A 144,179-nucleotide genomic window follows, 5' to 3' on the forward strand; every position below is an offset into this window, starting at 1 on the left:
AATTGTTCTCTTGTGTCTACAAGACTGGGGAGTTCCACCACTCCTCTTGGGCTATCTGCACAAAAGCTGTTCTACCCTGTATGCACACATGGATTTTTCCTCTCTGAACCCTGTTCACACAGGTTATATACAGATGATCAGGTTTTTAAATACATCAGATAGGGATTGCATACATTAGTTAGGACTGCTCTGATAAGGGTATACCGTGAAGATTGGTAGAGCAGCTTAGTATACATTTTTTGCAAAAAACGTATCAACCAAATACCCTGTTTTTTACATCTTTTACTAGCACTTGCGGATTACTGCAACATTTTTTCAAACTGAGTGTTTTTGGTTTTACTATTCTCTTTTGTGTCTTCAGGTTTCTTGGTGGTGTGTGAACATGATCATACAGACTTGTTCGCTGTGCAAGTAGCCCATGTGTTCCTGTTTCCATAATTGTTCTCTTGTGTCTACAAGACTGGGGAGTTCCACCACTCCTCTTGGGCTATCTGCACAAAAGCTGTTCTACCCTGTATGCACACATGGATTTTTCCTCTCTGAACCCTGTTCACACAGGTTATATACAGATGATCAGGTTTTTAAATACATCAGATAGGGATTGCATACATTAGTTAGGACTGCTCTGATAAGGGTATACCGTGAAGATTGGTAGAGCAGCTTAGTATACATTTTTTGCAAAAAACGTATCAACCAAATACCCTGTTTTTTACATCTTTTACTAGCACTTGCGGATTACTGCAACATTTTTTCAAACTGAGTGTTTTTGGTTTTACTATTCTCTTTTGTGTCTTCAGGTTTCTTGGTGGTGTGTGAACATGATCATACAGACTTGTTCACTGTGCAAGTAGCCCATGTGTTCCTGTTTCCATAATTGTTCTCTTGTGTCTACAAGACTGGGGAGTTCCACCACTCCTCTTGGGCTATCTGCACAAAAGCTGTTCTACCCTGTATGCACACATGGATTTTTCCTCTCTGAACCCTGTTCACACAGGTTATATACAGATGATCAGGTTTTTTAATACATCAGATAGGGATTGCATACATTAGTTAGGACTGCTCTGATAAGGGTATACCGTGAAGATTGGTGGAGCAGCTTAGTATACATTTTTTGCAAAAAACGTATCAACCAAATACCCTGTTTTTTACATCTTTTACTAGCACTTGCGGATTACTGCAACATTTTTTCAAACTGAGTGTTTTTGGTTTTACTATTCTCTTTTGTGTCTTCAGGTTTCTTGGTGGTGTGTGAACATGATCATACAGACTTGTTCACTGTGCAAGTAGCCCATGTGTTCCTGTTTCCATAATTGTTCTCTTGTGTCTACAAGACTGGGGAGTTCCACCACTCCTCTTGGGCTATCTGCACAAAAGCTGTTCTACCCTGTATGCACACATGGATTTTTCCTCTCTGAACCCTGTTCACACAGGTTATATACAGATGATCAGGTTTTTAAATACATCAGATAGGGATTGCATACATTAGTTAGGACTGCTCTGATAAGGGTATACCGTGAAGATTGGTAGAGCAGCTTAGTATACATTTTTTGCAAAAAACGTATCAACCAAATACCCTGTTTTTTACATCTTTTACTAGCACTTGCGGATTACTGCAACATTTTTTCAAACTGAGTGTTTTTGGTTTTACTATTCTCTTTTGTGTCTTCAGGTTTCTTGGTGGTGTGTGAACATGATCATACAGACTTGTTCGCTGTGCAAGTAGCCCATGTGTTCCTGTTTCCATAATTGTTCTCTTGTGTCTACAAGACTGGGGAGTTCCACCACTCCTCTTGGGCTATCTGCACAAAAGCTGTTCTACCCTGTATGCACACATGGATTTTTCCTCTCTGAACCCTGTTCACACAGGTTATATACAGATGATCAGGTTTTTAAATACATCAGATAGGGATTGCATACATTAGTTAGGACTGCTCTGATAAGGGTATACCGTGAAGATTGGTAGAGCAGCTTAGTATACATTTTTTGCAAAAAACGTATCAACCAAATACCCTGTTTTTTACATCTTTTACTAGCACTTGCGGATTACTGCAACATTTTTTCAAACTGAGTGTTTTTGGTTTTACTATTCTCTTTTGTGTCTTCATATTGCTGCATATGCAGCATCAATAGTATAGGCGGAAACCCGCAGCGGAAAACGCGGAACAAACCGCGATAAATCTGCAGGGAGAACCGCAGTTGTTTTGCCCTGCAGATTTATCAAATCCGCTGCGGGAGAACCCGCAGGGACCCGACGCAAGGTGTGAACATAGCCTAAATCACAGTGCAGTTCTGCAGCGTTTCTGCAGCAGAAAAATCTGCTGCAGTTCTGCACCAATTCTGCACTAAATCTGCATCGTGTGCACATACCCTATGTTCACACGTTCCTGATTTCCATCCTTTTTTTTTCAGGACTGTTTTTTAAAAAACTGCAGCTCTTGGCAGAAAACGAAGGTCCTTTTTTTGGTCCTTTTTTGATGCGTTTTTTGATCCTTTTTTTGATCCTTTTTTTGATCCTTTTTTTTATGCAGTTTTCTATGCAGTTAAAATGGCTGAAAATACCCTAACCCTACCCCTAACTGTACCCCTACCCCTAACCCTACCCCTAACCCTACCCCTAACCCTAACCCTACCCCTAACCCTACCCCTAACCCTACCCCTAACCCAACCCCTACCCCTAACCCTACCCCTAACCTTACCCCTAACCCTAACCCTACCCCTAACCCTAACCCTATTCTAACCTTAGTGGAAAAAAAAAATTCTTAATTTTTTTTTATTGTCCCTACCTATGGGGGTGACAAAGGGGGGGGTGCCATTTACTATTTTTTTTTAATTTGATCACTGAGATAGGTTATATCTCAGTGATCAAAATGCACTTTGGAACGAATCTGCCGGCCGGCAGATTCGGCGGGCGCACTGCGCATGCGCCCGCCATTTTGCAAGATGGCGGCGCCCAGGGAGAAGACGGCCGGACGGACACCGGGACGCCGGGTAAGTATAAGGGGGGGAGATTAGGGCACAGGGGGGGCATCGGAGCACTGGGGGGGGCATCGGAGCACGGGGAGGTGGGATTGGAGCACGGGGGGGCGGGATCGGAGCACGGGGGGGCAGCCACACTCCGCCCACGCACTTCCGCCCGCTTCCTAGCACTTCCTGCTGCAGCGGTTCGGCACCACAAACCGCAGTAAAACCCGCAGATATTTTTTTCATCTGCGGGTTTTACTGCGGGTTTGACCTCACAATGGAGGTCAATGGGTGCAGAACCGCTGCGGCTCCGAAAAAAGAAGTGACATGGTACTTCTTTTTTACCGCGGCTATTCAGCGTGGCTTTTTTTCACGATTCCCGCATCATGTGCACAGTGGTTCCTGTTTTCCATAGGGTACAGTACACTGTACCCTGCATGGAAAACAGCTGCGGAACCGCAGCGGCAAAAACGCTGCGGTTCCGCAGAAAAAAACGCACTGTGTGAACATGGCCTAAGTGTATTTCATCCTGGTATACATATCCCTCATCCTGGTATACTGTATATGTCCCTCATCCTGGCCCCATCCTGGTATATACAGTTAGGGCCAGAAATATTTGGACAGTGACACAATTTTCGCGAGTTGGGCTCTGCATGCCACCACATTGGATTTGAAATGAAACCTCTACAACAGAATTCAAGTGCAGATTGTAACGTTTAATTTGAAGGGTTGAACAAAAGTATCTGATAAAAAATGTAGGAATTGTACACATTTCTTTACAAACACTCCACATTTTAGGAGGTCAAAAGTAATTGGACAAATAAACATAACCCAAACAAAATATTTTTATTTTCAATATTTTGTTGCAAATCCTTTGGAGGCAATCACTGCCTTAAGTTTGGAACCCATGGACATCACCAAACGCTGGGTTTCCTCCTTCTTAATGCTTTGCCAGGCCTTTACAGCCGCAGCCTTCAGGTCTTGCTTGTTTGTGGGTCTTTCCATCTTAAGTCTGGATTTGAGCAAGTGAAATGCATGCTCAATTGGGTTTAGATCTGGAGATTGACTTGGCCATTGCAGAATGTTCCACTTTTTGGCACTCATGAACTCCTGGGTAGCTTTGGCTGTATGCTTGGGGTCATTGTCCATCTGTACTATGAAGCGCCGTCCAATCAACTTTGCAGCATTTGGCTGAATCTGGGCTGAAAGTATATCCCGGTACACTTCAGAATTCATCCGGCTACTCTTGTCTGCTCTTATGTCATCAATAAACACAAGTGACCCAGTGCCATTGAAAGCCATGCATGCCCATGCCATCACGTTGCCTCCACCATGTTTTACAGAAGATGTGGTGTGCCTTGGATCATGTGCCATTCCCTTTCTTCTCCAAACTTTTTTCTTCCCATCATTCTGGTACAGGTTGATCTTTGTCTCATCTGTCCATAGAATACTTTTCCAGAACTGAGCTGGCTTCTTGAGGTGTTTTTCTGCAAATTTAACTCTGGCCTGTCTATTTTTGGTATTGATGAATGGTTTGCATCTAGATGTGAACCCTTTGTATTTACTGTCATGGAGTCTTCTCTTTACTGTTGACTTAGAGACAGATACACCTACTTCACTGAGAGTGTTCTGGACTTCAGTTGATGTTGTGAACGGGTTCTTCTTCACCAAATTAAGTATGCGGCGATCATCCACCACTGTTGTCATCCGTGGACGCCCAGGCCTTTTTGAGTTCCCAAGCTCACCAGTCAATTCCTTTTTTCTCAGAATGTACCCAACTGTTGATTTTGCTACTCCAAGCATGTCTGCTATCTCTCTGGTGGATTTTTTCTTTTTTTTCAGCCTCAGGATGTTCTGCTTCACCTCAATTGAGAGTTCCTTTGACCGCATGTTGTCTGCTCACAGCAACAGCTTCCAAATGCAAAACCACACACCTGGAATCCACCCCTGACCTTTTAACTACTTCATTGATTACAGGTTAACAAGGGAGACGCCTTCAGAGTTAATTGCAGCCCTTAGAGTCCATTGTCCAATTACTTTTGGTCCCTTGAAAAAGAGGACGCTATGCATTACAGATTCCTAAACCCTTTCTCCGATTTGGATGTGGAAACTATCATATTGCAGCTGGGAGTGTGCACTTTCAGCCCATATTATATATATAATTGTATTTCTGAACATGTTTTTGTAAACAGCTAAAATAACAAAACTTGTGTCACTGTCCAAATATTTCTGGCCCTAACTGTATGTCCCTTATTTTAAGCCCCATTCCTGGTATATATATCCCCCATCTTTGTTTATGTCCCCTCGTTCTATCTGTTCTTTTATGTATAGAAGAAAATAAACCATTATACTAACCAGGGGCGTACATAGAAGTCATGGGGCTCCAAGGAAGATGTATAATGCATCACCATAGTTCTCAATGATGTATAATGCACCCAATAGTCATCCATAATGTATAATACAACCCATAGCCATCTATAAAGTAAAATGCACACCATAGTCATCCATAAAGTATATTGTGCCTCTATTGTCATCTACATTAGTATAATTCACAGCCCTTATCCTTCGTCATCCATAAAGGAAAATGCATTCCCATAGTCGTCCATAAAGTATAATGCACCTCATAGACATCTAAAAAGTATAGTTATCTATAAAGTATAATGTGCCCCATAGTCACCCATAAGGTATAATACACCTCCATAGTTATCCATAAAGTATAATGTACCCCACAGTCATCTATAAAGTATAATGCCTCCATAGTCACATAGTCATCCATAAAGTATAATGCACTCCTATAGCCATCCATAAAGTATAATGCACCCCATAGTCATCCATATTAGTAAAATGCACAGCCCTTATCTAATATATAAAGCTGAATGTGTGTGTGTATGTCCAGGATTGTCATCTGCACCGTCGCAGCTACAGCCACAAAATTTTGCACAGTCACACGTCTGGACCTCGAGAGCGTCATAGGCTATGTTGTGAGGTGAAATTTTAACCCCGCGCTTTCCAATTCACCAAACAATTTTGCCCCTATCTTCATAATGGAGAAAAAGTGAAAGGAAAAGTGTTGGAGGCAAATTGACAGCTGCCAGATGTAAACAAGGGGGACTTAAAGAATGAGAGCGATTGGGCCAAAGAGTATATACCATACAGTTGCTAAGGTGGGGCCCTGATATGGGATACTCACCACACATGGGGATATGAACACACACACAAAATGCGCCACACACTACCACGTGCTTGAAGAAATATACCACGCTCAGCACACATTTCACCACACATACACCAACTTCGCCACATAAAAGTCGAAACACAAAAGTCGCCACTCAAAACTCGCCACTCGCAAAATTCGCAACATGCAAAGCTAGGCTCACCTAAAATTCGCCACACGTGCAAAGCTCACCTCATGGAAAACTCGCCACACGCAAAACCTGCACACGCGAAAAAATTGCCACATGCACAAAAGTTGCAACACATGCAAAAGTTGCCTCACACAAAACTTGCACACACTCAAAACGCACCACACTTAAAACTCGCCACACACAAAACTCGCCATGCGCAAAACTTGCTGCACACAACTTGCTACACTACCCTGTCACATGCAACTCAACACACAAAAAGTTGCTACACGCATGTCGCCACACAAAACTCATCTTACAAAAGTCGCTACATGCATGTCGCCACACGCAACTCAACACACACAACTTGACACATGAAACTCACCCTAAAACACACACAAGTCTGGTATTATCCTTCAAAAACAAAAATCTGATTAATAAGCAGACAAACTACAAGAGCAACAAATGTACCATATAGAAAATACGGCAGCTGTCATTCACATGGCCTGTCTATTATGTGTATGTGTGAGCTAATATATACTGCCAGGGGGAGGGCTTCCTGTTGCCTGGGGATTTATCAGGCTGCCAATTTAGCTTACAAATACTGAGGTAAAAATACTGACCAAATAACGTGTGAACGAAGTCTAATACAGGAGGAGATGACATACAGGTACATACTATATACAGGGGAGATGACACACAGGTATATACAATATATAGGAGCAGATGACACACAGGTATATACTATATACAGAAGGCGATGACTTACAGGTATATACTATATACAGGAGGAGATGGCATACAGGTATTTACTATATACAGGAGGAGATGACACATGTATATACTATATACAGGAGGAGACACACAGGTATATACTATATAAAAGAGGAGATTACACATAGGTATATAGAGGAGGAGATGACATACAGCAAATATATACTATATACAGGGGAGATGACATACAGGTATATACTATATGCAGGAGATGACATACAGGTATATACTATATATAGGAGGAGATGACATACAGGTATATACTATATACAGAAGAGATTACATACAGGTATATACTATAAACAGGAGGAGATGACACATAGGTATATACAATATACAGGATGAGATGACATACAGCAGGTATATACTATTTACAGGGGAGATGACATACAAGTATATACTATATACAGGGGAGATTACATACAGGTATATACTATATACAGGAGATGACATACAGATGTATAATATATGTAAGGGAGATGACAAACTTGTATATACTGAGGGGAAAATGAGAGGTGTGAGGTGAAAATGAGAGGTGTGTGGTGAAAATGAGAGGTGTGAGGTGAAAATGAAAAGGTGTGAGTGCAAAATGAGAGGAGTGAGGGAAAATAGTGGAGTGATTGGAAAATGACAGATGTGAGGTCGAAATGACAAGTATTAGGGGGGAATGAGAGGAGTGAGGGGAGAATGAGAGGAGTGAGGGGGAAAATAAGAGGAGTGAGAGGGAAAATGAGAGATGTGAGGGGGGAAATTAAAGATGTGAGGGGGAAAATGAGAGGCATGATGGGAAAATAAGAGAAGTGAGGTGCTATAACTAACCACAGATATTTACTATGCTCAGGCAACGCCGGGCTCTTCAGCTAGTCCTTCATATAATGTAATGCACAGCTCATAGTCATCCGTAAATTATAATACACCTCATAGATATCCCTAAAGTATAATACACCCCATAGTCATCCATAAAGTATAATGGACCTCATAGTCATCTATAAAGTATAATGCCCCCGATAGTCATCCATAAAGTATAATGCACCCCATAGCCATCCATAAATTATAACGCACCCCATAGTCATCTATATTAGTAAAATGCACAGCCCGTATCCTTCATATAATGTAATGCACAGCTTAGAGTCATCCATAAAGTATAATACAACCCATAGTCATTCATAAAGTATAATGTACCCCATAGTCACCCATAAAGTATAATGCACCCCATTGTCATCCATAGTAATATTACGCACCACCATAATCATCCTATAAAGTATAATGCACCTCATAGTCATCCGTAAAGTATAATGCATCCCCATAGTCATCCATGTAAATATGACACACAGTTAGAAGTAGCATAGTCAATTCAGAGTTGTATAAATGTGATTGAAAATTAAGCCATATCCATAATGCTACTAATTAGTGAGTGAATCATCATAGAAATGAATCTAAGAGGAGGGGAGGAGCACGATGATCAAAAAGTCCAATCAAATATTAGAAATGTAACAAAACTTTATTGGTTAAAAAAAATGTGTGAGCAAGCAGGGGAAACAAAAGACACACGTATACATGCACCAAGTGTATATGGGGAGCACAGGTTGGGAGCAATATCTATATATATGAAAAGAGTGTGTGTGTGTCAAGTGTGACAGTTGTGGTAACTGAGACCTATTATTCTTAAGATTTCTATGGTGTTATCCTCCTTCTGTAAAGCTGAAAATAACATAATTTATTACTGTGCCGACACAGACCAGCCTTTGACACAGACTGCAGGGGGAGCCCAGTATCACATAAGATAGGATTAGATACATAGCTCAGCAGACTGTATCACACAGGATAGGATAAGATACACAGCCCAGTATCAGACAGGATAGGATTAGATACCCAGCTCAGCAGACAGTATCACACAGGATAGGATTAGAGACACAGCTCAGCAGACAGTATCACACATGATAGGAATAGATACACGGCTCAGCAGACTGTATCACACAGGATAGGATTAGATACACAGTTCAATATCACACAGGATAGGATTAGATACATGGCTCAGCAGACAGTATCACACAGGATAGCATTAGATACATGGCTCAACAGACAGTATCACACAGGATAGGATTAGATACACAGGTCAGCAGAAAGTAACACACAGGGTAGGATTTGATACACAGTTCAGCCTGTTTAAGAGTTGGAACTGCCAAAAATCTGTTCATCTTTGCACCGGAAGGAAAAAACAAAAATATTGTTTATTCAAAAGGCTCTTGAATGAGTTGAAAATAAAATACTTTCAATACTTTGGTAATCATTTAGTTAGTTTGTGTTGCAAATCTGTAGTGTTGAGTATATGATGTGAAATGTTTTTATGTGCAATATTATAATTGTAATTTGTTTTAACTAACCACAGTTAGTTACTGTGCCCGGGCAATGCCAGGCTCTCCAGCTAGTAATATATAAAACCATAAATCATAACAAATACATATGATGGCGATATATATTGAACCATTACAGTTATACCCAGCAATGAGCACCAAATGGTAGGCATCAAACATTTACTGTATGTGGACACAAGCAAAGGTCAATAACCCTAATCAACTATTAGCCAATATGTTACCTGGAATGAATGCAATGCAGCAGCTCCACAGTAGCTGCAAAAGTCCCTGACAGTGGGGAGGAGGCAGCAGTTGGGTCAAGAGTTGAAGACGGGGATAATAAATGAAGACAAAGAGATTTCCTGTTTCTACATACAGGAGAGAAAAGAGAAGAATTATCTGGTAGAAAGGCAAAATGAGCAATTGTAAGTACACATTGCTATATAATATGATGATTTCAATATATTAAGAGGATAGAAACTTTGATGGGAGGAGTGCTTCTTTAACCCTTTCACAACATGCGCCGTACTAGTACAACGCATGTCGTATCTCCCTCTTTGATGTGGGCTCCGGCGCTGAGCCTACATCAAAGCCGCAACATGTCAGCTGTTTTGTACAGCTGACATGTGCGTGCAATAGCGGCGAATGGAATCGCAATCCACCTGCCGCTAGTAACTAGTGAAATGCTGCTGTCAAACACTGAAAGAGGCATTTAACTAGCTCTTCTGGCCACCTGGCTGGAAATGCAAGCATCGCTGACCCCCATCACATCATAGGAGGTCAGCGATGTGTCAGCATGACAACCAGAGGTCTCCATGAGACCTCTATGGTTGTTGATGCCGGATTGCTCTGAACGCCACCCTGTGGTCGGCGCTCATAACAATGCAGGAGTTCAGCTACATAGGAGCGATCTGAGCTTTGCTCTTATGTAGCAGAGCCGAAAGAGTTGTTCCAGCTTCTAGCCTCCCATGGAGACTCTTGAAGCATGGCACAAGTAAAAAAAATGGTTTAAAAAATATGAAAAAAATATATAGAAGTTTAAATTGTGAAGGAACAAATTATGAAAGATTCTCCATTTTGTGCTTTGACTCCATTTTGTTTTTGGTTAAAGATAAATTCTGTTATTTACTTAGGTAGAAGATTACAGCTGCTATGAAATAACTGTCCTGTTTCTCACGAAGATAATATTTTGTTATTCAGCTAGTCTATGGTTCATAATTGGTATAAAGACCTTGAGTATTCTAACTCGAGTGAGCCAGATAAGAGACTCGTGGGGGTATCGCTATACAAGACTGAGGCATCTGTTAATATGTTTTTCTATGCCAAAAAGACATGACCATATCTGTAGTTCCCATTTTTCCTGTATCCTCATGGGTTAAGTTTTTCCTGTATTCTTATAGGTTAAGAACTGTGAACGTGTTCTTATGCTGATTGGTTGAAGTATAATTTCTATGACTATGAAAACTCACACAATAAACGGGGCCCAGAGATCTGCTCGATCCCCCACACAGAGGCAAGAGTCTCCGTCTGGTCATTTTCAGTTGCCGGCAACGCCCTGTAGATTAATCTGGAAATCACTGAGTCAACCGTGAAGGATCACTTTAGATCCTCCCTCAACAGCTTGGCGCCCAACGTGGGGCCCCAACCAGGAACGCCTCTGCCCCCCGGAGGACAACCAGACAAAGGACCCTCGGAGCGGACACAGGCACTGGAAAATTGGGACTGATCATCCCCCACAACAACCACGGTAAGTTGGCAGTTATACTGTCCAGACTGACCGTTTGTTGTGGTTTTTCTGTGTTTGTTGCTGCAAAGAGGATCTGAGGTTTGTCCCCGATGGTGGGTGATTTTTGGGTGGAATCATATAGAGGTGTAGTTCCGTTGGGAGCCCAGTGCTCGAACCGTACCTCATAAGGGACGGACACCCCGGATTGATCAGTGATGTAATTCTCTTTATAGTCAAAATATCCTGAATTCCTGATCATTGTTAGAATCAGGCGCGGTGAGGTGATCGAAGATTGGGTAGGATACGTAACTCAGGAATATATAGAAGTATACAGTATATATATCCAGAGGTATTCGGAGGGAAGTTTAAGACTCCCTCCTCCTTTCACTGAGTACCGCGTTTTTGGGTTGTCCCAGTGGGGGACAGGTAAACCTAGTGGAATAGACTATGTACGGCCGCTCTGGTACTATGCACGACAAACTAAGGATATTTAGCTCTAAAGGAGAATCATGTTTCCATGGAAGTAAGAGAAGACTTTGAATTTGTGTGTTGAATCTGATATTGTTAGCCCAAAGATGGGGAAAATATTCTCAATCATTGGTTTTTCTAAGGTGTTCTGGCATATGAATTGTGTGAAGGTTTGGTAGAAATTAATTAAGTCTGAAAACTGCTGTATTCTGTTTCTGTGTAGATATCCGATGGGAGGGGGTCAAACAGCTGCGCTATTGCTTTCTTTTGTGTTGAGGAATGCTGTGATGTTCTTATCAGTTCTGTGTTTCTGGTATGGAGGGGGCGAGTCGCTGCATCCTCTCCTTGTGTTGTAAGAATTATTGTAAGTCTAAAGTAAAATATGGTGTCTTGTTTTAGAAGGAACTTGTATGATAGTTTGGTTATCAGTGTAATTAAAAGATTGGTAAAAGATTTATCTGCTTCAAGTTGAGTGGTTGATATATAGCAAATTAAGGATTAACAGAGAAAGTGAATTCGGATTTGTTTTTGTTACGTTGAAAAAGGGAAGCTGTCTACTACTATGACAAAGACTGAGAAAGTGGCTGAATGTTTTGTGGTGCAGGAAGGAACTGAGAAAGTGACTGAGATTAATGTGTTGGGAAAGCAAACAATAATAATCTGAAACAGGGGGGTCCCCTGTTAGGTAATATGGTCCCTCCCCAGGAAATTAAGCCTTTTCTCCCGACTGTAAGCCCTATGCCCCTCAACCCCAAAGCTCCAATATATCCTGGGTTGCCAAAACTATGATCCTGCCGGGTGGATTCGTGATGTGTGCAGAGTTACTAATTCTCAGTGGAGAGATGTCTGTTACAATTGTGAAGCAAGAAGACCCGGAGTTGTAGCCCCCACCTTTCCCTTGCTAAACACTGACGGCACTTATTATCAGCCACCGCCAGCACCAGTCCCTGGTATGCTTAGTATTGCTAGTGGTTATGAGTATCCACCCCCTCCTACTTTAGTTACCCGATTCAGAAATATCCCCCATGGTTTTCTATAGACAAATAGCAGCGAATCGAGAGATTTATTCCACTCCCTGGAGAGATCTGTTACACTTACTCCATGTGAAGGCTGGAGAGGGGTATTTTCCAATTATTGAGAGTGGCATAATGTATAATGTGAATGGGGAACCTATGAGAGTGATGTTGATTTCTGTAATGCTTTAAAGGTTTGGGCACAAGATAGATTAGCGGACCAAGCTACCTCCCTCATAGATGTCACACAGGACAAGGGGGAGACTGCCGAGAAGTTCTATGGGCGTCTTATGGTAGTACTTAAAGATTTGGGGTTTTCACTGTATGATAAAGCCCATTCACACCTTTTTGTGGCAACTTTGATGTCCGGCCTTAAATCTGAATTGAAAGAGGCAATAATGTCAGTTAGACCTGACATCGAGAATTCCACTCCGGACGATGCACTAAAAGTAATTAAAAGTTTTCAGAAGAACTTAACCCGCTCTGTATCAGCAGTAAAATTAGAGGTTAAATCAAGCAGCTGCGCTCTCTAGCCCCCAGCTCAGTACAAGGACGCAGCTGGTTCCTTATCAGTGGCCCAAGCAAAAGGCTCCAGCTCCAGCCCCCCTCCCTTACACAAATCCAGTCTCATACTTCAATATCTATTTTAACCCTGTGTCTGGAAATCTCCCTCGCTATGTTAATTCTCATAACCAGAGCTTGTTTTAATTAGAGTAGATGGCAGACCCAATAAATATACCCTCACAAAACCCATCCCTGTGGGACCTTTCCCTGAAGTTACTGCTCAGTTCGTAATCTCTCCCTCATGTCCGGTAAATTTACTGGGGACAGATTTTATTATCACAGTTCCGCACCAGAATATAATTCCAAGATGATGGTCAAATGGTATTTACGTTATATAACCCCTATGCAGATGAACATAATGAGATGTATATCTTACATGCCCTTCCCACGGTTATGATGGCCCTGATAGGCCCAGATCCACCCCCAATAATGCCTGTAAAACCAGTAAAAGTGTTTCTCAAACCTGGTGCCCCTTTTCCCAAAGTCCATCAGTACCCTTTGAAACATGATCAGGAGCGGGGCCTCAAGGGGCAAATACAAACGTTACTCGATAATGGTGCCCTGGTACCCTGTGTTTCCCCATGTAACACGCCCTTGTTTCCCGTTAAGAAAAAGACCCCACACGGCCAACCCCCTGTGTATCGGCTGGTACAAGACCTACGGGCAGTTAATGCAGCTACTGTTCTAGAAACTCCAGTGGTGCCTAATCCACATACTCTTGTCCCAGATATCTCAGGATGCTGCTTGGTTCAGTTATCGACCTCGCCAATGCCTTCTTCAGCATTCCATTACACTCAGATTGCCAGTTTCTGTTTGCATTAACTTATGAGGGACGACAATTGATGTGGACAGTTATGCCACAAGGGGCCCAAAACAGTCCCAATCAGTTTGCAAAAAATATATGGGCGAGTGTCTTTAACCCTGTCAGTTAGAATATCCCTATGTCATGTTGCTTCAGTATGTGGGTAATTTTTTTGTTTTTTTGTTGTGTGCACAGACAGAGCAGGAAGCCATTGTTGCCACTGTTAGTTTTCACAAGTATCTGGCAGATCTGAACTGTCGGGTTTCGGCCTAGAAACTTCGGTTCTGCCTTGGTCAAGTGATATTTTTGGGTCACTGTCTCCTTCAGGGTGCCAGACACCTCACAGAAGAAAGAAAAATAGCCATCAGCTACAAAGGATGAGACTGAGCTCCAGCGTTTCCTTGGACTATGTATTTATTGTTGTCAGTGGGTACCGGACGCATCCTGCATAATGCTACCTCTCTACAAGGCCCTGAAAGACTGTTCAAGATATGGTGATGATTTTGGCAGATTCCACACAGGATACGCTGTTACTACGGAAGATACTGTAGTGTACGGAGCTGCACTCCCTCCCTCACTGTCAGCACAAGAAGCAGAACTTCAGGATCTGTCTACTGCATGTGTTCTGGCCAAAGACAGGCGGGCTAATAAATACACGGACTCACAGTATGCATTTGGTATTGCTCATGATTTCGGAGCCCTATGGGCCAATCGAGGATTTGTTACTACCGCCGGGACTCCAGTGAAGAATGCTGAAGCTGTTAAAACCCTCATGGACTCAATCAAATTACCTACCCAGGTGGCCATTATCAAAGTTAAGGCACACGGTCCTAGGAACAGTCCACTGACTGTCGGTAACGCCTGTGCGGATATGCAAGCAAAAGCTGCTGCTCTCCTACCCGTTGAACAGCCCATACCAGCTATGGTGACCACACGCTCTCAGCGTAAACAGTTACAAGAAACACTGACTCTACAGGAACCTGATGATCTATGCCAGACTGAGGTTTTCTGCCGGACCCCGCGAGACCGCTTAATGACGATGCAGAGAATGTCCCCAAAGGAAGAAATGAAACAGTGGAAGCTGATGGAGCATGTATGGACAATGGTCTCTGGAAAAAGGACCAACTTGTGTGTCTCCCTAAGCGGATCTACCCTGCTATTGCCACGTGGGCGCATGGGCCCACACATAGAGGTATCTGTCAGACCTGCAATCCCGGTCAACTTCAACGTGTACCCCCAAAGCATCTTGCTAAGCCCGACTATCCTTTCCAAAGGCTCCAGGTGGACCACATCACGTTGCCTAAGTCTGAAGGTATGAATATTGTCTGGTGGTTGTCAATATGTTCTCCAATTGGCCAGAAGCATTCCCCGTTACCAACGTGACTGCAAAGACCACAGCAAAGAAACCGGTGATGGAAGTTATATGCAGATATGGTGTTCCAGAAGTTGTTGAAAGTGACCAAGACCCGGACTTTCCTTCTCATGTGTATCAGGAGGTTCTGACAATGCTTGGATCCACTGTAGCCCTCCATACTCCGTACCATCCACAATCTAGTGGGAAAGTTAAGAGGCTGAACGGCACACTGAAGGGACAATTGAACAAAATGATGCAGGAGACTACGGCTCCATGGCCAGGGCTCTTATATATTCATACTACCCCTATTGCAAAACATGGCCTGTCCCCATATGAGATATTGTTTGGTGCTAGGTTCTCAGTTGTAAATTTTCAGTCTCAGTAGTTGTCAGAAGAAACTGACCATGCTGTTCAATATGTTATTCAGTTTAGTAGAAATGTTGCTAACACCCATGTTTTAGTTTCTTCTTCCCTTCCAGATTCAGCAGAAACCGATATTGGTCACAATTTGAAGCCTGGTGGTTTTATGGTCGTGAAAAGCTATGTCAGAAAACACGGACTAGAACCCTTGTATGACGGTCCCTACCAAGTCCTCCTCATTATTCCTATGTCAGTAAAGCTGGAAGGAAGGCCGACGTGGATCCACGTATCGCACTGCAAGCTGGTCAAACAGACTAGTGGCAAATAAGGGGACATGATGTTTTGGTTTTTCGTATTTCCATATAATAATATTGATAACCGAATGGGACAGCCTAAATTCCACAACACCCTTGAATAATAAGTTTGTACAATATCATGAAAGATTAGTAGTACAGATGGGTATAGCCAATAAAATTGTCAGTTCTATTTTCATTTACCCTATGATTACACAAATGTGGGATAAATTGCTTAGGGCCACAGATTATCCAGATGATCAAATTTGGGGATATATTGGATATACTTAATACCACTGCCTGTGTTATGAATCTGTTGAAGGGTTTAAAGCCCACTGATTGCTCAGATTATGTCCCACTAATTCATGAAGCACCTAAACTAAAGGTCCCAGGAGGGATAACCGTATTAGCTGATAATTATACCTGCTATAATACCCACGACACTACAGGTACACCAGTAGGGGTCTTCGAGACAGGTTTCTGCAAAGAGAACAGTTCCCTAGATACTGATTTGCTAGCTAATCATACACAGTATATGTACGACATTTATTGGTTATGTGGAGATGGTAAGCTCTGTCCTAGGTTGCCTAATGCCTGGACAGGTCAATGCACCCTTGTTAAACTAGCTATGCAGTTCAAGATTTTACCTTGGGATCCAGAGACACCTGATGAATATACCCGAAGGAGGAGAAGTCTCGATCAGCTCCACATGAGTTATGAAGAAAATCCATTGATATATGTCGATGGCATTGGAGTGCCAAGGGGGGTGCCTGACCAACTTAAAGCCCAGAACCAGATCTATGCTAGCTTTGCTTCTATAATCCCACAGGTGCAGATTAATAAAAATGTTGATTGGATCAATTACATATATTACAGTGAACAAAGGTTTGTCAATTTTACCTGTGATGCTTTCCAGGGTATAGTTGGGGAGTTGAGCCCTAATACTAGAATGACCCTCCAAAACCGACTCGCCCTTGATATGATCTTAGCTGAGAAAGGAGGAGTCTGTGGGATGGTGGGAGAGGAATGTTGTACCTATATCCCTCAGAACTCTGGGGTAAATGGAAAGACCATGATAGCCCTTAAAAAGATAAATGGGTTAGCAGCAGAATTAAAATCTAATGTTGGAGTAGACACATCTTTCTTTTCCGGCTGGTTGGGTGGGCTCAAAGGATTCTTTCAACAAGCTTGTCTGGTACTGATTGCCCTTCTTGTAGTTAGATCGATAATCCTCTGTTGTGTTATTCCCCTGTATAAAAAGGTTATCACTGAGGCAACTCCGACTGGCACCTTCCTCAACCAAGAAGTAGACCCACTAGAGTACAATGGCACTGATCCAGGGGAGATTCCCAAGTACGTCCCCCTCAAGAAGTTAGTCAATACCCTTTATTCTCAGATGATGCTAAGAGATTTAGTTTAGGGACAGCGGGAGAACTTCATGTGAAGCTAGTGAAGGGTTCAGCTGCCTGGAGGCCTCTCACAAGGGGAGAGCTTCTGAGGTGTCTGGATGAAGAAATCCACCTCCCCTTTCCCCATCACATGGACAGTCTCGAAGGAACTTTCTTTTTAGGGAAAAACTTAGTGTTTAGGGGGGATTGTCAAGGTGAAAATATATATCTTTATACTCTTTTGTACTTTTATATATTCTTATGCTGTGAAACAATAAGTTTTTCCCCTTATGTTTGCTAATGCAAATTTACCTGTATTTAAGATGGCTGCCAGTATTCACATAAGTTAGAAGATATTCAAAGACTCAGAGATTAATATGATAAAGACAATGACCGTAATAAGGACAGTTGGTGGGTAGACACCTTCTCCTTTCTTAATCCAGCCAATTGGTTTGAGGGACTTGCGGCTGGATAGCTGGATTCTTGCAAAGTTTGTTACATATCGCTGCCTTTATCCTTGTCATATATGTAATACTAAAACTTGTTCTTTGGTGTATTTCTGTATGTATTAGGAAATTCTGCACTAAGACAACTAATGATGAAACCAAAAGCGTTGCCACCCCTGCTCTTCTCTACACCGATTTTACAAAGTTATCTGATGAAGATGTTGAAGCCAAGCGCATGGTTATCTCCAAAAGATCCCCATCACTGTTATCAATAATTGTTATTCATAAATTCTAGTATACAGGGGGACAGGTACGCCGCAACAGCCATGGCTGGTAACATGGCACCAGTCATGTGAAGACCAGTACCCCTCGAGCTTATAGCTTGGGATAGTACCTCTGATGCTGGACATTAATTAACAAAATTTATCTAGGGGGGAATGTGAAGGAACAAATTATGAAAGATTCTCCATTTTGTGCTTTGACTCCATTTTGTTTTTGGTTAAAGATAAATTCTGTTATTTACTTAGGTAGAAGTTACAGCTGCTATGAAATAACTGTCCTGTTTCTCACGAAGATAATATTTTGTTATTCAGCTAGTCTATGGTTCATAATTGGTATAAAGACCTTGAGTATTCTAACTCGAGTGAGCCAGATAAGAGACTCGTGGGGGTATCGCTATACAAGACTGAGGCATCTGTTAATATGTTTTTCTATGCCAAAAAGACATGACCATATCTGTAGTTCCCATTTTTCCTGTATCCTCATGGGTTAAGTTTTTCCTGTATTCTTATAGGTTAAGAACTGTGAACGTGTTCTTATGCTGATTGGTTGAAGTATAATTTCTATGACTATGAAAACTCACACAATAAACGGGGCCCAGAGATCTGCTCGATCCCCCACACAGAGGCAAGAGTCTCCGTCTGGTCATTTTCAGTTGCCGGCAACGCCCTGTAGATTAATCTGGAAATCACTGAGTCAACCGTGAAGGATCACTTTAGATCCTCCCTCAACAAAATCACCCCCCTTTCGCCCCATTCAAAATAAAACAAACAAAAAAAGATTAACCTGATCGCTAAACAGCGTAGCGAGAAAAAAATTAAAAATGCCTGAATTACGTTTTTTTGGTCGCTGCGACATTGCATTAAAATGCAATAATGGACGATCAAAAGAACGTATCTGCACTATAATGGTATCATTAAGAGCGTCAGCTCGGCGTGCAAAAAATAAGCCCGAACCAAGTTCCCGAAAAATGGAAACACTACAGGTATCTGCAAATTGCAAATTTTTTTTTTTTAAACAAAGTTTGGAATTTTGTTTCACCGCTTAGATAAAAAAAATAACCTAGACATGTTTGGTGTCTATGAACTTGTAATTTCAAAAAACTGACCGTCACATCCAAACATAGAATAAATGTGAACAGGTGCTGAACCTAGAGTCACCAACTCGTATACAGTCAAATAAATAAATAAATAAGGCAGCACACTGCGGCACTAAAAGATGCAAACATGAAACATGAAAATTGAGCTGCGTTACTGCATTAGAAATATGAAAAAATGAGAACGTTTAGCGCATAAATTGACCAATTCATATGTACCTGGTAGCACACTGCGGTGCTAAAACATGCAAACATGAAACATGAAAACTGAGCATTACTGCCTTAACCCCTTACTGACCTCGGACGGGACAGTACGTCCGAGGTCAGCTCCCCTGCTTTGATGCAGGGCTCCGGCGGTGAGCCCGCATCAAAGCCGGGACATGTCAGCTGTTTTGAACAGCTGACATGTGCCCGCAATAGCGGCGGGTGAAATCACGATTCATCCGCCGCTATTAACTAGTTATATGCCGCTGTCAAACGCAGACAGCGGCATTTAACTACCGCATCCGGCCGGATATGAGCGCATCGCCGACCCCGCTCACATGATCGGAGGTCGGCGATGCTTCTCCATTGTAACCATAGAGGTCCTTGAGACCACTATGGTTACTGATCGCCGGTAGCTGTGAGCGCCACTCTGTGGTCGGCGCACATAGCACACCTGATTTTCTACTACATAGCAGCGAACAGCAAATCGCTGCTATGTAGCAGAGGCGATCGTGCTGTGCCTGCTTCTAGCCTCCCATGGAGGCTATTGAAGCATGGCAAAAGTAAAAAAAAAAAGTAAAAAAAAAATAAAAAAAAAATATAAAAGTTTAAATCACCCCCCTTTCGCCCCAATCAAAATAAATCAATAAAAAAAAAATCAAACCTACACATATTTGGTATCGCCGCGTTCAGAATCGTCCGATCTATCAAAAAAAAAAGCATTAACCTGATCGCTAAACGGTGTAACGAGAAAAAAAATCAAAACGCCAGAATTACGTTTTTTTGGTCGCCGCGACATCGCATTAAAATGCAATAATGGGCGATCAAATGAACGTATCTGCACCGAATTGGAATCATTAAAAACGTCAGCTCGGCACGCAAAAAATAAGCCCTCAACCGACCCCATATCACGAAAAATGAAGATGCTACGAGTATCGGAAAATGGCGCATTTTTTTTTTTTTTAGCAAAGTTTGGAATTTTTTTCACCACTCAGGTAAAAAATAACCTAGACATGTTAGGTGTCTATGAACTCGTAGTGACCTGGAGAATCATAATGGCAGGTCAGTTTTAGCATTTAGTAAACCTAGCAAAAAAGCGAAACAAAAAACCAGTGTGGGACTGCACTTTTTTTGCAATTTCACTGCACTTGGAATTTTTTTCCCATTTTCTAGTGCACGACATGGTAAAACCAATGATGTCGTTCAAAAGTAAAACTCATCCTGCAAAAAATAAGCCCTCACATGGCCAAATTGACAGAAAAATAAAAAAGTAATGGCTCTGGGAAGGAGGGGAGCAAAAAACGAACACGGAAAAATGGAAAATCCCATGGTCATGAAGGGGTTAATGTGGCTACCAGGGACACATGAATTGGCCAATTTATGCGCTAAATGCTCTCATTTGTTCATATTTCTAATGCAGTAATGCAGTTCATGTTTCATGCTTGCATGTTTTGGCGCCGCAGTGTGCTGCCTTATTAATTTGACTGTATATGAGTTGGTGACTCTAGGTTCAGCACCTGTTCACACTTATTCTATCTTTGGATGTGACGGTCAGTTTTTTGAAATGTGTATTCATTAGCCTTCTGACTGAGCACTCCTCCACCTTTTATCCACAGGTGATTTAATCTCAGCCGTACCATTACCCCTCCACAGAGAGAGAGAGAAAGATTATAGTCTAAGAAGTGGATTCACAGTAGGTTCCCATTCAGATGAAGACGTATATTCTCAGTGAGGAAAGGAAAGTTTAGGACCTGGCATATGAGAGATGCCTTAACGTGGCTACCAGGTACACATGAATTGGCCAATTTATGCGGTAAACGTTCTCATTTTTCATATTTCTAATGCAGTAATGCAGTTCAATTTTCATGTTTCATGTTTGCATGTCTTAGCGCCGCAGTGTGGTGCCTTATTTATTTGTTTGTTTGTATGAGCTCGTAATGACCTGGAGAATCATATTGGTCAGTCAGTTTTAGCATTTAGTGAGCCTAGCAATAAAGCCAAACAAAAAACAAGTGTGGGATTGCACTTTTTTTGCAATTTCACCACACTTGGAATTTTTTCCCGCTTTCTAGTACAAGACATGGTAAAATCAAAGGTGTCGTTCAAAAGTACAACTCGTCCCGCAAAAAAACAAGCCCTCACATGGTCATATTGATGGAAAATAAAAAAGTTATGGCTCTGGGAAGGAAGGGAGCGAAAAACGAAAATGCAAAAACGAAAAAGGGCTCTGTCATGAAGGGGTTAATCTAAGTTCCCTGCTACTAGTCTTATACCTACCAGCTGCTGTCTTCATCAGTTCTTGGTGCCACTCCAGTAGATCTCCTGCACTTTGTGACTTGCCTGATTACTCCAGTGCTTTCAGGGTGATCTGGAAGTCACAACTCAATGTAAGTCTATGAGAGCCAAAGCAAGGCCAGAACAAGTCTCACATAGACTTACATTAAGAGCTAACAACCATTACCTCTAACTTCCAGTCAGTTAGAAGTTGTGGTCACAAGATAATGGAGTGGGACCGCAGCGGCGCTATGAATAACTGAAGATGGCTGCTGCTAAGTATAATATTTGGGTCAGGGACCTTACGTTGGTGCCACTTCTCCAGAGCTGAAATTAGATATAAGCTGACAACACATTCATAAACCTAAATCTAAAAACAGATGTACGCATACTTATTTACACACTGTAGGGATTGTACTCGCTCAGGTGCATAGGAGGAAACAGGAGGCACATTCTCTTCAGCGTTCATGTAGGTTTATTCACTCCATAAACCACATAGCAACAGGAACAACAGGGAAACAGTCTTACATCAGACCGTTGAATCCTCAATGTCCATAGTAGAGCTCCGCTCTCTCTCAGACCTGTATGCATACAGGCTGTGCCATGTCCAGCACGTAGGCTCTCCAGCCTAAATATGGTCTCTGTGTGCTGTTCAGGACATCTGTCCCCACTTGGAACCGTCCAACACACAGGCCACTCTGCAGTGTCCAGCCAGGACACATGGAAGTCTGTCCACTCTTGCAGACTCCCAAACACACTCACCACATGGGCTACACACACCTCTTTACATAAGTGTAACCACACCCAGATACCTGTCACATGGCCAGTCAGGTGAGTGTGACATCACCACAGGTCCTTCAACACAAAACCATCTTAGGTATTCAAACACGCCTCTTAGGGTGGGTTTGTAGGTGACTGAACCCACCCATCTCTCCAATCACCTGGAAGCCTTCCCAATGTAAACAAATCCCTCAGCAGTAGATCTGCTTGAGCAAAACAAACCCAGGCTTCCATCACAGGGCCACCCACCTCTGCGATACATACCGTCCATTAATCACATGACCTTTAGCCACGCTACAACACATATACACCCACACTTAATAATAATAATAATAATAATAATCTTTATTTATATAGCGCCAAAATATTCCACAGCACTTTACAGTTTAACAGTATCAAACACAACAGACATAAGTAACAACATTAACAATACAATAATTAAAGCGAAATAAGATGACCCTGCTCGTGAGAGCTTATAATCTACAATGAGGTGGGGGAGATACAAATCACAGGTGTGTATTTACAATGATGTATTTACAATGATAGTCCAGCCATCTTCAGGGGGTGGGGGTAGATGGAAGTAGCGATAGGGCTACACACACATGACTTTGATTAGGAAACGTGATAGGCCGCTCTGAACAAATGTGTTTTGAGCGAGCGCCAAAAACTAAGCAAATTGTGGATGGTCTGGGGAAGAGCATTCAAGAGGATTGGTGCAGCACGAGAGAAGTCTTGGAGTCAGAAGTGGGAGGTACGGATTAGTGCAGAGGTTAGTCGAAAGTCATTTGCAGAGCACAGCGGTTGGTTAGGCCGATAGACTGAAATGAGGGAGGAGATGTAAGGGGGTGCCACCGTTATGTTTTGCTGTCAGAAGGTCATTGGTCACTTTGATGAGTGCAGTTTCAGTTGAATGTAGGGGGCGGAAACCGGACTGTGAAGGATCTAGGAGGGAGTGAGTGAAGAGGTGACGGGTAAGGTGGGACTATGTCAGGCACTCCAAGAGTTTAGAGATGAAGGGGAGATTGGAGACTGGTCTGTAGTTATTTGGGCAGGATGGGTCGATAGCGGGTTTCTTTAGTAATGGAGTAATGATAGAGTGTTTGAAGGAGGAGGGGAAAATTCCAGAGGAGAGGGAGAGATTAAAGATTGTTGTTAGGTGAGTTGTGACGGCTGGAGAGAGAGACTTGAGGAGGTGTGAGGGAATGGGGTCGGTGGGGCATGTAGTCAGACGAGAAGAAGAGAGGAGCCTGGAGACTTCTTCTGTGATGGAATCGAACGTGGAGAGTGAGCCAGGGGAAATGCAGGGAGGGATGGGAGTCACTGAACTTGCTGATTGGGAGTGGATTTCCTGACGGATATTGTCTATTTTCTCTATAAAGTGGGAGGCCAGGTCATCAGCACAGATGTCTGTGATAGGGACTTGTGCTTTTGGCCTGAGGAGGGAGTGAAAGGTGTCAAAAAGTTTCTTGGGGTTGATGGCTAGTGAGGAGATCAGGGTGGTGAAGTAGGTCTGTTTGGCGAGGTGAAGGGAAGAGTTATAGGTCATTAACATAAATTTGAAGTGTATGAAGTGATATGGAAATTTGGGTTGGATAAATCTACCCGTGTGTGCTGCGGCCGCTCCCAATTATTATTTCTGAGCCCTTAATGAATGAATGAGTCTGACACGTGATGACAGCTTGACATTCAATCAAAGACTGGAGATTTATTTCCTGATACATAGGTTTTATAATAGCATATAGAAAGGTGTGGTTTGGGCGGTTAGTTAATTAACATACAATTCAGTTATTGGTTATCTGATACATATGGAATATTGTGATTAATGCTCATATGATTGCTGATTATGCAACTAAAATGTAGCTCTCGGTATGTAGGGCAAAGTTGAGGCATCTGACCAGGACTCAGTTGAGACAACTCATCAGCACTTAATACATCTGGAGTTCTTCTGCTTTTTGGGTGGAAAACACCGAACAGTCTGTCTGGCTTATATTAGTTTATGTCAGCCATTTTAAGCAATTGATTATAAAGTAGCTGAGTAGATAGATATATATATTTGCTTTGTGTAAGTATATGTGATTTATAGGAATATATATATATATATATATATGATTTAAAGGCGTATACATGCAAGTGAGATCTACATGATATACATATTTCTATCACAAGCCCCCCTTAGATATCACTTGCCCTAAGCCTAGCCTCCTGTCCCAAAGCGCTGCAACTCTTTTGTGCTGCCAGCGATCCGACGCAAACCTAGTGTCTACGCCCTACACCGTACAGTCTTTCGCAATGAGCGATCAGGAGATCTGTCCCTAAACGGGGGTAGAAACATGCATGGTCTCATATTGGCGACTCTGTTCAATCAGTTCCACATATTCGTCGTCATCAGGATTGGAGGAGCCATCAGGTGGGTGAATCTGAATTCGGATAGGTTCGTCCAGGAGGAGATGCGACATCAGGTTTGTTGTTTCTTTGACTGTCTTTTCCATCATCCTGCGGATCATTCTGGCTTAGGCGTATCTTCTGGTATGGGAGCCTTCTTGCAGTGCGATGCGTGGATCCAAGTGGGCCTTCCCTCTAGTTTCACAGAGGTTGGTGTCGTCAGCAGCACTTGGAAGGGACCGTCAAATCTGGGGTCGAGCGATCTCCTCACAAACTTCTTCACCAACACCCAGTCTCCTGGTTTCAGGGAGTGTGAACCGGGTACCGATCCTGGATCTGGTAATGAAGAGAAAACTCGAGAATGGATGTTAGCAAGTTTCTTGGTGAGTTCAATTACATAAGCAGACAAAGTATCATATTGCATTGTCAACTGCTGGGGGAAAAATACCCCTAACCGAGGGCTGGACCCAAACAGAATCTCATGAGGTGACAGCTTTTCTGGGCCCCGGGGAGTGTGCCTGACACTAAACAGTGCGATGGGGAGTGTTTCATGCCATGGTTTACGTGTCTCTTGGGCAACTTTTAACATCCTGTTTTTGAGTGTCCCATTCAGTCTTTCTACTTTCCCGCTACTCTGGGGGTGGTAGGGAGTGTGTAGGCCTAAGTCTGACCCTACCGCTGACCAGATCTCCCTTGTGAGGTTTGCTGTGAATGCGGGCCCCTGATCACTCTCTATCACTTCTGGGACCCCGTATCTGCACACGATCTCTGAGAGTAGCTTCTTTGCAGTAGTCTTTGCTGACTGATTCCTCACTGGGAAAGCTTCTGGCCATCCTGAAAACACGTCCACGACCACAAGGGCATATTCGAATCCCCCACTTGGCGGCATCTGGATGTGGTCTATCTGGATCCTCTGGAAGGGGTACAGCGGTCTGGCAAGATGATGTGTGGGAACTTTCTCCATTCTTCCAGGGTTGCATTTGCCGCAGGTCAGACAGCTGCTAGTGAACTTGGCTGTTAGGGTGGAGATCCCTGGAGCGAACCAGTAAGCACCAATCAGATCATTCATCTGTGTCTTTGATCTGTGCGTGGGCCCATGTGCCCACTGGACCACCATAGGGTACATGCTTCGGGGTAAACAGGGTTTGTAGTCCATTGAGTATACCCTTCCTTCTTGACGTGTTGCACCCTTCCGCATCCAATTCTCCTTTTCCTCCTTTGGGGCTTGTTCTTGCAACTTCTTGAATAGATCCCAAGACGTCATCTCATCTGTCTTGTCCTCAGTTGCCACGTAGTAGCCGTCCAGCTCTACGACCTCTCCCATTTCTCCATACTGTCTTCCTTTGGCGGCTTCTTTGGCTGCCATATCTGCCATGTTGTTGCCCCGTGCCTCTACTGTGTTCAGTTTTCCATGTGCTTTGACCTTCAGTACTGCCACCATTTTTGGGAGTTGGAGTGCGCTCAGTAGGTTTTTAATAGCTCCATGATGCTTTACGGTTGTTCCGCTTGCTGTGATGAAGTCTCTTGCAGCCCAGATGGGTCCGAAGTCGTGTGCTATGCCATGCGAATACCTTGAATCGGTGTAAATGTTCGCAGTTTTGCCTTCTGCAATCTGGCAAGCCTTCGTCAGCGCTATCAGTTCTGCTTCTTGGGCTGACAGGCTAGGTGGCAGACTCCTGGACCACAGGATTTCTTGATTGCTGGTCACTGCACATCCCGTGTGAAATCTTCCTTCATCATCTGCAAATCTGGAGCCATCTACATAGAGGATCAACTCTGGGTTGGCCAGTGGCTCTTCTGCCACATTGGGTAGTCCTGCTGTTTCCTGTTGCATGATGCTGAAGCAATCATGATCATCTGGTCGGAGCAAATCCAGATCCTTGTGGAAGGTATCATGCAGATTTTGATCTGGAGGGTCCATATCTGTATCCCCCCTTGGGAGTGGGAGTAGAGTGGCTGGATTGAGGACTGTACATCTGGAGATGGTGACGTTGTCAGGCAGTAGTAACGAGCACTGTAGACGAAGATGTCTTGCTGTGGAGAGATGTTTTGGCTGGGTTTGGTTGAGAATTGCTGAGATGTCATGTGGAGTGGATGTCCAAGAATGATGTCAGCTGTTTTGTCCAGGAGGGCGTGTGCTGCAAATACTGCTCTCATGCAGGAGGGGGCTCCCCTTGCAACTGGATCCAGGCGAGCTGAAAAATAGCCTAGAGGTCTCTGTCTTCCCCCGTGAGTCTGTGTCAGGACTCCAGTAGCATGGCCTTCTTTCTCCATCAGGTAGAGACGGAATGGCTTCTCGTAGTCAGGTAGGCCTAGCGCTGGCGCTGAGACCACTGAGTCTTTTAGCTTCTTGAACGAACTGCAGGCCACATCTGTTAGCAGGAACGGGGTTACGTTAACGCAGTCATACAGAGGTTGCATTAGGACTGAAGCATCAGGGATCCAGGCTCTGCAATACGAAACTAGACCAAGAAAAGCTTGTAGTGCCTTTGGAGATGTTGGGGGAGCCATCCTCTCCACTGTGGTCTTCCGGTCATCTGTCAGGTGTTTAGTCTGGTGAGCAATGCAGTGCCCAAGGAATGTAACTCGCTTCAGACACCACTGGACTTTGTTCTTTGAGACCTTGCAGTGTTGTTTCGCCAGGTAGAGTAGGAGAGACGCGGAATGTGCTTTACACGTGTCAAAGTCAACTGCACAAAGGAGTAGATCATCCACGTATTGTAGCAGGGTCACTTCTGCATGTTCTGTGATCCAGTTGGCGAGAACTGTGGACATTGCTTTGGTGAATTGCGAGGGGCTGTTCTGGGCCCCCTGGGGCATCACCGCCCATGTGTACTGTGCCCCCTGATGCGTGAAGGCAAACAGGAACTGGTCATCTGGATGGAGGGGAACACTGAAGAAAGCATTTGCCAGGTCGATCACCGTGAACACTGTTGCTGTGGAAGGCACATTTGAGAGCAGGGTGTGTGGATTCGGCACAATTGGAGTTTCAAATACTGTAGCGTCATTCACCGCTCTTAGGTCATGTACCATTCTGAACTTGGCTGGCTCTCCTTTTACAGTCTTTTTCTTGACAGGGAAAAGCGGGGTATTGCAAGGAGAGGTGCAGGGGACAACGACCCCTATTTCCAGGAACACCTTCAATTGGTCTGAGACGGCTTGACTCTGTGCAATGGACAAGGGATACTGGGCCTTACGAGGATATGGAGTACCTGGCTTGAGTGATACCCGCACCGGGGCAACTTGAAGTTTTCCCACATCTTGGGGTCCCTTAGACCATAGACTTTCTGGTAATACGTCCAGTACCGCCTTGGGTAGGCCTTCATGGGTTGTTTGAGGTTCCTGTAAGGCTGCCAGCATGACTGACTCTTCCTGGGTCAGAGGTGAAGAAAGGGTCACGGTCCCATCTTCCTGGAACACTATGGTTGCTTTTAGTTTCTGTAGAAGGTCTGCCCCCAGTAGGTTGAGTGGGCAGGTTCTTGACACCACAAACTGGGACAGGATAGAGTGTCCTGGCTGAGTGCACACGCTCAAAGGCTTTGTAAGCTGAGAATTTCTGACTTGACCGTCGATGCCTACGCAAGACACAGAGGATTCTGATAGGCAGGTAGGGTCAGGGAGTTCCACATGTCTCATCACACTTCTGGCTGCACCAGTGTCCACAAGAAAAGACCTGACAACGCCATCCACTTTCAGGGTAATTTGAGGGGTTGGATAAATCTACCCGTGTGTGCTGCGGCCGCTCCCAATTATTATTTCTGAGCCCTTAATGAATGAATGAGTCTGACACGTGATGACAGCTTGACATTCAATCAAAGACTGGAGATTTATTTCCTGATACATAGGTTTTATAATAGCATATAGAAAGGTGTGGTTTGGGCGGTTAGTTAATTAACATACAATTCAGTTATTGGTTATCTGATACATATGGAATATTGTGATTAATGCTCATATGATTGCTGATTATGCAACTAAAATGTAGCTCTCGGTATGTAGGGCAAAGTTGAGGCATCTGACCAGGACTCAGTTGAGACAACTCATCAGCACTTAATACATCTGGAGTTCTTCTGCTTTTTGGGTGGAAAACACCGAACAGTCTGTCTGGCTTATATTAGTTTATGTCAGCCATTTTAAGCAATTGATTATAAAGTAGCTGAGTAGATAGATATATATATTTGCTTTGTGTAAGTATATGTGATTTATAGGAATATATATATATATATATATATGATTTAAAGGCGTATACATGCAAGTGAGATCTACATGATATACATATTTCTATCACAAAGTCTTCTGGTGTGCGTGTTTTCCTTTATAAGCGTTCAGCACACCTAGAGCATCGCTGGAGAAATAGGGTTTGCGATGTGAGCCAGGGCTGTTTCATTCTGTGTTTGGAGGTTCTGAGGGTGAGGGGCACTACTTGGTCAAGGGTGCTTCTAAGAATGTCATTGAAGTGATGTACAGCCAGATCAGGACAGGAAAAAGAAGAAATTGGGGACAATGATGAGTGTAGGGAGTCTGAAAGTGTACGAAGGTTATTATTACAGCACCTTTTTTCCATGGTACTTTACATGTGAAAAGGGGTATACATAACAAAAAACAAGTACTATAATCATGAACAATAAAAATCTCTGTCTGGTTCAGGAGGAGAGAGGACCCTGCCCGCGAGGGCTCACAATCTACAAGGGATGGGTGAGGATACAGTGGCTGAGTGTAGAGCTATGGCATGCATACAACAAAGCCAAATGTATGGAGCCTGTATAATGGTGCAGTGAATCCCTAGTCTTCCATTAGCATTTACCCGTAGAGATCACATTCATCCCTAGAAGTAATTAATTACATTATTATTAGAATAAGCATTATTTCTAATCCTTTTATGTTATTTCAGACTTTATATAGTTACAAATTGCTATTCTAAATAAAAATAAAAAATTGAATAACTTTACATGGTTTATTTTTGTTCTATACGGTGCTATTTCATATTCATTTTTCCTTTTTTTGAAGAATAGCTACAATAGAATGTTATCACGGTTGTAGATTTGAGTAATTTAGATAATGTACCCTTAAACATTTGCAAACGTGATTGCTTCTATCAATTACACATAGGTTACTATTTTTCATAAGAATATACTTTGTGTCTTTAACAAGATTAGTCATTTCTTAGCAGACAGCCCTATGAATACAATGCATGAACTATACAAAGATTGTCAAGCTAGAATTAGTCACACAGAGATATTGACTCAAAAGGCCTCAATAGCTTGCACTTGTGTAATGTGCATAGAATATTTGAATGCATTACATTGGTTTAACAATTACCTACCATTAGTCACTGTTAGTAGACTTAAATTGCTGCCTTTTTATATTAAGCACTCTTTTTAAGAGATGTGAAAATGTCATGATGGGACCTTTCATTCCAAGCCTAAAATGAGTATTAATAAATAACTGCTTGTCATTTTATTGTCACCCAATACACTTTAATTAACATGACTAAATAAGCACATTTTTAATGGTTATTCGTCTCAGGTCAGGCTTAGTTTTTAATAACCATATTAATATTTCCGTTGTTATTTCCTTCATATAAACAGATAGTTACCATATTTTTCGCTTTGTAAGACGCTCCGGATTATAAGACGCACCCCAAATTTTGAGGAGAAAAATAGGAAAAAAACTTTTTTAATAAATTGGTGGGGCGTCTTATAATCCATGCATCTTATTACTTACCAGGGGTTGTGGCTGTGGTGGATCAGGGTCCCAGGGTCGTTGCTGGAGGCAGGAGTGGAGCATTGCTGCAAGCTGGGATGAGGGGGTCTGCAGGGGGGCTCCTGTGCTGCAGGGGGGCTCCTGTGCTGCAGGCTGGGATGAGGGGGTCTGCAGGGGGGCTCCTGTGCTGCATGGGGGCTCCTGTGCTGCAGGGCTGTCTCCGGGGCTGCAGGGCTGTCTCGGGGGCTGCAGGGCTGTTTCGTGGGCTGCAGGGCTGTCTCGGGGGCCGCAGGGCTGTCTCCGGGGCTGCGGGGGGCTCTGGCGACATTTTTTGAAAGACCAGAGCCCCCCGGCAGTTCCTCCATTCGTTCCTGTATGACTGACTCCGGGAAAATGGCCGCCGGACTCTCGAGAGATGAGATCTCAGCGCTGAAATCTCATCTCCCGAGATTCTGGTGGCCATTTTCCCGAAGTCAGTCATTCAGGAACGCATGGACGAACTGCCGGGGGGCTCTGGTCTTTCACAAAATGTCGCCAGAGCCCCCCGCAGCACCGGAGTTTCCAGGATCTCCCAGGGCAGCAGCGGGCAGCAGCGGACAACCGCGGTGGCGGGCGACAGCGGTGGCAGGCGGCAGACACCCCCTCATCCCAGCCTGTAACGGTAAGCGGTATATCCGCTTTGTAAGACGCACCCCCATTTCCCCCCCAAATTTGGGGGAAATAAAGTGCGTCTTACAAAGCGGAAAATATGGTATTTAGGTGCATTTTTTCTTGTTGAATAAGAAAAATAGATATTTTAGCATTTCATTTTGTGTATAAAGATTATTTTCCATATTTCCTTGCAAAGTATCAATCTACAATGTCAATGACTTTAATGAATGCATTTAGAACTCAATAAATCAGTCAGCAAGGAATCTGTCAGTAAGATCACCCCTCCTAAGCCATCTATATGGGCATGCAGGTCATAGAAAGCTGAATAAAAGGATACTTTGATATTTGAGATCTGTTGTCTTATTCCGGTGAAGTCTTCATTTTTCTTAATATGTAAATGAGCTGTTAAGATATAAGGGCCAGACATACATTTCCCCAAAAATCTGCCTCCAGAGATTATTTTAAATGAAAGCGAGCATCACCAGTGTGAACCATGTAATGACTGACAGTCTGCTCTCCTGAGTTACATGTCTCACATTGGTAACTGTAACTTTCATGTAAAATAAGCTTTGGAGGCAGATTCTCGGGGAAATCTCGGTCCGGCCTATAGATTTTAAAAACTCATTTACATATAAGAAAGCGTGTTTTTCTCTGGAATAAGAATCACAAATATCTAGATATCCTTTTATCCAGCTTCCTACGACCTGCATGCCCACATAGACGTCTTAGGAGGTTGATCCTAATGACAGATTCCCTTTTTTGTCCAGTGCAGGTTATTTTGAAGTGAATGGATAGTTTTTTTTATTTCCCTGGTATATCAATTTGTGATTTGGCAGTAAGTAGGTCCAAATAATACAAGTAAGTAGGATGAAGAAAGTGTTGATAAAGAAGAGCTTATTTTTGTAGAAAATAAGAGTTTTTACTATTGATGAGCGAATATACTCGTTACTCGAGATTTCTCGAGCACGCTCGGGTGACCTCTGAGTATTTTTTAGTGCTCGGAGATTTAGTTTTCCTTGCCGCAGCTGAATGATTTACATCTGTTAGCCAGCATAAGTACATGTGGGGATTCCCTAGCATCCAGTCAACCCCACATGTACTTATGCTGGCTAACAGATGTAAATCATTCAGCTGCGGCAAGAAAAACTAACATAGTAACATAGTAACATAGTTAGTAAGGCCGAAAAAAGACATTTGTCCATCCAGTTCAGCCTATATTCCATCATAATAAATACCCAGATCTACGTCCTTCTACAGAACCTAATAATTGTATGATACAATATTGTTCTGCTCCAGGAAGACATCCAGGCCTCTCTTGAACCCCTCGACTGAGTTCGCCATCACCACCTCCTCAGGCAAGCAATTCCAGATTCTCACTGCCCTAACAGTAAAGAATCCTCTTCTATGTTGGTGGAAAAACCTTCTCTCCTCCAGACGCAAAGAATGCCCCCTTGTGCCCGTCACCTTCCTTGGTATAAACAGATCCTCAGCGAGATATTTGTATTGTCCCCTTATATACTTATACATGGTTATTAGATCGCCCCTCAGTCGTCTTTTTTCTAGACTAAATAATCCTAATTTCGCTAATCTATCTGGGTATTGTAGTTCTCCCATCCCCTTTATTAATTTTGTTGCCCTCCTTTGTACTCTCTCTAGTTCCATTATATCCTTCCTGAGCACCGGTGCCCAAAACTGGACACAGTACTCCATGTGCGGTCTAACTAGGGATTTGTACAGAGGCAGTATAATGCTCTCATCATGTGTATCCAGACCTCTTTTAATGCACCCCATGATCCTGTTTGCCTTGGCAGCTGCTGCCTGGCACTGGCTGCTCCAGGTAAGTTTATCATTAACTAGGATCCCCAAGTCCTTCTCCCTGTCAGATTTACCCAGTGGTTTCCCGTTCAGTGTGTAATGGTGATATTGATTCCCTCTTCCCATGTGTATAACCTTACATTTATCATTGTTAAACCTCATCTGCCACCTTTCAGCCCAAGTTTCCAACTTATCCAGATCCATCTGTAGCAGAATACTATCTTCTCTTGTATTAACTGCTTTACATAGTTTTGTATCATCTGCAAATATCGATATTTTACTGTGTAAACCTTCTACCAGATCATTAATGAATATGTTGAAGAGAACAGGTCCCAATACTGACCCCTGCGGTACCCCACTGGTCACAGCGACCCAGTTAGAGACTATACCATTTATAACCACCCTCTGCTTTCTATCACTAAGCCAGTTACTAACCCATTTACACACATTTTCCCCCAGACCAAGCATTCTCATTTTGTGTACCAACCTCTTGTGCGGCACGGTATCAAACGCTTTGGAAAAATCGAGATATACCACGTCCAATGACTCACCGTGGTCCAGTCTATAGCTTACCTCTTCATAAAAACTGATTAGATTGGTTTGACAGGAGCGATTTCTCATAAACCCATGCTGATATGGAGTTAAACAGTTATTCTCATTGAGATAATCCAGAATAACATCTCTCAGAAACCCTTCAAATATTTTACCAACAATAGAGGTTAGACTTACTGGCCTATAATTTCCAGGTTCACTTTTAGAGCCCTTTTTGAATATTGGCACCACATTTGCTATGTGCCAATCCTGCGGAACAGACCCTGTCTCTATAGAGTCCCTAAAAATAAGAAATAATGGTTTATCTATTACATTACTTAGTTCTCTTAGTACTCGTGGGTGTATGCCATCCGGACCCGGAGATTTATCTATTTTAATCTTATTTAGCCGGTTTCGCACCTCTTCTTGGGTTAGATTGGTGACCCTTAATATAGGGTTTTCATTGTTTCTTGGGATTTCACCTAGCATTTCATTTTCCACCGTGAATACCGTGGAGAAGAAGGTGTTTAATATGTTAGCTTTTTCCTCGTCATCTACAACCATTCTTTCCTCACTATTTTTTAAGGGGCTTACATTTTCAGTTTTTATTCTTTTACTATTGATATAGTTGAAGAACAGTTTGGGATTAGTTTTACTCTCCTTAGCAATGTGCTTCTCTGTTTCCTTTTTGGCAGCTTTAATTAGTTTTTTAGATAAAGTATTTTTCTCCCTATAGTTTTTTAGAGCTTCAATGGTGCCATCCTGCTTTAGTAGTGCAAATGCTTTCTTTTTACTGTTAATTGCCTGTCTTACTTCTTTGTTTAGCCACATTGGGTTTTTCCTATTTCTAGTCCTTTTATTCCCACAAGGTATAAACCGCTTACACTGCCTATTTAGGATGTTCTTAAACATTTCCCATTTATTATCTGTATTCTCATTTCTGAGGATATTGTCCCAGTCTACCAGATTAAGGGCATCTCTAAGCTGTTCAAACTTTGCCTTCCTAAAGTTCAATGTTTTTGTGACTCCCTGACAAGTCCCCCTAGTGAAAGACAGGTGAAACTGCACAATATTGTGGTCGCTATTTCCTAAATGCCCAACCACCTGCAGATTTGTTATTCTGTCAGGTCTATTAGATAGTATTAGGTCTAAAAGTGCTGCTCCTCTGGTTGGATTCTGCACCAATTGTGAAAGATAATTTTTCTTGGTTATTAGCAGAAACCTGTTGCCTTTATGGGTTTCACAGGTTTCTGTTTCCCAGTTAATATCCGGGTAGTTAAAGTCCCCCATAACCAGGACCTCATTATGGGTTGCAGCTTCATCTATCTGCTTTAGAAGTAGACTTTCCATGCTTTCTGTTATATTTGGGGGTTTGTAACAGACCCCAATGAGAATTTTGTTACCATTTTTCCCTCCATGAATTTCAACCCATATGGACTCGACATCCTCATTCCCTTCGCTAATATCCTCCCTTAAAGTGGACTTTAGACAAGACTTTACATAGAGACAAACCCCTCCTCCTCTCCGATTTTTACGATCCTTTCTAAACAGACTGTAACCCTGTAAGTTAACTGCCCAGTCATAGCTTTCATCTAACCATGTCTCGGTTATTCCCACTATGTCAAAGTTACCTGTAGATATTTCTGCTTCTAGTTCTTCCATCTTGTTTGTCAGGCTTCTGGCGTTTGCGAGCATGCAGTTTAGAGGATTTTGTTTTGTTCCAATCTCCTCACTGTGGATTGTTTTAGAAATGTTCTTACCTCCCTTCTGAGTATGTTTTCCTGGGTCGTCTTTGTTCGAGTCTAATGTTTTTCTTCCCGTCCCCTCTTCTTCTAGTTTAACGCCCTCCTGATGAGTGTAGCGAGTCTTCTGGCGAATGTGTGTTTCCCAGGTTTGTTGAGGTGTAGTCCGTCTCTGGCGAGGAGTCCATCATACCAGTAATTCACACCGTGGTCCAGGAATCCAAATCCTTGTTGTCTGCACCATCGTCTTAGCCAGTTGTTTGCATCAAGGATCCTGTTCCATCTCCTGGTGCCATGCCCGTCTACTGGAAGGATAGAAGAAAAAACTACCTGTCTCCTAGCACTAAAAAATACTCGGAGGACACCCGAGCGTGCTCGAGAAATCTCAAGTAACGAGTATATTTGCTCATCACTAGTTTTTTACCTTTTGTTTCTAGAAAAATGGAAGCAACTAAAGCACAATGTCTGTAATACAGTTTACTGAAAATGTAACCATAGATAATAGCTGTCGTGGGCATCAATGTTTCCTCAGCAAATATAAAAACTAAGTCAGGAAATGAATTCTAACTCTTCTACACATATCTGAGGTGCATCGTGGTACAAATAATCAGATTACCAGTCTAGCGTGGAATAGAATATTATATACTAGTTTGATATTACAAACATCTTGCATTAGTGATTATCACATTGCAGATTATTTGACCTTGTAAATAAGAATATCTAAAATTGGTTTGCTATATATATTTATATATATATATATATATATATATGGTATATATATATATATATATATATATATATATATAGTGCATATAAATCTGTATCAGTTAATGTGGGCACTATACAGGTGATTGTTTTTTCTTTTAGAGCAGAAGGTTATGATAGCTATTATACAACTTTGTTCAATCCTATGCAATTGAATTTATTTAATATTTCTTTTTTTAGTTAAAGGGAACATGTCATCTGATTCATGCTACCCAAATCTCATGCAGCATGAATCACAGCCTGGCTGCATGATTAATCGGACCCTTGCAGCATATTTTTTTTTATATACTTTAAAGTTCCATCCGTGGACCATAGCCAGACATAACATTAGTCAGGTTCGCCTATAAAAGATCAAAAAACATAGGCGATCTCTTGGTCAGAAATCGTTTACAGCCGAAAGAAAATAATTGGATTAAAAAAACTATTCCACAGGGAAATCACAAATGCGGCAATTGCAGTTTCTGCCACCTACATATAACGGATAATCCCCTCAAAATTGGCACCATAGAGCACCAAGTAAATGATTTTATGACATGCAAAAGTAGATTCGTAGTTTATGTAATACTTTGTCCATGCAATCGTTTTTATATTGGTAAAACAATAAGACCATTGATGGGCAGATTTCGTGAACGCTACAATTCAGTGTCATCAAGCAAGGTTGCGTGTGCGGTTTGTCAAACATATGCAGGTGAAGCACAGCAGTGATCCCAACCTGTTACGATTTGCAGGCTTAGAAATGGTTAATTTTCCACCATATGGTGGTAATCACAATAAACTACTTCTACAACGTGAAGCCAAGTGGATTTTAAAAACCAATGCCCAAGGTCCGATAGGCTTGAATGATAAGCTGGATATGGCAGTATTTATCTAGTTTGCTTGTATTTTGCAATTAATTGATTAGATATTGTTTGTTTTTAAATATTTTGTACAACAAACTGTTTGTTTCTATGGTGATCTTACCCCTTTATAAGGAAATGACATCACTATAATTGTTCACATGGACCCGTGGAAGCGCTAGTGCACGAAATGGCCATCGTCCAAGTCTCTTCACTCCCCGCTCCCTCACCTACTCCTGTCAAAGCCGAAGAATGTTATTTTTCACTTAAATGTTAAATAAAGGACACGTTTCTAGCTGAAGAAATCGGGTGAGTGCCACATTTCTTTTCTCTGTTTTGTATGCTATATGGATTGTAGATTTCCTATGTGGAGCACCACCCTTTTCAGCAGTGAGTCCAGAGTGTCCGATCCGTAGAAGATCTAATTGCTATAGACGGAGGAATCTTACAGCATTCAATGCCGGTAATACCCGCTATTCTTTGGAAAGTGGGTTAGTCAGGTTCTGTCCAACGGGCAGGCTTTCCATAGCACCACTCTAGGTGCCTGACAGGTCTCTTGATATGGGAAAGACCTGCCAATCACCTAGAGTGACCATGAAAGAAGCGAGTCGGTGGTATTACTGGACTAGCCTGGTCTCTGGATATGGTTTCCTGCCAGATATTTAAAAGTATATTTTCTCTGAAACGCCGGAGCATTTCAGAGAAAAATATACCTGGTTGCAATCGATCAGCCAGACTTTGATTCATGCTGGCTGTGGTTTGGGTAGCATGAATCAAATGATATGTTGTCTATAAAATGTGCAGTTTCACAAACTCAAATGTTCAAGGAGCTTTTTAGTGAGCTTAGGATGTAGATACCTCTAAGTGTGGAAAACAATGTAAATATCTCTAAACAATGGGAAACTGTGCATTTTACAGTTATGAAGCTCCTTTACAAGTGGAAATGTTTTCAAGCAACATCTAACTTGCCCAGGCTGGAGTGCTCTGACAAGTTCAGCCCAAACAAAACCCTTGTAGTCCAGGATGATCATCAATGACCTCTGTAACAATGTGCTCTGCAGAGATAAGGCACAAATACAATTTTTTACTACAATAATTGTTACAAAAATCCAAAGACAGCATTATACTATAACAACCTGATACAAATTGTAAATCATGATGCTGGAAATCCGTTATTTTCAAAATTTTATTTCCATGCGTATATAGAGTCAACATATTTTGGAAAACTTTACATACATTGCCTTTCCCTCACTGTCTCCTGTGGTGACCACAATCTGAATATTATGTTAGTATGTTTGTACTGTGAGAGGAAACCACACAAATACAGGGAGCCTGTCATGATTCCAATGGCAGGGAATCACAAAAGGACAAGCACCAACGAGCTCTAGGGTGATGGAACCTGAGCTGACCGCGACCCTAAACCTGAACACACAAATAACAATAGCCGGGGAACGTGCCTACGTTGATCCTAGACGTCTCGCACCAGCCGAAGATCTAACTTCCCCTATTAGAAGAAACACAGACCTCTCTTGCCTCCAGAGAAATATCCCACAGAAATAGCAGCCCCCCACATATAATGACGGTGAAATGAGAGGAAGGCACATACACAGTATGAAAACAGATTCAGCAAAATGAGGCCCGCTAAAACTAGATAGCAGAGGATACAAAAGTAAACTGCGCGGTCAGCAAAAAACCCTTCAAAAAAACCATCCTGTAATTACTTGAACTCATGTTCCAACTCATGGAACATGAGGAGCAATTACAGCCCACTAAAGCAACCGGCAGCAAAGAGACAATTATATGCAAGCTGGACAAGACAAAAATAAAGCAAAACGTGGAAAAAGAAAATCAAAACTTAGCTTGTCCTGAAGATTACTGAAGCCAGAAGCTGAGGTAACAAAACACTCTGATAACCTTGATAGCCGGCGGGGAAATGACAAGAAAGCCCGGTTAAATAGGAAACTCCCAAATCCTAATAGAACAGGTGGACACCAGAGACAGCAGAACACAAATCACCCAGTACCATCAGTAACCACCAGAGGGAGCCCAAAAACAGAACTCACAACAGTACCCCCCCCCTTGAGGAGGGGTCACCGAACCCTCACGAGAACCACCAGGGCGACCAGGATGAGCCCTATGAAAAGCGCGGACCAAATCATCAGCATGAACATCAGAGGCAACCACCCAAGAATTATCCTCCTGACCATAACCCTTCCACTTGACCAAATATTGGAGTTTCCGTCTGGAAACACGAGAATCCAAGATCTTCTCCACAACATACTCCAATTCTCCCTCCACCAGCACCGGAGCAGGAGGCTCAAGCGAAGGAACAACAGGTACCTCATACCTCCGCAACAACGACCGATGGAACACATTATGAATAGCAAACGATGCCGGGAGATCCAAACGAAACGACACAGGGTTAAGAATTTCCAAGATCCTATAAGGACCGATGAACAGAGGCTTGACCTTAGGAGAAGAGACCTTCATAGGAACAAAACGAGAAGACAACCACACCAAGTCCCCAACACGAAGTCGAGGACCCACGCGGCGACGGCGATTAGCAAACTGCTGAGCCTTCTCCTGGGACAACTTCAAATTGTCCACCACATGACTCCAAATCCGATGCAACCCATCCACCACCATGTCCACTCCAGGATAATCAGAAGGCTCCACCTGACCAGAGGAAAAACGAGGATGAAACCCCGAATTACAAAGGAAAGGAGAAACCAAGGTAGCAGAACTAGCCCGATTATTAAGGGCAAACTCGGCCAGCGGCAAAAAGGTAACCCAGTCATCCTGATCAGCAGAAACAAAACACCTCAAATAAGTTTCCAAGGTCTGATTAGTTCGCTCCGTCTGGCCATTCGTCTGAGGATGGAATGCAGACGAAAAGGACAATTCAATGCCCATCTTAGCACAGAACGTCCGCCAAAATCTAGACACAAACTGGGATCCCCTGTCAGAAACGATGTTCTCCGGAATCCCATGCAAACGAACCACGTTCTGGAAAAACAGAGGGACCAACTCAGAGGAGGAAGGCAACTTAGGCAAGGGTACAAGATGAACCATTTTAGAAAAGCGGTCACACACAACCCAGATGACAGACATTTTTTGAGAGACAGGGAGATCCGAAATAAAGTCCATGGAAATGTGCGTCCAAGGCCTCTTCGGGATAGGCAAAGGTGACAACAATCCACTGGCTCGAGAACAGCAAGGCTTAGCCCGAGCACAAACCTCACAAGACTGCACAAAAGAACGCACATCCCTCGACAAGGAAGGCCACCAAAAAGACCTGGCCACCAAGTCTCTAGTACCAAATATTCCAGGATGACCTGCCAACGCAGAAGAATGGACCTCAGAGATGACTCTACTGGTCCAACTATCCGGAACAAACAGTCTCTCAGGCGGACAACGATCAGGTTTACCCGCCTGAAACTCCTGCAAAGCACGTCGCAAGTCTGGGAAGACGGCCGACAAAATCATCCCATCCCTAAGGATACCAGTGGGCTCAGAATTTCCAGGGGAGTCAGGCACAAAACTCCTAGAAAGAGCATCCGCCTTCACATTCTTTGAACCTGGCAGGTATGAAACCACAAAATTGAAATGAGAGAAAAACAGTGACCAACGAGCCTGTCTAGCATTCAGACGCCTGGCAGACTCAAGGTAAATCAGATTTTTGTGATCAGTCAAGACCACCACACGATGTCTAGCACCCTCCAGCCAATGACGCCACTCCTCGAATGCCCACTTCATGGCCAAAAGTTCCCGATTACCCACATCATAATTCCGCTCAGCGGGCGAAAATTTTCTAGAAAAGAACGCACATGGCTTCATCACCGAGCAATCGGAGCTTCTCTGTGACAAAACCGCCCCCGCTCCAATCTCGGAAGCATCAACCTCAACTTGGAAAGGAAGCGAAACATCAGGCTGACGCAACACAGGAGCAGAAGAAAACCGGCGTTTAAGTTCCCGAAAGGCCTCCACAGCCGCAGGAGACCAATCAGCAACATCAGCACCCTTCTTAGTCAAATCCGTCAAAGGCTTAACAACACTAGAAAAATTAGTTATAAAACGACGATAGAAATTAGCAAAGCCTAAGAACTTCTGCAGACTCTTAAGAGATGCAGGCTGCGTCCAGTCACAAATAGCCCGAACCTTGACGGGATCCATCTCAATAGTAGAAGGGGAAAAAATATACCCCAAGAAAGAAATCTTCTGGACTCCAAAGAGACACAATGAGCCCTTTACAAACAAGGAATTAGCCCGCAGGACCTGAAACACCTTCCTGACCTGCTGAACATGAGACTCCCAGTCATCAGAAAAAAACAAAATATCATCCAAATACACAATCATAAATTTATCCAGATATTCACGGAAAATATCGTGCATAAAAGACTGGAAGACTGAAGGAGCATTAGAAAGTCCGAAAGGCATTACCAAATACTCAAAATGGCCCTCAGGCGTATTAAATGCGGTTTTCCACTCATCACCTTGCTTTATTCGTATAAGATTATACGCACCCCGAAGATCAATCTTGGTGAACCATTTAGCCCCCTTAATGCGAGCAAACAAATCAGTCAACAAAGGCAAAGGATACTGATATTTTACGGTAATCTTATTCAAAAGACGATAATCTATACAAGGCCTCAAGGACCCATCTTTTTTGGCCACGAAAAAAAAACCTGCTCCCAAAGGGGACGAAGATGGACGGATATGTCCCTTTTCCAAGGACTCCTTAACATAATCCCGCATAGCAGTATGCTCTGGCACTGACAGATTGAACAAACGACCTTTAGGAAATTTACTACCAGGAATTAAATCTATAGCAAAATCGCAATCCCTGTGAGGAGGAAGCGAACTGAGCTTAGGCTCCTCAAAAACATCCCGATAATCAGACAAAAATACAGGAACCTCAGAAGGAGTAGATGAAGCGATAGAAATCGGAGGTGCATCATCATGAACCCCCTGACATCCCCAGCTTAACACAGACATTGTTTTCCAGTCAAGGACTGGATTATGAGTTTGTAACCATGGCAGACCAAGTACTAGAACATCATGTAAATTATACAATACCAGGAAGCGAATCACCTCCTGCACGGGAGTCATACGCATGGTCACTTGTGTCCAGTACTGAGGTTTGTTCATAGCCAAAGGTGTAGAGTCAATTCCCTTCAAAGGAATAGGGACTTCCAGAGGCTCCAGACTAAACCCACAGCGGTTGGCAAATGACCAATCCATAAGACTCAGGGCAGCGCCTGAATCTACATAGGCATCGACGGAAATGGATGATAATGAGCAAATCAGAGTCACAGACAGAATGAACTTAGACTGTAACGTACTAATGGCAACAGACTTATCAACCTTTTTTGTGCGTTTAGAGCATGTTGATATAACATGAGCTGAATCACCACAATAAAAGCACAACCCATTTTTCCGCCTATAGTTTTGCCGTTCACTTCTAGACTGAACTCTATCGCATTGCATTGTCTCAAGTGCCTGTTCAGAAGACACCGCCAAAGGGTGCACAGGTTTGCGCTCCCGTTAACGCCGATCAATCTGAATAGCCATAGTCATAGACTCATTCCGACCCGTAGGCGCAGGGAACCCCACCATAACATCTTTAATGGCCTCAGAAAGGCCATCTCTGAACTTTGCAGCCAGGGCGCACTCATTCCACTGAGTAAGCACTGACCATTTCCGAAATTTTTGACAATATATTTCTGCTTCATCTTGCCCCTGAGAGAGAGCTAATAAAGCTTTTTCAGCCTGAGTCTCCTGGTTAGGTTCCTCATAGAGCAAACCCAATGCCAGAAAAAACGCATCCACATTAAGCAACGCAGGATCCCCTGGTGCCAATGCAAATGCCCAATTTTGAGGGTCACCCCGCAGGAAAGATATAATAATCTTAACCTTCTGAGCAGGGTCTCCAGAAGAGCGAGATTTCAAAGAAAGGAACAGCCTGCAATTGTTCCTAAAATTCAGAAAACTAGATCTATCTCCAGTAGTGTTGAGCATTCCGATACTGCAAGTATCGGGTATCGGCCGATATTTGCGGTATCGGAATTCCGATACCGAGATCCGATATTTTTGTGATATCGGGTATCGGTATGTATCGAATCAATAGGGATGTGGAAAATAAAGAATTAAAATAAAAAATATTGATATGCTCACCTCTCCGGCGGCCCCTGGACTTCACGCTGCTATCCGGGAGGCTTGTTTGTTTAAAAAGCGCGCCTTTCGGACCGGTGAATGACGTCCCGGCTTCTGATTGGTCGCGTGCCGGTCACATGGGCGGCACGCGACCAATCAGAGGCCGCGACGTCATTCGCAGGTCCTCAATTCCTAGAATTAGCAGTTTTGTGAATGAGAATGACGTCGCGGCTTCTGATTGGCCGCGTGCCGCCCATGTGACCGGCACGCGGCCAATCAGAAGCCGCGACGTCATTCTCATTCACAAAACTGCTAATTATAGGAATTGAGGACCTGCGAATGACGTCGCGGCCTCTGATTGGTCGCGTGCCGGTCACATGGGCGGCACGCGACCAATCAGAAGCCGGGACGTCATTCACAGGTCCGAAAGGCGCGCTTTTTAAACAAAGAAGCCTCCCGGTTAGCAGTGTGAAGTCCAGGGGCCGCCGGAGAGGTGAGCATATCAATATTTTTTATTTTAATTCTTTATTTTACACATCCCTATGGATCCCAGGGCCTGAAGGAGAGTTTCCTCTCCTTCAGACCCTGGGAACCATGAGAATACCTTCCGATACTTGATGTCCCATTGACTTGTATTGGTATCGGATATCGGTATCGGCGATATCCGATATTTTTCGGGTATCGGCCGATACTATCCGATACCGATACTTTCAAGTATCGGACGGTATCGCTCAACACTAATCTCCAGCAAAGAACTCTGGAATAGGAATTCTAGGTTCAGACATAGGAGCATGTACAACAAAATCTTGTATATTTTGAACCTTAGCAGCAAGATTATTCAAGCTGGAAGCTAAACTCTGGACGTCCATGATAAACAGCTAATGTCAGAGCCATTCAAGGATTAAGAGGAGGAAAAAAAAAAAAAAAAATCAGCCAGGCTGCAATTAAGGCTAGGCAGCAACCTCAGAGGAGAGAGAAAAAAAAAAAAAAAAAACTTACTCAGACTACTTTTCCTCCTACTTCAGCCCAAACATTTTGGCCGGCTATACTGTCATGATTCCAATGGCAGGGAATCACAAAAGGACAAGCACCAACGAGCTCTAGGGTGATGGAACCTGAGCTGACCGCGACCCTAAACCTGAACACACAAATAACAATAGCCGGGGAACGTGCCTACGTTGATCCTAGACGTCTCGCACCAGCCGAAGATCTAACTTCCCCTATTAGAAGAAACACAGACCTCTCTTGCCTCCAGAGAAATACCCCACAGAAATAGCAGCCCCCCACATATAATGATGGTGAAATGAGAGGAAGGCACATACACAGTATGAAAACAGATTCAGCAAAATGAGGCCCGCTAAAACTAGATAGCAGAGGATACAAAAGTAAACTGCGCGGTCAGCAAAAAACCCTTCAAAAAAACCATCCTGTAATTACTTGAACTCATGTTCCAACTCATGGAACATGAAGAGCAATTACAGCCCACTAAAGCAACCAGCAGCAAAGAGACAATTATATGCAAGCTGGACAAGACAAAAATAAAGCAAAACGTGGAACAAGAAAATCAAAACTTAGCTTGTCCTGAAGATTACTGAAGCCAGAAGCTGAGGTAACAAAACACTCTGATAACCTTGATAGCCGGCGGGGAAATGACAAGAAAGCCCGGTTAAATAGGAAACTCCCAAATCCTAATAGAACAGGTGGACACCAGAGACAGCAGAACACAAATCACCCAGTACCATCAGTAACCACCAGAGGGAGCCCAAAAACAGAACTCACAACAGGAGCCACCATACAGTCATGTTTTGGGGGCTGCTTTGCTGAATCAAGGCTTTTAGCAGCTCAACATCCTAGAATTTGTTATATTTTGATTGTACTTTTTTACATGACTCTTTCTATAATCTCTTGTGTTTCTAATTTCAATCTACAGACAACCCAGGTGTATTGTAGCGGGTGTACCGTTTGCCCTGGTTTTGCCAATCTAATTATGTTTATGTTTGAGAAAGAGATTATCTATAAAAGTGAGCATCTCTCACATATTTTAACTAGATAATTGTAAGTTATTAGATGTGCAACAAGGAGGTCTTGAATGCAGTAGAGACAGATGGAAAATTCCCTGCTAGTAGTGTTGAGCGATACCTTCCGATATCCTGAAATATCGGATCGGATTGGATCGGACCGATACCCAAAAAATATCTGGTATCGCCGATACCGATACCGGAAACCAATGCAAGTCAATGGGACACAAATATCGGAATAAAAATAAGCCCTTTCTTTCCTTTGCACATCCAGTTCCGGAGGGGGGAAGAGTGTGAGCAGTGCGTGGGCGGAGACTGCGTGTCTGTGAGTGCAGGCGGGGTCTGTGGGGGACTGTGGGGGGTCTGTGCGTGCCTGTCGGGGGTTGGTATGGGCCTCTCAGGGGTCTGTGCGAGCTGCTGGGGGTCTGTGCGGGCTGCCGAGGGTCGGTGCAGGCTGCCAGGGGTCTTTGCGGGCCTGCTGGGGGTCTGTATAGGCCTCTCTGGGGTCTGTACAGGCCTCTCGGGGGTCTGTGCGGGCTGCCGGGGGTCTGTGCGGGCTGCCGGGGGTCTGTGTGGGCTGTCGGGGGTCTGTGCGGGCTGCCGGGGTCTGTGGGGGCTGCCAGGTGTCTGTGCGGGCCTCTGGGGGGTTGTGTGTGTGTGCAGGCATCGTCCGATGGGACTGCAAGTCCAATCGGGCTATGCCTGCTACAATGACAGTGATTGACACATTATCCAATGATCGGACAGTAGTAGTCCCATCATCCGGCTAATGTGTTGAATGTAAAAAAAAAAAAAAACACAAACATACATTCTACATACAACATACTACATACTACATACACACAACATTCATACTACATACATACTACATACATACAACATACAAACTAAATACTATGTACATACATACTACATACATACATACAACATACTACACGCTACATACATACTACATACATACAACATACATACTACAGACATACATACTACAACATACATACATACATACTACATACACACTACATGCATACATACATAATACATTCATACATACATACAACATACATACTACATACATACTACATGCATACATACATAATACATACATACATACATACAACATTCATACATACCTACTACATACATTCTACATGCATACATACATACTACATACATTCTACATGCATACATACATGCTACATACATACAACATACATACAACATACTACATACATACTTAAGACATACTACATACATACTACAAACTGCATAAATACTACATACATACTACATTCATACATACAACATACATACTACATACATACTACATAAATACAACATACATAATATATACATACTACATACATACTGCATGCATTCTACATACATACATACTACATACATAGTACATACATACAACATACATACAACATACGTACAATATACATACAACATACTACATGCTTACTACATACATACAACATACTACATACATACTACATACATACTAAATACCTACTACATACAATACATTCATACATTACATGCAATACACACATATAGACATACAGTACATATAACATAGATTACATACTCACCATCACTTCCCCTTTGTTCCCCAGTGTCATCTGTAAAAAATATGAAAATAACAAACAAACAATATTCTCCCTGATCCGAAGAAATCCACGAGTGTCCCACGACGATCTACCGTGGAGAACGGCAGCATCAGTTGATGTGACCGCTCTCTAGGGGCTCCAGGAATACAATGATGGGAGGAAGGTATCCTTCCGCACTGTATTCCTCCGTCGCTGTAAAAAATAGTCAGTAGTCTCACTTTTGGCATTGCTGTGTGAGAAATTTCCCATGCAGCAAATGCCACCATAAAGTGAGACTCTGAACTATAGTAACCTCTCAGTGATGCACTGCAGGAGCCATTGTCTCCTGTCAGTGTGTCACTGAAGGTCCTATAGAGCAGTGACATCACTAGATGTCACTGTTCTATAGGGGAGATCGTCGTGGGACACTCGTTATTAATTGGACTATGGCGGGCAGATAGTATACGGTTTATTGTTTTACTTTTTTGCAGGCGCTGAAGTATGGTAAGTATGGTTAAATGAAGAATATTAAAATACTTTTTTCTGGCTGTGCACAAATTTCACAACGTGTATTGGTAAGTCGGCCCAACGCATAGCGACGGACCCGTACCGATGCAAAGTGTGAAAGAGGCCTTAATGAGCAGAGGGGGAAAGCTGACGACCGATGGCCAATATTTGTAGCCTGGGAAGGGGTCAATAAGACGCCTATCCATTATTAATCCTAGTGTAGTGAAAGAGTTAAAAAAATAAAGACACAGCCAGAAAAAAATATTTTAATATTCTTCATTTAACCATATTTACCATACTTCAGCGCCTGCAAAAAACGTAAAATAATAAACCGTATACTACCTGTCCGCCATAGTCCAATTAATAATGAGTGTCCCACGACGATCTCCCCTATAGAACAGTGACATCTGGTGATGTCACTGCTCTATAGGACCTTCATTGACACATTGACATGAGACAATGGCTCCTGCAGTGCATCACTGAGAGGTTACTATAGTTCAGTGTCTCACTTTATGGCATTTTATGGAAATTTCTCACACAGCAATGCCAAAAGTGAGACTAGGGACTATTTTTTTACAGCGGCGGAGGAATACAGTGCGGAAGGAAACCTTCCTCCGGTCATTGTATTCCTGGAGCCCCTAGAGTGCAGTTGCATCAGCTGATGCTGCCGTTCTCCATGGGAGATCGTCGTGGGACACTCGTGGATTTCTGCGGTTCAGGGAGTATATTGTTTGTTTTTTATTTTCATATTTTTTACAGATGACCGTGGCTTCTGGGAACAAAGTGACAAGTGATGGTGAGTATGTAATCTATGTTATATGTACTGTATGTTTATATGTATGTATTGTATGTAATGTATAAATGTATTGTATGTAGTATGTATGTAGTAGGTATGTAGTATGTATGTAGTATGAATGTAGTATGCATGTAGTATGTATGTATGTAATATGCATGTATAATGTTGTAGGTATGTTGTATGTATGTATTATGTATGTAGTATGTATGTACAGTATGTATGTAGTATGCATGTAGTATGTATGTAGTATGTATGTTGTATGTATGTAGTATGTTGGATGTATGTTGTATGTATGTTGTATGTATGTATGTATGTAGTATGCATGTAGTATTTATGTAGTGTGTATATAGTATATATGTTGTATGTATGTAGTATGTATGTTGTATGTATGTATGTAGTATGTATGTAGTTTGTTGTATGTATGTAGTATGTACGTAGTATGTATGTAGTATGTATTATGTATGTATGTAGTATGTATGTAGTATGCATGTAATATGTATGTAATATGTATGTATGTAGTATGTATGTAGTATGTATGTAGTATGTATGTATGTATGTAGCATGTATGTAGTATGTAGTATGTATGTTGTATGTACAGTACAGACCAAAAGTTTGGACACACCTTCTCATTTAAAGATTTTTCCATATTTTCATGACTATGAAAATTGTAAATTCACACTGAAGGCATCAAAACTATGAATTAACACGTGTGGAATTATATACTTAACCAAAAAGTGTGAAACAACTGAAATGATGTCTTATTTTCTTGGTTCTTCAAAGTAGCCACCTTTTGCTATGATGACTACTTTGAACACTCTTGGCATTCTCTTGATGTGCTTCAAGAGGTAGTCACCGGAAATGGTTTGCACTTCAAAGGTGTGCCCTGTCAGGTTTAATAAGTGGGATTTCTTGCCTTATAAATGGGATTGGGACCATTAGTTGTGTTGTGCAGAAGTCTGATGGATACACAGCTGATAGTCCTACTGAATAGACTGTTAGAATTTGTATTATGGCAAGAAAAAAGCAGTTAAGTAAAGAAAAATGAGTGGCCATCATTACTTTAAGAAATGAAGGTCAGTCAGTCCAAAAAATTGGGAAAACTTTGAAAGTGTCCCCAAGTTCAGTTGCAAAAACCATCAAGCGCTACAAAGAACCTGGCTCACATGAGGACCGCCCCAGGAAAGGAAGACCAAGAGTCACCTCTGCTTCTGAGGATAAGTTTATCAGAGTCACCAGCCTCAGAAATTGCAGGTTAACAGCAGCTCAGATTAGAGACCAGGTCAATGCCACACAGAGTTCTTGCAGCAGACACATCTCCACAACAACTGTTAAGTGAAGACTTTGTTCAGCAGGCCTTCATGGTAAAATAGCTGCTAGGAAACCACTGCTAAGGACAGGCAACAAGCAGAAGAGACTTGTTTGGGCTAAAGAACACAAGGAATGGACAGTAGACCAGTGGAAATCTGTGCTTTGGTCTGATGAGTTCAAATTTGAGATCTTTGGTTCCAACCACCGTGTCTTTGTGCGATGCAGAAAAGGTGAACGAATGGACTCTACATGCCTTGTTACCACCCTGAAGCATGTAGGAGGAGGTGTGATGGTGTGGGGGTGCTTTGCTGGTGACACTGTTGAGGATTTATTCATAATTGAAGGCATACTGAACCAGCATGGCTACCACAGCATCTTGCAGCAGCATGCTATTCCATCCGGTTTGATTTTAGTTGGACCATCATTTATTTTTCAACAGGACAATGACCTGAAACACACCTCCAGGCTTTGTAAGGGCTATTTGACCAAGAAGGAGAGTGATGGGGTGCTACGCCAGATGACCTGATGGTTTGGGGTGAGCTGGACCGCAGAGTGAAGAAAAAAGGGCCAACAAGTGCTAAGCATCTCTGGGAACTCCTTCAAGAGATTGTTGGAAGACCATTTCCGGTGACTACCTCTTGAAGCTCATCAAGAGAATGCCAAGAGTGTGCAAAGCAGTCATCAAAGCAAAAGTGGCTACTAGGGTTGAGCGAAACGGGTCGAACATTTTCAAAAGTCGCCGACTTTTGGCTAAGTCGGGGTTTCATGAAACCCGATCCGACCCCTGTGCGGGGTCGGCCATGCGGTACGCGACTTTCGCGCCAAAGTCGCGTTTCAATGACGCGAAAAGCGCCATTTCTCAGCCAATGAAGGTAAACGCAGAGTGTGGGCAGCGTGATGACATAGGTCCTGGTCCCCACCATCTTAGAGAAGGGCATTGCAGTGATTGGCTTGCTGTCTGCGACGTCACAGGGGCTATAAAGAGGCGTTCCCGCCGACCGCCATCTTACTGCTGCTGATCTGAGCTTAGGGAGAGGTTGCTGCCGCTTTGTCAGAAGCAGGGATAGCGTTAGGCAGGGTCCATTAACCACAAAACCGCTTGTGCTGCAGCGATTTGCACTGTCCAACACCACCCTCGGTGTGCAGGGACAGTGGAAGTTTTTTTTTTTTTTTTTTTCCCCTCAGCGCTGTAGCTCATTGGGCTGCCCTAGAAGGCTCCCTGATAGCTGCATTGCTGTGTGTACGCCGCTGTGCAAACCAACTGCTTTTTTCAAAGCACAAATCCTCTTGTTCCTTCCTTTCTGCACAGCTATCTTTTTTGTTTGTCCACACTTTTTATTTCATTTGTGCATCAGTCCACTCCTTATTGCTGCCTGCCATACCTGGCTGAGATTACTGCAGGCAGGGAGATAGTAGCTGCTTGCCATACCTGGCTGAGATTACTGCAGGCAGGGAGATAGTAATTGTAGGACATTCCCTGTTTTTTTTTTTTTTTTTTTTTTGGTGGGAGATTAAGATTGGCAATTTGGCATTTCTGCTAGAGTGCCATCCCTGTGTGTGCCATCTCTCTCACATAGTGGGCCATAGAAAGCCTTTTCATTTTTCTGTATTTTTTTTTGTGGGGTGTATAAATTCTCCCTGATAAAAATACAGTGGGAGATTAATATTGGCCTTTGGGCTTGTGTGCCAGTCCTGAGTGTGCCATCTCTCTCACAAATAGTGGGCCATAGAAAGCCTATTTATTTTTTTTTTTGGTTTTATAAATTCTCCCTGAAAAAAAGGGAGATTAATATTGGCCTCTGGGCTTGTGTGCCAGTCCTGAGCGTGCCATCTGTGCCAGCCCTGAGCGTGCCATCTCTCTCACAAATAGTGGGCCATAGAAAGCCTATTTAATTTTTTTTTTTGTTTTATAAATTTTCCCTGAAAAAAGGGAGATTAATATTGGCCTCTGGGCTTGTGTGCCAGTTGTGAGCGTGCCATCTGTGCCAGTCCTGAGCGTGCCATCTCTCTCACAAATAGTGGGCCATAGAAAGCCTATTTAAATATTTTTTTGGTTTTATAAATTCTCCCAGAAAAAAAGGGAGATTAATATTGGCCTCTGGGCTTGTGTGCCAGTCCTGAGCGTGCCATCTGTGCCAGCCAGCCCTGAGCGTGCCATCTCTCTCACAAATAGTGGGCCATAGAAAGCCTATTTAATTTTTTTTTTTGTTTTATCAATTTTCCCTGAAAAAAGGGAGATTAATATTGGCCTCTGGGCTTGTGTGCCAGTTGTGAGCGTGCCATCTGTGCCAGTCCTGAGCGTGCCATCTCTCTCACAAATAGTGGGCCATAGAAAGCCTATTTAAATATTTTTTTGGTTTTATAAATTCTCCCAGAAAAAAAGGGAGATTAATATTGGCCTCTGGGCTTCTGTGCCAGTCCTGAGCGTGCCATCTGTGCCAGTCCTGAGCGTCCCATCTCTCTCACAAATAGTGGGCCATAGAAAGCCTATTTTATTTTTTTTTGGGGTTTTAGAAATTCTCCCTGAAAAAAGGGAGATTAATATTGGCCTCTGGGCTTGTGTGCCAGTTGTGAGCGTGCCATCTGTGCCAGTCCTGAGCGTGCCATCTCTCTCACAAATAGTGGGCCATAGAAAGCCTATTTAAATATTTTTTTGGTTTTATAAATTCTCCCAGAAAAAAAGGGAGATTAATATTGGCCTCTGGGCTTCTGTGCCAGTCCTGAGCGTGCCATCTGTGCCAGTCCTGAGCGTCCCATCTCTCTCACAAATAGTGGGCCATAGAAAGCCTATTTTATTTTTTTTTTGGGTTTTAGAAATTCTCCCTGAAAAAAGGGAGATTAATATTGGCCTCTGGGCTTGTGTGCCAGTTGTGAGCGTGCCATCTGTGCCAGTCCTGAGCGTGCCATCTCTCTCACAAATAGTGGGCCATAGAAAGCCTATTTAAATATTTTTTTGGTTTTATAAATTCTCCCAGAAAAAAAGGGAGATTAATATTGGCCTCTGGGCTTCTGTGCCAGTCCTGAGCGTGCCATCTGTGCCAGTCCTGAGCGTCCCATCTCTCTCACAAATAGTGGGCCATAGAAAGCCTATTTTATTTTTTTTTTGGGTTTTAGAAATTCTCCCTGAAAAAAGGGAGATTAATATTGGCCTCTGGGCTTGTGTGCCAGTTGTGAGCGTGCCATCTGTGCCAGTCCTGAGCGTGCCATCTCTCTCACAAATAGTGGGCCATAGAAAGCCTATTTAAATATTTTTTTGGTTTTATAAATTCTCCCAGAAAAAAAGGGAGATTAATATTGGCCTCTGGGCTTCTGTGCCAGTCCTGAGCGTGCCATCTGTGCCAGTCCTGAGCGTCCCATCTCTCTCACAAATAGTGGGCCATAGAAAGCCTATTTTATTTTTTTTTTGGGTTTTAGAAATTCTCCCTGAAAAAAGGGAGATTAATATTGGCCTCTGGGCTTGTGTGCCAGTTGTGAGCGTGCCATCTGTGCCAGTCCTGAGCGTGCCATCTCTCTCACAAATAGTGGGCCATAGAAAGCCTATTTAAATATTTTTTTGGTTTTATAAATTCTCCCAGAAAAAAAGGGAGATTAATATTGGCCTCTGGGCTTCTGTGCCAGTCCTGAGCGTGCCATCTGTGCCAGTCCTGAGCGTCCCATCTCTCTCACAAATAGTGGGCCATAGAAAGCCTATTTTATTTTTTTTTTGGGTTTTAGAAATTCTCCCTGAAAAAAGGGAGATTAATATTGGCCTCTGGGCTTGTGTGCCAGTTGTGAGCGTGCCATCTGTGCCAGTCCTGAGCGTGCCATCTCTCTCACAAATAGTGGGCCATAGAAAGCCTATTTAAATATTTTTTTGGTTTTATAAATTCTCCCAGAAAAAAAGGGAGATTAATATTGGCCTCTGGGCTTCTGTGCCAGTCCTGAGCGTGCCATCTGTGCCAGTCCTGAGCGTCCCATCTCTCTCACAAATAGTGGGCCATAGAAAGCCTATTTTATTTTTTTTTTGGGTTTTAGAAATTCTCCCTGAAAAAAGGGAGATTAATATTGGCCTCTGGGCTTGTGTGCCAGTTGTGAGCGTGCCATCTGTGCCAGTCCTGAGCGTGCCATCTCTCTCACAAATAGTGGGCCATAGAAAGCCTATTTAAATATTTTTTTGGTTTTATAAATTCTCCCAGAAAAAAAGGGAGATTAATATTGGCCTCTGGGCTTCTGTGCCAGTCCTGAGCGTGCCATCTGTGCCAGTCCTGAGCGTCCCATCTCTCTCACAAATAGTGGGCCATAGAAAGCCTATTTTATTTTTTTTTTGGGTTTTAGAAATTCTCCCTGAAAAAAGGGAGATTAATATTGGCCTCTGGGCTTGTGTGCCAGTTGTGAGCGTGCCATCTGTGCCAGTCCTGAGCGTGCCATCTCTCTCACAAATAGTGGGCCATAGAAAGCCTATTTAAATATTTTTTTGGTTTTATAAATTCTCCCAGAAAAAAAGGGAGATTAATATTGGCCTCTGGGCTTCTGTGCCAGTCCTGAGCGTGCCATCTGTGCCAGTCCTGAGCGTCCCATCTCTCTCACAAATAGTGGGCCATAGAAAGCCTATTTTATTTTTTTTTTGGGTTTTAGAAATTCTCCCTGGAAAAAAAAAGGGAGATTAATATTGCCCTTTGGGCTTGTGTGCCAGTACTAAGCGTTCCATCTCTCTCTCTCTCTCAGTCAGTGGGCCATAGAACGCCTATTTTTGGTTTTATTTGTTTTCTAAATTCTCCCTGAAAAAATCATTTTATTTTATTTGGTTTCTAAATTCTTCCTGATAAAATCATATTTTTTTTATTATTTTTATTTCTAAAGTCTCCCTGAAAAAAAAAAAAAAAAAACAACCAAAAAAACAGTGGGAGATTAATATTGGCCTTTCTGCTTGTGTGCCAGTCTTGACTCCTGGGTGTGCCATCTCTCTCTCTCTCTCTCTCTCTCTCTCTCCAATTGTGGTCCATAGAAAGCCTATATTTTTTTTCCTTGATTTGGGTTCTAAAATCTACCAGAGAAAATAACTACATCAATCATTGGTAGAAAAATATTGGCCTCTGGGTTTGTGTGCCACTCCTGACTCCTGTGTGCGTCATCTCTCAGTCAGTGGGCCATAGAACGCCTATTTTTGGTTTTATTTGTTTTCTAAATTCTCCCTGAAAAAATCATTTTATTTTATTTGGTTTCTAAATTCTTCCTGATAAAATCATATTTTTTTTATTATTTTTTTTTCTAAAGTCTCCCTGAAAAAAAAAAAAAAAAACAGTGGGAGATTAATATTGGCCTTTCTGCTTGTGTGCCAGTCTTGACTCCTGGGTGCGTCATCTCTCAGTCAGTGGGCCATAGAACGCCTATTTTTGGTTTTATTTGTTTTATAAATTCTCCCTGAAAAAATCATTTTATTTTATTTGGTTTCTAAATTCTTCCTGATAAAATCATATTTTTTTTATTATTTTTTTTTCTAAAGTCTCCCTGAAAAAAAAAAAAAAAAAACAACCAAAAAAAACAGTGGGAGATTAATATTGGCCTTTCTGCTTGTGTGCCAGTCTTGACTCCTGGGTGCGTCATCTCTCAGTCAGTGGGCCATAGAACGCCTATTTTTGGTTTTATTTGTTTTATAAATTCTCCCTGAAAAAATCATTTTATTTTATTTGGTTTCTAAATTCTTCCTGATAAAATCATATTTTTTTTATTATTTTTTTTTCTAAAGTCTCCCTGAAAAAAAAAAAAAAAAAACAACCAAAAAAAACAGTGGGAGATTAATATTGGCCTTTCTGCTTGTGTGCCAGTCTTGACTCCTGGGTGTGCCATCTCTCTCTCTCTCTCTCTCTCTCTCTCTCTCTCTCTCTCCAATTGTGGTCCATAGAAAGCCTATATTTTTTTTCCTTGATTTGGGTTCTAAAATCTACCAGAGAAAATAACTACATCAATCATTGGTAGAAAAATATTGGCCTCTGGGTTTGTGTGCCACTCCTGACTCCTGTGTGCGTCATCTCTCAGTCAGTGGGCCATAGAACGCCTATTTTTGTTTTTATTTGTTTTATAAATTCTCCCTGAAAAAATCATTTTATTTTATTTGGTTTCTAAATTCTTCCTGATAAAATCATATTTTTTTTCTTATTTTTTTTTCTAAAGTCTCCCTGAAAAAAAAAAAAAAAAAAAAAAAAAAAAAAACAGTGGGAGATTAATATTGGCCTTTCTGCTTGTGTGCCAGTCTTGACTCCTGGGTGTGCCATCTCTCTCTCTCTCTCTCTCCAATTGTGGTCCATAGAAAGCCTACATTTTTTTTCCTTGATTTGGGTTCCAAAATCTACCAGAGAAAATAACTCCATCAATCATTGGTAGAAAAATATTGGCCTCTGGGCTTGTGTGCCACTCCTGATTCCTGTGTGCGTCATCTCTCACTCAGTGGCCCATAGAAAGCATATAGTTTGTTACATTTGTTTTCTAAATTCTCCCTGCAAAAATCTATTTTTTTTTTTTTGGGGGGTTTCTAAAGTGTTCCTGAAAAAAATAAAAATAAAAAAAAAATAATAGTGTGACATTAATATTAACATTTGTGCTTCAGTGACAGTCCTGCGTGTGGGGCATCTCTCTAATTTGCAGCCACCAAAAAAAGAGTGTGTAACATTGGGCCTGATTTTCGCTGTGGTCTCACCAACCTGTAAAGGGGTAGCTAAATCATACTGAAGTTATAGCTCACCGTGTAAGTTGTGTGACTGCAACAAATAACGTTAGTTTGGTTACGTTTTTAAAACAATGAGGAAGTCTAGTGGAAGAGGTCGTGGCCGGGGGCGTTCATTGTCAGCTGGTAATGAGGGTAGTGGTAGTGGTGGAGCATCAGGTGGTCGTGGGGGAAAAAATATTGCACCTAAGTCTGGAGCTGTGGAGCCAGGTTCGTCGTCCGGCTACACAAGGCCTCGAACGCTCCCTTTTCTGGGATTAGGAAAACCGCTTTTAAAGCCGGAGCAGCAAGAGCAAGTTTTGGCTTATCTTGCTGACTCAGCCTCTAGCTCTTTTGCCTCATCTCGTGAAACTGGTAAAAGTAAAAGCAGCGCGTCGTTAGTGGATGTTCACGGTCAGGGACAAGTCACTTCCTTGTCCTCTTCAGCAAAAACAACAACAGAGAAGAATGCAGCAGGCGACACAACGGGTTACTCCATGGAGCTCTTTACACATACCGTCCCTGGCTTAGAAAGTGAAGCAGTTAACAGTCCATGCCCATTACAAATTGAATCTGACATGGAGTGCACTGACGCACAGCCACAGCCAGACTACTATGCTGGTCCTTTGACTCAGACCACAACATTGCCCTCGCAGGGTGCTGATCAAGAATCAGACCCTGATGAGACTATGTTGCCCCATCACGAACGCTATACCACCGAACGACACGGTGACACAGACGAAGTTGCGCAGGAGGTACAAGAAGAGTTATTAGATGACCCAGTTCTTGACCCCGATTGGCAGCCATTGGGGGAACAGGGTGCAGGCGGCAGCAGTTCTGAAGCAGAGGAGGAGGAGGGGCCGCAGCAGGCATCAACATCGCCACAGGTTCCATCTGCCGGGCCCGTATCTTGCCCAAAACGCGTGGCAAAGCCAAAACCTGGTGGAGGACAGCGTGGCCATCCGGTTAAAGCTCAGTCTGCAATGCCTGAAAAGGTATCCGATGCTAGAAAGAGTGCAGTCTGGCATTTTTTTAAACAACATCCAATTGATCAGCGCAAAGTCATCTGTCAAAAATGTTCTACTTCCTTAAGCAGAGGTCAGAATCTGAAAAGTCTCAATACTAGTTGCATGCATAGACATTTAACCACCATGCATTTGAAAGCTTGGACTAACTACCAAACGTCCCTTAAGGTTGTTGCACCCTCGGCCAATGAAGCTAGTCATCAACGCAACATCCCTTCCGGCAGTGTAGGACCACCATTTAGCGCACCACCTGCTGTATCTGTGCAGGTATCTTTGCCAGGCCAAAGCAGTCAGGGTCAGGGAATCACCAGTTTCGTAGTAGGAAACACTGCATCTAGGGCACCGGCGGCAACAATACCATCTCCCACCGTCTCTCAGTCTGCCATGTCCACCGGCACCCCCGCTAGTTCCACGATCTCCAGCTCTCCAGTCCAGCTCACCCTACATGAGACTATGGTTAGAAAAAGGAAATACTTAGCCTCGCATCCGCGTACACAGGGTTTGAACGCCCACATAGCTAGACTAATCTCGTTAGAGATGATGCCCTACCGGTTAGTTGAAAGCGAAGCTTTCAAAGACCTGATGGACTACGCTGTACCACGCTACGAGCTACCCAGTCGACACTTTTTTTCCAGAAAAGCCATCCCAGCCCTCCACCAGCATGTTAAAGAGCGCATCGTCCATGCACTCAGGCAATCTGTGAGCACAAAGGTGCACCTGACAACAGATGCATGGACCAGTAGGCATGGCCAGGGACGTTACGTGTCCATCACGGCACACTGGGTAAATGTGGTGGATTCAGGGTCCACAGGGGACAGCAAGTTTGGGACAGTTCTGCCTAGCCCACGGTCTAGTAAACAGTTGTCTGTAGCCGTTCGCACCCCCTCCTCCTCCTCCTCCTCGTCCTCCTGCAGAAGCAAGAGCTCGTCCACAGACCGCAGTCGCACAAACACTCCATCCGCACCTGCCACTGTTGCACACCAGGTCTCCCATTATGGGGCAGCTACTGGCATACGTCAGCAGGCTGTATTGGCTATGAAGTGTTTGGGCGACAATAGACACACCGCGGAAGTTCTGTCCGAGTTCTTGCAGCAAGAAACGCAGTCGTGGCTGGGCACTGTAGATCTTGAGGCAGGCAAGGTAGTGAGTGATAACGGAAGGAATTTCATGGCTGCCATCTCCCTTTCCCAACTGAAACACATTCCTTGCCTGGCTCACACCTTAAACCTGGTGGTGCAGTGCTTCCTGAAAAGTTATCCGGGGTTATCCGACCTGCTCCTCAAAGTGCGTGGACTTTGCGCACATATCCGCCGTTCGCCTGTACACTCCAGCCGTATGCAGACCTATCAGCGTTCTTTGAACCTTCCCCAGCATCGCCTAATCATAGACGTTGCAACAAGGTGGAACTCAACACTGCACATGCTTCAGAGACTGTGCGAACAGAGGCGGGCTGTTATGTTTTTGTGGGAGGATACACATACACGGGCAGGCAGTAGGATGGCAGACATGGAGTTGTCAGGTGTGCAGTGGTCGAAGATTCAAGACATGTGTCAAGTCCTTCAGTGTTTTGAGGAATGCACACGGCTGGTTAGTGCAGACAACGCCATAATAAGCATGAGCATCCCCCTAATGCGTCTGCTGATGCAAAGTTTGACGCACATAAAGGATCAGGCGTCTGCACCAGAGGAAGAGGAAAGCCTTGATGACAGTCAGCGATTGTCTGGTCAGGGCAGTGTACATGACGAGGTACCGGGCGAAGAGGAGGTGGAGGATGAGGAGGATGATGGGGATGAGTATATTTTTAATGAGGAAGCTTTCCCGGGGGCACGGGAAATTGGTGGCGTGGCAAGGCCGGGTTCTGGTTTTTTGAGGGACACAAGTGACGTAGATTTGCCTGCAACTGCCCCTCAACCAAGCACAACCGCAGATTTGACAACGGGAACTTTGGCCCACATGGCGGATTATGCCTTGCGTATCCTCAAAAGGGACACACGCATTACAAAAATGATGAACGATGACGATTACTGGTTGGCCTGCCTCCTTGATCCTCGCTATAAAGGCAAATTGCAAAATATTATGCCACATGAGAACTTGGAACTAATATTAGCAACAAAACAATCAACTCTTGTTGACCGTTTGCTTCTGGCATTCCCTGCACACAGCGCCCGTGATCGTTCTCACACGAGCTCCAGGGGCCAGCAGACCAGAGGTGTTAGAGGGGCAGAAATCAGAAGTGGCGTTGGACAGAGGGGTTTTCTGACCAGGTTGTGGAGTGATTTTTCTATGACCGCAGACAGGACAGGTACTGCAGCATCAATTCAAAGTGACAGGAGACAACATTTGTCCAGTATGGTTACAAACTATTTTTCATCCCTTATCGACGTTCTCCCTCAACCGTCATTCCCATTTGATTACTGGGCATCCAAATTAGACACCTGGCCAGAATTGGCAGAATATGCATTGCAGGAGCTTGCTTGCCCGGCAGCTAGTGTCCTATCAGAAAGAGTATTCAGTGCTGCAGGTTCAATACTAACAGAAAAAAGGACTCGTCTGGCTACCCAAAATGTAGATGATCTAACCTTCATTAAAATGAACCACAACTGGATTTCAAAATCTTTTGCCCCACCCTGCCCGGCTGACACCTAGCTTTCCTATGAAAAGGTCTTGCCTGTGGACTATTCTGAATGACTTTTCCAATCTCGTAATTTTCTTCACCTGATTGTCCAGCATACGACATGTTTCCACCTCACGAAATGGCCAAACTCCCCACACGGGGCCGTGCTATCGCCACTTTGCGCTTGGACCCTTGAGAGTGCTGTTTGTCTGAAGAGGTGGGTGTGGCCGCTTTTGGTCGACGGCACTGCCACTGGGTCCCTCATAGTACAATAAAGTGTCTCTGGCGGTGGTGGTGCGCACCCAACGTCAGACACACCGTTGTAATATGAGGGGCCCTGTGCCTGTACCGCCGGCCACAAGACAGTTCCCCCCCCAGCTCAAACAGTGCTCTACCACTAGCAAAATTATCTCTCACAGCTTCACCAATGTGTAGTCTAGCCGCTGACATCCTTCAATGCCTGGCACTGACAATACCATTGTTTTGACATTTTTGTTATGTTAGGCCTTCGAAGCCTGTCTGCGGTCCCTTCTTTCTACAACTACTACACTGACCAGGCCACTGCTGGCCGTGTTACCCTGGAACCAATTTAAAAGTGCCTACAGTCAGCCCAATTTTGTTATGTTAGGCCTTCGAAGACTGTCTGCCGTCACTCCTTCCACTAGACTTCCACTGACCATACACTGCTGCCCATGTACCCCTGGAACCAATTTAAAGTGCCTACAGCCAGCCCAATTTTGTTATGTTAGGCCTTCGAAGCCTGTCTGCGGTCACTCCTTCCACTAGACTTCCACTGACCAGACCACTGCTGCCCGTGTACCCCTGGAACCAATTTAAAATTGCCTACAGCCAGCCCAATTTTTTTATTTTAGGCCTTCGATGCCTGTCTGCGGTCCATTCTTTCAACTACTACTACACTGACCAGGTCACTGCTGCCCGTGTACCCCTGGAACCAATTTAAAATTGCCTACAGCCATGTGTTATTATTTTAGGCCTTCGATGCCTGTCTGCGGTCACTCCTTCCACTAGGCCTCCACTGACCACACCACTGCTGTCCGTGTACCCCTGGAACCAATTTAAAATTGCCTACAGCCATGTGTTATTATTTTAGGCCTTCGATGCCTGTCTGCGGTCACTCCTTCCACTAGGCCTCCACTGACCACACCACTGCTGTCCGTGTACCCCTGGAACCAATTTAAAATTGCCTACAGCCATGTGTTATTATTTTAGGCCTTCGATGCCTGTCTGCGGTCACTCCTTCCACTAGGCCTCCACTGACCACACCACTGCTGTCCGTGTACCCCTGGAACCAATTTAAAATTGCCTACAGCCATGTGTTATTATTTTAGGCCTTCGATGCCTGTCTGCGGTCCATTCTTTCAACTACTACTACACTGACCAGGTCACTGCTGCCCGTGTACCCCTGGAACCAATTTAAAATTGCCTACAGCCATGTGTTATTATTTTAGGCCTTCGATGCCTGTCTGCGGTCACTCCTTCCACTAGGCCTCCACTGACCACACCACTGCTGTCCGTGTACCCCTGGAACCAATTTAAAATTGCCTACAGCCAGCCCAATTTTTTTATTTTAGGCCTTCGATGCCTGTCTGCGGTCCATTCTTTCAACTACTACTACACTGACCAGGTCACTGCTGCCCGTGTACCCCTGGAACCAATTTAAAATTGCCTACAGCCATGTGTTATTATTTTAGGCATTCGATGCCTGTCTGCGGTCCATTTTTTCAACTACTACTACACTGACCAGGTCACTGCTGCCCGTGTACCCCTGGAACCAATTTAAAATTGCCTACAGCCATGTGTTATTATTTTAGGCCTTCGATGCCTGTCTGCGGTCACTCCTTCCACTAGGCCTCCACTGACCACACCACTGCTGCCCGTGTACCCCTGGAACCAATTTAAAATTGCCTACAGCCATGTGTTATTATTTTAGGCCTTCGATGCCTGTCTGCGGTCACTCCTTCCACTAGGCCTCCACTGACCACACCACTGCTGTCCGTGTACCCCTGGAACCAATTTAAAATTGCCTACAGCCATGTGTTATTATTTTAGGCCTTCGATGCCTGTCTGCGGTCCATTCTTTCAACTACTACTACACTGACCAGGTCACTGCTGCCCGTGTACCCCTGGAACCAATTTAAAATTGCCTACAGCCATGTGTTATTATTTTAGGCCTTCGATGCCTGTCTGCGGTCACTCCTTCCACTAGGCCTCCACTGACCACACCACTGCTGTCCGTGTACCCCTGGAACCAATTTAAAATTGCCTACAGCCAGCCCAATTTTTTTATTTTAGGCCTTCGATGCCTGTCTGCGGTCCATTCTTTCAACTACTACTACACTGACCAGGTCACTGCTGCCCGTGTACCCCTGGAACCAATTTAAAATTGCCTACAGCCATGTGTTATTATTTTAGGCATTCGATGCCTGTCTGCGGTCCATTTTTTCAACTACTACTACACTGACCAGGTCACTGCTGCCCGTGTACCCCTGGAACCAATTTAAAATTGCCTACAGCCATGTGTTATTATTTTAGGCCTTCGATGCCTGTCTGCGGTCACTCCTTCCACTAGGCCTCCACTGACCACACCACTGCTGCCCGTGTACCCCTGGAACCAATTTAAAATTGCCTACAGCCAGCCCAATTTTTTTATTTTAGGCCTTCGATGCCTGTCTGCGGTCCATTCTTTCAACTACTACTACACTGACCAGGTCACTGCTGCCCGTGTACCCCTGGAACCAATTTAAAATTGCCTACAGCCATGTGTTATTATTTTAGGCCTTCGATGCCTGTCTGCGGTCACTCCTTCCACTAGGCCTCCACTGACCACACCACTGCTGTCCGTGTACCCCTGGAACCAATTTAAAATTGCCTACAGCCATGTGTTATTATTTTAGGCCTTCGATGCCTGTCTGCGGTCCATTCTTTCAACTACTACTACACTGACCAGGTCACTGCTGCCCGTGTACCCCTGGAACCAATTTAAAATTGCCTACAGCCATGTGTTATTATTTTAGGCCTTCGATGCCTGTCTGCGGTCACTCCTTCCACTAGGCCTCCACTGACCACACCACTGCTGTCCGTGTACCCCTGGAACCAATTTAAAATTGCCTACAGCCAGCCCAATTTTTTTATTTTAGGCCTTCGATGCCTGTCTGCGGTCCATTCTTTCAACTACTACTACACTGACCAGGTCACTGCTGCCCGTGTACCCCTGGAACCAATTTAAAATTGCCTACAGCCATGTGTTATTATTTTAGGCATTCGATGCCTGTCTGCGGTCCATTTTTTCAACTACTACTACACTGACCAGGTCACTGCTGCCCGTGTACCCCTGGAACCAATTTAAAATTGCCTACAGCCATGTGTTATTATTTTAGGCCTTCGATGCCTGTCTGCGGTCACTCCTTCCACTAGGCCTCCACTGACCACACCACTGCTGTCCGTGTACCCCTGGAACCAATTTAAAATTGCCTACAGCCAGCCCAATTTTTTTATTTTAGGCCTTCGATGCCTGTCTGCGGTCCATTCTTTCAACTACTACTACACTGACCAGGTCACTGCTGCCCGTGTACCCCTGGAACCAATTTAAAATTGCCTACAGCCATGTGTTATTATTTTAGGCATTCGATGCCTGTCTGCGGTCCATTTTTTCAACTACTACTACACTGACCAGGTCACTGCTGCCCGTGTACCCCTGGAACCAATTTAAAATTGCCTACAGCCATGTGTTATTATTTTAGGCCTTCGATGCCTGTCTGCGGTCACTCCTTCCACTAGGCCTCCACTGACCACACCACTGCTGCCCGTGTACCCCTGGAACCAATTTAAAATTGCCTACAGCCATGTGTTATTATTTTAGGCCTTCGATGCCTGTCTGCGGTCACTCCTTCCACTAGGCCTCCACTGACCACACCACTGCTGTCCGTGTACCCCTGGAACCAATTTAAAATTGCCTACAGCCAGCCCAATTTTTTTATTTTAGGCCTTCGATGCCTGTCTGCGGTCCATTCTTTCAACTACTACTACACTGACCAGGTCACTGCTGCCCGTGTACCCCTGGAACCAATTTAAAATTGCCTACAGCCATGTGTTATTATTTTAGGCATTCGATGCCTGTCTGCGGTCCATTTTTTCAACTACTACTACACTGACCAGGTCACTGCTGCCCGTGTACCCCTGGAACCAATTTAAAATTGCCTACAGCCATGTGTTATTATTTTAGGCCTTCGATGCCTGTCTGCGGTCACTCCTTCCACTAGGCCTCCACTGACCACACCACTGCTGCCCGTGTACCCCTGGAACCAATTTAAAATTGCCTACAGCCATGTGTTATTATTTTAGGCCTTCGATGCCTGTCTGCGGTCACTCCTTCCACTAGGCCTCCACTGACCACACCACTGCTGTCCGTGTACCCCTGGAACCAATTTAAAATTGCCTACAGCCATGTGTTATTATTTTAGGCCTTCGATGCCTGTCTGCGGTCACTCCTTCCACTAGGCCTCCACTGACCACACCACTGCTGTCCGTGTACCCCTGGAACCAATTTAAAATTGCCTACAGCCAGCCCAATTTTTTTATTTTAGGCCTTCGATGCCTGTCTGCGGTCCATTCTTTCAACTACTACTACACTGACCAGGTCACTGCTGCCCGTGTACCCCTGGAACCAATTTAAAATTGCCTACAGCCATGTGTTATTATTTTAGGCATTCGATGCCTGTCTGCGGTCCATTTTTTCAACTACTACTACACTGACCAGGTCACTGCTGCCCGTGTACCCCTGGAACCAATTTAAAATTGCCTACAGCCATGTGTTATTATTTTAGGCCTTCGATGCCTGTCTGCGGTCACTCCTTCCACTAGGCCTCCACTGACCACACCACTGCTGCCCGTGTACCCCTGGAACCAATTTAAAATTGCCTACAGCCAGCCCAATTTTTTTATTTTAGGCCTTCGATGCCTGTCTGCGGTCCATTCTTTCAACTACTACTACACTGACCAGGTCACTACTGCCCGTGTACCCCTGGAACCAATTTAAAATTGCCTACAGCCATGTGTTATTATTTTAGGCCTTCGATGCCTGTCTGCGGTCACTCCTTCCACTAGGCCTCCACTGACCACACCACTGCTGTCCGTGTACCCCTGGAACCAATTTAAAATTGCCTACAGCCATGTGTTATTATTTTAGGCCTTCGATGCCTGTCTGCGGTCCATTCTTTCAACTACTACTACACTGACCAGGGCACTGCTGGCCGTGTACCCCTGGAACCAACATCAGAAAATATAAAAATAAGTATTTTGCTTATAAAAAAGAAAATACTGGTGAGATATCAAATGCAGACATTTTAACATTAAAAACAAACACACAACTAAAATCTGGTACAGTACTAAAAATGGCCACCAGCTACAATTACTTTCTCCTGCAAGTAGTTAACTGAAAGTTTTTTTAAATTGAAAACACACATATGGCATCCACCGAGTGTTGTCCTGTCGCGTCTTCTTTATATTATTGCCGAGAAGATGCAAAATAATGAAAATAATAAAATCATTAATTACCAAAATAATAGAGAAAGTCAACACCACATTGCAAATAAACATTCATTCCAAATAAAGAAGCAGGGCGCGTCCGAGGGTGAGTATATACCTAATAAGAATATAATCACCCTCGGACGCGCAATGCTTATTTCCAACAGCCTTCCTTCCTAAGAATCAGCCCTTCCGTCGTGTAGAGAGACGTTGTGTTACACTCCAAGGTGTTCCCCAGGTTGCCTTTCCTGAGCTTCGATCTTCCGGCTCTCGTTTAGTAGTTCTTGGAAACTACTCTGCATTAGGCCTTCAAATTGGGTATGGGGTGTAGAGAGATGGTGTGTTCCACTCCAAGGTGTTCCCCAGGTTGCCTTTCCTGAGCTTCGATCTTCCGGCTCTCGTTTAGTAGTTGTTGGAAACTACGCTGCATTAGGCCTTCAAATTGGGTATGGGGTGTAGCGAGAGGGTGTGTTACACTCCAAGGTGTTCCCCAGGTTGCCTTTCCTGAGCTTCGATCTTCCGGCTCTCGTTTAGTAGTTCTTGGAAACTACACTGCATTAGGCCTTCAAATTGGGTATGGGGTGTAGAGAGAGGGTGTGTTACACTCCAAGGTGTTCCCCAGGTTGCCTTTCCTGAGCTTCGATATTCCGGCTCTCGTTTAGTAGTTGTCGGAAACTACGCTGCATTAGGCCTACAAATTGGGTATGGGGTGTAGAGAGAGGGTGTGTTACACTCCAAGGTGTTCCCCAGGTTGCCTTTCCTGAGCTTCGATATTCCGGCTCTCGTTTAGTAGTTGTCGGAAACTACGCTGCATTAGGCCTACAAATTGGGTATGGGGTGTAGAGAGAGGGTGTGTTACACTCCAAGGTGTTCCCCAGGTTGCCTTTCCTGAGCTTCGATCTTCATGCTCTCGTTTAGTAGTTGTCGGAAACTACGCTGCATTAGGCCTACAAATTGGGTATGGGGTGTAGAGAGAGGGTTTGTTACACTCCAAGGTGTTCCCCAGGTTGCCTTTCCTGAGCTTCGATCTTCCGGCTCTCGTTTAGTAGTTGTTGGAAACTACGCTGCATTAGGCCTTCAAATTGGGTATGGGGTGTAGCGAGAGGGTGTTACACTCCAAGGTGTTCCCCAGGTTGCCTTTCCTGAGCTTCGATCTTCCGGCTCTCGTTTAGTAGTTCTTGGAAACTACACTGCATTAGACCTTCAAATTGGGTATGGGGTGTAGAGAGAGGGTGTGTTACACTCTAAGGTGTTCCCCAGGTTTCCTTGCCATTGCTTCGGTCTTCCGACTCTCGTTTAGTAGTTGTAGAAAAGTACACTGCATTAGGCCATACAAAATGGGTATGGGGTGGAGAGAGATGGTGTGTTACACTCCAAGGTGTTCCCCAGGTTGCCTTTCCTGAGCTTCTATCTTCAGGCTCTCATTAAATTGTGGTTAAATGGAACAACTGCATTTGGCGTACTAGTTGGTTTGGGGCCTACTATCGGTGTCTGCCACTCCTTGCTGTTCTCCTCCACTGAACAAAGCTGTGCCGCCTGTTTACTACGGTTGCCAATTTTGAACTGCATTTCGACTACTTACTGATTTGGCCCTACTCTCTGTGTCAGCCTCTCATTCCAGTTGTCCTCCACTGCAATGCCCCCTGGTTATTCCTGTGTTACCAATTTTGAACTGCATTTAGCCCACTTTCTTCTTTGGGCCTATATCTGTGTTTCCACTTCATCGTGCCCATTGCCCAGCCAGTGACAGATGAGTCTGCTGGTACATTGACCCATAACGCAACATTCCCCGTGCACGCTACACAACAACATTGTGACCCTGCTGAAAGTCAGGTTGCTCTTCCCGCATACCATACCACCTTACACGGGGACAAAGAGGAAGGTGCAGATGAAAGTGCAGGTTCCTTCATCAGGTGGGGGGAGGAATACTAGTTGGCGACGTCACTGGCACAGGGCCTCTCATAGTACGCAAAAGTGTTGCTGCCGGTGGGAGGCGCCCCCGCCGTGCAAACACACCGCTGTACTTTGAGGGGCCCTGTGCCAGTGCCAATGCCAACGAGTGGGCCCCCCCTGCTTGCTCAGGTTCACAGCACTTGCAAAGTTGAAATACTTACCTCTCCCTGCTCCACTGCCGTGACGTGGTCCAGATTTCCTGGGCCCACTAATTACTTGAACCAGCCCTACCCCCCACAACTTTAGCCAAATGACCCCCAATTTCAAATGCCTTCCAATTATTATAAGGTAAATTACGCTTGACAAGCTTCATTAAGAAGAATGGATGGTTTTGACATTAAAATGGCCACTCTAGGTGTTTTCCTGGCCCCCACTCACTGCCGACTATGCTGCCCCATTGACTTGCATTGGGTTTCGTGTTTCGGTCGATCCCGACTTTACGTCATAATCGGCCGATTTCACTCGACCCGACTTTGGACATAGTCGGGTTTCGCAAAACCCGGCTCGACTCTAAAAAGGTCAAGGTCGCTCAACTCTAGTGGCTACTTTGAAGAATCTAGAATATAAGACATATTTTCAGTTGTTTCACACTTTTTTGTTAAGTATATAATTCCACATGTGTTAATTCATAGTTTTGATGCCTTCAGTGTGAATTTACAATTTTCATAGTCATGAAAATACAGAAAAATCTTTAAATGAGAAGGTGTGTCCAAACTTTTGGTCTGTACTGTATGTAGTATGTTGTATGTAGTATGTATGTTTTGTTTTTTTTTACATTCAACACATTAGCCGGATGATGGGACTACTACTGTCCCATCATTGGCTAATGTGTCAATCACTGTCATTGTAGCAGGCATAGCCCGATGGGACTTTTAGTCCCATCGGACAATGCCTGCACACACACAACCCCCGAGAGGCCCGCACTGACCCCCGGCAGACCGCACATACTGGGCAGCCTGCACAGACCCCCGGCAGGCCCGCACAGACCCCCGGCAGCCCATACAGACCCCTGGCAGGCCCATTCAGACCCTCGGCAGCCCACACAGACCCCCAGCAGGCCCGCACAGACCCCCGGAAGCCCGCTCAGACCTCCAGCAGGCCCGTACAGACCCCCGGCAGGCCCGCACAGACCACCAGCAGCCCGCACAGACCCCCGGCAGGCCCACACAGACCCCCGGAAGCCCGCTCAGACCTCCGGCAGGCCCGTACAGACCCCCGGCAGGCCCGCACAGACCACCAGCAGCCCGCACAGACCCCCGGCAGGCCCAAACAGACCACCGGCAGTCCCGCACAGACCTCCGGCAGGCCCGTACAGACCCCCGGCAGGCCCACACAGACCCCCCACAGTCACGCACTGACCCCGCCTGCACACACAGGCACACACTCTCCACCCACGCACCGCCCACACTCCATTATAGTGCATCATTGCACTATTGGAACTTCCGATTCCGGTATCCGATATCGTAAAAGTATCGGAACTCAGTATCGGAACTCCAATACAGCGAATATCGGCCGATACCCAATATTTGCAGTATCAGAATGCTCAACACTACATGCTAGACATTAGAATGGTGTGATTGCTGAGTTATGCACCAAGACTAGAGAGTAGATAAACAGAAAATTCTCCAATGAGGTAGTTATAATGCCATCTTAGCATCAATCTATTCAAATTACCGAGAAATGTTAAGGGGGATTTTTTTTGTAATGGAGTGGATGATGTCATATCCTCTCTCTCGATGCTATACATACTATATACAGTGGTGGAAAAAAGTGTTTGGCTTCTGCCTGATTCCCTATTCTTTTGTATGTTTGTCACAGTTACATATTTCAGATGTCTAAACAAATTAAAAAATTAAACAAAGATAACACAAGTAAACACAAATGCAACTTTTAAATGAAAGTATTTATTATTAACAGGAAAAAAATTCCAAACTCCAGGGCCGTGTGCAAAAAAGTGTCTGCCCACTAACCCTAATATCTGGTTGAATCACCCTTAGCAGCAACATATCCAATCAACTGTCTGCAATAACTGGCAGAGTCTTCTACAACACTTTGGAGGAAAAAAACAGGCTAGTGTTGCTTGCCCCTATAGTTAGAAAGGCCCCAGAATAACCAGCTGCTGGGGCCTTCACCTTCTGTCTTGTTTGTGGCTGGTTCTGATGTGAGGACTGTCAAACTGTCTCTCTGGGCAGTAAAGTTACCATTGGCCTCAGAGATACTAGAGCAGATGTAACCCTGGTGATCCAGAAATGGTGACCCCTGCAGATATAATTCCTGGAAAGAAAATGTCTGTTTTCAGAGTTGGGAGCGTCAGCTCTGCCGTGCCCATCGCCTGTGTGCATCTGGACTGTGGAGCAGGGAAAGGACTGAGGGAAGTGGGTGTATCAGACACCATCCCTACCAATGTGTTGCTAGGCACAGACCTGCAGGATGGTATCTCACTATGTCACAGAGAAGTTGGAAACCAGTGACCCAAATGAGAGCCTGTGTGATGCAGGAATATGCACTGATGTGGAGGAATATATGTATGTATATAAGGGGACAATACAAATATCTCGCTGAGGATCTGTTTATACCAAGGAAGGTGACGGGCACAAGGGGGCATTCTTTGCGTCTGGAGGAGAGAAGGTTTTTCCACCAACATAGCAGAGGATTCCTTACTGTTAGGGCAGTGAGAATCTGGAATTGCTTGCCTGAGGAGGTGGTGATGGCGAACTCAGTCGAGGGGTTCAAGAGAGGCCTGGATGTCTTCCTGGAGCAGAACAATATTGTATCATACAATTATTAGGTTCTGTAGAAGGACGTAGATCTGGGGATTTATTATGATGGAATATAGGCTGAACTGGATGGACAAATGTCTTTTTTTGGCCTTACTAACTATGTTACTATGTTACTATGTTACTATGTGGCAGTTATGACTTGCAGTCAGGCTACTGCTAAAACTCAACATCAAGGATTGAAGGATGAGTCTCAGAATGAACTGTGAGAATAAGAGGGCCTTCCAATGGCCCAGGAGCCTAACCACATGGCAGAAATAATTAGGTTTTAGATAGCAGACTCAAACCTCTGACCAGAGTTTGGCATACCCACTAGGCCTGGCAGGCAAACCCCCTTCTAGGTCTGATAAGGAGAGAATGTGCTGAGACCAGGGAAAGTTGTACAAAGAGACCCACCCCTCTAGCTCAACAGAGCATGAGGAATGTGAGAAGCATCTTGTTGTCCCCATCCTGGTCAGGGAACAGTTATTAAAATTACTCTTGCTGGACACTTGATGCAAAGTCTCTGTCAGAAAATTTAAGTGCACCCTTTTGTAGCCAGTGCCTCTTTACTGACCAATGGACTATGTGAGCATTTGGTTGGAACTATAAAACAAATGCTCAAGATGCTGGTGGAGACTGATGAGACAGACTCGGAATGTTACCTCCCTCATTTCTTGTCGCCATGTACCCCAGGCCTCAACAGCATTCTCGACCCTTTGAAGTTGTTTATGGGATAAAGGTCACTCTAGTGATATATTTAAGGACTGTTAGGAGGGTGACCCTAAAACTCCAGGAGTCTCTGTGATAGAATATGTACTGAAACTCAGAGAGACAGAGAATGCAGAAAAGAGCGACCTGGTTTATGAGAATATGACCCAGGCCCAAATGAACCAGAAGGTTTGGGTGTTGGTTCCTATGTTGCAGAACAAATTACAGGCTTCATGGGAGGGACCATACCTGGTATATAATTGTTTAAATTATGGTAACTATGTGGTGACACTGGATGGACTTACAAACTGTTGAAAACTTTTATGTCAATATGCGGGAACCTCGTTATGGCCAGTAGGCCTGTGTTTTACCTGTCTGCAGCACACTTTATCAAGGGGTGGGGTGGGTGACCTGCTGCAGAGATTTAAGACAGCAGGTCTGAGTGTTAAGTCAGGGAAATGTCAGACAGCTATGCTGGAAGTATCATTCCGTGAACACCATGTGGGGGGCGGTGTCCTAAAATATGAACAAGGGAAAATAGAAGCCATCATGGCCTGGCCTATCCCAAGAACCATGAGGCAGGTAATATCTTTCCTAGGTATGCCTTACATTATAGGAAGTTTGTGCCAAACTACAGCGCTCTGTCTAAGGCTAGTTTCACATTTGCGTTAGAATCCGCAGCATTTAATCCGCATCCGCAAGTGCAGGAAAAAACGTATATATAAACATGTACAAACATGGCGTTTTTTAGACGCATGCGGGAATGCATGCGGTTAAAAAAACGCAGCGTTTGCACGCTTTTCTATGTGTTATTTTCCTGCATTTGCATTTTTGGTGTGCATGGTGACAAATTTTACAGGAGAAAAATTTAGATAACCCGACACCGCCAATGTGACTGCAGAGGGCGAGTATTATGGGATATCTTTATATAGACCCTTGAACAGCTGAAATCTTAAGATTTTGCTCCTGTATCCTGTGTCATGATGGGTCTTCGCATGGAGAGCTTTTATTTGAACCAGGATTTAAGCATCAAACTGTTTCTTGCCTGTGCGTTTGCTTGGGAGCAAGACAGAAATCGCGAAAGATGGAGAAGGAGACATCGTAGGCGTTTTTGGAGACACCCCATTATTGAACTACGTGAGAGACGTGGAGCCTATCACACGCTGTATGGCGAGCTTAATGCCAACCCGACTCGTTCTGGGATTAGCTTGCTCGTGTCCAAGGAGCCATACGGAGAAAGGACACCCAGCTCCGTAGAGCGATTCCAGCAGAGGAACGTCTGCTGGTTACATTAAGGTATGTAAGAAATCTAAACCAATGGCAGTGCTAATTTTGGATGTTCTGACATGTATTTTTTTGGTATTTCCCTTTATGTCTTTAGCATAACAACACCATAAATTGATTGTAATTTTTTTTTTCATTTTCTTCCAGATTTCTGGCAACCGGAGAGAGTTTATAATCCCTCCACTTCCAATAACGGCTTGGAATATCCAACCTGGCCGGAACAGTTGCGGACACCTGTCGGGCTTTGTGGAATGTACTCCGGGATGAGTTTATACCCCTACCCACCTTGGACATGTGGATTGGAATTGCGGAAAAATTCTGGAGTGTGTGTGATTTCCCCAACTGTTTGGGAGCGGTGGATGGAAAGCACAACCGCATTATCAAACCAGCCAGAACAGGATCGGAGTACTTCAATTATAAAAAATATTTTTCTGTGGTGCTCATGGCAATAGCCGATGCGGACTGTCACTTCATCGCCATGGACATTGGAGCTTTTGGCCGTGGCAATGATTCCCAGACTTTTAAGAACTCTGATATGGGTCGCCGAGTGTATGGCAAAAATTTTAATTTTTCATGGCCACGACCTCTCCCCAACACTCAAGGTCCACCGATGCCATTTGTTATGGTTGGTGATGAGGCCTTTCCGATGTGTGAAAACCTACTGAAGCCATATTCCAGTCGGGACTTGACCTACACTAAAATGATTTTTAACTACAGACTGACCAGGGCCTGAAGAACAGTAGAGTGTTCCTTTGGGATTCTAGTCTCAAAATGGCGCATTCTTGCATCAGCCATTAATCTAAAAATGGAGACAGTCGATGAGGTGATCAAAGCCTGAGTGGTTCTGCACAATTATATAATGGCTAAGAAGCGGCCCAACAGTAAACTGGATCAACCAGTTGCACACCCACTGCCCGATTACCAGCATCACCCACTTTGGCCAACTGCTGAAGTTGGCCACATGCGGGACCAATTTGCTGCCTTATTTGATTCAGATATTAGATGTGTGTCATGGCAGGATAATGTTGTGTAAATGTCCTGTTGGGATTTTATCTGTACCAGTTATTTTCTTAAATGTTACTAATATTTCTCTTTAATAAACTTTAGTTTTTGATATTTTGACCATGTCTCCTATGCATTTCCTCTACAAACCAATGCTGCCGTCACACTAGCAGTATTTTGTCACTATTTTACATCAGTATTTGTAATCCAAAACCAGGAGTGGTTGATAAATGCAGAAGTGGTGCATATGTTTCTATTATACTTTTCCTCTAATTGTTCCAACTCCTGGTTTTGGCTTACGAATACTGATGTAAAATATTGACCACATACTGCTAGTGTGATGGCAGCCAGGTTGTAAGTGGTAAGGTTGTTGACATCATTGCATCCTTATTCTGTTCTGCAGTATCCATTGGACACAGACTGAAGAGACAATGGCTGTTTAATACAAAACAGATCTATGCTCATCAAGTCAGGTGTCGTAAATAATGAATTCATGATGCACCTATAACAGCCTTATGAATTCACTATTTCTGACATGTCCAGGTGAGCATAGATATGCCTTGTATTATTATTATTATTATTAATTTATATAGCACCATTAATACCATGGTGCTGTACATGATAAAGGGCTTGTATGACCGCCATTGTCCCTTCACTTTGTGTGAAATAGATTACGTACACATAAGAGAAAATGGAGGTTATACAAGGCAGTTCTCTCCTCACCAGGTCAGGTGTCCTAACTAATGAGTTTTTGGACACTTGACCTGTTGAGTATAGTTCTGCATTGTATTGCCACCATTTTCTCTTCAGTCTACAACACTAGTCACAGACTAAGCAGAAGGAAGAGATTATGGATGAAATACAAGTATAAATTTTTTGGCCCACCTCATATCTCTATACTAAAAACACACAAAACAGTATTGTTGTACTACTGGAGCTATGATGTGGGCAAAAAGTAAAGTGTGCAGCGCAGTTTTTTTATTTGGCGCACGGTGTGTGCTACCGGCGGCGAAATACACAATTAACCAAACCTTTTTGGGGGCAAAAAACATTATTATTTATTTTTTTAACAACTAAAAAAAAATTAACTGCGCCTGCTTGGGGTAGAGTGATGGAAACGGGGGGCATGTAGTTGTGAAGCTTGACTCACTGTGGATGATGCAGGGGTGGCAGGAGAAGGGGCAATTAATTTACTGGGGTCTGACAGATAGGGGATGGGGCTCGATGCATGAGAGGGCTGAGACACACTGGAAGGGTGTGACAAACCGGACATTACAGACACATTGGGAGGTGAGGCGGTAGGAATAGAAATAGTCCCCTGTTTTTCTTCCCTTTTTGGGATCGGTGCTGTGGTCGGGGGAGCCTCGGTGGACTCATTTCTTGTGGCCTGGTCATAGTGGCTGAACGGTCAGTCTCTTTGTCCCGCTACTGCTGCAGCTGCATGGTTGCGGTTGGAGCTTGGAAGGCCATGCTAGGGTCCTGCTGCTGCATCTTGGTGGCGGAGCAGAAGGCCATGCCTGGGTCCTGCTGCTGCATCGTGTTGGTGGTACGGAAGGCCATGCCAGGGTCCTGCTGCTGCATCGTGGGTGCGAGACGGAAGGACATGCCTGGGTCCTGCTGCATCGTGGTGGTGGTGGTGGAACAGAAGGGAATGCCAGGGTCCTACTGCATCGTGGTGGCGGAGTGGAAGGCCATGCCAGGGTCCTGCTGCTGCATTGTGGTGTCAGTGGAGAAGGTCCAAGCCGGAGCACTCAGCATGGTGGTGGTGGTGTACTGGTGTCTGGCAATGCTAGGAATAGAGGTGACCGTGCAGTGGTATGCAGCAGAGGTCGGCATTGAGGTTAATCGTGACAGTGAAGGCAAAGGTGGATATGCCGCCACTGTCTGCTGAAAATACCGACTCTGCTGCATAGCCTGCACGTAAGCAGCATTGCAGGCCTGCATGACACTAAGCTGGAGATCAGGAGTAAGGTGTTCCAACATACCCTGCTCAATTTGGTTAAAAAAATGATGTGCTGGCCTCTGGAGGTCGGCTTTTACTTGGTCAAGGCTTTTGGCGACCTCCTGGATACGTGTATTCATGTGGCTAATTGCAATATCCATTCGGTCACCCAAAGCCTTGAGTCCATCGTGAAAAACCGAGCTCAAGTGCAAAAACTCGGGCATGAGGAACCTGTCCGATGCCCTCTGCCGCTGCCTGGAGGAGCCCAAAAAAGGGGCAGAGGCAGGGGACTGGGAAAGGGGAAGACCTGATGGACCAGCTTCCTGGTCTCCAGTTAGTGTGGCAGGCCCACTTGCTGCAGCGCTACAGGATGGCTGGGACGGGTCCGTGGCTGTCTGATGAAGGACCGCTCCAGAACCTGTGCCAACAGTGCTGCTCCATGTGCTGTGAAAAAAGGAGAAAAAAAATAATACCAAAAGTTTACCAAACACCTACTCCTGTTGAATAGAAACATACAGATTATGGCAATACAATACAGATGGAAGGTGTGTGTTTAGTTCGACCCGCCCAGATCTCATAACTAGCCCTGTAAGCCTCCCTTTACAATTATACAAACACTTGTGGGACTACAGGTCCCAGAACAACAACATTACTTCAGGCTTACAGCGCAGACTCACTCTTTGACACATACTGGCCATTTACAATCCTGACGGTCATTATCTCATTATCACCATTATAACCACAGATAGGCCTCCATGCATATCCTGAGGAGTACACACAGCACCCCCTAGCTGCAGGAGGGGTCACTGCATCTCATCTCTCACCCATTTTGAGTCTGGTCCATTAGACTATATAACTCTGAAAGTGTTCTTTTATGGCTATCTGTTAATGCGTTTTGGCTGTTGGGAATTAATCCGCTTCATCCACTTTATCCCGGAGTTTATCCAACGAGCATCTTTGATACAGACCTTAGTCACAAGAAAGTGATGTCATGTATCATTCCTCCTTCCCTGGTCTAGGAACGCATGCTGCATACCAAGCACTAGGCGATGTGGAGAGTCAGCAGCACACTAGCTGCCCTTCGCTACATTCCAACATTGCCCCATTGTTCTATTCTCTGGAGAACCCAAGGACTCATACATGGTAAAGCACTTGGGATGCACTATTCCTATGGGGACTTAATGGAGTGATACAATGATATCTTAATATATACTTACCTTGTAATGTCTTCACATCCTGTTCCATTCATATGTGTCCGGATCTCAGAATTCCAAGCTGAGGAAGTTCACCATCTACCATATTGGGACACCCAAGTGATGGGTGTCTCAATATGGAAACTGCTGGTGGTACCAGCATCTTGCGCGGTGCCATCATCGGAACACCGTTGCACCACACACACATTGTATATGTCGTACGCACCACACACACAAACACACACTGTATATGCCGTATGCAACACACACACAGACTGTATACACTGTATGCACCACACACACACATACACACTGTATACGCTGTATGCAGCCTCTTGCGCGGTATCACCACCGGAACACCGTCGCAAACACGCTGCCGGAATCAGCCAAACTGTTCACTGACAGCCGCCATCTTTGTACAGGAGGAGCGAATGCGCAGTTTTAAAGTGACTGTCGCTATCTGTCTGCACAAAGATGGCGGCAATCTGATTTACTGCACCTACGCGAATTCCGCGCAGGCACGGTGAATCATTCGGCTGATCCCGGTGGCAGATGCGCGACGTGTCTACATGCAGAGGAAGCTTGTCACATTAAAGATGTGTCTGACTGTGTACGCGAGCACATGAGGTACACAGGTCAAAGAAAAGATGACATGAGAGGAGAAGACAGCAGATGGGGAGAGAGAAAGTGCACAGAGGTGAGAGAGACAGAGCACAGGGGGAGACAGCTCAAACAGGACAGCAGATGAGGGGAGAACAAAGCACAGGAAGGAGAAAGACAACAGGCAAGGGGATAGCACATGGGGGAGACAGGTCAAAGAAGAGAGCACTGTAGAAGTCAGCACATGGGAAAAGAGAGAGTGGATAAGTGGGTGAGCACATGGGGAAAGATTCTCAATGCTGCAAAGCCTGCACCCATCGTGACATTACCGCCCTCACGATGCGATAGCATCGTGCCTCCATTCAGTATCCTATAAATGTGTAAGATGCCAGTCTAGATCAATCAAGGCCCATATCTTAAAGGGAACCTGTCACCCTGTTTTTTCAGTAGGAGATAAAAATACCGTTAAATAGGGTCTGAGCTGTGCTTTAGAATAGGGTATTTATTGTCCCCTGATTCCCTACCTATGCTGCCGAAATACCTTACAAAAGTGGCCTTTTTTGCCTGTCAATCAGGCTGGTCAGGTCGGATGGGCGTGGTCACAGTGCTGTTTCTTCCCCACATCTTGCTTATGTTTCCGTTGGTGGCGTAGTGCTTCTCGCATGCGCAAGTGCCGAATGCACTGCGCAGCTGTAGAAAAAGAGCGCGCTCGCCGCTATTCAGCGGTTTCTCGGTGGGCACGGCCATCTTCCTGAGGCCGCGCGTGCGCAGATGGAGTCTCCTGCTTCCCGGGGCTTCAGGAAAATGGCCGCGGGATGCCGCACGTGCGCAGATGGACATCGCGGCGGCCATTTTCCTGAAGCCGAGTTCGAATCTCGGCTTCAGGAAAATGGCCGCAGCGATGTCCATCTGCGCACGCGTGGCATCCCGAAAAAGGCCACTTTTGTAAGGTATTTCGGCAGCATAGGTAGGGAATCAGGGGACAAAAAATGCCCTATTGTAAAGCACAGCTCAGGCCCTATTTAACGGTATTTTTATCTCTTACTAAAAAAACGGGGTGACAGGTTCCCTTTAATGCCAGTCACATCTGAATGGGGAAGTGAAATAAACCAACCCAATGTGCAAAACATCTATATTTTGGTACACCTTGGCATCATTAGATGGTTTTGTGCTCCTCTATAGCGAAAAGTGTGGGTAATTCCTTTTATTTTTAACGTTCCATTAACATTGGAGTTCATATATTAATTAGTCACAGTGTGCTGATACATCGTGTATTTATATGTCTGTATGTTGACCACATAGCGTATTTGTGCACCTGTACATTAATTTAGCATTGCTTAGGGTAGAAGAAGCATTGCAATTTATTTTGTTTTGTTTTTTTGCTTCTAAGAAAATCACTAATGAAACACTTTTTTGCCTACCAGGGAACTCATTGACGCCAGAATGAGCCCTTATCAGTAGAATTACAGTAGGGTTTCATATTTTGCCAGCTACAAAACTATGCTTCAAACATTCCGCTGTGAATGTCTACAACAAAATGTAATACTAGCTCTACAATAATATAGTATTCATGCAAATCATCACGTCACATTTTTGATTTTTGTTTTTTATAATAAACTGATTTATTAAAGTAGTTTGATATATTGATATAACAGTAGTAATAATAATAGCAGCACATTGGGAAAACATCATACCTCCGGTTTTATTCTTTATTTTATAATTTTTTTTTCTTTTCTGGGAACAAGATGTCATGAAAAAATGTTTTTATCTCTGATCAAAATATCACCTGAATATAGTCATCATGTTTAGCCTGATTGCATGTTTTTCCATATATTTGCAGCTGCATTTGCCTCTCGATAAATGTCATTTGATTATGAGAAAATAAACAGGAGAGGACTCGAAGGGAGTCGATACAGGCCCTGCTTGTTTACCTGCTGCAGCTTTCTTAGCTGAAGAACAAATGTCATGCAAATGGTGCACTGGCGATGAGCTGCCAATCACATCAGCTTGGCATTCATGATGATTTGCTAAATCATTTAAACATGCATGCTTTACTAAATGAAAAAATATCAGCGGCAAGGGCCTGTGTTTAAACATGGGGCTGAGTTATTATGCCAGTAGGCCAGAATGAAATGAAGACATCTTCCAATTAAAGCTTGCAGATGAACCCAGACAAACCCCCCCTTTTTCATAAAGACAGGCAGATTATGATTGGGAGCGAACAGCGACAGAGGCTTTCATTACAACCTGATTATGGTGATATAATTCCCAGCGCTGTGTGTCTGCGGGCCCAGCTTCACATTTGAAGGTTTTTAATATAATTTCCTTGGGGTGAAATGCTGAAGATTTATTAAACTTTATGAAGGGCTTACAGATCCAATTTAAGAGGACATATCATAGGGTAGAACTGACAGACTAAAAAATACATTCAAAGGAAAAAAAGAAAGAAAACTTTAGGTGAAACTGTTATCAGCAGATTGTAAAATACAGATGATTGTGTCTCTGAACTGTAAGTATTATTGAGCTAACTAAATCCTTAATCAAGGTAGTATAGAATAATGATTAATTGAATGATAGCCCTTGCTGCAGTTGCACATATAATCACTGTTTTGTAACAACTTATGTACATATTTTATTTTTTTGTTTTTCAAATAATTTTTATTAACAATTTTTTTTTAAACAAAACCAATATAATGCATTTGTGAAATATTAGTATGCATCTACATTAAAGAAAAGGAAGTGGTTGGGAGAAGGGGGGAAGGGGAAAGGGGGAACAGGAGGGGAAGAGGAAGGGGCAGGGGAAACATAATAACAAAACAAGAAAGAACAAAACTAACAGATAAGCAATAACCTTGCTTTTTGGGCCACTGACCTAGTTAGGCCAGAAACAAATTGCCCTAATAAAGAAAGAAAACTATTAACTTAGTTACTCGTCTTAATTTGATCGTCAACAACACCACAATCCACAGAAAAGATTACTGATTTTGGAATCTGAAGTTCCATTTATTCCATTTTTTTTCATATTTTTGTAAACATCCATTCGCTATAGCGAATTTAAGATCTAAGGAATTGTGAAGATTTAAATTGTCCACAACGTCAGGGAAACTCGGAGCCTCAGAGCTCTTCCACATCGCTGCAATTTTGTTATTAACTATCAACAAGATATGGATTATTACAAACCTCATTGAGTAATGTAATTTTTCGATGTCCACTGACAAAAGAGCCGCCTGGGGAGTCAGGACAAAGTCCTCATTGAGCAGAGTACTAATGTATTTGGAGACCTGCTTCCACAGGTTTGTTAATTTTGGACATGACCAAAATATGTGAAGTAAGTCCCCCTTGTTTCCACATCCCCTCCAACACAACGGTGAAGAGCTTCCGCCGAAATGAGTAGTTCTATCTGGTGTAAGATACCACCTTGTAACTAATTTGTAATATGTCTCGTGGAGTGGAAGCGAGATATTAGAGGCATAAGTGTTTTTTAATGCTTCTTCCCACTGCTCATCATCTATTTGTAGGCCTAGTGTTTTCCCCCATTTTTTCATGTATTTGTTCTTTTTAAATGTATAGTCTTTATTGAAAATATTATATAGGAACTTAGTGCTCCAGAAATCTTTATGATCAAGATTTCTAAGCAATAAATATATTGGTTCGAATTTAGGAGAAGCCTTAGAAATGAAGATCTGAAGGCATTCTTTAAGAATGAGGTACTGATTAAATTCTGATGAAGGGATATTAAATTTTTGTTTGATTTCTGAGAAATTTAGTAGTTTATTGTTTGCCAACAAGTCTCCTAATTTTTTTACTCCCTTTTGTTCCCATAATGTTGGAAATTTTTGTCCGAATAGAGAGGTTATTAATGAAATTGGTAGAATTTCCCCAATTGTTGTTTTATTTTTTTCCCCCGGGATTTTAGCTAATTTATCCCATGCTTGAAGAATGGCTGAGATAATCGGATGACTACGTTTATATTTGTCTAAATTTAGGGTATGTTTAATGAGAAGGTTTCCCAAAGAATCAGATTTATTTAAAGACAACTCCATATCGAGCCACACCGGGTTATCTTTTTTATTGAACCATCCCTGACTATGTTTTATTAAATTAATTTTGTGGTATGCTTGTAAGTTCTGGGAGACCTAATCCACCATTTCTTTTACTTTTGTAAAGGATGTCCCTAGATATTCTGGCTTTTTTCCCACTCCAGACAAAAGACAGTATTTTTTTTTGACAGTTTTTGAAAAATTCTGAAGAAAACTTCAAAGGTAATGTTCTAAAGATGTACAGAATTTTTGGAAGTATCATTGATTTGACCGCTAGAACCCTACCCATCAACGATAACCCCACTTTACCCCATGATTGAAAATCTTTATTAATTACTGAAAGAATGTTCTCCCCATTAGTCTTGGCCAATTCGCTAACCCTTTTTGAAAAAGTAATTCCTAAATATGAAATCTGTTCCTCCTCCCAGGTAAAATCCACCATTTGTTTTATTGAATTAATGGTTTCTTCTTGTAAGTTGAGTTGGAGTATCTTTAATTTAATATTGTTTATCTTAAATAAAGAAATTTTAGAAAATTCCTCAAGTATTTCCAGGAGGTTTTTAATGGAATTGTGGGGGTCTGTTAGAGTTAGTAACATATCGTCTGCAAACAGGGATATTTTATATTGGTTGTTACCGATGCCCACTCCTAGAACATTCTTGTTAATACGAATCATTTCTGCTAAGGGTTCAATTGCCAGGGCAAACAACAGGGGGGACAGTGGGCAACCCTGTCTAGTTCCATTACTTATTGGGAAGGATTTTGATAAGTTGTTGTTAATGTATATTTTTGCACTGGGTATCGAGTAAAGCGCAAATAACGATGTGAGCCATTTATAATCAAAACCGAATTTCTCCATCACCATTTTAAGATACTGCCAATTTATTCGATCAAACGCCTTTTCGGCATCAAGTGTCAACAGGACAGATGAAGTACCATTGGCGTTAATTTTGCTGAGAATGTTGAGTAATCTCCTGGTGGCATCGGAGGTTTGTCTCCCCTCGATAAACCCAGATTGGTCATGTTTTATCACTTTTGGTAAGATTTCTTTTAACCTATTAGCTAAGATTTTCGAATAAACTTTAACGTCTGTGTTTATAAGCGAAATAGGCCTATAGTTTTTTATTTCGTCGATGTTGCTCTGTGGTTTTGGGATCATTATCAAAGTTGCCTCCAGCATTTCTTTGGGAAAAACACCTAAGCTTGATGCAGTGTTGAAAATATTAGTCATGTGAGGGGCCAATAGATCTGAGAAGATCCTGTAATATTCATAAACCAGCCCATCTGGTCCTGGTGATTTTTGGAGTTTAAGGGATTTTATTGTATCTCTGACTTCAGATACTGTGATGGCCTTTGTTAAATTATCTAGATCTGATGATTCCACTGTTGGAAGGTGTAATTTACTAAGAAATGACCTAATTTCTTTTGGATCTGAAATGGGGGTTAAAGGATCATCCTTTAAGTTATATAATTTGTGGTAGAATGTAGCAAATTCTTCTGCTATGTTTGTTGGATGGTGGATCATATCCCCCAAACTATTTTTTATTTTATTTACTCTTTTATTTATCCTGTCTCTTTTAAGTTTGGCTAGCATGTATTTCGTCGGTTTATTAGTCTCGGAATAGTTCTTAAATTTTGATGCCTTAATTATTTTTTCATAGTCCTCCATAATAGCTTTATTTAATTGTTGTCTCAGTGCGAGTATGTCTTTGTAAACGCTTTGTGCGTCATTATTTGGGTTATTAAGATTATTTTCTTTTTCTCTGATTTTTTTCTGAATATTCATAATTTTTTCTCTTTGTTTTGCGTTATGTCTCGCTGAGATCTGAATTAATTTTCCCCTAATTACTGCTTTGTGGGCGTTCCATATCACAAATGGGTGTGTTTCACCATTTATGTTTTCTTTGAAATAATTTTGCAATGAGGTTTTAATTTCCTCTCTGTATTCTGGAACGTTCAGCAGGTAACTATTGCATTTCCACAAAGCAGAATTTTTAAGATATGGTCCAATCATGACTTCAGTTACTATGGGTGAGTGATCAGATATTGACCTGTCCAGAATAGTGGCTTTTTTATTTTAGTTATAGTATATATTTCTGTTAGAAACAGGTCAATCCTGGACTCCGTTTTATGTACCAGTGAGAAGAAGGAAAACTCCCTCGAGGTAGAGTTTAAACATCTGAAAGTGTCAAATAACTCGTTACTGGTAATCCATTTGTTGAGATTAATAGAGGAACTACGTGAGGCAGAAGTAGAGTCAAGTTTCCCATCGGGGACCATATTAAAATCTCCCATAATGTATAATTCTCCTTGTTTACATTTATGGATTTTCCTCATAACCTTATTTAGGAAGCTTAGTTGTTTTGTATTAGGGGCATATATATTTACGATGGTACAAATTACCGAGGTTAATTTGACAAATTAAAATATGAAATCTGCCATTTGTGTCTTTAACCTCTTCTATAAGTTGGAATGGAACAGTGTTTCTTAACCAATGTAATCACTCCTGCCTTCCTTCCTTTGGTCAATGAAGAAAAGCAGTGTGAGAAGTTTTTATTTGAGAATGTGGGGTGATTACCTTCTCGGAGCTTTGTTTCCTGCAGGCATACAATTTCTGCCTGCAGTTGTTTAATCTCCTTCCAGACGGCACACCTCTTCCACGGACTGTTGAGTCCCCTGACGTTGTAGGACATGAATTTCAGTTGCATGTTGTGGACCGTTGACGATGCTGCAAGAAAAAAACTTTAAACAAATTTAATACCTAAAGAATATCAAGATTGAACTAGAAATATAGAAAATAAAAGAGAAAAAAAAGAAAAGAAAAACCAGTTGTGTTGTTTAACTTCAAATAATCCAGTTCAATCGACCGATCTTCGTCCCTAAAGGGACCTTTGATCCAATGGGGGAAAAGTTTGTGTATAATAAAACTCCCACAATACCCCCTTAATTAGAGACCATCTTTTAACTAAAGCCTATTATAAAAGAGAGAAAAGGTTAGAAAAACTACCCAGTTCTGTCAATTTTGAGATCTAAAGAGGTTCAGACCCTCCTCTACTGAGTTAATGATCTTGAATTTGTCCTTATAATGGAACATAAGTTTTGTAGGGAAACCCCACTTGTATTGGATATGTTCCTCCTTGAGAATATCAGTCAGAGGTTTAAAGGACCTGCGGGTATCCAATGTATGTTTAGAAAGGTCTGTGAAGATTTTCAACCTATCATAAGGTTCCGGTAGGGATCCCTTATCTTTGACAAAATTCTGTATTTTTTCTTTAGTCCCGTAAAAATGTAAGCGGAGAATAGTGTCCCTAGGCTTCTCCTCTGATATTCCTTTTGGTTTAGGCAATCTATGGGCTCTGTCAATGCAAAGTTCCAGATTTGAGATATCGGGCAAAGCTTTTTTGAACACTGTTTTTACAAAGTCCGGAAGGTCTGACTGTTTTACTTCCTCCGGTATACCCCTTATTTTTACATTATTCCTGCGACTCCTATCTTCAATGTCCGCTATTTTAAGCCTCATGTCATTTATTTCCTTTTTTAGTGCCATGTTTTGGGTAGTTAGGGACTCCGTTTTCTGTTCTAATTCGAATATTCTAGAGTCTTGCAGTTCCAGTTTTTTTGCAAAACCTTCACATACTTCTTCAAATATTGAATTGTGTTTAGCAAATCCGGCGTTTAGTTTGTCATCTATTAACCCTGCTGTTCTGTTCGGTCTGGGGAGACCTATTTTGAACTTTGGTATTTTTTGGGGTGTTCAAGATGCGGTTCTGAAACTTGTGGTTGATTGACTTAAATGAGGATGGGTCGGTCGGCCACGGGTTTCAGAGCCGCATCTTGAATATTTTAAAGAATATTGAAGTTCAAAGTCGGTCATTTTTGACCAACAGAACAGCAGGGTTAATGATATGATGGTTTGAAAAAATTCTTCTTGAATATTTGGTTTAACTGCCCCTATGTCCGAGTCCGGACGATCCCTTTTAGTGTTACCTATAGGTACTAATGGCTCCTCAGAAGCGGATCTTTTTGCTGACAAGGAAGTATCCATCACCTGTACCCCAGCTGGGATAACAACAGGTGGAGAAGGGGCACCTTTAACTTTCACTTCTGTGTTTGTTTTTGTGCTGTTGGACCGTGTTGCAGGCACACTTTTTTGCAAAGCCATTTTTATGTTACTTGATTGCAACCCTGTTGCTTTATTTGATTTATAATCGTCCCCTTTTTGTGGGGATCTAGACTTGTCTGGGCTCAGCAAATTAGGTATGTCCACATATGATCTGGAAGCGTGTTTTTTTATTCCGGTTCTTTGCTCCATTTAATAAGTATTACGATTATAATGTGACCACAATCCCTTTATAGGTTACTTTTTGTGGGATCTCCCCAGATTTATTTTGTACAGTGATAATAGTATCTTCACATATGTTAAGTTTCTGTACTCAGGTTACCACTATGCAAGGCTAAGTGCACCTCCCCGCTCTGCTGCCACTGCCCAGCTCTGCCACAGTATGTGATAATCACTCTGTGATAATCATAAGACTATATAACAGAGGGGATTTTGGAGCTGTGTACCACCAAAATAACATCAATTAGTGTGCATATAGGCACAAACAATTAGCCTCTCAGGATTTATACCCCTTACTTTATATGAAAGCAGTTGTTTATTTCACAGCTTTACTGCCCGCTCACTATTGCAGTACCTTCCGGATCACAGTGCACAATTCTTTAACAGCGCGCTGCTCCTTGCCAGCAGAGATAATTATTTATATTCCACAGCTTTGCTACCCGCACCTTATTGCAGTATTTTCCAGCAAACAGTACACAGATTTATACCACAGCGCGGCTTCCGCTAATAAAGTTATCAGTGTTCCATAGCTGCGTGCTCCCAGCTTTAAATATGCTTGTCGGTGCTAAGGGTGATCTCTGTAGCAGTCTTACCTTCTGCCTATTAAGGCGGCGCTGCTGTGTCCCCGGCACCAGTTCTTGCGGCCGCTACTGTAATGCTGTGATACTTTTGCAGGGGTTCTGCTACAGTGTGCCGTCCTCTCAGGCTGCGGTGACGGTTGCTCCTGGACTAGCTGTAGATCTCCGAATCCTGGCCTGAGAAGGCGGTGCTGCGGTGCTCGCGTCCTAGTTTGCTGTGTTCTCTAGTAATTAGCGGCAGGTCGCGGCTTCACATCTGGCGTGGAGGTGTCCTCTCCAGCGATGGCCGCAGCGGCAAAAGGTCTCCCTCCCGCCGCTGCAGCAGTCCGGAGCGGCCCCTCAGCTGTGATGAGGGGGGCTCTGGAGCGGCCCCCACGGTCCTGCGCTGCAATAATCGAACTGCAATCCTCCTGGCAGCCGGAGGTGTCTGGGGATATCCCCAGCAACAGGCTCTTTCTTCAGCAGCTTGTCACTGCTCAGCTCCAGTGTGTGAGAGCCTGTAGATGTTGTAATCCTTCAGGAGGGGAGACAAAGACTTCTCACAATGGCAGTGTCACCATGAGGTGCTTCTAGCACAGAAAGTTCAGATCTTCCTATCTCGGTTTCTGCTTTGCCTAGAGACCTGGTTTTGGTCTCATTTTAAGCTTTATAAGTTAGGCTTTTGATTGAAAGCAAAATCTTGGCAAAAAAGGTCTCAAAGTCACTTTTGACGCTTTGTTGTCAGGGTTTCTGTGAGAGCTTAAGACTCCTGCTTCCTCACATTGCAGCAGCCAGGACACGCCCCCCTACATATTTTATTTTAAAAAGACTTTAAATACTGCAAGAAATTGCTAAGCTGCATCTGAACTGTAAAAACTAAATATTTTAACAAAATCTTTCTGTAAGTAAAACCTCCCAAAAATGCATATACGGACATGTAGGTCCTTGAAACACAAATCAATCAACACCTTTATATCTTCTATATACTGCTGCATTCATTAGAAATTAGCATGTTAATTCATATATAGATGGTGCATTAAGCGTTCCAATAGTAGCAGAGCACTTAAGTAGCTTTCTCTCTTGAGCTGGTTTCCAGCCCCAGCATATTTAACTTATTTGATTGGTCACGGCCAGTTAGATTTCAGATTCCAGGCAATGAAATCAGACAGTGAATTATCAATTAAGCTAAAGAGGCTGGTGCTGGACAAGGAAACAAGGTCAGGAGGCAAATGCTGTTTAACCCCTTAATGACTGAGCCAATTTTGACCTTAATGACCAAGACAAATTTTACAATTCTGACCACTGTCACTTTATGAGGTTAAAACTCTGGAACACTTCAACGGATCCCACTGGTTCCAAAAGTTGTTTTCTCCTGACATATTGTACTCCATTATAGTGGTAACGTTTCTTCAATATGACTTCCTTTTATTTGTGAAACAAACTGATATTTGGCAAAAAAATGTAAAAAATGTCACAATTTTCAAACTTATAATTCTTATGCCCTTAAATCAGAGAGATATGTGTTAGGGCTAGCGGAAGACACCAAATAATAAAGGTGGTAGATATGAAATGCGTTCGCAGTAATGGCGGATGGACACTTGTTCACACGTGGGTTAGACTTCACCCCGTGTGAATAGTAGCGAACTCTGTTGCTTCACAGTGCTGCCAAAATACGCTGCGCCCTGTTAACAGACACAGGGTACAGCTGCAAGACAATAGTGGGATCCCTATGAATCACCCCCTCTAATCTGGTGATTGGACTCGCTCTGACCCTCGGTGGCTTTTGAGCCCGCACCTGATGACGCCCTGAGTCAGATGCAGAGTCCGAGCGGGAATTCCCACCCTACACTGACAGGCTGTCAGGAAAGCACACTGATTGCGCATGGTGCCGTATAAGCGGGCACTGCAAAAGGCACTGTAATGTGTGCTAGGTGTGCAGGTAGCACTGTTGGGCGCTACATAGCCTCCAACATTCACGATCAGTCAACAACACTAGGAATGGGAATGATTATGAAGCTTTTATCCATTGACAGTCATTCATCTACACACACACGTTATCAAGTTTACACTAGCGCATGGCCCTGTGGCCATGCAAACCTTTTAAAGAGGAAGCTCTCCGGGATCTTCCTAGTGGTCCAATAGGAGCTGCTACAGAACTTGAGCATGTGACCCCTGACCTCCAGTGAAAGGTCTTCCCTTGGGCATGCTCAGTAGAGGAAAACCAGGACTTAGTCCCAGGAGCAACTGCTCGCCGCTGAACAGTGTTGGTTACACCAAATACATTTTTTGCCACGTACCACCTTACACCCCAAGAGAGCATTCAGCTCATAATTATCCGTAGATGAACCCGATGTCCCAGCAGATGACTCAGAAAACCGGGACATGTGAACGGGCTTTAGAAGGGACACATGAAAGATGTCAGTGATACGTAGGCACGGAGAAAGGGCCAGGCGGTAGACCACAGGTTAGCCTGTTCCAGGACCTTGAAGGGACCCAAGAAGCGAGGTGCAAACTTAGTGGACTCAACTCGCAGCCTGATATTACAGAGAGCCACACTAAGTCACCAGGAGCAAAGGTCGGAGCGGGGCGCCGATATGCATCGGCGGAGGACCTCATTCTCTCCTTGGAAGCCCAGATGGCATCCTGTGTGCAGTCCCAAATGTCACGTGCCTCCACAGCCCAGTCTGCCACCCTGGAATCTGCGGAAGACATGGGCACAGGCACAGGAACCCGCGGATGCTGTCCATAGTTTAAGAGGAATGGGCTCTGCCCAGTGGAGTCGGCTATGGCGTTGTTCAGCGCAAACTCCGCCCATGGTAGCAAGGATGCCCAGTCATCTTGCCTGGCTGAAACAAAATGTTGCAGATATGTGACCAGAGTTTGGTTGGCCCACTCTACCAACCCATTCATGTTGGGATGCTATGCTGAAGAGAGATTCAGCTCGATGCTGAGTAGACGACAAAGCTCTCTCCAGAACCGAGATGCAAACTGGGGACCCCGGTCACTGACAATTTTGTCCAGCATACCGTGTAGGCAGAAAATGTGTTTGTTTAATAAACAACACTGCCAAGACCCGTGCAGAAGGTAGCCGTGGAAGAGGCACCAAGTGCACCATTTTTGGAAAAAAGGTTGGTGATTAACCAAATAATAGTGCAGCCACGGGACTTGGGTAAGCCCAACACAGAGTCCATCCCGACCATCTCCCAGGGCCTGTCCGCCACCGGCAGGGGGTAAAGTAACCCAGCTGGCCATTGTCGAGGAAACTTATTCTTGGCGCAGGAGATACATGCACGAATATAGTCTCCAATGTCACGGGCCAGTACGTCCTCGCCAGAAGCTCAGATGTCCTTTTGGTCACAGTGTCCACCCACCCTGGACGAGTGAGCCTAAGAGAGAACCTCCAGTCACAAATTTGATGGAGCAAAAGTCTTGCCCGGGGCACAGACTCTAGCGAAACCGGAGCCACGGTCCTCAGACTCTTTGAAGGGACAATTAACCGAGGCTCCTCCTCCTCCACTGATCATACTACGGAGCGGGAAAGTGTAATCACGGATGTTCTTCTCCCCGGACAGATAATGGAGAGTGAAGTGGAAATGGGAGAACAACAAGGAACATCTAGCCTGGTGAGAATTTAGCCACTGGGCAGTCTGCAAGTAAACCAAATTTATCTGGTCGGTATAGACTTGAAAGGGAAAACGAGCCCCTTCCAGGAGGTGTCTCCACTCCGAGAAGGCCAACTTCATAGCTAGCAGCACCCTGTTCCCAATGGAATAATTCCTCTCGGGCGGTGTGAAGGTCTTAGAGAAAAAGAAGCAAGGATACTTCCGACCTTGAGCATCCTTCTGGAAAAGGACTGCTCCAGCACTGACAGATGAAGCATCCACCTCCATTATGAAAGTTTTATCTACAATGGGGCGATGTAGAATGGGAGCGCTAGCAAAGTGGGACTTAATAGAGAGGAAGGCCTTGGAGAATTCCTCTGACCACAATTCGGGATTTGCTCCCTTTTTGGTGAGGGCAACCAAGGGAGCTACCAAAGCTGAGAAGTGGGGATAAACTGGCGATAGTAACTAATGAACCCCGCTGCACCGCTTTGAGAGAATGGGGTTCCTGCCAGTCCATCACAGCCTGTAGCTTGGCAGGATCCATAGCCAATCCCTGGGCGGAGATGATATAGCCAAGGAAAGGCAAGGACTCCTGCTCAAACACACACTTCTCCAACTTGGCGTAGAGGGAGTTTGCCAGTAGGAGATCGAAGACTTTGCAAACATCTCTCCGGTGGGAGTCTATATTTGGAGAGCAGATGAGAATATCATCCAGATAGACTATAACCAAGGTGGAGAGCATATCTTATAAGATATCATTCACAAAGTCTTGGAAAAAGACAGGAGCACTACAGAGCCCCAAGGGCATCACCAGGTATTCATAGTGCCCGTCCCTGGTGTTAAATGCCGTCATCCATTCGTCCCCCTCATGTATGCGAATCAGGTTGTAAGCACGCCACACATCAAGTTTAGTAAATACCCTCACTCCCCGCAACCTATCGAGCAGCTCTGATATCAGAGGCAGAGGGTACAGTATTTGTTCTTAATGGTGATGGCGTTAAGACCCCTGTAATCAATGCATGGGCATAGTTCTCTGTTCTTCTTCTGCACGAAGAAGAACCCAGCCCAGCCCCTGCAGGTGACACTGACTTCCTAATGAATTCTCTTGCCAGATTCTCCTGGATGTATTGGGACATTGCCTCCGTTTCTGGGAGAGACAGGGGATAGACTCGACTCCGGGGAGGCTCTGCACCAGGCAAGAGGTCAAAAGGACAGTCATAGGGGCAGCGGGGCGGAAGGGTCTCTGCAGCCCTCTTGGAGAATACATCCGCATAGGGCCAATAGTGCTTGAGGAGAGAGGAAAGATCTGCGGGTACTTCAGTAGTAGCAACCTGAATGCACTCCCTCAGACATGTGCCCTCACAAGATTCACTCCATCCCTAAATTCTCCCTGAGTACCACTCTATATGAGGGGAGTGGTAACGTAACCAGGGTATCCCTAGCAGAATCTTGTTTATTCCCTCGGGAATGACAAGAAGGGAAATAATCTCCTGATGGGATGGAGACATAGATAATGAAAATTAGATGGTCTGGTGTGTTATTTGTGAGGGCAGTGTCAACCCAGTCACCGGCTTGGCGAGCATCACCAGAGGTATTGCGTGGCGTTGGGCAAAGGCGGAGAACATAATATTCCCCTCCGCCCCGGAATCCACACAAAGCTCGACTGTAAGAGTGGATGGGCCTATGGTAATTGTCCCCTTGAAGGACAGTTTGGAGGAAAACGTCGCCGTGTCTAGTGTACCTCCTCCTACAACCACTAGAAGCTGACATTTTCCCAACTGCTGGGAACATCTGGAGGCAAGATGTCCTGACTGCTGGCAAACATGACAGACCTTGAGTGCACGAGCGAACCGGGACTTAGATCCCTTTCGTGACACCTCCATGGCCTCATGTGACTCAGACGCCCGGACCGGAGATTACAGAGATTTGGCGAAGGTGGGAGCCAGCCGAAACCTCTGCCTACACTGGGCTCGCTCCAACCTTTGCTCGTTTAAGCGAAGGTTAATGCAAGTTGATACGGCTATGAGCTTCTCCAGTGTGGCAGGAATCTCCCTGGTTGTCAAAGCATCCTTCTCATGGTCATCCAGCCCCCTCCAAAATATATGGATGAGGGATTTATCCTGCCACTCCAGCTCAGATGCTAAAGTCCGGAAGTGGATGGCAAAATGGCTGACCATGGATGAGCCCTGGGTTAATGCCAGCAGTTGGAGCGCCGTATCGTGGGTGACTCAAGGTCCTAAAAAAACCTGTTTTAGAGTGCTCAGAAACAACGGAGCACTCTGCACCACATGATCGTCGTGCTCCCACAGCGGCGTAGCCCACTACAACACCCTGTCCGACAGAAGGGATCTAATGAATCCCACATTTGCCCTCTCTGTTGGAAAACGTACTGCCAGGAGCTCGAGGTGTATTGCCCACTGGCTCACGAATCCCCTACATGACTTGCAATCACCATAGTATTTATCAGGCAACAGAAGGTGGGATAAGGTCGGAACAGGGGTGGCAGTGGACAAGCTTGCTGCAGCCATGCTAGCAGCCTGAACAGCTACTGCGGTATCATCCACAGCTGAGGTTGCAAGCTCGAGAGCCACCAACCTGCCCTCCAGCTGCTGGATGAACCGCTGCAGTCGCAGTTCATCCGCCGTTACTAGCCAGACACTGGCGCTAGCGTAATGTTAGGGCTAGTGGAACGCACCAAATAATAAAGAGGTAGATATGAGGTGCCTGCTGCTAAGTAATCGTGGATGAACACTTGTTCATACGTGGGTTAGACTTCACCCCGTGTGAATAGTAGTGAACTCTGTTGCTTCACAGAGCCACCAAAATATGCTGCGCCCTGTTAACAGACACAGGGTGCAGCAGCAAGACACTAGTGGGATCACTATGAATCACCCCCTCTAATCTGGTGATTGGACTCGTTTTGACCCTTGGTGGCTTTTGAGCCGCGCCTGAGGATGCCCCAAGTCAGATGCAGAGTCTAAGCGGTAATTCCCACCCTACACTGTCAGGCTGTCAGGAAAGTGCACTGATTGCGCATGATGCCGTATAAGCGGGCACGGCAAAAGGCACTGTAACGTGTGCTAGGTGTGTAGGTAGCACTGTCGGGCACTAGATAGCTTCCAGCGTTCACGAGCAGTCAACAACACTAGGAATGGGAATGATTAAGGAGCTTTCATCCATCGACAGTCATTCATCTACACACAGTTTATCAAGTTTATACTAGCGCATGGCCGTGCGGCCATGCAAACCTTTTAAAGAAGCTCTCCGGGACCTTCCTAGTGGTCCAATAGGAGCTGCGACAGGACCTTAGCATGTGACCCCTGACCTCTAATGAAAGGTCTTCCCTTGGGCACGCTCAGTAGAGGAAAACCAGGACTTAGTCTCAGGAGCGTCTACTTGCCGCTGAATAGTGCTGGTCACAATGGCTGAGCCTGGAAGGGCAGCAGTAACCAAGTGCACAGTATCTGCCTAAGCCAGACGCTGGGACCGACGTCTCTGCTGAGCAGGCTCCACTGCGGCTGGAGAAGAATGGGAGGCCACAGCAGAGGTGGTTCGAGATTCCCCTGTGCAGCGGTGGGAACTCAACACCTAACAATATGTCACACAAAGTAGTGAATGAATAACATTTACCACATGTCTACTTTACATCAGTACAATTTTTGAAACTTTTTTTGTTAGTAAGTTAAAAGGGTTAAAAGTTGACCAGCAATTTTTCATTTTTCAAGCAAAATTTACAAAACTACTTTTTTTAGGGACCACCTCACATTTAAAGTGATTTTGAGGCGTCTATGTGACAGAAAATATCCAAAAGTGACTACATTCTAAAAATTGCACCCCTCGAGGTACTAAAATCCAAATTCAAGAGGTTTATTAACTGTTCAGGTGCTTCACAAGTACTGAAGCAATGTGGGGAAAAAATGAACATTTCACAAAAAAACTATGTTTAATACAAACTTTTTTCTCTTCACAAGGGTAACAGTCAAAAATGGCCTCCCAAACTTGTTGTGCAATTTTTCCTGAACATGCTGATACCTTACTCGTGGGGGAAACCTACTGTTTGAGTACATGGCAGGTCTCGGAAGGGAAGGAGCACCACTTGACTTTTTGAATGTAAAATTTGCTGGAATAATTAGCGGATGCCATGTCGTATTTGTAAAACCCTTGATGTGCATAAACAGTGGAATCTCTTCACAAGTGACCCCATTTGGGAAACCACACCCCTCAAGTACTTTGTCCAGGAGTATAATGAGCATTTTGAACCCACAGATATGACACAGAATTTGATAACATTAGGTCGTCATACTGAATATGTTGTCATTAGTGTTGAGCGCAAGTGCTCGCTACTCTAGCTTGCATTGGGTGCACAGGTATGCACCAAATATTGAGGGTGCTCAAGGGACATGCTCGAATCCCTGCTCTGTTTTGTTGCTGCTAGGCACTGTAAAAAAAATATGGAGATCCGCGATACTCCATGCATACCCGAGCACCCGATGCAAACTCGAATAGCAAGCACTAGCACTTAACACTAGCCATCATAGATTAAATAGGAGATGAAAAGATACATGCCGAAAATTTAGGGAACACCCAAAATTAAGTAAAAATAAATTTCATTAATGTGAACAGCAACATATCACATGCAATGAGACAGTCTAACAAAAACAATTAAAAAACAAATAATGGTTCAATGACTGATTATGCCAATAATATGGCAATAAACAACCTCCAGTAAGTTCAATTGGCAATGTATCAGTATATGGTTCCAGTAAAAAAGTAAGTTTTATAGAAAACAGTACATTTAAATGTAACCTTGTTATATGGTCAAACCAATAAACCCATAGCTGCACTTATACATATGTTTCTGTAACTTTTACTTCTAGACTTAAAAATAAGGACTACCTCACAGTGGGAAAGATCTTTGTTATTTAGATTACCATTGAAATGCTTAAAGTCAACCATAGGACTAGTTTAGAGCGCCTAAGTTCTGAGGTCAAATAATAGCTTAATCTGGGATATTGCTAGGGTCTTAGAAGCTTGAGGCTATGTGCACACATTGCAGATTTTAATGCGGATCAGCAGCGTTTTTGAATGCGCCGAATTGCATCAAATCCCCAGTGTAGAGCACAACCAATGTTGGTCAATGGGAATTACAGAATTAGTGTGCAAATGCTGCAGAAAAATCCACGCAGATTTGCTGCGTTTTATTTTCCATAGCATGTCAATTCTTTTTACAGATCTGCAGTATTTCTGCACCCATTGACTTACACTGAGTCAGTCAAATCCGCAGCAAAACCGCAGGTGTAAAAAGATTTGCAGTTGTGCTGCAGAGTTGTGTGCGGAAAACGCTGCAGATAGGGAGGAGGAGTGTGTGGGCAGAGACTATGTTTGTGAGAGGAGACTGTGTGTGTGGAGAAGATGTGCGTGTCTGTGTGCGGGTGTCTGTGTGTGTCTGTGGGTGTGTGCACGACTGTGTGTGTGCGGATCTGTGTGTAGGCAGATATTGCCCGATTGGACTACTTGTCCCATCCGGCTATATCTACTGTCACGTAGAATAGTGACAGCATTAGCCAACGAAGGGATAGTAGTAGTCCCATCATTCAGCTACTGTGTTGAATAGTAAAAAAAGCACACATACACATAGAGTACATACTTACGAAACAGCTAATCCCCAACGCCCTCGATCACCTGCAAAAAAATAAAATAATAAATCAACAGTATACTCCCTGTTCCAATGTAATCCATTTAAAAATGAGTGTCCCATGACAATCTCCGATGTAGAGCTGTCACATCGAGAGATGTGACTGTTCTACAGGGGCTCCAATGATACAGTGACTGGAGGTGATCCTCCCGCACTGTATCAATCCACCGACTAGAGGTCACAGGAGTTCATCCTGTCACTTGTGGCACCACTGAGTGAGAAAATTTTGTGTGTGTAAACATTATATTTGAACATGGTATGTGATGATATTATGGTCTCCAATGGAGTATTTAAAAGAAGACGTTGGACAAAGAAATGACCTCTCAATTCTTTTTTTTTGTTAAATAATAGATCTTTATTTAGTTTACAAAAACGCATACAAATCCGCATTAAAAAAGCATGAAAATCCGCATCATATCCGCATTAAAAAGGCATAAAAAATGCGTGGATTTTCATCTGCATTTTCTGCCAACAGAGGAAAATTCCACAGACAAATCTGTAACGTGTGCACATACCCTAACTGTCCAACCCCATAAGCATGTATTCCCATACGATTCTTACTCCAGATCCAAATAAGTCAACTGGCTTTTAAACTTAAGCTTGAGACTACTTGAGATGGGATTACAAAGTTCTACAGAAATTTCAATGATTTTTTTAAATATTTCAGGTGATTCATTCAACATTGTACACAGACTTTTGCTTCTTTGCCACCCTTAGAGGAGATGTCTCAAATTCAGAAATAGGAAATATTACAAAGTGATTGTAAAAACAAGCAACTCTTTAATTTACCTCTTTTTAAATATTTTCACTATTTCAATAGTGAAGTGATTTTTAATTTTACAGTGTACAGTACAGCTTATTACCTGGGTTAGCAGGCACCCTGCAGTCGCAGCCTGATCGATTTCCTAGACAAGGAGCAGGTGGCATGACCAGGCTCTATGCTTTACATTTTGGTGATACCGCTCTGAGCCTGGCCATATTGCTGAATCCGATCAGCCTCAATGTTGCTGTTCTTCTCTGCTGCTGCAGAGTCAAACCTGCCTGTGCTAGCAGGCTGGGAGGGAGCATAGTTAATACCTGCAGCACAACCATGCCACTGGCCCAAACTGTCAACATACATGAGAGCCATGAGTGAAGAACTCATGAAAATGCATCCATAGACAACCCATTCAACCTTCAAGTGGGCGGAGAAATAGTGTGGCTTAAGTGGCTTTGATCAATTGTTTGGTTTCAGGTCCTGTTATTCCACCCAAAATTATCAGACTAATTTTGAGGACATTGCCAATTAGTGGCTTTCATCACCCTTATTAAAAACTTAATTTTGATGAATTTGAGCTTTTCAAAGTATTATAGCTATACAAGTTATTAAAGGTACAACATTTTCTGTGAAAATTCTTGCAAACTTCAACTAAGACAAATGATTTAGCATGCCAAGAAATGATTGCAGGTTACCGTTAAATAAAAACAAACTGTGATGTATGCTCTATTAGGGTACATTCACTCAAAGGAATTTTCATATGTATTTCAGTGAACACTTCAGTAGTAAATACAATGCAGAGATTTGATCATTTGTTATAATGTTCAGAGAGAACACCTCAAAACACATCTGCAAATGGTATTTCTGATTTGGCTTCTTGTTCTAAGTAATTGTTCATATACTCGGTGCTAGAGTTTAAGTCCTCTTTCTCCCTGAAGAGGTTATTTGCATCTTTAAATTGACCAGAGGATCATTGCATGGTCTATAAGTCTCCTTACTCTGGCTTGGCACTCTCAAAAGGAGAAATGTTCACCCTTCGACCCCCTGCTTTAAGTCTGAGCAATTTAGTATTGGGTAATTCAAAATCATAGCCACGTGATAGGAAGTTGGGCAAAAACTTTACGTAATGTATTACCCCCAGGCACTAGAATTTACAAGAATCAATTTGCTAGTCAAGCAATTAAAATGTTAAGATCTTTTAAAGATCTGACATTTTATATTCTTTATCTAAACTTGTCAGGTATGAGCATTTTCAGACATCCAAAGCAGTTTGCAGTTGTTGAATTGTGTGCGTTAAATTAAAAATTAAAGACACTTGTTTTTTCTACAGTGTTTAGGTGACAGCCAGATTTAAATTCGTACACATTTAATGTTTAAATATATCCATATAGCAATTAATACTGAAATAAAGGAGATAGATGGTGATTTATTGGAAGAAAAAATATATTACAGGATGATTCTGGATACACATAAATTAAATTAGATAATATTATAAAACTTTATTAAAATGCACAGCTGGATAACAAAAAACAAGGCAAATTCCTTCTATGTAACTCCTTTTACAAGCAGTGAACTTATCTGAAAGATGGTGGGGCATTTCCTCAGGTGCTGGAATTAGATTAAAGCCACATGACCACAAACTGAATCTTTGTGAGGAAATCACCAGTCACTACTCATGGATAAACAGTGAAGCTGGGTAGTCAAGAGTACCGAAGTCAAAAGCCAAGAGAGTATATTATAGACAGAACGGTGGAACAAAGGCGTAGTCAAGAAACAGTCCAAGGTCTGAATTCCAAGTAGGATAGTGGATTATAGTAAATGGGCTAGGTAGACAAATGGTAAAGATAAACCCAAAGTCAAGCAGCAAAGATCGGAATAACAGGCATGGAGCACAGAGCAAGCACACACCTCATGAGCAAAGCTACAATCAAAGGCAGAGATGGTTAAATAACCAGGTAATTACTCTGGACAAGAGATACAAAGATGAAGCCCCGGCAAGCCCTAGTCCTGATTGGACAGCTAAATTGTCATTCCAGACACTGACAGCTCAGCACGTGCCAGCATCTGATTGGACTGCTTAGCATTCCAGCACCATACTGACAGCTCAACATGCCCAATTCCTAGATTGGATGTCAGAGCTGTCACTCACTGTGTCCATACAGTTTGATAGGAGGAATCCTAGCACCATTTGGACCTCAGTGATTCACGTAATGCTCTACCTTTGGTTATCATGGATAGAACGGGTACCCATTACAGTCTATAAGGCTGCTCACATGTCCATATTTCTGATCAAAAGCAAATCAAATTCACACATTTAAGTCTTTCTAATATATTGAACCTCAGAAAAAAGTAAAAAATATTGGTATTAAAATAAACTCATTTTAATGCTAAAAAAAAGAATCTGCGTTCGTACATTTCAATTACCTTCTATTATTTATATATTCTAAATACTTTAGCAGTAATATCCGTTTTGTGCATTTTATTTTAAATTGAAAAAAAAATCTGTAAATTGCATATAAGCAGCTGTGAAATGAATGCAGTTGTCTCCAAAATCAAGTGGAGAAAATAACAAAAATACGAAATAAATATACACTTATGTATTTATTGAAATGTAATTGCATGTTTGTACTCGTACAGAGTAGATTATAGAAGCTGTAGAATGCTTATGTTTATAGGGTACAAAGAAAATAGATATCTACAGGAGCTGAGATACTTTCTCTCCAGGGATTTTCTGATTTCCATTCTGATAGTTCATCTTAAATCTCAGCTTCAGCACACTGCATCTCAAGCTGTGACATAGTTCTTGGCTCAGCTGGCCCAGCTCCAAATCAAGGATACGGCAGAAAAGGCACAATGATAACTGTGTAGTTTTTTTTCTAACGGTAGAAAAGAAACCTGAAAGCTAGGAGGATAGGTAAGAATCTGATTGATTAGGAACTTTCAATGCACTCAAGTTTGTAAGAACAATGATTTCTGAGCTAAGCATATCTACAGGGACCCTAAGCGGCTGCCACTGTGGGCATTGAAATTAGATAGTAGTAGAAACCTTTATTGATTAGTAAACACAACGATTCACTGTTCAATTGCAAGAGTGTATCATTCAAGTCAAAATACTGTGCAGTCAACACCATATACAGTACAAAAATAGAATGAGGCTAACACATTTTTCTTAAATATTACTGTTTTGAATATAAAATTAAATTTGGTTTAACCCATCTAGTGAACACCATCAACAAATAAATAAAAGCCATAATTGCATTTTTGGTCAATGGCAAAACCATTTGAATACAAAGTAATCATAAAGTCAAATGAAAACAAAAATTGTACTAACAAAAACTACAGTTTTTCTCTTTAAAAACAGTCTCCCACATGGCTCAATCTACAGAAAAGTTCAAGGTCTTGCTGTACGACTACACATTTTTTAATAGGATATTATTGTAAAAAGTAATGAAATATAAAAATCAACATATTTTGTATCTCATTGTCTCTTACAACTTGATCTATTGAACTAACATGGAAATTAAACTACTGTAAAAGAAACAGCAGCTCGCCTTAAAAAAATTGAATAAGCGATTGGAAAGTCATTTGAATATACAAATTATAATAACAAAAACTTCAGTTGATCTCTCAAAAACAATGTCATAATTGCTGTTTTATTCCCCTTGCTTCACAAAACATGAAATAAATTTGATAAAGTGACATGTATCCTAAAATTATATTAATAAAACCTACAAGTGCTTCTCACTAAATTAGAATATCATCAAAAAGTTAATTTACTTCAGTTCTTCAATACAAAAACTGAAACTCATATTATATAGAGTAATTACCCAGTGATCTATTTCAAGTGTTTATTTCTGTTTATGTTGATGACTATGGCTTAGAGCCAATGAAAACCCAAAAATCATTATCTCAGTAAATTAGAATACTTTATAACACCAGCTTGAAAAATGATTTTAAAATCCGAAATGATGGCCTACTGAAATGTATGTTCAGTAAAAGCACTCAATACTTGGTTGGGGCTCCTTTTGCATCAATTACTGCATCAATGCAGCGTGGCATGGAGTCGATTAGCCTGTGGCTCTGCTGAGATGTTATGGAAGCCCAGATTGCTTTGATAGAAGCATACAGCTCATCTGCATTGTTGGGTCTGGTGTCTCTCATCTTCCTCTTGACAATACCCCATTGATTATCTGTGGTGGTAAGGTCAGGCAAGTGTGCTGGCCAATAAAGCACAGTGACACTGTTGTTTTTAAAACAGGTATTGGTACTTTTGGCAATGTAGACGGGTGCCAAGTCCGGCTGGTGAATGAAATTTTCATCTACAAAAGGCTTGGCAGAGGGAAGCATGAAGTGCTCTAAAATTTCCTGGTAGATGGCTGCACTGACTTTGGTCTCGATAAAGCACAGTGGACCTACACCAGCAGATGACATGGCTCCCTAAACCATCACTGATTGTGGAAACTTCACACTAGACCTCAAGAAGCTTGGATTGAGTGCCTCTCCACTCTTCCTACAGACTCTGGGACCTTGATTTCCAAATTAAATCCAAAATTTACTTTCATATGAAACAACACCTGGGACCACTGAGCAAAGTTCTAGTTATTTTTCTCCTTGACCAGGTAAGATGCTTTTGGCATTGTCTATTGGTCATGAGTGCCTTGACACAAGGAATGCGACACTTGTAGCCCATGTGCTTGATACATCTGTGTGTGGTGGCTCTTGAAGCAATGACTCCAGTAGCAGTCCACTCCTTGTGAATCTTCCCTAAATTTTTGAATAGCCTTTTCTTAACAATTTTTTAAAGGCTGCGGTTATCCCGGTTAATGAAAATCCGACAATGCTTTTGAATTGTGGTGCAACAGAAAAAAATCACAAATTTATTGTTTTCAAGGTTAAAGGTAGGCAAATGTCCATCAATTCTAACCAATATACTAACATGTTGATCCAGAGAAAAGCAAAAACTCCCTTTGGTAGATGATAATTGTTTTATTAATTGCTTTAATTCATTTGGGGTAAAATTCCTTCACAATTCTACATACGGCAATCAGACATGTTCCTTGGATCAGTGATACATCACAGAAACCAGTACCCATAATCTATAATACTATTTTTTTCAGGAAAGGCATTCAGGTCCTCCTTGGACTTTTGCAGTGAATCAACCATTACAACATGATATGTCCATAGTCTCACTGCTCTTACATTAAGGAATTGCCATCGGAGATTGAACCTTCTTTCCTCTAGACATACGGGGTGCCCCCTTGTCTCTGTCACAGGCCTAGGTATAAAAGATCATTAGGAAGACCTCTTTATTGTTCCTTCATACACAGTGCCTTGAAAAAGTATTCATACCACATACATGCTTTTCCACATTTTTTCATGTTACAGCCACAAACTGAACCTCTTAATACGTCTTTTTACTGACCTGTGATATAAGAGACTAACATTCTCTAACAGGTGACAATCCAGCAGCTATCATCTGTACCCTATAGCTGACAACATGCTGCATCAGCCACTATCAGTGTTGGCACGAACTAACCCCTTAGATGCTGCTGCCAATAATGGCTACAGCATCTAGATGGATAACAGTGTTTGGGGGCTCCCTCTTTAACCCCATCGGCACCCTGAGATCTTGATTGTGAGGTCCTGATGTTTGTAATGGCAATTAATGATCAAATAATGGCATTACAGTCTGCTGGTTATAACGACCTGTTCAGAAGTTATCAGCATTTAGGTGGTAAAAATACATTTCTTAATTTCTGTTATTCCACTTTGCATTAATTCCTGAAAAGCACCTGAAGAGGTAAACTACCTGAGAGCAATTTTCAATACTTTGATGGATGCAGTTTTAAAATGGTATCACTTTCAGGGGTTTCCAATATATAGGACCCCAATGTGACTTCAAAACTTAATAGCTCCCTAAGAAAAATACAGTAAGTTTTGTACATTTCCTAGAAAAAATGAAAAATTACTGCTACAATTTTAAACCTTCTGAAATGCTAACAGGATAAAACAACATTATACAAATGGTGCTGATGTAAAGTAGACATGAGGGAAATGTTATTTATTAATGTTTTTGTGTGGAATGACTTTGCAGATTAAAGGGATAATCATTCAAAGTTCAAAAATTGCAATTTTTAAAAATTTTTGGCAAAATTTCTGATATTTTTATAAACACAGAAAATATCAACATAAATTTACCATTATCATTACACGGTGTTATGAAAAAACAATCTCAAAATCACTGTGATATGTGGAAGAATTCCATAATTAATACTATATAAAGTAATACTGGTCAGATTTTAAAAATATTGCCCAGTCACTAAAGGGTTAAATGTTTTTTATTTGGCTAATATGTGATATACCAACATAAAGTAAGTATTTAAGAAGCATAAAGAAATAAAATTATACATGATTTTCTAAATATTTTAAATATAAAAATCTGAATGTCGTGAATTGCATTTGTATTCAGCCTCACTAAATGAATTGTAGTATTATTATTATCATTATTATTTATTGTTATAGCGCCATTTATTCCATGGCGCTTTACATGTAAGGAGGGGTATACATAATAAAAACAAGTACAATAATCTTAAACAATACAAGTCATAACTGGTACAGGAGGAGTGAGGACCCTGCCCGCGAAGGCTCACAATCTACAAGGGATGGGTGAGAATACAGTAGGTGAGGATAGAGCTGGTCATGCAGCGGTTTGGTCGATCGGTGGTTACTGTTGGTGGTAGGCTTGTCGGAAGAGGTGGGTACCACTCTTCACTGCATTACTGCTGAAAGTCTTTTAGGGAATGTCTCTACCAGCTTTAAAAACTCTATATGCTGAGATGTGTTCCCATTCTTCTTTGCAAACTAGCTCTAGCTCAGTGAGATTGGATGGAGACTGCCTATGAACAGCAATTTTCAAGTCTTGCCACATACTCTCAGTGGGAGATGGTCTGGACTTTGGCTGGGCCATTCAAACACATAAATAAGCTTTGATCTAAACCGTTCTATTGTAGCTTTGGCAATATGTTTAGGGTTGTTGTTCTACTGGAAGGTGAACCTATGCCTTAGTCTCAATTCTCGTTCAGCCTCTAATAGGTTTTCCGCCATGATTTCCCTGTATTTAGCCTCATCCATCTCTTCATTAACTCTGACTAGCTTTTCTGTCCCTATTGAAGAAAACCATCCGCAGAACACAATGATGCCACCATCATGTTTGATTGTTGGGGTGGTGCTTTCAGGGTGACATACAGTGTTAGTTTTCCCCCACACTTAGAGTTTTGCAATTAACCCAAAAAGATCAGATTCTCCCACCTGAGCTGTTGATCTCTGCAGCTCCTCCACAGTAACAATTGGCATATTGATTGCTTTTGTAATTAGTGCTCTCATTGTTGGGATGTCAGTTTTTGTAGACTGCCATGTCTTGTCAGGTTTACAATTGTGCCATACTCTTTCCATTTTTGGATGATTGTTGTGAATTCTGTGGTCAAGCTCCCTCCTGTGGTCATGAGTGGTACTTCGGTTGGTTCTGTCTATGAGCTTCCTCTGGTGGATGTGAGTGGGGCTGCGGCTTCTGAGTTTCCTTCCTCAGGTGACGAGGTTAAGTCATTAGGTGCTGCTCTACTTAACTCCACCTAGTTCTTTGTTCCTGGCCTCCAGTCAATGTTCCAGTACTGGCCTTGCTATCTCCTGGATCGTTCCTGTGGCCTGTCTGCCTTGCATGAGCTAAGTTTTGCTTATGTTACTTTCGTTTCCTATATTTTCTGTCCAGCTTGCTATATTGGTTTTTCTTGCTTGCTGGAAGCTCTGAGACACAGAGGGAGCACCTCCGTACCGTTAGTCAGTGCGGAGGGTCTTTTTGTCCCCTCTGCGTGGTTATTTCTAGGTTTTTGTGTTGACCGCAAAGTTATCTTTCCTATCCTCGGTCTATTCAGTAAGTCGGGCCTCACTTTGCTAAATCTATTTCATCTCTGTGTTTGTATTTTCATCTTACTCACAGTCATTATATGTGGGGGGCTGCCTTTTCCTTTGGGGAATTTCTCTGAGGCAAGGTAGGCTTATTTTTCTATCTTCAGGGCTAGCTAGTTTCTCAGGCTGTGACGAGGCGCCTAGGTTCTGGTCAGGAGCGCTCCACGGCTACCTTTAGTGTGGTATGATAGGATCAGGGATTGCGGTCAGCAGAGTTCCCACGTCTCAGAGCTCGTCCTATTTAGTAACTAAACAGGTCACTTGTGTGCTCTTAACCACTAGGTCCATTGTGGTTCTGAATCACCTGTTCATAACAGTACTGGAGGTCAAAAGTACTAATGCTTCTCAATAGAGGGAAAAGGGAAGTTCTGAGACCTTTTTTTTTTCTTTGCACTGTGTTTTGTCTCTCTTTTCCCCTAGACATTTGGGTGGTTCAGAACACAGGTGTTGTGATGAACATTCAAGCTCTGTCCTCTTTGATGGATAATCTCACTATAAGTGTACAGAACATTCAAGATTTAGTGGTTCAGAATCCTATGTTAGAACCTAAAATTCCTATTCCTGAGTTATTTTCTGGAGATAGAGCTAAATTTCTGAATTTCAAAAATAATTGTAAATTATTTCTGGCTTTGAAACCCCGCTCCTCTGGTGACCCAGTTCAACTAGTAAAGATCATTATTTCTTTATTACGCGGCGACCCTCAAGATTGGGCATTTTCTCTTGCGCCAGGAGATCCGGCATTATGTAATATTGATGCGGTTTTTCTGGCGCTCGGATTGCTGTATGATGAACCTAATTCAGTGGATCAGGCAGAGAAAAATTTGCTGGCTTTGTGTCAGGGTCAGGATGAGGTAGAGATATATTGTCAGAAGTTTAGGAAGTGGTCTGTGCTCACTCAATGGAATGAATGCGCGCTGGCAGCAATTTTCAGAAAGGGTCTCTCTGAAGCCCTTAACGATGTTATGGTGGGATTTCCTATGCCTGCTGGTTTGAATGACTCTATGTCTTTGGCTATTCAGATCGGTCGACGCTTGCGTGAGCGTAAAACTGTGCACCATTTGGCAGTATTATCTGAGCATGTACCTAAGTCTATACAGTGCGATAGGACATTGACAAGAGTTGAACGGCAAGAACACAGACGTCAGAATGGGCTGTGTTTTTATTGTGGTGATTCCACTCATGCTATCTCCGATTGTCCTAAGCGCACTAAGCGGTCCGCTAGGTCTGCCACCATTGGTACTGTACAGTCGAAATTTCTTTTGTCAGTTACTTTGATCTGCTCTTTGTCATCCTATTCCATCATGGCATTTGTGGATTCAGGCGCTGCCCTGAATTTGATGGACTTGGAGTATGCTAGGCGCTGTGGGTTTTCCTTGGAGCCCTTGCAGCATCCTATTCCATTGAGAGGGATTGATGCTACGCCTTTGGCCAAGAATAAGCCTCAGTATTGGACCCAGCTGACCATGTGCATGGCTCCTGCGCATCAGGAGGATATTTGCTTTTTGGTGTTGCATAATCTGCATGATGTGGTCGTGTTGGGGTTGCCATGGCTACAAGTCCATAATCCAGTATTGGATTGGAAATCAATGTCTGTGTCCAGCTGGGGTTGTCAGGGGGTACATGGTAATGTTCCATTTCTGTCTATTTCATCATCCACCCCTTCTGAGGTCCCAGAGTTCTTGTCAGATTACCAGGATGTATTTGATGAGCCCAAGTCCAGTGCCCTACCTCCGCATAGGGATTGTGATTGTGCTATCGATTTGATTCCTGGTAGTAAGTTTCCTAAAGGTCGACTGTTTAATTTGTCTGTACCTGAGCACGCCGCTATGCGGAGTTACGTAAAGGAATCCTTGGAGAAGGGTCATATTCGCCCGTCGTCATCACCATTGGGAGCAGGGTTCTTTTTTGTGGCCAAGAAGGATGGTTCGCTGAGACCTTGTATTGATTACCGCCTTCTAAATAAAATCACGGTCAAATTTCAGTACCCCTTGCCCTTGCTGTCTGATTTGTTTGCTCGGATTAAGGGGGCTAGTTGGTTCACCAAGATAGATCTTCGTGGTGCGTATAATCTTGTGCGTATTAAAAGGGGCGATGAATGGAAAACAGCATTTAATACGCCCGAGGGCCATTTTGAGTACCTGGTGATGCCATTTGGGCTTTCTAATGCTCCATCAGTGTTTCAGTTTTTTATGCATGACATCTTCCGAGAGTACCTGGATAAATTTCTGATTGTATACTTGGATGATATTTTGGTCTTCTCGGATGATTGGGAGTCTCACGTGAAGCAGGTTAGAATGGTGTTCCAGGTCCTGCATGCAAATTCTTTGTTTGTGAAGGGGTCTAAGTGTCTCTTTGGTGTTCAGAAGGTTTCATTTTTGGGTTTCATTTTTTCCCCTTCTACTATTGAGATGGACCCTGTTAAAGTTCGAGCCATTCATGATTGGACTCAGCCGACATCTCTGAAGAGTCTGCAAAAGTTCCTGGGCTTTGCTAATTTTTATCGTCGCTTCATCAATAATTTTTCTTGTATTGCTAAACCGTTGACTGATTTAACCAAGAAGGGTGCTGATGTGGTCAATTGGTCTTCGGCTGCTGTGGAAGCTTTTCAAGAGTTGAAGCGTCGTTTTTCCTCTGCCCCTGTGTTGTGCCAACCAGATGTTTCGCTCCCGTTCCAGGTCGAGGTTGATGCTTCTGAGATTGGAGCAGGGGCTGTTTTGTCGCAAAGAAGTTCTGATGGCTCGGTGATGAAGCCATGCGCCTTCTTTTCCAGGAAGTTTTCGCCTGCTGTGCGTAATTATGATGTTGGCAATCGTGAGTTGCTGGCCATGAAGTGGGCATTCGAGGAGTGGCGTCATTGGCTTGAGGGAGCTAAGCATCGCGTGGTGTCTTGACTGATCACAAGAACTTGATTTATCTCGAGTCAGCCAAGCGGTTGAATCCTAGACAGGCTCGTTGGTCGCTGTTTTTCTCCCGTTTTGACTTTGTGGTTTCGTACCTTCGTGGCTCTAAAAATGTGAAGGCGGATGCCCTGTCTAGGAGTTTTGTGCCCGACTCTCCAGGTTTGTCTGAGCCGGCGAGTGTTCTCAAGGAGGGGGTAATTTTGTCTGCCATCTCCCCTGATTTGCGGCGGGTGCTACAAAAATTTCAGGCTAATAGACCTGACCGTTGCCCAGCAGAGAAACTGTTTGTCCCTGATAAATGGACGAGTAGAGTTATCTCTGAGGTTCATTGTTCGGTGTTGGCTGGTCATCCTGGAATCTTTGGTACCAGAGATTTGGTGGCTAGATCCTTTTGGTGGCCGTCTCTGTCGCGGGATGTGCGTTCATTTGTGCAGTCCTGTGGGATTTGTGCTCGGGCTAAGCCCTGCTGTTCTCGTGCCAGTGGGTTACTTTTGCCCTTGCCAGTCCCGAAGAGGCCCTGGACACATATCTCTATGGATTTTATTTCGGATCTCCCCGTCTCTCAAAAAATGTCGGTCATTTGGGTTGTTTGTGATCGCTTTTCTAAGATGGTCCATTTGGTACCCTTGTCTAAATTGCCCTCCTCCTCTGATTTGGTGCCATTGTTCTTCGAGCATGTGGTTCGTTTACATGGTATTCCGGAGAACATCGTTTCTGACAGAGGTTCCCAGTTTGTGTCGAGGTTTTGGCGAGCCTTTTGTGCTAGGATGGGCATTGATTTGTCTTTTTCCTCGGCTTTCCATCCTCAGACAAATGGCCAGACTGAACGAACCAATCAGACCTTGGAAACATATCTGAGATGTTTTGTTTCTGCCGATCAGGATGATTGGGTGTCCTTTTTGCCTTTGGCTGAGTTCGCCCTTAATAATCGGGCCAGCTCGGCTACTTTGGTTTCGCCGTTTTTCTGCAATTCCGGCTTCCATCCTCGTTTCTCTTCAGGGCAGGTTGAGTCTTCTGACTGTCCTGGCGTGGATACTGTGGTGGATAGATACCCAAAAAAACAGCCTAAGTAAGGGCACTTCCAAATTTTACAAAATATCAGATCAGAAAGAACACGGAAGCTTCTTGCCAATAAAAACATTAAAGTTTATTGATAATGCATATAAAAGCTAAAAAAGTCCAATAGTACTCAATGGCGATACATAGACAGAATCTACTGACTGCATAAGGTAAATACAACATAAAAATACCTATGATAATCAAATGATCCCAAGACCGTAGATAGGTAGGCAAAAAAGAGATCTTATATGTGCAAAAAATAGTGTGACAAAGTTCTACACGCCCACAAAATAAGCTTTAACAGACTAATTACCATATATATGGTTAATGTAAGTCACAATAGACAAAGTTCAAAGGTATAAGGGCTGAAAATATACTACCTACAGAAAATATGCACAAAAATGCCTCTGTTATCATTCATAAGTATGCTACAAAAAACAAGAGTGATAGGAAGTACATGGCAGAGAAAAAACTACCTAAAGCTAGATATGTAGCGGTACTAAAGATCCAAAGTGGAGTTTCACTTTTATGGCAAATATAAAGTGCTTGTCAGTGCTAAGATGCAGGGCAAGGGGACAGGTTAAGATGTAAATTACCTGAAATACAGCTCAGTAGGAGGACCTACTATTGGACTTTTTTAGCTTTTATATGCATTATCAATAAACTTTAATGTTTTTATTGGCAAGAAGCTTCCGTGTTCTTTCTGATCTGATACTGTGGTGGATAGGTTGCCGCAGATTTGGACTCATGTGGTGGACAATTTGACATTTTCTCAGGAGAAGGCTCAGCGTTTCGCTAACCGCAGGCGCTGTGTGGGTCCCCGACTTCGTGTTGGGGATTTGGTTTGGTTGTCATCTCGTTATATCCCTATGAAAGTTTCTTCTCCTAAGTTTAAGCCTCGTTTCATTGGTCCGTATAGGATTTCTGAGGTTCTTAATCCTGTGTCTTTTCATTTGACCCTTCCAGCTTCTTTTTCCATCCATAACGTGTTCCATAGGTCATTGTTGCGGAGATACGTGGCACCTGTGGTTCCATCCGTTGATCCTCCTGCCCCGGTTTTGGTTGAGGGGGAGTTGGAGTATATAGTGGAGAAGATTTTGGATTCTCGTATTTCGAGACGGAAACTCCAGTACCTGGTTAAGTGGAAGGGTTATGGTCAGGAAGATAATTCCTGGGTCTTTGCCTCTGATGTTCATGCTGCCGATCTGGTTCGTGCCTTTCATTTCGCTCATCCTGGTCGGCCTGGGGGCTCTGGTGAGGGTTCGGTGACCCCTCCTCAAGGGGGGGGGTACTGTTGTGAATTCTGTGGTCAAGCTCCCTCCTGTGGTCATCAGTGGAACTTCGGTTGGTTCTGTCTATGAGCTTCCTCTGGTGAATGTGAGTGGGGCTGCGGCTTCTGAGTTTCCTTCCTCAGGTGACGAGGTTAAGTCGTTAGGTGCTGCTCTACTTAACTCCACCTAGTTCTTTGTTCCTGGCCTCCAGTCAATGTTCCAGTACTGGCCTTGCTATCTCCTGGATCGTTCCTGTGGCCTGTCTGCCTTGCATGAGCTAAGTTTTGCTTATGTTACTTTCGTTTCCTATATTTTCTGTCCAGCTTGCTATATTGGTTTTTCTTGCTTGCTGGAAGCTCTGAGAAACAGAGGGAGCACCTCCGTACCGTTAGTCGGTGCGGAGGGTCTTTTTGTCCCCTCTGCGTGGTTTTTTCTAGGTTTTTGTGTTGACCGCAAAGTTATCTTTCCTATCCTCGGTCTATTCAGTAAGTCGGGCCTCACTTTGCTAAATCTATTTCATCTCTGTGTTTGTATTTTCATCTTACTCACAGTCATTATATGTGGGGGGCTGCCTTTTCCTTTGGGGAATTTCTCTGAGGCAAGGTAGGCTTATTTTTCTATCTTCAGGGCTAGCTAGTTTCTCAGGCTGTGACGAGGCGCCTAGGTTCTGGTCAGGAGCGCTCCACGGCTACCTTTAGTGTGGTATGATAGGATCAGGGATTGCGGTCAGCAGAGTTCCCACATCTCAGAGCTCGTCCTATTTAGTAACTAAACAGGTCACTTGTGTGCTCTTAACCACTAGGTCCATTGTGGTTCTGAATCACCTGTTCATAACAGATGATGTATTGTGAATAATGCTCATGGAGATGATCATAACTTTGGCTAAGTTTTTATAGCCTAACCCTGCTTTACTCTTTTCTACAACTTTATCCCTGACCTGTCTGATTGTTCTCAAACAAACCTCTGAGTCCTTCACAGCATAATAAGGAATATTTAGCTGAAATCAGTGTCTCAAACCCTATCTCATGCCACCATTAAATTACATAGTAAAAACCCGCTAACAGATTCCTTTTATGTTTGTGTGTGTAATGTTAAGAAATGTAGTAAAATTCACAGGGTATGAATTATTTTTCAATGCACACTAAATGTACCTTGTAATAATATCAACCCTAAGTCTTCGTTCTTCCAAACTGAATAACCCCAGGCTTGCTGACCTGTCTTTTTATTGCAGTTCACCCATTGCCTTACTAATAGCAAAAAGGAAAAAAAAATTACGGCACCAGGCGTCTCTTAATGAAGAGACGCTTGGTGCTGGAACTTTTTTTTTCCTTTTTGCTATTGCAAATGACTGGTATCCAGCCACTTGTTCCTGGCACCTGTGTTCATTTGGATTCTGGTGAGGCACCACTAATTCCTTTCCCTGCTCCTTGTATGATACTGGATTGCCTTACTAACATTGTTTGTTATTCTCTGCACCAGCTGAAGTATAGCTATGTCATTCTTTCACACTCAAGCAGCAAATTGTAAATTGTATTCTTAGTGATGTCCTACTAGTGATTTGTATAGAGGCAAAACTATATTTTTGTCACAAGCATGTATACCTCTTTTAATGCATTCCATCATTTTATTGATTTTGGTGGCAGCTGTCTGGCACTGGTCACTAAAGATTATTTTGCCATTCACCCAAACTGCCAAGTGCTTTTCCCTGATAGTTTTATCCAGTGTTTCACCCTTTAGTACATAATAATACATTTCCATACATTCCTAAACCAAGAATCTGCAAAAACCCTAGTCCATGCCCTCATCATCTCCCGCCTTGACTACCGCAACCTACTGCTCTGTGGCCTCCCTTCGAACACTCTTGCAGCCCTCCAATCTATTCTAAACTCTGCTGCCTGACTAATTCACCTGTTGCCCCACCATTCCCTGTCCTCTCTCATCTGTCAACCCCTCCACTGGCTCCCCATTACCCAGAGACTCCAGTACAAAACCCTAACCATGACATACACAACCTGTCTCCTCCATACATCTGTGACCTCATCTCCCGGTACTTACCTGCACACAACCTCTGATCCTCACAAGATCTCCTTCTCTACTCCACTTTTATCTCCTCTTCCCACAATCGCATACAAGATTTCTCTCATGCATCACCCCTACTCTGGAACTCTCTACCACAACATATCAGACTCTCGCCTACCATCGAAACCTTCAAAAAGAACCTGAAGACCTACCTCTTCTGACAAGCCTACAACCTGCAGTAACCACAAATCGACCAAACTGCTGCACAATCAGATCTACCCTCACCTATTGTATCCTCACCCATCCCTTGTAGCTTGTGAGCCCTCACGGGCAGGGTCCTGTCTCCTACTGTACCAGTCAGGTCTTGCATTGTTTAAGATTATTGCACTTGTTTTTACTATGTATACCCCTCCTCACATGTAAAGCGCCATGGAACAAATGGTGCTATAATAATATATAGTAATAATAATAATTTCATTTCCTCCACATTAAATTTCAATTGCCTTTTTCTCGGCCCAAGTTTCCAGCTTACATAAATCCCTTTGGAATAATAAATGATCTTCCTATCTGTTGATTACCTTCCAGAGTTTAGTATCATCTGCAAATATTGAAATTATACTCTGTATGCCTTTTACAAAGTCATTAATAAATATGTTAAAAAGAAAAAGGCCCTATGTTGACCCCTGTGGTACTCAATTGTTAACTGTTACCCAACTCTGACTGGCCTGACAATCTTTTCTCTACCCTGCCTTCCATCTGTCACCAAGCTAGTTGCCCACTGTCCTGAAGCTGGAAAAACAAGATGAAAATGATACACTTACAACGTAATATTTTCTTGCTCAACCTTTTGAGGCAATCATTGCAAACAAATCATTTCTGTAACTCTCAGTGAGACATCTGTACAGGTTTACAGGTACACCAAGGCCCACTCCTCAAAATCAAACTGCTTCAGCTGCCTCATGTTTGATGAGTGCCTTTTTCAGACTGCATGTTGAAGCTCCTTCCACAGATGTTCAGTAAGATTTAGGTCAGGACTAATAGAAGGCCACCTCAGAATACTCCAATGCTTTGTTCTTACCCATTCTTATATGTTTTTTGGCTGTGTGTTTTGGGTCATTATCATATTAAAAGATCCATGACCTGCAACTCAAACAGAGCTCTCTGGGCAGCACATTTTTCTCCAGAATGCTTTGATAGTCTTCAAATTGTATTCTACCATATGGATTCAAGACCCACCATTCCAGTGGGTCATAAATGGCAGCACATGCAGTTGGAAGAATGTTTCAAGTGGGGTACCTCAGGGTTCTGTCCTGGTCCCTGTATTGTTCAACATCTTTATCAATGATTTAGATGAAGAAATTGAGGGTACACTGATTAGATTTTCTGATTACACAAGGCTAGAAGGGATAGCTAATACTAAAGAAGTGAGAGAGGATTATAAAGGATATAAATAAACTGGAGCAGTGAGCAGCAACTAACAGAATGGTTTTTAACAAGGAAAAATGGAAAGTACTACATCTGGGCAATAAAAATGAAAAAAGCATATACAGAATTGGAGGAATAGGGCTAAGCATCAGCACCTGTGAAAAAGACTTGAGTATACTAATAGATTATAAACTGAACATGAGTCAACAGTATGATGCAGCAGCAAAAAAGGCAAATGCAATTCTGGGATGTTTTAGCAGAAGCATACAGTCTAGATCACGCAAAGTCATTATTGCCCTCTACTCCTCTTTGGTCAGACCTCATCTGGAATACTGTGTCCAGTTTTGGGCATCACATTTAAAAAAAGACATCAACAAACTAGAGCAAGTTCAGAGAAGAGCAACCAGAATGGTGACCGGTCTTCAAACCTATGAGGAATGGTTACAGGATTTGGGAATGTTTAGCTTGCAAAAAAGAAAACTGAGAAGAGACTTAATAGCTGTCTACAAATATCTCAAGGGCTGTCACAATGTAGAAGGATCATCTTTATTCTCACTTACACAAGGAAAGACTAGAAGCAATGGGATGAAACTGAATGGGAGGAGACACAGATTATATATTAGAAAACACTTTTTGACAGTTGGGGTGATCAATGAGTGGAACAGGCTGCCATGAGAGGTGGTGAGTTCTCCTTCCATGGAAGTCTTAAAACAGAGGCTGGACAGACATCTGTCTAGGATGATTTAGTGAATCCTGCTTTGAGCAGGGGGTTGGACCAGATGACCTAGGAGGTCCCTTCCAACACTACCACAAAAATCACATAGATCTTAAAAGCGTGAATAATATGTGCAACTGTAGAGACAAGAGCATCAAGCTGTTTAGAGATGTTTTTATAGGCTTTCCCTTTAACATGTTTGTCTTTAGTTTTATTTTCTTTCTAATCTTCCGAGACAACCTCTCTTTAGCTTAATTTGGTCAATGTTCAATGTGTTACATGGCATGATAACAAATAGCATAGTGACTACTTTCACCTTTGAAATCGGCAGCCTGATGGTGTTAGGGCTGGTGGAACGCACCGAGTAAATATAATGACAGTAAAGGTGTGTTCGCAGCCCGGGGTCCACCGTGCAGGAGTGGAACCTGCTGCTAGTTAATGGCGGCACTATATGGCGGTACTACACCAGAATAGACATGGGTTCTGTCACCCGATCTGTATAGGAGCAAACTCTGTTGCTTCACAGAGTCGCAAGGAATAAAGGTAATGCTGTGCCCTGTTAGCAGTCACAGGGTGCAGCAAATGGAAACTAGTGGGATCCCTGCAATTCACCCCCAATATGCTGGTGATTTATCCCGCTCTGACCCTTGGTGGCTTTTGAACCCGCGCCTGAGGACGTCCTGAGTCAGATGCTGGGATCAAGTGGAAGTTCCCACCCTACACTGACGGATTGTCAGGAGAAACAGGAGATAGCCACAGAGAGTGCGTACAGCACTGCACTGGCGGTCACTGCTGATTAGACGCAGTATAGATTGTGCCTGGTGATGGATGGCACTATCTGGTGCTAGAAAGCTCCAACATTCGCGAACATTCATCAACTCTAAGGATGGGAATGATTTGCAGCTTTCACCAGAACAGGCATACATCCACACACACACAATTACTGATTTATACTAGCGCATGGCCGAGCGTCCATGCAAACCTTTTATAGCTGCACCTCTCCAGGACCTTCCTAGTGGACCAGTAGGAGCTGCTACAGGGCCTGAGCATGTGACCCCCGACCTCCAATGGGAGGTCTTCCCTTGGCCATGCTCAGAAGGAGAAAAGCAGGACTTAGTCCCAGGGGCGCCTGCTCACCGCTGAACAATATTGGTTATAATGGCCGAACCTGGAAGGACAACAGTAACCAAATGTGCAGTACCTGTCCAAGCCAGGTGCTGGGACTTACGTCTCTGCTGAGCAGGCTCCACTAAGGCCGGAGGAGAATGAGAGACCGCAGCGGAGGTGGTTCGAGATTCCCCCTGTGCAGCGGTGGGAACTCGACACCTAACGGACTGATTACAAGGTTGTAGACTCCTGAGATGCTAATTACAGGACACACCTTAGTTTAACCCCTTCATGACCTTGGATGATTCCGTGTTCGTTTTTTGCTTAACTTTTTTATTTTTCCGTCAATATGGCCATGTGAGGGCTTATTTTTTGTGAAACAAGTTGTACTTTTGAAAGACATCATTGGTTTTAGCATGTTATGTACTAGAAAATGGAAACAAAATTCCAAGTGCAGTGAAATTGCAAAAAAAACTGCAATCCCACACTTGTTTTTTGATTGGCTTTTTTACTAGGTTCACTAGGTTCAAAACAGCTGACATGTCCCGGCTTTGATGCGGGCTCACCGCCGGGACATGTATCTGAAGTCGGACGTACTATCCCGTCCGAGGTCAGAAAGAGGTTAAAATGGCCCTATGGTCAAATTATTTTCAATCTTTTTCTAGGGTACCATCACTTGTGTCAAGGGCAGGCCAGTTTCACTATTTTGTTTATTTCAATGTTTCCGTTTAGCCACAATTCAAAGGCAATGTCTGATTTTCATATGCTGATAATCAAAAAATTTAAATTGAAAATTACATTTGTCAGTTTCAAGTTATTCAAGTGACCATTGTGGGTTTTTCTTACTTTAACAAAAGGTTGCCAACATTTTTTTCCATGTATATATGGTATACAGAAACGATACATTTTTAGTATTTCTACTTCAATAGCATCCCAAACCATAAAGTGAGCTTGCTATGCATCACACAGAATGAACATCATAATAGACACTAAAAAAAAACAAATTTACTGTTTCTTTAAAACCTTATTTATTAATTTATTTTGCTGACTTATATAGTGCTATTAATTACACAGCACTTTACAGACAATTTTGGCACTGTCCTCATTGGGCCCCACAATCTAGGTTTGTTGTCAGTATGTCTCTGGAGTGTGGCAGGAAACCGGAGTAAGCTCTCACAAAGGTCCATTAATATAACGTAAAAAAGCTAAGGCTTCTACAATATTGAATCACGTAAAATATATTTTTTGACAAATTAAATTTTATTCTAAAGCTAGCAAAATACCCATTGCTTCGCTCATGAAATATGATATGTTAAACTGTTGGTTACTCTTGCCAAGGTTACATTTTCAGTTTCACAGTGAAGTTGACATCTTCAGCATTTAAAATTTGTTTTTTCAAGTCAGCACATACAGTACCAAGCGATTCACAGTTAAACTTTTTTGCTTGAAAATGTTCACATATTACATCCATTTTGCTTTTTATGACTTTCAGATGTGACCTATAGTCCTGAATTGGGATGCAGTGAAACACTTCCAAACTTAAGTCAGCCTGCCTACGTCTTTGCATAAGTTGCATAGGTCATTTTCATGACGTTCATCCTTTTGTTAGGATGTTTCCCCATCCTTTGATTTAGTCTGTCTCATCCAATTCTCTTGAAGATAGCATTCCCAGTGTTCATATGTTTCAGCTTCCCTTGATCCAGCCTCCTCATCCAAATCTCCTGAAGACCATGTTTATGGTTTTCGGACGTTTCAGCTTCTCTTGATTCAGCCTGTCTCATCTGTATCTCCTGAAGATGACGTTCCTGTGCTTTAGATGTTTCAGCTGACTTTGATTCAGCCTCGCTTAACCTTTTCCTTTCAAGCCAGGACTCGTGTTGTTCATTTTTCTCAGCTGTCTGAGAAAGTTTTGCCTTCTTTGCTTCCCAATAGATGGTCTTTTTTTGGGTTGTATTTTAAAAACCAGTCCTTAGTAATATGACCCCTAGTAATCACTTCACACATATCAGAGATCTTATATGTGAATCTGTATATAAGGCCGGAGTCACACATGCGAGAAACACGTCCGTGTCTCGCATGTGAAATCCAAGCTCTGATGCCGGCACTTGGGAGCGGAGCGTGCGGCTCCATGTGTTGTTATGCGGCCGCACGCTCCCCTCCCAAGTGCCGGCGCCAGAGCTTGCTTTTCACATGCGAGACACGGACGTGTTTCTCGCATGTGTGACTCTGGCCTAAAGCAGAAAATGTGAGTCCTGAAGGAACTCAAATCTCAGTAATGAAAGTTACCTCACCTAGTTGTCCATAGCAACTAATCAGAGCTCAGCTTTCATTTTGGTTGCACTGTGGTTGCTATAGGCAACCAAAATGATCTTACTGTGCGTCTGTTTTCATAAAGGAGGCCTCATTTACTTCTACAGTGGCTATAAGCAACCAGAAAGATCTTAGTGAGGAAATTCTCATAAATGAGGTCCTACTTACTTCTGCAACAGCTGTTGCTATAATTACAGATTTTAGAGCGACTTATGGGGTTGCCCTACCTTAGCAACTAAATGGTTGCTGCTCCTTAAATTAAAAGCAACTCTTTGGGTGCTGTTGCTTTAGTTCTTTAACCCCCTTCACCCCAGGGCCATTTTCAATTTTTTCACTTTTTGCTGCCCTTCTTCCCAGAGCCAAACCTTTTTTAATTTTCTCCATCAATATGGCTATGTAATGGCATATTTTTGTACTTTTGAAAAAAACAATTGATTTTATCATATAATTTACTGGGAAATGGGTAAAATATTCCAAGTGTGGTGAAATTACAAAGAAACTGCAATTCTCTTTTTACCATGTTCTCTAAATGCTAAAACTGACCTGCCATTTTGCTTCTCCAGATCTTTAATAGTTTGTAGATACCAAACATGTCTAGGTTCTTTTTTATTTAAATAGTGAAAAAAAATCCAAAGTTTATAAAAAGCAAAAAAAAAAAAACATTGGTGCCATTTTCTGAGACCCTTAGCATCTCTATTTTTCAGGTCCTGGGGCCAGTCATGATTTTTTTGTGCACTGACCTGATGTTTTTATTGATACTATTTTGGGATATGATGTTTTGATCCCTTGTTTATTGCATTTTATTGCACTGTTGCGGCCACCAAAAAAGGTAATTCTGGTGTTTTGATTTTTTTTTCTCATTACGTCGTTTACAGATCGGATTCATTCTTTTTATATTTTGATAGATCAGGCATTTCTGAACCTCATAATACCAAATATGGGTATTTTTGATATTTTTTTTACTGTTTTATTTTGAATTGGTCAAACCCTTAGGCCGGCCTCACACGTATAAAAATACGGTCCGTATTTTACGGCCGTAATACGCCACAAAATTCCAAAAATGGTGATCCGTAAGTACTCCGTAGGCAGGGTGTGTCAGTGTAATTTGAGCATGGCATCCTCCGTATGTAATCCGTATGGCATCCGTACTGCTAGATTTTCTCGCAGGCTTGCAAAACCGACATACGGACATACAATGGATCCATGTGCTCAAATAATCGTAAAAACATATATATTGTCTATATATATATATATATATATATATATATATATATATATATATATATATATATAAAGATTCAAAAAAGAGGCAGCACTCCATTGTTAAAGTGAAAAAAAGTGGAAGGTTTTAATCAACCCACATAGCCGGGCGACGTTTCAGCTCCATCTGAGCTCAGGCTCAGGCCCGGCTATGTGGGTTGATGAAAACCTTCCACTTTTTTTCACTTTAACAATGGAGTGCTGCCTCTTTTTTGAATCTTTGTGAATCTGGTGCAATCGTTGGACTGGTTGCCTGGGGCCCTGCACCTGAAGATAAGTACAAGCGTTGTGCTGTTCCTTTTTTCCTACTATATATATATATACAGTGGGGCAAAAAAGTATTTAGTCAGTCAGCAATAGTGCAAGTTCCACCACTTAAAAAGATGACAGGCGTCTGTAATTTACATCATAGGTAGACCTCAACTATGGGAGACAAACTGAGAAAAATAATCCAGAAAATCACATTGTCTGTTTTTTTTAACATTTTATTTGCATATTATGGTGGAAAATAAGTATTTGGTCAGAAACAAACAATCAAGATTTCTGGCTCTCACAGACCTGTAACTTCTTCTTTAAGAGTCTCCTCTTTCCTCCACTCATTACCTGTAGTAATGGCACCTGTTTAAACTTGTTATCAGTATAAAAAGACACCTGTGCACACCCTCAAACAGTCTGACTCCAAACTCCACTATGGTGAAGACCAAAGAGCTGTCAAAGGACACCAGAAACAATATTGTAGCCCTGCACCAGGCTGGGAAAACTGAATCTGCAATAGCCAACCAGCTTGGAGTGAAGAAATCAACAGTGGGAGCAATAATTAGAAAATGGAAGACATACAAGACCACTGATAATCTCCCTCGATCTGGGGCTCCACGCAAAATCCCACCCCGTGGGGTCAGAATGATCACAAGAACGGTGAGCAAAAATCCCAGAACCACGCGGGGGGACCTAGTGAATGAACTGCAGAGAGCTGGGACCAATGTAACAAGGCCTACCTTAAGTAACACACTACGCCACCATGGACTCAGATCCTGCAGTGCCAGACGTGTCCCACTGCTTAAGCCAGTACATGTCCGGGCCCGTCTGAAGTTTGCTAGAGAGCATTTGGATGATCCAGAGGAGTTTTGGGAGAATGTCCTATGGTCTGATGAAACCAAACTGGAACTGTTTGGTAGAAACACAACTTGTCGTGTTTGGAGGAAAAAGAATACTGAGTTGCATCCATCAAACACCATACCTACTGTAAAGCATGGTGGTGGAAACATCATGCTTTGGGGCTGTTTCTCTGCAAAGGGGCCAGGACGACTGATCCGGGAACATGAAAGAATGAATGGGGCCATGTATCGTGAGATTTTGAGTGCAAACCTCCTTCCATCAGCAAGGGCATTGAAGATGAAACGTGGCTGGGTCTTTCAACATGACAATGATCCAAAGCACACCGCCAGGGCAACAAAGGCGTGGCTTCGTAAGAAGCATTTCAAGGTCCTGGAGTGGCCTAGCCAGTCTCCAGATCTCAACCCTATAGAAAACCTTTGGAGGGAGTTGAAAGTCCGTGTTGCCAAGCGAAAAGCCAAAAACATTACTGCTCTAGAGGAGATCTGCATGGAGGAAAGGGCCAACATACCAACAACAGTGTGTGGCAACCTTGTGAAGACTTACAGAAAACGTTTGACCTCTGTTATTGCCAACAAAGGATATATTACAAAGTATTGAGATGAAATTTTGTTTCTGACCAAATACTTATTTTCCACCATAATATGCAAATAAAATGTTAAAAATACAGACAATGTGATTTTCTGGATTTTTTTTTCTCAGTTTGTCTCCCATAGTTGAGGTCTACCTATGATGTAAATTACAGACGCCTCTCATCTTTTTAAGTGGTGGAACTTGCACTATTGCTGACTGACTAAATACTTTTTTGTCCCACTGTATATATATATATATATATATATATATATATATATATATATATGTCATTGAGACACATATATATATATATATATATGTATATATATATTAATATATCATACAGCGCTAGATAGCTTAAAAGCCGGTAATTCAATTGCCGGCTTTTCCTATCTCCTTCTCAAACCCGACATGATATGAGACATGATTTACATACAGTAAACCATCTCATATCCCTTTTTTTTGCATATTCCACACTACTAATGTTAGTAGTGTGTATGTGCAAAATTTGGGCGCTCTAGCTATTAAATTAAAGGGTTAAATCGCGGAAAAAATTGGCGTGGGCTCCCGTGCCATTTTCTCCGCCAGAATGGTAAAGCCAGTGATTGAGGGCAGATATTAATAGCCTGGAGAGGGTCCATGGTTATTGCCTCCCCCCCACCTGGCTAAAAACATCTGCCCCCAGCCATCCCAGAAAAGGCACATCTGTAAGATGCGCCTATTCTAGCACTTGGCCACTCTCTTCCCAATAATTAGTATATGGGGTAATAAAGGGTTAATGTCACCTTGCTATTGTAAGGTGACATTAAGCCAGATTAATAATGGAGAGGCGTCAATTATGACACTTATCCATTATTAATCCAATAGTATGAAATGGTTAAACACACACACACACACACACACATTACCACAAAGTATTTTAATGAAATAAATACACAGGTTGTTGTAATATTTTATTATACTAGTAATCCACCTGAAGACCCTCATTCTGTAAAAAAGGTAAAATAAAAAAACAACGATATCCCATACCTTCCGTCGTTCTGTCACGTCCCATGATATAAATCCATCTGAAGGGGTTAACTAATTTTACAAGCAGAAGCCTGCTAATGCAGCTGTGCTCCTTCCTGTAAAACCCCGGCGAATGAATGGAATGTAGGTGAATGACCTGTAGTTGCCTTCAGTCGCGGTGATGCGCCCTCTGCTCGATGTCCTTATATGAACATATGAACTCGAGCGTGGGAAAATATTCAGAAAAAAAGTGGGCAACAACTGTTGGGGTTCAATTTCTCTTGTTACCCTTGTAAAAATAAAAAAATGCTTGCTAAAACATCATTTTTGAGGAAAGAAAAATGATTTTTTTATTCTCACGTCTCTGCGTTGTAAAATTCTGTGAAGCACTTGGGGGTTCAAAGTGCTCACCACATATCTAGATAAATTCCTTGGGGGTCTATTTTTCAAAATGGGGTCACTTGTGGGGGGTTCCTACTTTTTAGGTACATCAGTGGCTCTGCAAACGTAACAAGATGCCCGCAGACCATTCCATCAAAATCTGCATTTCGAAACACTTCCCTTCTGAGCCCCGACGTGTGCCCAAACAGTGGTTCCCCCCCACATATGCGGTATCACCGTACTCAGGACAAACTGGACAACAACCTTTGGGGTCCAATTTCTCCTGTTACTCTTGTGAAAATAAAAAATTGCGGGCTAAAAAATAATTTTTGAGGAAAGAAAAATTATTTTTTATTTTCACGGCTCAGTGTTATAAACTTCTGTGAAGCACTTGACTTGAGGGTTTAAAGTGGTCACTGTACATCTAGATTAGTTCCATGGGAGGTCTAGTTTTCAAAATTAGGTCAGATGTGGGGGAGCTCAAATGTTTAGGCACACAGTGGCTCTCCAAACGCGACATGGTATCCTCTAACGATTGGAGCTAATTTTTCATTCAAAAAGTCAAATGGTGCTCCTTCCCTTCTGAGCCCTGCTGTGTGCCCAAACAGTGGTTTACCTCCACATGTGAGGTATCACTGTACTCAGGAGAAATTGCCCAATAAATTTTACAATCCATCTTATCCTGTTGCCCATGTGGAAATGAACAAATTGAGGCTAAAATATTTTTTTTGTGAATAAAAGTACTTTTTCATTTTTACGGATAAATTTGTAAGGCACCTGGGGGTTCATAGTGCTCACTATGCATCTAGATAAGTTGGGGGTCTAGTTTCCAAAATGGGGTCACATGTGGGGGAGCTCCAATGTTTAGGCACACAGGGGCTCTCCAAACGTGACATGGTGTCCGCTAATGATTGGAGCTAATTTTTCATTCAAAAGTCAAATGGCGCTCCTTCCCTTCCGAGGGAAGTTTGTGACCACATATGAGGTATCGGTGTACTCAGGAGAAATTGCCCAACACATTTTAGGATCTATTTTATCCTGTTCCAATGTGGAAATGAACAAATTGAGGCTTAAAGAAATTTTTTGTGAAAAAAAGTACTTTTTCATTTTTACAGATCAATTTGTGAAGCATCTGGGGGTTCAAAGTGCTCATTTTGCACCTAGATAAGTTCCTTGGGGGGTCTTGTTTCCAAAATAGGGTCACTTGCTGGGGAGCTCCAATGTTTAGGCTCACAGGGGCTCTCCAAAGTCGACATGGTGTCCGCTAAAGACTGGAGCCAATTTTTCATTGAAAAAGTCAAATGGCGCTCCTTCCCTTCCGAGCCCTGTCATGCGCCCAAACAGTGGTTCCCCCAACATATGGGGTATCAGCGTACTCAAGAAAAATTGTACAATAACTTTTGGGGTCCAGTTTATCTTTTTACTCTTGGAAAAATAAAAAAAATTGTTGCTAAAAGATCATTTTTGTGACTAAAAAGTTAAATGTTCATTTTTTCCTTCCATGTTGCTTCTGCTGCTGTGAAGCACCTGAAGGGTTAATAAACTTCTTGAATGTGGTTTTGAGCACCTTGAGGGGTGCAGTTTTTAGAATGGTGTCACTTTTGGGTATTTTCAGCCATATAGACCCCTCAAACTGACTTCAAATGTGAGGTGGTCCCTAAAAAATGGTTTTGTAAATTTTGCTGTAAAAATGAGAAATCGCTGGTCAAATCTTAACCCTTATAACTTCCTAGCAAAAAAATATTGTTTCCAAAATTGTGCTGATGTAAAGTAGATATGTGGGTAATGTTATTTATTAACTATTTTGTGTCACATAACTCTCTCGTTTAACAGAATAAAAATTAAAAATTTGAAAATTGCAAAATTTCAAATTCCATTGAAGAAGCTGCACGCGAAATGCGCGTCGGGGACCTGGACAACCCAATTAGGTCGTACACCACCATCTTTTTGTACATCTTTATATATATGCCGTCTCATGGATAATTTTGCTGCTTAGTACATTTGGAACGCCAATGGCGTTTATCCTTAGGATAGTGGGATAATATAAGTAGGTGGTACACCACTATTTCAATATATGTACACCCCTTCACTCTGAGACCTTAGGGTTTTTAAGGTGCTCCTGCACATTGTTACACCCATGACACATGTCAATGTGGCATTTCCTTTCTTTCCATGAAGGGACCCATGTACTGTATCCACTATATATTCAAAGCACTATGCACTTTACCTGGATTTGATTAATTATATTGAGTAAACAGCGGTGAACTTTAGTAAAGTAATCCATTTAGAATTGAGATGCTATGTACTGACATTACTTTATCATGGGCAACTAGATAATTTAGCACGCTATGTGTACTACATAAATACAGTCCGTTATTTGGCTCAAATATATATATATATATATAGATATATCACTAGATGTCACTTTAACTTGAGATGCTATCTGATTTATTTATTGTTATATTAAAAAAAAGGCCATGAATGGATATGTAGAAAATATTTGAGGAACAAGCTGCTCATTTTGGAAATTATTACCGGTTGGTGTACTAAGTGATTGGAGAGTCCTTTTTTGTATTGCATCTCCATCTTTTATTTGTCTGTGTACTCTTTTTTAGTCTTCTTTTTGTGATAATAAAGTTGATAATTTTATTTTGGGCATTTGCTTCTGTTTTCTATTTGGATTTGAGAATTAAAAATGTTAACTACACCACTAAAGTTGAATTTCTTAAGAGGTGTAGTTTCCAAAATGGGGTCTATTTTGGGAGTTTCAGCTATTTTGACATGTTAGGGGCTCTTAAAATGTTACATGGCACCTGCATCCAGCCATAATTACACTCCTTAATTCAAATGGTGCTCCTTCCATTCCGGGCCCTGTCCAAAAAGTAGTATTTCACCACATATAGTATATACTCAGAATAAATTCCTCAACAAATTGTATGGTCCATTTTCTCCTGTTACCTATGTGAAAATGAAAAATTTAGGGCTGAAGCAAAATTGTTTTGTGAAAATTGTATTTTTTCTTTTTCACGGCTCATGGTTATTAAAATTCTGTGAAGCATCTGTGTGTCTAAGGTACTCACTACACCTTTAGAAAAGTTTCTTCAAGTGTGTAGTTTGCAAAATGGAGTCAGTTGTTGTTTTTTTTTCACTGTTTAGGTACACCAGGGGCTCTTCAAACGCGACATGATATCTGTCATCTATTACAGACAATTTTGCACTCTTTAAGTCAAATGGTGCTTCTACCCTTCCCTGCCGTATACCCAAAGAGTAGTTTTCCACCACATGGGTATCAATGTACATATCAGAAATTGCACAAAAAATTGTATGGTCCAGCTTCTCCTGTTACACTTGTGAAATTAAAAAAATTTGGGAAAAAGAAACATGTTTATGGGCAATTGTACTTTTTAATTTTCATGTTTCAATGTTATGAAAATCTGTGAAGCATCCGTGTGTTCAAGGTGCTCACCACATCTCTAAATAAGTTCCTTGAGGGGTGTAATTTCCAAAATGGGGCCAATTGTGGGGAATTTTCACTGTTTAGGCACATCAAGGGTTCTGCAAACATGACACGACATCAGCTATCTATTCCAACCATCTCTAAAAGTTACCGGGCGCTCCTTCACTTCTTAACCCTGCAGCGCTCCAAAACAGTAGTTTTCCTCCACATTTAAGGTATCAGCATACTAAGGAGAAATTGCACAACAAATTGTATGGTCCATTTTCTCCCTTTACCCTTCTGAAAATGAAATATTTGGGACAAAAGAAAAGTTTTTGTGGGAAAATTGTACTTTTGTTATTTTCACAGCTCAACGTTATAAAATTCTGCAAAGCACCTGTGGGTCAAGGTGCTCACAACACATCTAAATGAGTTACTTAAGGGGTATAGTTGATAAAATGGAGTCACTTGTGGTAGGTTTCAATTTTTTAGGCACACCATATGCTTTTCAAACATGACATGGTGTCCCATTGTGAGATTCAAAAGTCAAATAGCTTCCCTTCTGAGCACTGCAGTGTGCGCAAACAGTAGTTTTCCTCCACATATGGGGTATTAGCATACTCAGGAGAAATTGCAAAATAAACTATATAGTTCCTTTTTCTTCTGTTACCCATGAAAAAATGAAAAATTTGGGGCTAAATGAACATTTTTGTGGAAAAATTAAAATGTTAATTTTTTCCTTCTACACTACTTTAATTCCTGAAAGGTTAATATACTTATTAAATATGATTTGAACACTTTAAGAGGTGATGTTTTTTAAAATGTTGTCACTTTTGAGTTTTTTCTTTCATATTGACCTTTCAAAGTCACTTCAAGCGATATGTGGCACTTCCATAAAATGATTTTGTAAATTTTGTTGGAAAAAAGAGAAATTGCTAGAAAATCTTTAACCCTTTTAACTTCCTAACAAAAAAATGTTTCAAACTGATGGTGAAGTAAACTAGACATATGGGAAATGTTATTTATAAATTGTTTTGTACAGCATGACTAACTGGTTTAAGCAGGGCCGGACTGGCCATCGGGCATTTCTGGCAAATGCCAGAAGGGCCAGTCCTTGTAATGGGCCGCTAGACATATCGCCCCCTCCGCGTTGTCAGTGGGAGTTGCAGAGTTCACTTCAACAGCCAGCACGTCAGGCGGCATTTGCTTGCCTTGCGCACTTGATCACGCCGCACTAGAAAGGAGGAAGTGGGCGGACTGATGTCCTGAGACCTGATCACTAGCACTGCAGTGAGGTAACAAAGAACAGGATGGGGGCCGCGCTGTGCTGTGCTGCAGCCATGCCTCCCACTGCAGCTTGTGATCAGACCGCCCACTTCTTCTTGTCTAGTCTGGGGACAGGGCATGAAAGTATTTACACCCACTGAAGATGTCCCTGATGGCAGTGACAGAACATAGGGAGACTGCAGCAGTAAGTTTCTGTGCATTTTGTGACGGAGGATAGGTAGTCGCCTGCTCACGGTGCCACTGGTTGGGTGGGGGTGCAAACATTTTTCTTTACACTGATTTTTTTTTCTGCTCCGGGTTCAGCCATTCAAAAAAGGGGCATGCCATGCTGGAGAAGAACACTGGCCAATGAGCATCAGATTGATAGAAGAGCTGATTGGCCAGTGCTCCTGTCCCCCTGCAGTGGGCGCCTCTGAGTGAGAGAGCCTGCAATCAAGCTGCAAGGTCAGGAATATCTACCTGTGCTCCCAGGGACAGATAGAAAAGCAGCTCAATTCCCCATGGTCACATCTCCTGCTCTGATCCACAGCCCCAACAGAGAAGAAGAGAGCGGGGGAGGTGCTGGGAAAGTGCTTGCTATGAGCAGAAGGAGCTGCACATGTATAGTGGCCTCTCCTGCAGCACAGAGTGTGTGGGTGGGTGGTATCAGTAGTGTGTGTGTGTGGTATCTGTAGTGTGTGTGTGTTATCTGTAGGGTGGGTGGTATCTGTAGTGTGTGTGTGGGTGGGTGGTATCTGTTGTGTGTGTGGGTGGTATCTGTAGTTTGTGTGTTACATGTGTGTGCGGTATCTGTAGTGTGTCTTACTTGCATGTGAAGTATCTGTAGTGGGTGTGTTACTTGTGCGTGAGGTATCTGCAGTATGTGTGTGTTACTTGTGTGTGAAGTATCTGTAGTGTGTGTTACTTGTGTGTGAATTATCTGTAGTGTGTGTGTGTTACTTGTATGTGAAGTATCTAGTGTCTGTTACTTGTGTGTGAAGTATCTGTAGTGTGTGTGTTGTGTGTAAAGTATCTGTAGTGTGTGTTACTTGTGTGTTTAGTATCTGTAGTGAGTGTGTTGTGTGTGAAGTATCTGTAGTGTGTGTGTTGTGTGTGAAGTATCTGTAGTGTGTGTTACTTGTGTGTGAAGTATCTGTAGTGTGTGTGTTGTGTGTGAAGTATCTGTAGTGTGTGTGTTACTTGTGTGTGAAGTATCTGTAGTGTGTGTGTGTTACTTGTATGTGCAGTATCTGTAGTGTGTGTGTTGTGTGTGAAGTATCTGTACTGTGTGGGTGTTGTGTGTGAAGTATCTGTAGTGTGTGTGTTACTTTTGTGAAGTATCTGTAGTGTGTGTGTGTTACTTGTGTGAAGTATCTGTAGTGTGTGTGTGTTACTTGTGTGTGAAGTATCTGTAGTTTGTGTGTTACTTGTGTGTGAAGTATCTGTAGTGTGTGTGTTACTTGTGTGTGAAGTATCTGTAGTGTGTGTGATACTTGTGTGTGCAGTATCTGTAGTGTGTGTGTTGTGTGTGCAGTATCTGTAGTGTGTGTGTTGTGTGTGCAGTATCTGTAGTGTGTGTGTGTGTGTTACTTGTGTGAAGTATCTCTAGTGTGTGTGTGTTACTTGTGTGAAGTATCTGTAGTTTGTGTGTTACTTGTGTGTGAAGTATCTGTAGTTTGTGTGTTACTTGTGTGTGAAGTATCTGTAGTTTGCGTGTTACTCGTGTGTGAAGTATCTGTACTGTGTTTTGTGTGTGAAATATCTGTAGTGTGTGTTATGTGTGAAGTATCTGTAGTGTGTGTGTGTGTTACTTGTGTGTGAAATATCTGTAGTGTGTGTGTGTTACATGTGTGCGATCAGTGCTGTATTTTTTAGCATATTCTGCAGTGTGATAATAGTCTGCAGGCCATCTGTGTTGAACTGATGTCTATTCCCCCACACCTTGCTTTCCCCAAGTTCCTCACATTTTGGTGGAGCTGGCCTAAACTATCAAGTAAATGCAAAAAGTCGCAAAATGTTTGCGACTTTCCAAAGTGTTTTAGGTAACATTTTGATGAACCATGGCTAGTCCATCATCATTATTATCTCCACTACTATGAGTTTTACCTGTAATCTGCTCTTAAAAAGTCGTTCTCTCAGTGGAGAAACAGATACAACTGCATCCTAAATTCCTATTTCAGCGTCAAATACACAAATCTCTCACATAGTTTGCAGCAATATATCAGTCTGGGGGTCTAATCTGCATAGCTCATAGAGCATTTTCTAGACTAGATATATTTGCATATGCTTCCCAGCTGAAGGCAGGACTAAATACTGTATGTATGGGCTTGCTACATATTATTGTAAACTAGAGAAACTGTTTAATGACAACGAATGTCTAAACAATCACAAGGAATCCAAAAAAGAATAAGTTAGGCAATTGTAGAACTTTTAATTTTTTGTTGGTTGCACCTTATTGTCATGGAACAGTGAATATAGGACAATGCTTCCTTCCTTCCAACTACAATGGAAAATCTTTTAGCTTTTACACAATCCTTAACAAACTGTGCTGTCAGACTGGTTAGACTTTTGCAGGAAATTATGTACTTTAGATGTCTAATTTAAAATTGTGTTTTTAGGTGATTATGCAGAGATACATTCTTCATGTTGCTTTGGGCCAATTTTTGCAACATCAGGATAAGACATTAACAAGCTTAAAAGATATTACCTGCTTTACCGTACTATGCAGTTTATGCTGACAGTAGGGAATTCTCAGCGCTCCTGTACTTTCATGAGAGAATTAGCAAAAATTGCTTTGCTGTAATGTATTTTATTGGTAGTAATGTTACAACTCCAAACAGCAGGTGGTATTACAGTGACTAGTTATGTTACCCTGTTTTAATGACTTTTTTTCTTGCAAAAGTATGCATCGCTGCATAGTTAGAGTATTTAGGAACCTTAGACAGATATTAAATAAATTGATTTAATAAAAATATTGTTTTTATGTTTCAAACCTTGTCATCTTAGTTAACTTTTCTATTAATTACTTTAGTGCTCATTCACATAGCTACATTGCAGTTTTGTACAAACTCGTAATACAGCCTTACTGTATTGATTGATATTAGAAGCATATGGATGTTTCATTTTCTTATTATGACATAAGACAGAAGCGTTTGCATTCTTAGGCTTCTTTCACACTAGCGTCGGAATCTCCCCGTCGCAATGCGTCGGGCAGAGATTCCGACGCTAGCATTTAACGCACTGCACAACGGAGGCAGCGGATGCATTTCTCCGGTGCATCCGCTGCCCCATTGTGAGGTGCGGGGAGGTGGGGGCGGAGTTCCGGCCGCGCATGCGCGGTCGGAAAAAGCGGTCCGTCAGGAGCAAAAAACGTTACATGTAGCGTTTTTTGCTCCCGACGGTCCGCCAAAGCATGACGCATCCGTCGCACGACGGATGCGACGTGTGGCAATCCGTCGCAATGCGTCGTCAATTCAAGTCTATGGGGAAAAAACGCATCCTGCAAGCACTTTTGCAGGATGCGTTTTTTCTGCAAAACGACGCATTGTGACGGATTGCAGTTAACGCTAGTGTGAAAGTAGCCTTACGTACTCATGATACGGTCATATTGAGGATCTGCATATACAAATCCCAAATGCTCCGTTATCTGCAATGTGAATATTATAGGAAACTAATATAACTCCTACCTGCTGTGGCCAATTCTTGTATTTGCTTTTTCATATTTTTCCTTCACTTCTTACAAGAGTAGCTTTTTCATTTTTTTTGTTAACAGAGCTATATGAAGTCTTGTTTTTTATGGGATGAGTTATAGTTTTACATAACACCACAAATATTTCCATATAATATTCTAAAAAAAAAAAATTCTAAGTGCAATGAAATGGTACAAACCACCCCGCAATTCTGCAATTGGTCTGTGGTTTTGCTTTTACGGCATTTAGTGTGCATTATAAATGACCTGATGATTGTTTGATGTCAGTACAATTATTACAATACCAAACTACTTTTTTTTATATTTTAATGGTTAAAAAATAATTCTGAAATTCGTATGAAAATATTTTCGTTTTGCTTTGTGTTTTTTACCATTTTATGAGACCTGTAACTTTTCGATTTTTCTTTTTTTCACGTACAGGAGATGTCGAGAAGAGAACATTAACTTTTTTTTTTTCTCAAAGGTTTGCATAGAAACTTGATGAAAAAAAATAGGCCCTATTGATGTTTTTTTGTCATTCTTTTATTGCTTTGTGGTATTTGCTGATTATTTTTGTGACAAATTCTTCAAAATGTTGCATGTGTTTCATGACTTATGAGCAAAATAATAATTTCCCTATTTTTTTGTCTACCCGTTTTATGGCTCTTTACGGGAAAAAATTTGAGCAAAACTTATAAAAAATTAGACAAAAAACTTCAAATGCAATATTGAATTGGCGCCCTTTGTACATACATATACAATCATTTCATCCAACAGCACATGCAATATCACAGAGGCATTCTCCTGAAGCATTAGTCATAGGATTAGCCACACTGCGGATTGCCCTAAAGAGTCAAATGACCTACATAGACACATTACCATATAATGTACAGTAAGTCTCTTTAAAGTTGTTCTTTGTTTTTTATTTTCTTGGATATGTATTGACTTGGCATCTTTTATCTTGCTCAGTCTTAAAGGGAAGATGCCGTGATTTTAATTTTTGTATTAATAATTATTGATTATACAATCAATTATTTTTAATACAAAATTAAATTAACTACTTTAACCCCTTTACCCCCAAGGGTGGTTTGCACGTTAATGACCGGGCCAATTTTTACAATTCTGACCACTGTCCCTTTATGAGGTTATAACTCTGGAACGCTTCAATGGATCCTGGTGATTCTGACATTGTTTTCTCGTGACATATTGTACTTCATGACAATGGTAAAAATTATTTGATAGTACCTGCGTTTATTTGTGAAAAAAACGGAAATTTGGCGAAAATTATGAAAATTTCGCAATTTTCCAACTTTGAATTTTTATGCAATTAAATCACAGAGATATGTCACACAAAATACTTAATAAGTAACATTTCCCACATGTCTACTTTACATCAGCACAATTTTGGAACCAAAATTTTTTTTTGTTAGGGAGTTATAAGGGTTAAAAGTTGACCAGCAATTTCTCATTTCTACAACACCATTTTATTTTAGGGACCACATCTCATTTGAAGTCATTTTGAGGGGTCTATATGATAGAAAATACCCAAGTGTGACACCATTCTAAAAACTACACCCCTCAAGGTGCTCAAAACCATATTCAAGAAGTTTATTAACCCTTCTGGTGCTTCACAGGAATTTTTTGAATGTTTAAATAAAAATGAACATTTAACTTTTTTTCACAAAAAATTTAATTCAGCTCCAATTTGTTTTATTTTACCAAGGGTAACAGGAGAAAATGGACCCCAAACATTGTTGTACAATTTGTCCTGAGTATGCCAATACCCCACATGTGGGGGTAAACCACTGTTTGGGCGCATGGCAGAGCTCGGAAGCGAAGGAGTGCCATTTGACTTTTCAATGCAAAATTGACTGGAATTGAGATGGGACGCCATGTTTCGTTTGGAGAGCCCCTGATGTGGCTAAACATTGAAACCCCCCACAAGTGACACCATTTTGGAAAGTAGACCCCCTAAGGAACTTATCTAGAGGTGTGGTGAGCACTTTGACCCAACAAGTGCTTCACAGAAGTTTATAATGTAGAACCGTAAAAATAAAAAATCATATTTTTTCACAAAAATTATATTTTCGCCCCCAATTTTTTATTTTCCCAAGGGTAAGAGAAGAAATTGGACCCCAAAAGTTGTTGTACAATTTGTCCTGAGTACGCTGATAGCCCATATGTGGGGGTAAACCACTGTTTGGGCGGATGGGAGAGCTCGGAAGGGAAGGAGCGCCGTTTGACTTTTCAATGCAAAATTGACAGGAATTGAGATGGGACGTCATGTTGCGTTTGAAGAGCCACTGATGTGCCTAAACATTGAAACCCCCCACAAGTGACACCATTTTGGAAAGTAGACCCCCTAAGGAACTTATGTAGAGGTGTGGTGAGCACTTTGACCCACCAAGTGCTTCACAGAAGTTTATAATGTAGAACCGTAAAAATAAAAAATCATATTTTTTCACAAAAATTATCTTTTTGCCCCCAATTTTTTATTTTCCCAAGGGTAAGAGAAGAAATTGGACCCCAAAAGTTGTTGTACAATTTGTCCTGAGTACGCTGATACCCCATATGTGGGGGTAAACCACTGTTTGGGTGGATGGGAGAGCTCGGAAGGGAAGGAGCGCCGTTTGACTTTTCAAAGCAAAATTGACAGGAATTGAGATGGGACGCCATGTTGCGTTTGAAGAGCCACTGATGTGCCTAAACATTGAAACCCCCCACAAGTGACACCATTTTGGAAAGTAGACCCCCTAAGGAACTTATCTAGAGGTGTGGTGAGCACTTTGACCCACCAAGTGCTTCACAGAAGTTTATAATGCAGAGCCGTAAAAATAAAACAAAATTTTTTTCCCACAAAAATTATTTTTTTAGCCCCCAGTTTTGTATTTTCCTGAGGGTAACAGGAGAAATTGGACCCCAAAATTTGTTGCCCAATTTGTCCTGAGTGCGATGATACACCATATGTGGGGGGAACCACTGTTTGGGCACATGGGAGGGCTCAGAAGGGAAGGAGTGCCATTTGAATGCAGACTTAGATGGAATGGTCTGCAGGTGTCACATTGCGTTTGCAGAGCCCCTAATGTACCTAAACAGTAGAAACCCCCCACAAGTGACACCATTTTGGAAAGTAGACCCCCTTAGGAACTTATCTAGATGTGTGCTGAGCGCTTTGACCCACCAAGGGCTTCACAGAAGTTTATAATGGAGAGCCGTAAAAATAAAACAAAAATTTTTTCCCACAAAAATTATTTTTTAGCCCCCAGTTTTGTATTTTCCCGAGGGTAACAGGAGAAATTGGACCCCACAATTTGTTGTCCAATTTGTCCTGAGTGCGCTGATACCCCATATGTGGGGGGGAACCACTGTTTGGGCGCATGGGAGGGCTCGGAAGGGAAGGAGCTCCATTTGGAATGAGGACTTAGATGGAATGGTCTGCAGGTGTCACATTGCATTTGCAGAGCCCCTAATGTACCTAAACAGTAGAAACCTCCCACAAGTGACACCATTTTGGAAACTAGACTCCCTAAGGAACTCATCTAGATGTGTTGTGATAGCTTTGAACCCCCAAGTGTTTCACTACAGTTTGTAACGCAGAGCCGTAAAAATTTAAAAAAAAAATCTTTCCCCCCAAAATTATTTTTTAGCCCCCAGTTTTGTATTTTCCCGAGGGTAAGAGGAGAAATTCGACCCCAAATGTTGTTGTCCAATTTGTCCTGAGTACGCTGATACCCCGTATGTTGGGGGAAACCACCGTTTGAGCGCATGGCAGAGCTCGGAAGGGAAGGAGCGCCATTTGGAATGCAGACTTAGATGGAATGGTCTGCAGACGTCACATTGCGTTTGCAGAACCCCTAATGTACCTAAACAGTAGAAACCCCCCACAAGTGACCCCATATTGGAAACTAAACCCCCCAGGGAACTAATCTAGATGTGTTGTGAGAACTTTCAACCCCCAAGTGTTTCACTACAGTTTATAACGCAGAGCCGTGAAAATAAAAAATCTTTTTTTTTCCCACAAAAAATATGTTTTAGCCCGAGTTTTGTATTTTCCCAAGGGTAGCAGGGGAAATTGGACTGCAAAAGTTGTTGTCCTATTTGTCCTGAGTACGCTGATACCCCATATGTTGGGGTAAACCCCTGTTTGGGCACACGGGAGAGCTCGGAAGGGAAGAAGCACTGTTTTACTTTTTCAACGCAGAATTGGCTGGAATTGAGATCGGACGCCATGTCGCGTTTGGAGAGCCCCTGATGTGCCTAAACAGTGGAAACCCCCCAATTATAACTGAAACCCTAATCCAAACACATCCCTAACCCTAATCCCAACAGTAACCCTAACCACACCTCTAACCCTGACACACCCCTAACCGTAATCCCAACCCTATTCCCAACCGTAAATGTAATCTAAACCCTAACTGTAACTTTAGCCCCAACCCAAACTGTAGCCCTAGCCCTAACCCTAGCCCTAACCCTAATCCTAACCCTAGCCCTAACCCTAGCCCTAACCCTAGCCTTAACCCTAACCCTAGCCCTAGCCCTAGCCCTAACCCTAGCCCTAACCCTAGCCCTAACCCTAACCCTAACCCTAACCCTAGCCCTAACCCTAACCCTAACCCTAGCCCTAACCCTAGCCCTAACCCTAGCCCTAACCCTAACCCTAACCCTAGCCCTAACCCTAGCCCTAACCCTAGCCCTAACCCTAGCCCTAACTCTAACCCTAGCCCTAATGGGAAAATGGAAATAAATACATTTTTTAAATTTTTCCCTAACTAAGGGGGTGATGAAGGGGGGTTTGATTTACTTTTATAGCGGGTTTTTTAGCGGATTTTTATGATTGGCAGCCGTCACACACTGAAAGACGCTTTTTATTGCAAAAAATATTTTTTGCGTTACCACATTTTGAGAGCTATAATTTTTCTATATTTTGGTCCACAGAGTCATGTGAGGTCTTGTTTTTTGCGGGACGAGTTGATGTTTTTATTGGTAACATTTTCGGGCACGTGACATTTTTTGATCACTTTTTATTCTAATTTTTGTGAGGCAGAATGACCAAAAACCAGCTATTCATGAATTTCTTTTGGGGGAGGCGTTTATACCGTTCCGCGTTTGGTAAAATTGATGAAGCAGTTTTATTCTTCGGGTCAGTACGATTACAGCGACACCTCATTTATATCATTTTTTTATGTTTTGGCGCTTTTATACGATAAAAACTATTTTATAGAAAAAATAATTATTTTTGCATCGCTTTATTCTCAGGACTATAACTTTTTTATTTTTTTGCTGATGATGCTGTATGGCGGCTCGTTTTTTGCAGGATAAGATGACGTTTTCAGCGGTACCATGGTTAGTTATATCTGTCTTTTTGATCGCGTGTTATTCCACTTTTTGTTTGGCGGTATGATAATAAAGCGTTGTTTTTTGCCTCGTTTTTTTTTTTTTTTCTTACGGTGTTTACTGAAGGGGTTAACTAGTGGGCCAGTTTTATAGGTCGGGCCGTTACGGACGCGGCGATACTAAATATGTGTACTTTTATTGTTTTTTTTTTTTTATTTAGATAAAGAAATGTATTTATGGGAATAATATTTTTATTTTTTTTTTCATTATTTTGGAATATTTTTTTTTATTTTTTTTTACACATTTGAAATTTTTTTTTTTAACTTTTTTACTTTGTCCCAGGGGGGGACATCACAGATCAGTGATCTGACAGTTTGCACAGCACTCTGTCAGATCACTGATCTGACATGCAGCACTGCAGCCTTCACAGTGCCTGCTCTAAGCAGGCTCTGTGAAGCCACCTCCCTCCCTGCAGGACCCGGATCCGCGGCCATCTTGGATCCGGGGCTGGAGGGAGCAGGGAGGGAGGTGATCGCGTTGCTGCGGGGGGCTCAGGGAAGCCCGCAGGGAGCCCCCTCCCTGCGCGGTGCTTCCCTGTACCGCCGGCACATCGCGATCATCTTTGATCGCGGTGTGCCGGGGGTTAATGTGCCGGGGGCGGTCCGTGACCGCTCCTGGCACATAGTGCCGGATGTCAGCTGCGATAAACAGCTGACACCCGGCCGCGATCGGCGGCGCTCCCCCCATGAGCGCTGCCGATCGCATATGACGTACTATTGCGTCCTTGGGAAGTAAAGCCCACCCCACATGGACGCAATAGTACGTCTAATGGCAGAAAGGGGTTAATAGTTTTTTATTTATTGACATTTGTGTGTGCCACTGGGGGCTGCCATTTTGACTAGTGGGGGTGTGTGTGTCTGGGAAGGACACTTGCACTCCTCACTTACGGCACACATGGAAATATGAGCCAACAGTCGGACCCCGACCGCATCTCTTTCATTGAGGCCGCTTCTCCTGCCTCTCAGCTGTGACCTGGACACGCCCACTGGGCTGCTACGTCACAGCTGTGAGAGGAGCTGTGAGAGGAGATCGCGGCCATTTTGTTTGCTGTGGGCTGCGAGGACAGAAGATGTTGAGGAGAAGCTGCTGGGAGCGAGGGTTTGGGGTAAGTATCTGCAGCATTAGCAGTGATCGCAGCCTGTACTTATTACACTGCCGACCTGCCCTGTGTTGCTGAAAGCTTCCTCCCTCAGTCCAGGGGCAGGAAATCCCCCAGCAGCAGCAGTGTGTCTCCCTGTACATGGAGCGTTATGTGTGCAGCACTGATCTGTGGCAACACTTCATCACCCCACACAGTGACTGTCCCTGTAGATTGCAGCCTGGAGTCTGAAGCCCCATGATTCTCTGCAGCAGGGGATCCCTCCTGGTTACAAGGGGCGGCACCCAGGCTGGCCTGTAATGGTTAACCCTTCCCTGCCTGCAGCTGTGCATGGTGCAGGGGGATCAGTGTGCAGGCAGGAAGCAGCCTGGGGGCTTCACCTATGGATCAGGTGGGAGGTCTGCACAGTGTAAAGAGGTGGGCTATGGTTGGCACAGTAATAGTGTTCTAACATTTGGGCTATGGTTGGCACAAGGAAGCAGACCCAGGGGGTGATGACACTCAGCAAGCTCTAGCTGCTGTGTCACTACAAGTCCCAGCATGCCAGGACTGAGCTCCTAAGTGTTGTAGTCCTGCAGCTCCTCAGGTCTCCTGCCTGATCGTCCTACTATACAGTGCAGAGCAGAGGGCAGGTGGTCTGAGACTAGTGATCCAGGGAGCAGAAGAGGAAAGACTGAGACTGAGCCCTGACACCCACCCTAAGCTCACTGACCCACCCCATGCCCCCTGACACCCATCTCCTGCTCCCTGAAACCCACCTCAATCTCACCGACACCCCAAGCCTGCTGTCTTTCAGGACAAGCTGTGAGGATCGTCACCAGGGGCGTACATACGAATCATAGGGCGACATAGCATAAGGTGTAATTGCCCCCCCCCCAAAAAAAAATAATAATTGTGGGGGTCACAGAAGGGCATAGCTCACAACTTTCCTGCCTTTACATAATAAATATACCGCCATATATATTTATTACATAATACTGCCATATAGGTCATACATAATGCCGCCAGATATATCTATTACATAATACTGTAATATGGACGGAACGTAATGTTGCCATATATATATTTTTTGCATACTGCTGCCATATAGATCAAACATGATGCCACCATATAATGTATATTTTTTACATAATGCTGCCATATAGACCACACTTGATGCCGCTAATTATTATGTGTGACCTGTATGATGGCATTATGTGTGATCTATATGACAGTATTATATGTAATATGTATGGTTGTATTATGTTTGATCAGTATGGTGCAATAATATAAGAACTATATGACGGGATTATATGAGAACTGTATTGTGGGATTATGTGTGATCTATCTATGTGGCAGTATTATGTGAGAATTATATGGTGGTTTTATGTGTGATCTACATGGCGGTATTATGTGTGATCTGTATGTCAGTATTATATTCAGAAAGCGGACCCATTCTATGGTGGTTCTGGCTGAGCACCTGCACGCAGGTCTGGGGTAATAGAGGGGACAGCATGACCTCCAGTTAGGTGCAGTCAGGGGAAGGCTGGTGAGGCAGCTGAAGAGAGGGGTCTCATTTTTATTGTTACTATATGGCTACATTTCCTTCCCAGCGTCACCCCGACTGTGCCTGTCGCCTCGCTTTCACACATCGCCAGGACAGGATCTGAGGAGGGGAATGGGGTCTGCATGCAAAGTGTGGATCAGACCAGGCCATCAATCCTCAGAAATGTTTCCTGGATTTCTGTGGAGCAGACGCTCCATCCATGTGTATAAAAGACAGCGCTCTATGTACAATCCCTGGCTGCTCCGCGCACCGAACAGGGGGCCCCTATAGACCGGCACACTGCTCTCCTGAAATACTCTGTGCTGCTGTCACCCTGCTCCCTCCACCACATATCTCCCAGAATCCTTGCTGCCTGCCATCCTCGGTGACTGTCTACTTGTCAGTATAAGGCTGCTTTCACACTAGCGTCGGTACGGGCCTTTCACAGTGCGTCGTACTGACGCATGCTGTGAAAGAAATGCCCGACGTGGGCAGCGGAAGCAGTCTTGCGACGCTTCCGTTGCCCCATTGTAAGGTCTGGGCATGAGGGGGCGGAGTTTCGGCCGTGCATGCGCGGTCGAAAATGGTGGACTCGACGCACAAACGTTACATGCGTCGGTAATGTTAGTCTATGGGGAAAAACGCATCCTGCAGACAACTTTGCAGGATGTGTTTTTTCTCCTGAATGACGCATTGCACTGTACAGCCAAAATCGCTAGTGTGAAAGTAGCCTAAGGTTTGCCGTCCACGCTCAGTATTTGGTCAGTATTTTACCTCAGTATTTGTAAGCCAAATCCAGGAGTGGGTGATAAATGCAGAAGTGGTGCATATGTTTCTATTATACTTTTCCTCTATTTGTTCCACTCCTGGTTTTGGCTTACAAATACTGAGGTAAAATACTGACCAAATACTGATAGTGTGACGTCAGCCATACTCTGCAGTCACCAACAAAATGGCTGCTCACTGGGTTCCTGAATATCATCCTCTCTAATCCCTTAGCAAACACCCATAAGGAGAGGAGAGGAGACATCACACACGTCAGCAGACTCCGCCCATAATTACTGCAGTGCAGTAATGTGAGCTAGTTGTACACTAGGTTTTTCTGAAATTTCAGCAGCTGCTCCCCCTAGTGTTGAAAAGTGGAAATTCCAAAACTTTTCAAATTATTTTTCATATTTTACTAAATTATAAACAAATGATAATATTTTTTAAGAAAATGTAATCATTAATTCTTTACATTTTTACAATTTCTGAAAATTTTTTTTTTTTTATGGCACCTTCCCTTTAAGGCTTAGCAAAGTGCGTTGTTTTTTTCAACAGCAGATAATAGTCAATTGCAAAAATTACTTTCTGTATCCTTACATACAAGGAGAGAGATCATAAATGGTCTTTAATTGGAAATGAGAAAGATGAAGGAAATTCTGAAGTAGGGAAATCTATTGTGTGCATGAGTATACAGACACTTGACTTGCTGCAAGTACATCTCAAGTCCAATTCTTTATATATTTCACTGTTGTGTTCAACCAGCATCATCTCATAGCTATTCATTTCCAAAGCACTTTCTCTACTAAAAGCCCTTCCAGCTCCTGTGCCCCTGACTTTTAATTGATGTGTATCTATGCCATTCCACATATGGCACACTCTTCCTTAGTGCATTCAAACTAAGAGCTCATGTGCATTCCATTTATCTCAATTTCAATAGAATATTCCAAGAAAAATCATATCATAGCTAAATATGGATTTGTGAAAACATAAAAATAGAGATTATATTTATGTTACTTTTTCCATATACAGGATTTTGCCAAATTATTACTCTAAAACTGCGCAAATCCTTAAGTTACTGCAAAATGGGTATTATTTTGAGACTGTGTTTTTTAAGGTTTGATCTAAATTAAGATTTTGTGTTTTTGTAAACAACATTTTCTATTACACTCTAATTTAATGTTTTGCTTTCGTTTGCATCAATCTGAACCCATCTTACCACTTAATGCCAACTTTACAATTTACATCAACAACATACTATTCATACTAAGCCATTTAACAAACAGATCCTAAAATAAAAAACAGGTACATGCCTCCCCTTTGGGGGCTATTCATTATGGTTATGTCTTATCAGTTGGGACCCAGGTCCTGCTCTGCCCTTATCTATTTTTTCTTCAGATTCCTCAAAGTTAGGTGAACTATAATATTTAGCTACCGTTCCGATTGCTTACACCTTGTTGCGGTGGGATGAGTTTCAAACTATTTTTTTTAAATCAAAACAGTGTTATTTGATTACCCTATGTTATTTACATGTACTATTACCATATGTTCATTTAATAGAGAGTATTTGCTCATGTTGTTTTATCATAGGTTCTACTCATCGGTACCTTTCTACAGAATCTAGTAGTTCATGCCTTGCTCTGAAATCACAGTCATACAAAGGTACAATAAGGGCCTATCACTTGTATGGACACATTATAGATCTATAAAATATGATGGTCATACATGAACAAGTATCATTTTTGTTTCTTCTTCTTTGGATGTTTTGTTATATTCCATCATGCAATACATTCAGATATTAATGATATATACTAAGGATTCCTGGTCGATCTTTTTAACTCCTTCATGACCCGGGGTATTTTCATTTTTCCATTATCGTTTTTTCGCTCCCCTCCTTCTCAGAGCCATAACTTTTTTTATTTTTCCGTCAGTGGAAAAATGCTAAAAAAAAGCATACATAAGCATCCCATCATTTTTAATTTTTGTGCATGTGCTGCATTTTTTTCCGTGAAAAAAAACGCACCATTTATAATGTTACTGGTTTCACATGAAAGGCAAGATTTCTGGGTAAAGGAAATGCTATAGAGCATATGTTTAGATGAGATACAGAAAGTATTATTTCAGCTCCACACACCATGATAATGAAAAGGCAGAGAGCTACACCTTTACAAGCATACTATAGACATGTGGGTGAAATCTTACTGTACGTCTTCCAATTAATAATTAATATTGCCTTTTCCAAATAACATTAAGAAAGTCATTATAAATGGTCAGACCCAGAGGATATTATCTTCTTTATCCAATTGTAGTGAAAATTAAATCACCTCTTGGTAATATCATTGGAAGTATTGTGAGAAGTAAAATAATCTATTTGAAATAATAATAATTAATAATATTAATATTAATAATTAATTAATATTAATAATAATAATAATAATAATATAAATAAAAATTATTATTATTATTATTTGATCTATTAAAATGTGTTTAGAATTGATAACTTTTCAGATTATATAAATGTACGGTAGTTATAAATATTTAAAATAATAGATATAAATATTTAATTTAAACATGGTATATATTATCAGGCTGACAATTTATTGGAATAAATACATAATTTTTTTGTAATTTAATCTTGAGATATTGAAACTTTAAAAGAGTTTACCTGCTTTAAAGGGTCTCTGTTGATTCAATAAACATAAACTGATTTCTTGGCTTATGCAATGACTGCTAAACCCATCGTAGTGGACTGCACCATCTATGAGTATAATGGAAGGTCTTTCGTGTGCCTTGCAGAGGTGATTGGACACATTCAGCTAGTGGAATAAGTAGTAAACATGTCACCAATTTTCAAAGTAAATATGTTTCTAGATGTGCTAATGACATGAAATTCTCACCAGATTTCTGTAACAGTCCATCCAATCCACACATGCAAAGAAAATCAAACCATGGATGTCCATAAATTATGTTTAATAATGAGAAATGACACAGGGAAAAGTGTTGAGTATGGAGAAAACAGTAGCATGCATTGCTCAGGTGTAATTTTGGCCCATAAACACTCTCTAAGTTCTGAAGATTCCGTGGGCTTCTATGAACACGGAGCTTTAGTTCCTTACATAAATTTTCAATTGGATTCAGGTCAAGTGATTGGCTTGGTCATTCTAGAAGCTTTATTTTCTTTCTCTGAAACCCATTGAGTGTTTTCTTGACTGTGTGTTTGGGATAATTGCCTTGCTGAAATGTCCACCCACGCATCATCTTCATGATTTTGTTAGATGGAAGCAGATTTTTATCAAGAATGTCTGTACCAAGACATTGTGTGTCTATTATGTGTCTATTATGGCATCCAAAGAGTTCAAATTTGGTCTCATCTGACGAGACTATATTCCTCCAGTATTCACAGGCTTGTCTAAACTTTAACCCCTTTCTGAACTCGGACGGGATAGTATGTCCGAGGTCAGAAGCCCCACTTTGATGCTTTGAACAGCTGACATGTGCCCGCAATAGCGGTGGGTGAAATCGCGATTCACCCACCGCTATTAACTAGTTAAATGCCGCTGTCAAACGCAGACAGCGGCATTTAACTACCGCTTCCGGCCGCGTGGCCGGAAATGCGCGCATCGCCGACCCCCGTCACATGATCGGGGGTTAGCGATGCTTCTGCATTGTAACCATAGAGACCTCTATGGTTACTGATCCCTGCTAGCTGTGAGCACCAACCTGTGGTCGGCACTCATAGCACACCTGCATTTCTGCTGTATAGCAGCGATCTGATGATCGCTGCTATGTAGCAGAGCCGATCCAGTTGTGCCAGCTTCTAGCCTCCCATGGAGGTTATTGAAGCATGGCAAAAGTAAAAAAAAGTTAAAAAAAAGTGAAAAAAATAAAAATAAATTAAAGCTTAAATCACCCCCTTTCGCCCCATTCAAAATAAAACAATAAAAAAAATCAAACCTACACATATTTGGTATTGTTGCGTTCAGAAAAGATTAACCTGATCACTAAATGGCATAGCGATAAAAAAATTCAAAACGCCAGAATTACGTTTTTTTGGTCGCCGCGACATTGAATTAAAATGCAATAACGAGAGATCAAAAGAACGTATCTGCACAAAAGTGGTATCAATAAAAATGTCAGTTTGGAACGCAAAAAATAAGCCCTCAACCAACCCCAGATCACGAAAAATGGAGACGCTACGGGTTTCGGAAAATGGCGCAATTTTTTTTTTTTAGCAAAGTTTGGAATTTTTTTTCACCACTTAGATAAAACATAACCTAGTCATGTCAGTTTTAGCATTTAGTGAACCTAGCAAAATAGCCAAGCAAAAAACAAGTAGGGGATTGCACTTTTTTTGCAATTTCACTGCACAACCTTTAGCCAAAATAACTGCGACCAACCGCTTCCGGTAACCATCAATGAGTTTCTTACAATGCTCTGCTGGAATTTTAGACCATTCTTCTTTGGCAAACTCCCTGATATTTGAAGGGTGCCATCTCCAAACTGCCATTTCTAGATCTCTCCACAGGTGTTCTATGGGATTCAGGTCTGGACTCATTGCTGGCCACCTTAGAAGTGTTCAGTGTTTTCTCTCAAACCATTTTCTATTGCTTTTTGAAGTGTGTTTTGGGTCATTGTCCTGCTGGAAGACCCATGACCTGAGAGAGACCCAGCTTTCTCACACTGGGCCCTACATTATGCTGCAAAATTTGTTGGTAGTCTTCAGACTTCATAATGCCACGCACACGGTCAAGCAGTCCAGTGCCAGAGGCAGCAAAGCAACCCAAGAACATCAGGGAACCTCCGCCATGTTTGACTGTAGGGATCGTGTTCAAAAAGCTCTACTTTTGTCTCATCTGACCAGAGAACATTCTTCCAAAACGTTTTAGGCCTTTCCAGGTAAGTTTTGGCAAACTCAAGCCTGGCTTTTTTATGTCTCAGGGTAAGAAGTGGGGTCTTCCTGGGTCTCCTACAATACAGTCCCTTTTCATTCAGACGCCGACGGATAGTACGGGTTGACACTGTTGTACCGTCGGACTGTAGGGCATCTTGAACTTGTTTAGATGTTAGTCGAGATTCTTTATCCAACATCCTCACAATCTTGCGTTGAAATCTCTTGTCAATTTTTCTTTTCCGTCCACATCTAGGGAGGTTAGCCACAGTGCCATGGGCTTTAAACTTCTTGATGACACTGCGCACGGTAGACACAGGAACATTCAGGTCTTTGGAGATGGACTTGTAGCCTTGAGTTTGCTCATGCTTCCTCACAATTTGGTTTCTCAAGTCCTCAGACAGTTATTTGCTCTTCTTTCGGGCAGCACAGTGATGCAGTGGATAGCACAGCAGCCTTGCAGCGCTGAAGTCCTGGGTTCAAGCCCCACTAAGGACAACATCTGCAAAGAGTTTGTATGTTCTCTCCATGTTTGCGTGGGTTTCCTCCGGGTACTCCGGTTTCCTCCCACATTCCAAAGACATACTGATAGGGAATTTAGATTGTGAGCCCCAACGGGGACAGCAATGATAATGTATGCAACCTGTAAAGCTCTCCAGAATATGTTAGCGCTATATAAAAATAAAGATTATTATTTACTTTCTCCATACTCAATGTGGTACACACAAGGACACAGGACAGAGGTTGAGTCAACTTTAATCCATGTCAACTGGCTGCAAGTGTGATTTAGTTATTGCCATCACCTGTTAGGTGCCACAGGTAAGTTACAGGTGCTGTTAATTACACAAATTAGAGAAGCATCACATGATTTTTCAAACAGTGCCAATAATTTTGTCCACCCCCTTTTTTATGTTTGGTGTGGAATTATATCCAATTTGGCTTTAGGACAATTCTTTTTGTGTTTTTTTCATTTAAGACAAATTAAATGAAGATAATAATAACAAAGAATTTGTGTTTGCAATCATTTTCAGGAAGAAACTGAGTATTACCTGACAGAATTGCAGGGGTGTGAATACTTTTGGCCACAACTGTATATCGGGAAAAGCTGGTGTCTGGTACCCTTTACATTGTCCAAAATGATGATTCCTTAATCATTGCTTACTGATTAAAGTGTTTTGCAGTATTTTGTTTTTTTGATACAGAGCTCTAACTCACCTGTAGTGTGTGATAAATCTTTTTACTATTCTGCTATTTATTGTTTATCATTTATTTATGTTTTCCCCACAGTAAAATAATAATACTTATGCTCACCTCCGGTAACAGCGACATTCTGCCAGCGCCGTTCCAATGGTATCGACTCTGGCTCTCCCAGGGCTTTTGTGACATTATCTCACACGGTCCCTGTGGCCAATCAGCGCTGTCTCCACTCTTCTCTCCTACAGATGT

This window comes from Ranitomeya imitator, chromosome 1 (assembly GCF_032444005.1).
Source record: "Ranitomeya imitator isolate aRanImi1 chromosome 1, aRanImi1.pri, whole genome shotgun sequence".
Taxonomy (NCBI): Eukaryota; Metazoa; Chordata; class Amphibia; order Anura; family Dendrobatidae; genus Ranitomeya; species Ranitomeya imitator.